This window comes from Ambystoma mexicanum, chromosome 2p (genome assembly GCF_040938575.1).
Source record: "Ambystoma mexicanum isolate Mex_15411 chromosome 2p, UKY_AmexF1_1, whole genome shotgun sequence".
Taxonomy (NCBI): domain Eukaryota; kingdom Metazoa; phylum Chordata; class Amphibia; order Caudata; family Ambystomatidae; genus Ambystoma; species Ambystoma mexicanum.
Genome location: NC_090923.1, coordinates 165,998,425 through 166,142,603, shown reverse-complemented (window position 1 = coordinate 166,142,603; position 144,179 = coordinate 165,998,425). Strand labels below are relative to the sequence as shown.

General features: G+C 46.1%; 1 protein-coding gene across 2 annotated transcripts; it reads right to left on the bottom strand.

Annotated features, from left to right (window-relative positions):
* Window positions 1-51,167: 51,167 nt before the first annotated feature.
* Window positions 51,168-124,171, bottom strand: LOC138566314 (NADH dehydrogenase [ubiquinone] 1 alpha subcomplex assembly factor 3-like). Of its 2 annotated transcripts, none has more exons than XM_069643427.1 (6): window positions 123,974-124,171; window positions 95,433-95,547; window positions 87,149-87,341; window positions 65,977-66,043; window positions 63,520-63,620; window positions 51,168-56,962 (listed from the first exon to the last, which is right to left on the bottom strand). In XM_069643427.1, exons 2-6 carry the CDS (start codon window positions 95,519-95,521, stop codon window positions 56,864-56,866), a joined length of 549 nt encoding a protein of 182 aa, XP_069499528.1. In that variant the 5' UTR covers window positions 95,522-95,547; window positions 123,974-124,171; the 3' UTR covers window positions 51,168-56,863. The 2 variants fall into 2 exon arrangements, with proteins under 2 accessions (XP_069499528.1, XP_069499527.1); XM_069643426.1 differs by having other exon boundaries at window positions 124,020-124,171.
* Between the last annotated feature and the right edge of the window lie 20,008 nt (window positions 124,172-144,179).

Below are 144,179 nucleotides of genomic sequence, written 5' to 3'. Positions count from 1 at the left end.
AATACCTTGAGAGGTCCGAGCCCGACTGAGGAAGACCTGCGTGAACTTTTAATACCTTGAGATGTCCGAGCCCGATTGAGGGAGACCTGCATGAATTTTTGCTACCTTGAGAAGTCCGAGCCCAACAGAGGGAGACCTACGTGAACCTTTGATGAACTGTGAAAGAACTTTTGGTGAGCAGAGAACAGGTGACTACATCGTGGAATGCCAAGTAGGCCCTGGTCCACGGTTTGAACTGTGGAATTGTGCTCATCGTGTGAAGTGCATCTCCAAACCAGATTGTGTTTTACCTGACCCTGTGCTATACAGCGTGGGGAAGGGAGTTAGCCTCAGATAACACCACATCCTGATATTTCTTTAAAGACACTGAGATTTTCCTTTTTGAACTACACACCCCATTTTCACATTTGTTGTATTAGAATAAGGGCAGGAATTAGGTTTATTTAGTATAGGGCATTTTATCTGATAAAGACTGACTAGGATTGCATTTTAGTTTTTTTTGATGGTCGAGAATACTCCCGTCTTGGTTTGGTTTGTTTATTTGTAAAGCGCAGCCCATCCCTCGGGTAACTGGGCGCTAAAAATCTTACAGCTCAACAGTGGTTACATATTGTTGCACAGACAGAATATGAACAGAAAGAGAACATTACAGTAAATGGTACAATAAGTCTTGTTCCTTGTTACAAAGTGGACCAAGGGTAAGGCACAGTAAGATGCAGCGTGATCAGTTTACAATTTGGATATTACCATTATGCCGTACATTCATTCTATTGTTGGGTGTAGAGCAGTTCCTTGACTTTGGCTCTAAATGACCAAAATGAGGTGTCTGCTCTAATCGTCATAGGAAGAGCGTTCCAATATTTAGCTGCCAATACCGGAAAGCTAGCTCCCCCAGCGGTTTTCAGGTTGAATTTAGGTATGGTAAATTGGTGAAGGTAGGGTGTTCTAGTTGGTCTGGTGGAGTGTTGTCTCGTGAATTTGTCTGAAAGGTACCGTGGGGCTGTCAAGTGTAGGCATTTGTGTGTGATAACTAGCGCCCGTAGTTTAATTTTATCTCGGATGGGGAGCCAGTGGGCTTCCTTTCTGAATGTGGTGATGTGGGCCTTCCGAGGAAGATTGAGAGCGCAGCGGAGGGCATTGTTTTGCAGAATCTGCAGTCTGTATCTTAGTTGTAGGGCAATCTTAGTTGTAGGGCAAGATAGGAGTTTTCCAACCCCATTGAAAACTTAAATCAAGGTGTTGAACTTGCAGCTCTTGCGTCTGTCATACTTTTAATACCATGCCTCCCTTACAGTATGAATACACAAACGAGCAAATTCTCACCTCATGGTGCAGGGGGATACGTCAGGCATGTCAGCAAGCATATTAGACAAAATAGGCATGAATGCACAAATTGGCAAAGTCTCATCTCATGGTGAGGGGGGCTACTTCAGGCGTGTAGGCAAGCATGGAAGTAAACTAGGGGCTGACTTAGGATGTATACACAGACTTGGCAGGCTGCCTCACATGAAGAGAGATGCATATCAGTACAGTGAAGTAACAGTTTTGACAGGTTACATAGAATAGCGATTGTGTAATAACAGTATAGTAGCATTAGCACAGTGCATTGAGAGGCGAGCGCGGTAACCAAACAATAATATGGGGCATTGTTCAGGAGTCATTGTTCGGGAGAGTCGAGAATGTTACGGAAGCCGCTTGCTGAGACCAGGCTAGGCAGGCCGGCAGTGGGAGCAGTCAGGTCACAGAGTGTATCGTGTTAATCAGGAGGAAGACTCATGCCCAGAATGAAGCAGGGTTACAGCGGTAACACCAAAAGCAAGCGGGCAAGCGGGCAAATAGAGTGAATTGAGGACCAGTGTGGGTGGTTGGGCCGTCACAGGCACACTGGACTTGCAGCAACGGGGTGATCAGTGGGCATGTTCATATTTGTGGCGCGAGAAGAAATGATAGGATGGCTACGGCGAGCAGGTTACAACCTAGGCACGCATACCCTTACTTCTCCTATCCTTTATCAACATGGAAACTAACATATTATGATCGCTTAAGCTGGTTTTCTTGATGCAAAAGTCTGTACACATTTCCAAGAGACCTTTAGAGACAAGCACATAATCAAGGGCTGAGGAGGACGTTCCCCTATGCCACGTAGGATAACTTTGAGAGTCCCCAGACATTTGGTAATTTATCATAAACGGACCCCAATCCTCCATTGTCGGCCTCCACATCTTACCATGTTCGAACTTATTTAAATCCCCCTGTGAAACACACCACTCAAGGTGTCCTTCTCAAGGCATAAGGCATCTCCACAATTGGAATTCAGGTCCCCAGCCACAATGATATAGAGTCCAGTATAGGCGATATGGCAATCTACAAATGACAATGGCAATTTACCCAATATCACGATCGCCATGAGAACGTTGCCAGTAAATATTCACCACCATGGACCTGGACACAATTGATTTCACGTGTCAAGATGACCACCAGCACCCCTCTACCCAAGTCCTCACTTTTAAATTTCACACTTTTCTTCATACCCCCTGATTTGGTTGTGTACCTGCTAATCACTATTGGAGGTGATTGGGCAGAGGTGTGGCCATAGCCAAACTTAAGCAGTCTTTTTTACTCATAAAAACGAGCGGGCCGACATAATGTCTACACTATACATTGTACTTGGCTCTATGTTCCTCAGATTATACCTGCTTAGAGCAGGTAACCCACAGCGCTGCAACTGCTATATAACAGGAGTCTCAAAGCAAAGCAGAGCTCAAAATGAATTTGTGCTCCAAAATTAGCTGATCAAGCAAAAACCAAAGAAGGTGAAATATTATGGCTTTCCGAGCGCCTGAGCTCACCTGCAGTATTATTTGCTATTAGTGCAAACAATTGGCTTCAGCTAACATCCCACCAAACGAGCCGGATTCGACCTGCTTCTCCTTTTAGCTTCTGCCGGCGTCTGCTGTTGACTGCACTTCTGCAGCACTTCCCGTGGCGCTCCGCGCTCGGAAGGGGTTTAAATAATCATGCTCCACCTCTTCCTGTACTCAGCTACTTGCCACCACTCGAACACCAGTATAGTGCATAGACTGCCGTTGACTGCACTTCTGCAGCACTTCCACTAGAAGGTTTTATGGATTTGAGAATCTTGATGACCTTTGCAAAACTAAATTGAACTCGTCAAGGGTAGCTGAACACAAGCCAATTGCAAGGCTCATCATAGCCACGGATGCCAATGCGACAATATTAGGCATGGGACGGGGCTTGGAAGGAAGCAGCCATGGTAGTAACTATTTCTTTGTGTATTGATTATAGCATGAGTGATAATTAGTGAAATTCTCTTTGCAAGAATTTCTCAGGATTTTCTGGGGGATCTTTCAGAATGTGTTCCATCTGAGGTTCTTGCCTGAATGTAGAATTTTTGTACCAAAGAGTGACCTCAGTTATGTACTCAGACCCTTTCCAAGGCTCTGCCTTCATGTATCCTCAGCCATAATTCAATTATCCCATATTCCATTCCAATGGCTTATTTAACAATTCACTACATACAAGGGCAAAACGTGTTCCCTCTTCTCCGCCCAAGGACAATCTGGTATGGCTCAGGGTCGGGAAGTTTTGTCAAATCTCCTTTTGGACCCCCAGCGATCATTCTGCACACAGGCAATTCCAGGCTCTGACATCTCCATCAGCGTGCTCAGCTATACCAGAACCCCCTCTGGCCATCTGCTGAAGGATACCCAACACGATTACCTGGTTATCATCCCCCACAACACCTAGGCAGAATTGAGCATATTTCAAAGCCCTCACACATCCACAACATGACACCATAACATCACCAAAGAACTAGTAACTGCCACTATGAAAGTTCTGCTGGCAAATAAGGAACACTCTCATCCCTTCTTTTGATTTCCCAACTTTACCCTTTCCTGCTCTACTTGGCCCCTTTTCCTTTTCATCCCATAGACAATGGGCTGGCTTCCACCCTAGGTGAGGTCCCAATTTGCTGCTACACTGACAAGGCTGAATATCGGCTGTAGGTCCATAAAACAACAGTTCAGTTGTGCTAAGTCTCAATGTACTATGACCACTAAAAGTGCTCATTATGTCGTCCAGCTGCCTCTGGTGTTGTGATAGGTTTCACTCTGGGTACCTTCAATGCAAAATCAAATCGTCTGGCATTGTGTCTGACCGTGCAATAAGGATGTATATAGTATGTTGCATTGATCATCCCTGCTCCATCTGCTTGAGCATAACTGGACAGTTGAAGAACACAATGAATTCACAGGAGAGTGTTGAACACAGCCCACACTCTGCAGCGAGACACCACCACTGTGAGTACCACCACCAGATATATATCACTACCTGATCATCATCTGGTACAATTGCAAATCCTGAATGAATGAAAACAGGAAGAACACCAAGAGGCCTGTGCAGCTCTGAATACAATACGACTGGGGCTGGTGGCAGTGGATATCAACATGGATGTTGAGATTTGTAGGACTGTGACAATCACACAGACTCAAGTGACATGGCATGAATTTTGTTAGGGAGAATTCTCCAGAATGGCTAATTTCCCTTACCTACGGAGTCCCTCAGCAGCTTTGCTGGGTTTCTAGGATTTATTTTTTACACCTGGTAAGAGTGTGAGCCTTTTTTCCCACTCTTACATGTGTTTTGCTATGTGTGTTTAATGTTTTTGTGTTCCTAGACTGTGGAGCCTCACCTACTCCAGAGGCATCATCTTTTTACTGTGTGTTACACAGCACCTTCAGCGCAGTGACACAGGGTTGTCTTTTAGACTTCCCAACTCAGACTCCATATTCTGGGACTGACTACTGCCTCCCAGAACATGTAAAGTTGCCATTAACTTTATTAGTCTCTTTAAAACCACAGACCCAGTACAAAACATCTTACATCGAGTACTGGAAAGGGTTAATACTTATCCCTTTTTATCTGTTTCTCTTGGAGCACTGTTTCACTCCCTTTTCATCAAGATTTGGCTGGTGGCAGTGGTAACTACCCTAATTTTTCTACCGCGGTTATCTTAAATAACCTTGGTATTGTTTTAGGCTATCTTGGTAGCCTCAAACTTAAACCCGCTAGACCGTATACATTATTATACGGTTCCAGCTGGGTTTAGTCGCCATTTCTTTTTGGAAATGTCTTTCTCGTGTTTTACTGTGCCTGCCAAACCAGGTTTGGTCCTTTGTTCGCCATCCTTTTGCGGGCTTCTACACAGAAGCCCTCCTTAAGACGCCTGAAAGTCTGGGTAGGCAGGATGTGAGGGAGGGCTTTTAGGACCCCTGCCATGGGTTCCCTTGGTAACCCAAGTCGCACTCCTGTTTGATTGGCTAGATGACTGTCCCACCGGGACAGGTCACCCTGCTGTGTGATTGACAGCCAGGCTGTGTGAATGGGGGAAAACTGCATAAAAAGCAGGTCTCTGGGACTGGAAAGGCAGAGTCGCCACTGGAACGAAAGAACCAACGAGGAGCTGACAGAAGAGGACCCCTACAACGACTGAACCGCCCGGTGAAGCCCTGCTGCAGGCCTGAATCTTCAGACTCCAACGACAGAGAAGATCCTCCAGGAATCTTCTTCCCCTGAGCTGCTGGGACCAACCAGTTCATCCAAACTGCAAGCCAAGACTCCCCCTCTGGTCGAATTCGCTGTACAGAGCTACAGTGGGCCGGATAGCCAGGAAGGCCGGACCCTGCTTGGGTTTTAAGGAGCGCACCTTTTATTTGTTGCTTTGCTCTGCTGCTGGTTTCATCCCTGGGCAGTGCAGAACTCTCCAGTCTTCCTACTTCATGTCAGTCCGACAGTCGCTTCAGGAACCGTGAGCCTGCAGGACCTGCCAGGAACGACCGTCTCAGCTACAGCTTCTTTTCCATTTAAAGGTACTGTGCAAATCCGGTTGTTCGTTTCGTCCAGCTGCGGTGAAGGTGTGGGAAACCTTTTGCCAATCCGAGGGCTTGTCCTTCTCATCTCTTTAAAGTAACTTTTCTGCCGACCAACTTGTGTGTGGTGTTCCCAAAGGGTGCTGCATATAATTCTGCCTAACACTGGTGTACAGCGGTGAGGATCAAGTATAGTAATTACACTTAGAGTGCTGCTATTACCTTAGATCAACTAACCACAAAGCTAAACATCACTAAAAAGCAATACTAATCATGTCTGATATGGAAAGCTACAGTCAGGAGACCCTGCTTAGTTATACTGTGGATTATCTGAACAATCTGTGTAGAAATAGGAATCTCTCTGTTAAAGGCAAAAAGTCTAAATTGATTGAAAGGTTGCTAGAGAACCAAAGTCTGGAGAATGGGTCTGAAATACCTAACCCTTCAGCAAATGTGGAAAGTATTGAGGATGATAATGTGTCTATTATTGATGAGTTTGAGGAAGAAGTTTTTCATAATGGAGGCCTCACTGCTACCTTGCCTGCTCAGCAACCTCAACCCTTGTCCACTGGGACCCCACCAGCTCCTACACTCAGTCCTGAATGCATTGCTCTAGAAAAGATGAGGCTTGAACTGGAATTCAAACGTCTAAATGCTCAAACTGAACAAAAACACCAAGAACTCAGAGAAATGGAGTTGAATCATGAACTAGAAATGAAAAGGTTAGCTCTTGAAAATGCTTCTCTCCCAGAGTCTTCTAGGTCTTCCAGTCCTAAGAGACCCCATATGTCTAAAGAAATTGTGGGTATGTATGAGTTTAAGCTTGATATTTTGGATTGGTTGGCAATGTTTGAATATCACCATGGGATTCAATGTCTTACAGGGAATCAGTTGCTTCCCTGGCTTTTCTCTAGGCTACCCACTGTTGCATCTGATGTTGTAGTGGAGTTGGGGGAGGTGGATAGGATGGATTATGAGTGTGTGAAGCTAGCTTTAATTGCTAGATTTGGGAATACCCCTTCCCAGTACCTTAAGAGGTTTAGGACCCTCAAAAAGCATGATGGTACCCCTTGGGCTACCTGGGTATGTGAATGTTTGAAAAACTTAGATGGCTGGGTTAAGGGTTACAGAGTAAACACTTATGAAGGTATGAGGAATCTTGTTATGTTGGAGTCAATTTATGATGCCTGCACTCTTGAGCTTAGACAGCACTTGACTGATTCTAAGGAGATAGATCCAAAGAAGTTAGCTAAGGTTGCTGACTTGTGGGTTGCCAACAGGGCTACTCACAAGGATTCTGGGGCCACTCAGAAGAAGGATGAGGGAAAGCAGCCAAATAAAGATAACAGGGAGAATTCTAATACCTCCCATCCAGAAGAGGCCCACAAACATAACCAGGGTAAGCCAAATGGGAAACCAAATAGGGCTAGTGACTCCTCTGGTGCACACCCAGAGGGAGGTCAGAATAAACCCCCATTCCAGAGAGCATTTGGTAAATGCTATGTTTGTGGGTCAACTGACCATGTCAAAGGAGATCCTAGATGCAAATGTAAACCTGCAGGGATCAGCACTGCCTCCTTAGCCTTCTCCCCAGAGGAAGAAGTACAAATGGCTAGTGCCCACTTTTAACTATTTGCTGAAGCACCCTTGGGTCTTCAGGCAACTGTATCCTTAGAGTCCATGGGTCTGGGTAAGAAACAGAATATGGATGTGTATGACTCCATTCCAGAAAACTCTAGAGGTTATTATATGGACAGTGTTCTTGTCAATGGCCAGGATACTCCTGCCAGGAGAGACACTGGGGCCAGCAGAACAGTGGATGAAACAGTGGATGAAAGCTTTTTCAAGCCTGAGGATGTGGCTAAGGCACCCAAAGGTCCCACTAAATCTTCTGGAGGCCCTGTCCAGTTGGTTCCAATTCTGCCAGCTCTCATTCATTGTAATAATATGAAAGTGAGGATCCCTGCCAGTGTCCAGAATGAGGTGCCTGGGAGAGTCCTGTTGGGGAATGATCTAAAAGCTCTAGGAGTAGTATCCAGTACCCCAAGGCCTCCCAGTAAGGAGAAACAGAACCAAACCAAATTGGCTAGAGAGGCAACCTTAAGAGACCACTCTGAGCCTGTGGGAACCTCTACAGAGAACCCCACTACAAGCCCTGGTGTTAGTAAGTTGACCTCTGACTCAGGCAAATCTAAAGCTAGTATAGTAGGGAAATGGGAGCCCCAAGCAAGCTCCAACATTGCCCATCCAATGGTAAACTCTTTGACTCCCCCTGCTTCTGAGGAAGAGGTGGATAGACAAATTGGACCCCTCTCTAGGCCTGTGAGAACTGGTCATTCTCAAAGCTGGTGGAACACCAGGATAAATAGGTCTAAGGCTAACCACCTTAAGACTGTTGGAGCTTCTACTGAAGACTCCAATGTAAATCCTAGTATTAGAAGAGAAACTTCTAAAATAGGTAAGGTCAGATCTCAGAGGAAGTGGCAGCATGTACCTTGATTGACCACAGTCCCTCCAACCAAGATACCTGAGACCCAGCCTGCTTTTGTGTTACGCTCACCTGGCTCCTCAGGGGCGTTGATCGGAACTGGACAGCTGCTGCCTCCACCAACGTGACTCTGAGTGCTGAGATGACTGACTGGACTGGCCCACCTAGTTTCGTCTGCTTGACCCATAGAAGTATTCTCCTAAAAGTGGAGAAAGGTAATTAGCCACCCGTGGATTCGAGTGAGCACACCCTCATTGTTTTCCCACTAAACACCTCCAATAATCCCTTTCACTAGTCTCTCACCTTATGGTTTTAAATGATGAACTCTCCATCCTGCGTGCGGTGCAGGGGCGCGTAGATAACCTGTTACTTCACTGGTCCGAAGGAATTGGAAGAGTTCCAGACGAATATTGACTCCAAGGTAAGTGGCGAAGAGCCGTAGGAATATTGTTCTCAAGAGTTCAAAATGTCTGTTCTTCACTCTGTGTCCTTCCATTGTCTTGCAGCTTGGTCCGAGAGAAGATTGTCTCGTGGAAGCTGACCGCGTTAGGTAAGAGTCTGTATGACCCAACACTGTCCGGTAAAATAATAATGCCAGTGCTTAACCTGTTGCTTACTCTCTTACAGGTACGGCGTAATAAGATGCGACGTGTTGAAGAATAATATCTTCGGCGGTAAACTCAGGTAAGTCTATGGGGGTGAAAGAGATGGTCTTTGTTGGCTTTCTCGGCTCACCTTATTGCCTTTCTTGTCCCCTTAGGGGCCGGGAGTTCGGCAATGAAATGATGGAGCTGCGCCGGGTTGCGGAGATACTGTGAAGACTGGTGAGTATAGCGCGGCTCTGCAGCTGGCGAGGCGACGCGTACAAAATAAAGTCCTTTTCCAGTTCGGTGATGCGATGGATCCAGGATCAGGTGAGGAATAAGGTAATGTTCTTGCTCTAACCTTTCCTTCTTCTTCCCCTTCTTTCTAGGAACTCCGGACTCGAGGCGGGCGTGGCAGAAGACAGGATGCTGGACTTGCAGGCACGGTGAGCGTTATGCTGCAGGATGCAGAATAACGCGAAGCGTGTGCTGCCCTTCGGGTGTGGTTTAAATAGCCTCCAAAGTAGTCCCATGTAAGAAGTTCCCCAAGACCACACCCGAGTAGAAACATAGTTCCTGAAGAAAAGTAGTCCCTTCCAGGTCGCACAGTGGCTTGGATTCTTTGCAGCATGGTCTGCATGAGGTAAGTTTAATCATATGAGCCTGGCGCCTATGGCGCCAGGACTGATCCCATTTATGAGCCTGCTGCCTACGGCGCCAGGACTGAACCCAGATAGCCCCTGGCCGGGGTTGCTGGGTTTTCAATAGGTGCTTGGATGCCTGCTCCCAGGACTGATGGACTTGGTCTGGATGTCCGGGGGTGGGCATCATGACATCTTGTAAGAGAGGTGGTGAGGAACCATGGAGGCCCCTCTAGATCTAAGGGATCCTTTTCCAAGGACCCCTTGAAAAAGGCTATCCTAGGCTCAGAGGTTGTTACAACTTCTGAGGGACTGTTAGAACAGATCCGCTATACAGTTAAAAAGAGAAATGTACCAGTACAGGTTTGTAGGTCATATAGCCTACAAATGAAAAACATTGGTAAAAAATGTCCTAGCAAGGGTTACAAAAGGTTGCTGGTGTACTCAGCAGGCCATTAAACCGACTTGCAACAGGAGATCCATCCTGGTGGGGATTAGATCCTCCTGTCCCTTAGTCTGGGGGGGGGAGCTCGAGTGTTAGGGAGAATTCTCCAGAATGGCTAATTTCCCTTACCTACTGAGTCCTTCAGCAGCTTTGCTGGATTTCTAGGATTTATTTGTTTCACCTGGTAAGAGTGTGAGCCTTTTTTCCCACTCTTACATGTGTTTTGCTGTGCGTGTTTTACATTTTTGTGTGTTCATAGACTGTGGAGCCTCACCTACTCCACAGGCATCATCTTTTTACTGTGTGTTACACAGCACCTTCAGTGCAGTGACACAGGGTTGTCTTTTAGACTTCCCAACTCAGATTCCATTTTCTGGGACTGACTACTGTCCCAGAAAATGGGACTAACTTTATTAGTCTCTTTAAAACCACAACCCAGTACAAACCATCTTACATGGAGTACTGGAAAGGGTTAATACTTATCCCTTTTTGTCTGTTTCTCTTGGAGCACTGTTTCGCTCCATTTTCATCAAGACTTGGCTGGTGGCAGTGGTAACTACCCTAATTTTTCTACCGCGGTTATCTTAAATAACCTTGGTATTGTTTTAGGCTATCTTGGTAGCCTCAAACTTAAACCCGCTAGACCATATACGTTTTTATACATTTCCGGCTAGGTTTAGTTGCCATTTTTTTTGAAAATGCCTTTCTCGTGTTTTACTCTGCACGCCAAACCAGGTTTGGTCCCTTTGTTCGCCGTCCTTTCACGGGCTTCTACACAGAAGCCCTCCTTAAGGCGCCTGAAAGTCTGGGTAGGCAGGATGTGAGGGAGGGGTTTTAGGACCCCTGCCATGGGTTCCCTTGGTAACCCAAGTCGCATTCCTGTTTGATTGGCTAGGTGACTGTCCCGCCGGGACAGCCACCCTGCTGTGTGATTGACAGACAGGCTGTGTGAATGGGGGAAAACTGCATAAAAAACAGGTCTCTGGGACTGGAAAGGCAGAGTCGCCACTGGAACGAAAGAACTGACGAGGAGCTGACCGAAGAGGACGCCTACAACGACTAAACCGCCCGGTGAAGCCCTGCTGCAGGTCCGAATCTTCAGACTCCAAGGACAGAGAAGATCCTCCAGGAATCTTCTTCCCCTGAGCTGGTGGGACCAACCAGTTTGTCCAAACTGCAAGCCAGGACTCCCTCCTCTGGTCGAATTCGCTGTACAGAGCTACAGTGGGCCGGATAGCCAGGAAGGTCGGACCCTGCTTGGGTTTTAAGGAGCGCATCTTTTATTCGTTGCTTTGCTCTGCTGCTGGTTTCTTCCCTGGGCAGTGCAGGACCCTCCAGTCTTCCTACTTCATGTCAGTCCGACAGTCGCTTCAGGAACCGTGAGCCTGCAGGACCTGCCAGGAACATCCGCCTCAGCTACAGCTTCTTCTCCATTTAAAGTTACTGTGCAAATCCGGTTGTTCGTTTCGTCCAGCCGCGGTGAAGGTGTTTGAAACCTTTCGCCAATCCGAGGGCTTGTCCTTCTCTTCTCTTTAAACTAACTTTTCTGCTGACCAACTTCGTCCAGAACTCTTGGCAAAGACTTAAACGCGAACTACCCTGAACTGTGTGATCTTGCGCAAAAGACTTTTGTCCTATTGACTTTAGCCCTAAGCCTTTTTGATTTGATTCCATCACTGTAGTTCCTCTTTCTAGATTGCTCTGCTTACTTACCTGTTGGTGCTGCTCAATTCTAGCCTAACTTTGTTTTTCCCTTGATCACACTTCATTTTTAGTTTAAACTTGTCCAGAATCTATTGGGAGTGGTGTGGTGTATTAAGAGTGTGATTTTTCAATAGCTTTACTTTAGTGAAATGTTTTACAACTGATGTGTAAATAAATGTATATTATTTTACTCAGAAACCTTGAGTAAGTGTTTGTTTGAATCATAGTAATTGCTGTCCTTTGTTTAACTATTGATACTGCTCACTTGCTCTTGAGATAAGTCTGGCTGCTCAGCCATAGCTACCACTTAACTGTGTAGTACAGGCTTGTACCAAAGGTGAATTTGTACTGTCACTTGTAGTCTTAATTGTGTGTGGTGTTCCCAAAGGGTACTGCATATAATTGTATATTGTTTAATTTTCACTACTCATGCATGCAATGGGGCACGCATGTGTGCTACAAACCATGTATTTCTGACACATCCATCTTATTCTAATAAACAAATGAGCTATTGTGGCATTATGTTCCATTGCCCTCACCATTGCATTTCTTGGGTGCTTCACAGTCATCACCACCATCAGTGTCCTGTTTTTTTTTTTATTAAAGCAGCTTTGAGGATTGTGGCATATTACTTTAGCTTGTCTTTGTAGTGTTGTGGTATGGCACAAAGTTTTCAGTGGGTAATTAAAATTGCATGTCTGGATTGTTAAAACTGTCATGGGCAACAGTATTGTGATATAATCATGGATATTTTCCAAATGCCACTTACCTCCTAAAGTACTTAGGAATCATGTCTTGCCAGAAGCAGTATGTTGCCATCCTACGCGTGATATAGAACTGCAATGGTTATTAGGCTGGCGCCACTTATATCCTGCATGTTAATGCTTTGTTGCATTTTCCCAATTCCAAGTGACAAATGATGTGTGCAGTCATTGGATCCAAGGACATTTGGAAGTCTTGCTATGCCATGAAACATAAACGTTACTGCATTCACTGTGCAATTATTTACATTTGATACTGGGCTCTGCATGAGTCCCAGCATGTCTGTGGGATATGAGAGAAGGATGGCTCTGAACTTCCAATTTCCAGGACCAGTGTACGTTGGAGCAATCTTGTTTCCAATTGCATTTTCCAGTTCCATATCGGATTGTATATGAATAGAAAAGTACAGTATTCTGTATATATTACTGTGAGCATCTATTCATCATGAACATGTTTAGGATCCCTTCAGGTGTGTAAGCATTCTAGCATACATAGATACACAGAAGTAATATTAACTACCTGTTGCTCCTCTAAACACCCTTGTATAGAATGTCCATTTGATTCCAAACAACTTTAGAATATACCTTGCTTCATGAAATCCTGACCTATAGTCCACCTTAATATATGTATGTATGGGATTATATAGAACGAACAGAGGTGGCCAGCAATGGAGCACTGCAGAGTGGGGACAGAACCATAGAGTTACAGGGAGGGTGCAGAGGGAGCAGATGAGCTGTGATCGATAGGGGAAGCTAGGTGAGGTTGTGAACTGGAGAGGAGGAGAAATATGGTTTAGTGGAGTGATCTGTGTGGATCCACAGGCGCCCAAGCCATCACAAAACATCCCTTTTCCTATTCTACATCACCCTACATCTGTGGCATTCAACACGTTTTCCCATCCTCTTATCTCATCCCGTCTCCTTTTCCTCTGCAGGCTAAGCTCTAGTTACCCGGGGTGGTGGCACAATTTGCCAACCTCGAGACAGCATAGGCGTGTCCAGGGAGTGGCCTGGGTGGCACGTGCTACCCCTGGAATCTGATTGGCCAGCCCACGTGCCATCCCATTATCCTACACTATGATCACTATGTGTGTGTGCGTGCGCGCTCGTACTTCATGCCACCCCTGCATAAGTCAGTGCCATACGTGGGCCACCCCAGTCAAAAGAGTCTGGACACACCACTGTGAGACAATCCAGGCACCCTGAGACCAACTCAGTTGTTATTTGGTGCAGGGTAAGTGCCTTGTAACTTAACATAAAATACAAGCTTGCTGACTGTAAACTATTGTTGTACTCTTCCTCTACCATACACTTCTAAAGTTGCATTTGCCATTAGAAGGACACTTACTACGACATACATATTGTATTGGTTTTGCAGTGTGTGGTTTGTTGTGACCAGCATACCTGGAATGGTATTTCAATGCATTGCTTTAACAGCTTTTACTTGTATGTTGATGCCTATTTTAAACCAGACTTTTTAACTACTCTCACTATAAATACATGAGAAATTATTCTGCTTCATTGATGCTGTTTCAGTCATTAACATACATTGCATTTCTGTAGTTTTATGTGATTTCTGCACTGTCCCAGTGCTATTCATGATTGTTTCACTTTTTGTTTTTGGGGCCATTTTCAGATGGAGGTTCTCGGTATGCAGCAGCATGCTATGGCATACTATATGTGCGGAATAAGACGAAGCAAAGGGCTAGGGAGTGACGAGGAGCAATAACCTGCATTGCTGTGCTGTCCCTTCAGTATGTACTTAAGCAATAAGTCCAGAGATGGTGGGGGCATGACCATGTCAGGTAATGCCCTGGGGCCCAGGGCCTGAACGAATGTCGCTGGGCTTTACCAGATTATGGTAATGCCCCCCCTGCTCCGTCGAGGGGCTTATTGCTATTAGCACCCCGGCATGTTAGACCTGGCTACTAATAGTGTTTTCTTTCGCTTGCGAGACACCAGGGATCGGTAAACGAAGTCTGTTCTCCCTTTTCATGGTGGCCATTAAAAAAGTAAACAAAGAAGATGGCTGCCATTGAACGGGAGAAGGGACTACAGGTAGGGACTACAGGTAGTCCCTTCTCCCGTTCAATGGCAACCATTAAATAAGGTTGGAAAAAAGTTTTAAAAAATGGCTGCTACAGAACGAGAGAAGGGACTACACCAGACACTGTAATGTCCCCCCCCTTTTCGAGGGGCTTATTGCTATTAGTACTCCAGCCCATTATGCCATGGTACTAATAGGGTTTTCTTTTGCTTGCGAGACACCAGGGATCGGCAAACAAAGTCTGTTCTCCCTTTTCATGGCGAGCATTAAAAAAAGTAAAGATGGCCACCATGGAACGGGATGAGGGACTACATGTAGTCCCTTCTCCCTTTCCATGGCGGAATTTAAAAAGATTTGAAAAAAGTTTTTAAAAAATGGCTGCAATGGAACGAGAGAAAGGACTACACGTAGTCCCTTCTCCCTTTCCATGGCAGTGTGTCGTAGTCTAGGAGCAGATGTGCCAGGGACAGAAGTTACACGGAGTGTTTGCTCCCGATCAGGACCAGAAAGAAGGTAAGTGGGGCGGGAGAGAGGGAAATCTATGAAAAAGTGGGCGGGGCGGCACTTAACTTGTTCCCCAGTGGGAGAGATGGTGGCCTCCAGCAATTAGGAGGCTCAGAGCAGCAGGATTATTGCATGGTAATGCCCCTGTTCCGAGCCTCACCATTGGCTGGGATGACAAAGCCACCCCCCTTCTGGGTACTAATGCAGCAGATGCCGTGGGGCTCATTTGAATACAAGCATGTACCATGAATTGAATCATGTCTAAGCCTTCACTGGAGTTTTATCTTTAGCCAGGTTACAGACTAACAGAGGGTAATCACTTGGCATGGTGGTCACTTGGTATGTTGCTTCCTTTATACAGATTACAGACTAACATAGGGTGATCACTTGGCATGTTGGTGGGCTTGGTATGTTGTATCGTTAGCGAGGATACAGACTAAGAGAGGATGATAGCTTGGCATGTTGGTGGCTTTGCATGTTGTATCCTTAGCCAGGTTACAGACTAACAGAGGGTGATCACTTGACATGTTGGTGGCTTGGTGCATCCTTAGCCATGTTACAGACTAACAGAGGGTGATCCCTTGACATGTTGGTGGCTTGGCATGTTGGCTTCTATCCTGTACCACAACGTGGACAAGTCATTGCCAGGAAGGAACTCGGGTGGGGATAGCATGTTCCTCAAATTTTGAAAGGTGCCCTTTGAATTCCTTTTCCTAAAATGTAAATCCTCTTCCCCATTCCAATACAGTTGCCATATTAGAGACTTTGAAGTGAAGCAATTACTTCTGAAGAAGCACGTTGGAACCATAGCTGTCATAGCCCAGGGATTCTCGATAAAGCTGTGATTGGCCATCTGCATTTTAACAGCAAATTATCACACTGACAAGAGTTAAACAGTTTGAACTACATACTTTGTAAAATATACGAAGCTGTTGGCTTTGCATCACCGCAAAATATATTCAGATAATGCATACAAACATGCTGTACGCCCTTTTCAAACAATAACAAAGCAGGTGATTTATTTCTGGATCATACATCCCTGAAGGGATTTTAAAGAACTATGAAGTTGTCTATTTTCACTTATCTAGCACAACCTGTCCCACGTCGTTCCTTGCATTCAGCCACTTGCAGCCTCCTAACATATAGTATTGCATGTGTCACTCACTGTGATGGATCATCACCAAGACCCTGGTGTGGGCATCCTCTCATGTGGCCAGGGTAAGGCAGCCGCTACCTCATCCTGATGGTTGGGGGTGGTATTATATGAGAGGATCACATGGGAGGTGACACATGCCAGGGAGAATTGGTAACCCTTTTACCTCATGATTCCCCTATACTTCCTAAAGTATTTATGGCTTATTGTAAAATAGAACAAACTAATGTTGCTTTTATACAATCACTATGGACTTCAGTACCCATAATTCTTATGGTACTGGGACACGAAAGAAGGGCTCAGAGGCAGTGAAGATTAAAAGTGCTATTAACCAAAAGGTGCAGTCTAGTTGTTACAGGCCAAGGCACCTGAGCGGGACATTTTAAAGCCAAAATTAGTTACATCTGAAGGAAGGAGCTGAGCTGGAGATTTTAAAGACAGTACGGAAGAAGAAGCTGAAGCAGAGGCTGTCCGAGGTGCAGGAACTTCCTCAGAGAGAAGAACGCCAACTGGTGCTGTCGCTAAAGGTGACGGTGAGCGGAATTGTAGAGAATGCACAGGGGGAAGCAGCGTGTGAAGAAGTCCAGCTAGTTGGGTGACATGCTCCCAGCTCAGTACACAGTGTGTCAATGAAGATTACTGGAGCTGTCTGAACTCCAGGGGCGAGATGTGCAGCCCACAGAAGGTACACAGAAGCTGGAGAGAGAGCAGGCAGGACACAGGATGTCAGCCGCTGCAGCTGACGGTGAAAAGGAGATGCTGTAGAAAGCCAGTGAATTGGCCAGATGCTAATGCTGACCCCAGGGCACTCCGAATAAGACAATTGTGGAAACATTATAATTTTGAATACCTAACAAACAGAGCAGAATTGACAAGGGTGTAAGTCTCCTTACATGGGACTCCAATTGGGGAAAGCCTGTGACTCGTATTCCAGACAGCGACAATGGCATAATTCCCCTTATAGGAGACACCAATTGGGAAAGACATATTACCTGCATTGCCAACATATATTAATAGCAAAAATAATCAGGCTGCGAGATCCTCACAAAATTTCACAGTTTTTGGACATTTATTTCAATCTCAAAAAACATTATTTTTAATTATTACATTGCTTTCGCTAAGCATGAAAGCGATAACGGACAGATTTCAATACAAAGACATAGGGAAGTGCAGCTGTGCACCCTCATCAGGATATGGAAGACGAGTAACCTAATGACAAGCACATATGAGTATAGGAGATTGGTGAAACAGATAACTCAAATGAGTGCTGCCCGAGGCTGCTGTTCAGCCCGGGCGTGTTTTAAAACAAAAACAGTGTACACAACACTAAAATAGAAACATACAACAAAGGGTATTTTCACAGTTGTGCCACAATTGATCGACACAGTTGTGTTTCGGCCACAATGGCTTGGTAGGAGCTTGTAGTTGTGGTGGCCTTCATCAGGAGAGACTTGTTAGGTGAGTCTGTCTGTGGGTGTGATCGCCCAACCGGAGTGAGGCGGTGTTGCTGTGCTGTCAACAATCCTAGGAGCAGTCCTAGGGCTGGTGGTGTTATGGACACACTGGTAAGTGTGGATCTGCCGTGTCGGGATAAACCGATTCAGACGGCGCTGGGCAGTGCCGCCGTGAACACAGCAAGAACTCCAGGAATGCTAATCAGATCGATGGCTAATCATAAGCCCAGTGCCGTCTAAAACGGTTTACCCCGACACGGCAGATAGACACACTGTCACTGTTTGGTGTTTTCAAAAGAGGAATATTCAAAACAGAAGTATCAACAGTTTTCTCTGTCCTCATATATGCAGATAATGTACGTTGGACAGCCTCAAAGCGGGTGTCTCCCCCCTGGGGAGAAGGGACGAATACCCTGGATTCATCACAATACTGATAAAACAATTGTCATTGTCTGTTACTTTGCCATCTGGCATGTGGAAGTGGCAAATAAGGCAAATGAGTGCCACATTGCCCAAAATAAAGTAATTTGCGTAACGTCGGATTTTAATATGATGAAATTACACGTAATAATTTATAAACACCAGGCCCATAAGTTCTGCCGCACATCAAAGTAAAACCCCGAACCCACTCTGCAAAGTCCTCTTTAAATGCACCCCTTTCCACTAAAGTTCTCACAATGGTAGCTTGAAGGAAGAGTACTGAAATCTTTAATTAAAATTATCTTTTATTTCTAATCAAATGTTGAACAGTGTAGAGAGCCTTTAGTGCTTTGATATGCATTCATTTGCCTTTACAATTTTAAGAGGTCACTAGTGAAGTGATCTTTAAATCCTACCAGTTTTGACCCAAGGGACTGGTCTTGTGGTCTAAAAAAATACATCATTTGCTGCAAAGATCAAAACACTCCTTTGGAAGAGCCCTAAAATCCATCGATAATGTTGATACACTTGTGTATAGGCGCGTTATAAATGCCATATCATATCATATATCATATCATATCGTTACAAATGCTCATGACTACCTTTACTGTATTAATGTTCTAAATTAAAATACAACATTTGTCACTAAACTTCTTGAACATGTACTAGGAGAGAGTTCAAAGCCCTGGCCTCAAGTTTCTAGAAATACCTTGTATTCCTCTCACTTGCCTCTCCCAATGATTCCTTATTCCCAAAGTGTTTCTCCTTCATGTTCCTTACGTAACAGTTATTATTCACTCTTCTCTTTCTTCATGTATCTTTCCTTCTTATTTCAAACATGCTGTTATTCTTTCAATTTTTTTTTTAAAAAAACTTCACTGGAACACAATCTCCCATCTGTCATCCCATCTCAATTCTTCTTTGTCTTGGCCAAATTACTCTAGTGAGTGGTTCCCTTTCAAGTCTGTTTACGTCAAGCAACATTCCCTCCTCCCTCTTCACCAATCTAGCGTTTGCCCTCTGTACTCTACTGACACTACTCTGCTCTATGTCAATAATTCCCCTCTTACTGCAAGATATTCTAAAGACTTGTCTATCTTCATTCTACTACATTCTCACCTGCATTTGCTACTGTAGGTCACCCCACTCTTCTTTCTTCTCTGAGGTTCCCAGACTCTGTTTGTACCTTCTGCTTTCTGGGCTCAGTCTCACGCCCCTCCTCTTCCTCTGCAAATCAGAGTTCACTAAGGCTCTGTCCTTGGTCATCTCCTCTTCTCTCTCTCTCTCTCTCTGAGATCATTACTAAATGTGTTTTTTCCTTTCACTTCTAAACGGAACATGGGAAAAATCTTTCTGTCTTTCTCCAATATTTCTGACATCCTTACTGGCCCTCTCTAAGCCTGCTTACTTGCCATCCAACTGTGCATTCATTCTTGTTTCCTTCACTTAAATCCTGTTAAAACCGAGGCTCTTTTTTCCATCTTCTTCGATGTCCCCCTCTTCTCCCCTTCCTTCTCTTTCATTCCCTCCTGCTCGTTTACCCGCCTGTGATTCAGCTTGCAATCTTGGTGCCTCTCTTTTTTTTCTCAAATTGCAATCACAGCTCCTAATTGTCGGTTCCACTTTTTAAATATTGATAAAATCCATCAACTGCTTGACTCTTTTATTGCTCCTCTTTCCTTGTTAGCCTTTCAGTTTATCAGCTCTCTCCTCTTCACTCGTCATACCATCTTTCTATTCGTATTCTGCTGTTTCTCCCACATCACTCCACTTTTTCGTCTTCTCTTCAGTCTCTCTTTTGGCTTTCCTCGAATCTCGTCTTCTTTTCCATTTTCTTTTTATTGTCTTCAAGTTTCTTTAGAATCTCACTCCCTCTTGCCTTGCTGCTCTTATTTCTTTCTAATCTCATCTTCCTTGACATCTCTGCTGTCAAACTCATTTCTCGTACCTTTGCCAAGGCCACCCTGTGCACAATCCCACTCCTTTGCACTTCTAGTGCCCAAACATTGTAACTCTACCCCCGTCCCCCTGCTAATACTCTCTTCTCCTTCCTTTGTACCACTCCAGGCTAAAACCTTACTTAAACCTCTTTCCCATTTTGTTTCCCGATATTGTTCAGCTCTTAAGAGTTTGTGTTATAAAAATAAATAAATATAAATACAAATTGTATTGTTGTATTCTAAGAATGTATTAATTTATTTATTTTTACATGTATAGAGCACACTGCAGCCCTCGGGCATTGAGGCGCTGTGAAGGACATGTATGAAGGCATGATCCAGGGTTACAATAATGCGGCCCCACAAAAATACTTGGTGCAAAAAATAATAAAATACATAGTGAGCAGTTACATTGGGCATTACAGCGAGACATACAGTGAGTGCATCCGCTTATGTCTTTTCAGGCATCTGTTAGACAAAGAGCCTAGTCTTGATGGCTTTCCTGAAGGCTGCGTGAGAGTCAATCTGACGCAATTCTGGAGGGAGAGCATTCCAGTGGGTGGCAGCCATGTTAGGGAAGCTCGAGCCACCAGTGTGCACTCTGTGTGTGATGGGTGCCATTATTCTGTTGGCGTATGCCGTTCTTGATGGTCTGGAAGTGGTGTGAGGGATGATTCTGTGGACTAGGTGGGGTGGTGCCAGCCCAAGGAGGCATTTGTGCGTCAAGGCCAGTGTTTTGAACACAATCCTCTCCTTGGCGGGGAGCCAGTGAACCTTCCTCCTGATTTCCGAGATCTGGTCGCGTCTGGAAGTGCCTGTGGTGGCTCTCAGAGAGTTGTTTTGAGGTAGTTGGAGTTTGGCCAGGTTTTTGCGGGAGGTCCCTACAAAGAGTGCATTGCAGTAGACGATCCTGGAGCAGATAATCGCCCTGGCAAAGGTGAGACAGTTTTCTTGGGAGAGGAAGGGTCTAACTGCGTTGAGCAGTTTGGAGTGGTAAGCTGATGCAGAGGCGACGGCATTGACCTGCCTGTTCATGGATAGGTCAGGTTCAATGTACACTCCCAGAGTCTTTAATGACTTTGGAGACTGCAATAGGGATGTTGTTGATAATAAAGGATGAGTATTGCTCACCCAGTTTTCCTAGGGTACCTGAAGAACCGATTAGTCGAAGTTCTGTCTTCTCACTATTGAGACAGAGCCAGTTCTCCGTCATCCAGGATTGGATGGTAGAGTAGATGGCATTGAGGGTGTTAAGGTCAGACTGGTAGTCACCTGAGAGGGTGATTAATACCTGTGTATCATCCGTGTAGTTGGTGTATGAGATGCCTAGGGTATCCAGAATTTTGAAAAGTGGCCTAGTGAAGAGGTTGTATAGTGTGGGGGCAATACAGGATCCCTGCGGTACCCCCAATTTGATGAGACTCGGGTCAGCACAGGAAGAATCAGAGAAAATCTTCATGACTCTGTCCTGTAGAAAGGAGGTTATCCAGGTACAGGCGCTTGGGGAGAAATTGGCTGCGGTGGAGAGGTGGTGACATAGGGTCTGATGATCCACCAGATCGAAGGCAGCGGAGAGGTCTAGTAGGAGAACAAGCGCGGGTTTGCCGATGTCTCTGAGATCGTCCATTTGATTTTTTTAATCAAGCAAAGCAGTTTCCGTGCCATGTCTCGGTCGGAAGCCGGATTGGCGTAGACCCAGGAGGTGGTTGTTCTCGGTGAATTCTTGGACTTGCAGATAGGCTGCTTTGTCCAGAATTTTTTGTAGGGACAGCACAGTGGTAATAGGCCAGTAGTTCCCAGGGACTAGTGGGTCAAGGGATGGTTTTTTCAGGAGCGGGCGGACCTATGCTTCTTTGAGTGTTGTAGGGACGCAGCCTGTCTGGAAGGAGGAGTTGATAAAGGCGGTGATGACTGGGGTGAGGGCAGATGCGCAGTCTTTGATGACCTGAGCAGGACTAGCATCGCCTTTACAGTTGGAGGCTTTGATGGAATTGAGGAGAGCACAGACCTCAGCTTCAGTCATATCCCTGAAGTTAAACACTGGAGTGGGGTTCTCAAGGATGATCGGAGGCGCTGTGTCGCGAGGTTTGGGAAGAAGGTCCGAGAGTGCTTTTTGGTGATTTAGGATTTTAGTATGCAATGTTACATGTTTGTCCAGGAGGGCTGTTTGAATCTTGTTGCACCATGCTGTGTTTTTTAGTATGGTGGGTGGGTGGGGCGGGGGGCAGAAGACTCAAGCTCCCTAAAGATGGAGAAGATTTCTCTCGTCACTGAATTGGCGTTAGCAATTCTGGTGTTAAAAGATGCCGCCTTGGCCTGAGTGATGGCGGTTTTGTAATTTCTGGAGATGGTTTTGAAGGCTGCTTTGGAGGCGTTTGTGGGGTGTTTTTTCCATGTGGCAAGTGCTGCCCTCTTTTTAGCACGGAATTCAATTAGTTCTTGAGTGAACCAGGCATTGGCATGTTTGGTTTTTTGGGTTTTTTTTAAGGGGAGAGGGGCAACTTTATCAACCGCTTGGGAGACGGCTCCATTAAAGGCTGAGGCAAGAAGTTCAGGGTCATTGGAGAAAGGTGGCAAGAGGGGCGGTGCTGCAAGAAAGGGCATAATGTTCTCTTTGGTGAGTTTACGGGAACTTCTCGAGAGAGCAGCAGGCAGAGGAGTAGTTCCTTTTGGAACCCCCTTAGGGGTTATGATGCTAAATTTAATACAGTGGTGATCAGACCAGGGGATGGGAGCAACATCCGAGACCAGGATTAAGAAGTTGTGGGAGGACACCCAGTCAAGCGTGCGACCCTTCTCGTGAGTGGGCTGTGAAATGGCTTGGGAAAATCCTAGGGTTGAAAGGGATTTATGGAGGGTGGCGGAATTCAGGTCAGTAGGGTCATTGAGACCTAGGTTGAAGTCGCCAAGCAGCAGGATGTTAGAGGTTTCCTTTAGATTGTCTGAGAGTGCATGAATCAAGGAGGTATGGAAGTCAGTGGCAGGGCCAGGGGGGCGGTAGGTGATGTGGAGGGTGATGGAGCAGTTAGGGGAGAGGTACAGTTTAAGTGGGAGGTGATCAGAATTTTGGCATAGTTCACTGTTAAGCTGCCTGATGGAGATAGTGTCTCTAGCTATGACAGCTACCCCACCCCCTCGTTGCCCCACCCAGTCTTGCCTATATATGGTGTAACCAGCAGGGATGGCAAGAGAGAGCAAAGGGCCAGAGGTGTCCGCTAGCCAGGTCTCACAGATGAAAAGGAGGTCCAGGTTGTCTTTGCTAATGAGATCATGAACATCAAGAGAGTATGCCGGCAGGGAACGTGAGTTGATGAGGGCACAGGTGATTTGTGTGGTGGAGCTGGTATAAGCACTATGTGAATTGCAGGGCAAGTCAGCAGCCTGTACCGTGGGGCATGTCTCAGCAGTATGCACGGTATCAACATTTAAGGCATGCAGTGCAGTGGGGCATGTCTCGGCAGTATGCACAGTATCAACACTTAAGGCAGGCAGTGCAATGGGGCATGTCTCAACAGTATGCACGGTATCAACATTTAAGGCAGGCAGTGTCCTTGGTATGTAGTCCAGGCTAAAGTACACGTACTGGAGGAGTGGACTGTGGGCATGTGCGACTCTCGGTCAGAGTGAAGGACGGGTTTGTGAAACTGCGTCTTCGTGCAGTACTACGTGGACCCAGAGGTATGGGGACGCGTATGACTGGGACCGGCATGGGAGTGCTTGGAGCGATGATGGGCCCAAAACATTGAGCTGCACTCTGGTGAGACATTGGGAGGAGATCCAAGAGAGTTTTGGGGGGCGCGGCTGGCGGTGCCCAGATGGGGCCGAGTCGGCGCATGGAACAGCGAGCAACGATGCCAGCCCCCTGTGAAGTTGCGCGGAAATTAGTGTTATCCGTGCAGGTGGGTGGGCTTTCAGACGGGGATTCGGGGGCGAGTCTAGCTCGTAGGCGAGCATTTCTGAAGATAATGCTTGGCGTGGAGCTGCAAGACTGCACGTTAAGAAAGCGCCAGCGGAGGCGCATGTTCCTTGTGCTGAGGGGGAAATGCACGGTTGCTCTCACCAAATTAGTGCTTGCGTCTCCCTTACCTGTGAGAGTAGGGCTAGAGGCAGTCTGCGGCATCGAGCAGCAGAGAGCTGCAGAGAGGGGTTGAGGCCTTGTCTCCTGGCTGAATGGTTTTATCTTCTTGAACCTGAAAATCGATGACACCCTTTATGTTTGCATTGGAGTGGATTTTATTTTTTTGTATGAAATAGTCACTCAGATTTGCTTTTATATGTATGGATGTTTGTGTATATTGTGAATGTAAAAATGAGTGAGCTAATAGCAAGTAGGGTGCATTCAATTTATGTAGATAAGCTGCCTGGATTTATGTGGAATTTTGTGGGTGACTTCCCCAGAATTGAAAGTTTGAAAGCCACGTTTTTATTTCTTAGTTTATTATATCACAAAAAAGATAATTTTGATTAAAAACAGCATGTTTCTTGTCCCAGATTTTGAGGTTCGATTGTCGTGGTGGGGGATATGTTGATCTGGGATATTTCTCTGTAGAAATAATCAAAGATCTGACATCTAGATATATTCCATAGATAGAAGTCATTACAACTGTCACACGAAAAATAAATCAGTGAAAGGATCGGAATAGACCCTCTCATGCAATATGCATCCCCTTGGGCCTGTTCGAAATAGGCCGAAGAGAATATGTTTGTTTTCATCACTTGCCAAGTGCATCCCATGTAGGAATACAGGATGTGCTTTCCAACATGCAGAAAGGCCCCCTGATCGGCGCAACTGTGCAGATAAATGAAGTAGGGCCCTTTGAATGTGTGCAACAGTGATATGCACATTCGGTCCCCTTTGATATTTCTACAAAACGTCTCTGGCAAAAGTGAAGGGCCCATTCATGCTCCTCTTTGAACTGTTTTCTTTCGGTTTCACTTGTGGGACTACATCTGTGGAACTATACCCACACACATGCCAACTGGCGAATTTGCTTGATCTGGGTACTGGCAACTCACTCTACATGCCGGGTCGGTTATGTTCTATATGTTATCTTAAATGTGGTGTGTACATTTAAACACGTATTGTGGATGCCAAATTCATGGACGGCGATTAATCCCCTGTGATGAACTATGATTTTTGTGCCATTCGTGATTGAACAAAATTGTTGATTGTGGTTGTACTAAATTGCAATGATCAAATGCTTGTATTACGCCCTGATGAAGGACTGCATTTAGTCCGAAATGCATTGGCAAATGTTGCATCTGCACTTATGCTTTAATTAATAAACCGAAGAAATATTCTCTTCTTGCATGAAATTCTACTTAGGGACTATATTAAACATCATATGAAAACTAGCATGTGATTGTTGACGGTATCAAATGCAGCCAAGAGGTTCAGGAGGGCGAACCTTTGTAGATAATCAGAAGGTTCTCCTTTATATCCTAGGCTGCCATTTGTGCTCTTTGAAGCTCTGCCAACAATAGAAAACTGCATGCACTGGAGTGAAGTGTGAGCCTCAGTAGCCAAGAACTTATTTTCCAAATGGAGGTCAGTAAGATATTTCTTTTGACACGCAGTGTATCCCAAGCACTGCAAGCGAGTCATCCAGGAATCAGGTGTGCACCTATGCAGCAGCGTTTGAGTGTAGAAACCCCTAATTCAAATAGCTAGGGAATATTACACAATAAAGCTTCCTTGACTTCTCTTTGCAGAGGTTATTCTGAGATAAAATCTCGGAACTGAAACTGAAAAACACAATTATACATAAGAAACTCATAAAGAGTATATATCCATATAGAATATGTTGCATGTACATCTATGTTATTGTGAAATGACACATTCGATATTGACTGATGTCTTTTTTAATATGCTTTTATTGTTTTTCTTAGACACATCCTGTGCCTCCTGCATGAATGTAAATATGTTTGGCAGTATCGAAACGGAATTGTTTTTATTTTTTGTTCCATTTTATAAAAAATAGCCCAAGAATATGAAACGCAGTAAGTTGCCCCGGAAGACCAAACTGCCTCGTTGTTTTGGTCAGTGGTGCATAATCAGAAATTGACATGTCGATTCCTCTGTGACAAAATTGAGTAGTTGCTAAAGCTCCTACTTGGCGCCCTCACTCCTACAAACCAAACGTGATCCCAATCATCAAGTCAAAACAGACACAGCTGAGTGATAAACCTCAGCACTGTGGGTCCTGATTGTTTAAAGGATGTCGAACATGGTCAAATCACGGTTTGATGTTGGCTCAACACTAAAGATTGCAGGAAACCTGTTGCTTTGCTTCGTCTGGTGCTATGAGTTCCAATCCAGGGGCTCAGGGACAAGATAGGTCCTTGTTCTCTTCTCTCCCATACCAGGGGGCGCTAGCTAGCACCTGGAGCTCCAGTGAGATGCTTGGGTACCAATGCAGCTGGCAGAGCGAGTCAGGTCCACAACAGCAGGGTTCCCCCAAAGGGCGAGCTGCTGCTAGAGTCCAGCAAACTACATATCTACCCGGAGTTCTTGGTCGTAGTCCAACAAGAGAGGAAAACCTACATTGCTGTGAAGAGGCGACTACGTGAACAAGGCCTGAAGTATGCTAAATTATACCCAGACAAATGCAGATTGAATACAAAGACAAAGTATACTTCTTTACCCTGCTGCAGGAGGCTATGAAATTTCTAGAGGAGTGCTCAAGTGGTTGAGTCAGATTGATAATATCCCAAGGGCAGCGATGAGACCTCAATGTCCGGTGCTCGCCGTTCCTCTGGTGGCATTGAATATGGTTGAGTGTTAAATGTAGTTATTGTTAGGCGGGCTATGCACCGTCAATATATTTATTTATTTCTTTTTTATAACATGCTTGAGTTCGGTTTTTAAGACTGAATACGGGATTTAAATCTCTGTTGCTCTGCGTGGTCTTGCTTCCAAGACCAGTATTTGTTTATGTATTTCTTTGTTTATATAGCGCACCTGGCCCAAGGGCATCTGGGCACATATCTTAGGTTACAGACACAGCATCAATATACAATATACGTTGCCCCTGTGCTATCCTCTTGGTGGTTTTGCTGGTTATTAATATATCATTTGACGCCATGGTAATCGCTAATATCACGCCTTGAAAAGTGTTTTTTTTAATAATATGCTGTATTTAAATTGTGCTGAAGACCGGGCTGTCGTCTGTGTACAACCCCTTCATACGAAGATGCAGGTTCTGTTGGGTTGGAAGACATGGGAAATGCATTCCTCTGATTGAGAGAGGGGTGGGGGACAAGGGTGGATTTTACGGGTTTAATTTATAAAATGCGTTTGACATGGATGCTTTAAATATTTTTGTGCAAATCAGTTTGTCAGTATGAACACTGATGCTCCTGCAACTATATGTGGAGCGACACAAGGCTCAAATATTGTTCATACAGGAAACGCATGTGTTGAACGCAGGCTGTGACAGGTTTGCCAAAATCTGGGGGGCGTAAAGGTTCTGCACTGCGTATTCTACACAGAGTAGAGTGGTGATGACGTTTATCCACAAATCAGTACAATATGAGCACAAAAAAGCAAAAGTAGGCCCTCTAGGGCGACATGTGTTACTTAGGGACATTGGTTGGCAGGGAAGCCGTGTTAATGAACGTCTATGGCCCAAATGTGGATGACCCAGAGTTTTATGCTGACATAGTGGGCTTGCTGGCACAGTATCCCCTCATGCCTCTTCCATGTGGGGGGGATTTTAATACAATTCTAGAAACAGATCTCGACAGGTCCAGCCACAGGCCCAGGCAACTTACCAGGGCCTCCCAGGTGGTGCAGAATGAACTGATGTTTTTCTGGCCTTCAAATTGCTGAGTGGATTCAACTTGAGATCAAGGTACAAAATTAGCTATCGCACTTTTGTATCTACAACAGTCGTTTTTTGTACTCGCATCCCACTTTACTTTGGTTCATTTATAAAAAGACCCTGAAGGATCCTCTGTTGTGAAAGAAATTGTTCTACTAAGTCGGTACAGATAGTCAATACAATCAATTGCAATAGTCAATCTCTTGTTAAACACCAATTTCTTGAAAAATATATTATAAAAATGTATATTTACAGGGGGAAAAAATCAGAGGAAACAAATACAAGTTACATTGTTTTTAATTTACTTCATGGAAACAAAGGATAATGTATCCGATTTTCATTTTTGTGTGACTGCATTTTCACTGATTTTGTATCAAATTTAAGTTTCAAGTGAAGTGACATAATTTCTAATTGCTTATGTCTGTTTTATATTTGTGGCTTTAAGCTCATATTGCTTTGGTTGTTTGCCAAAAAATAAATGTACTTTGAGTATTTTAGCAGTACTCTTGCATTAGAATTCCAATAGCCGCAAAGATAGCCATATACTCTCGCAATTTGCAACCACCAGCCCCGGGAAATTTCTTAATGCCTTTTTTTTATAATGAATACTATTAATTAAAACTACTTTCTTTACTATACGCCCCACAAGCAACCATTTCTCCTATTTTAATGTTGCCTGCACACGACTTCCTGTCCCTGAATGCCCACTTGAGTTCTTTTCCACTTCCTGACACCCCTATATGCCCGCCCTAAATGTTCTCTCACTTCAACTCAATTCCTTCCTATTAGAGCCACAACATTTCCTCAACGTAGAATACCAATGTTTTGGTCTCTGCTCCTGCCACATCTGGAGCCTATTTGTGTGCATGTTAATTTGACCTGTGCATGGCTTTAAGTGGACCGAGGCTAGGTTCTGGCATGGATTTACGAAACTTTGGAATTGGGCTTAGATTAAATGTCCTCGAGTCAGGGCCCTCGACCACAGGAAGAGTCTCCCCTCCTTTTCTGATATGCTGCTTTGGCAGAGCTAATCCTTTAGCTAATAGAACACATTGTAATGTGCCATAGGATAACGAATCGTTGGCTGATGAGCCAAGACCAAGAGCTGTTATGTGTACCCCAATTGTCACATGGTACAAAGTGTATTTGGTACGGTGCTGAGCACAGACTTCATTGGGCACACCCTGTGCCCCCGACTCGTAGAGCGGCATCGAGCTTGGAGAAACCATGCAAATACCGTAACATTCCTCCTGTGTGATGACCAATAAAACTCTTATTTTAAACAAACTATGTATGCTTTCATTTGGAGCACACAACCATAATCAGTTATGTACTACATACTCAAAACCTTTAGGTCTGGTCTATGATGTTCTCTGTGGGTAGCAAGACTCTTAAATAGGGTCACTTTTTCTTGACTAGGTTATATCCTATGCAACCTCATGGCTTCCACTTACTCTTGCTCCTGCGAAGGCACTGCATCATGTCCAGGCACGCCATCTCAATCTTCTTTGGAATAATCCCCTACATTCTGGATAAAGCCAAGGTTTGTGGAGTTATTTGCTGTATTCAGTTTCTTAAAGAAGCTTGGATTGCGGGTCACCTGTCTCCCATTGGAGGCAGTGATCATGGGCCCTTTTTTGTCCTATCATCTAATGGGTGTGGTTCACAGGTGACACATCTTCTCTGAAGGTTTGCAGTTTTTCAAGGGAACAGTGTCTCCAATGCGTGTGTTCTGATCCTGTAGTCCTCTGCAAATACTTTGTCAAGGGTTCCTAGCCCCTCTTGCCTACATGGTTTCACATCTTCAATGACTAGTGCTCTTGGACGGATGTGGGATCAGTGCCTGGGGACATCTCGTAGGAAAGCTTCAGCAGTTGAAGAACGAGGCGTGTATCGATATTACATTAAGAAATGATATAGGATCCGTTCAATGCTCGAATCTTGCCCCTGCCCAATACTGAACATCTTAGATTGCCCTCATGAACCATTCTGCATCACCATTGGCACGCAGGCACAATGGGGAGGGGTAGGAGTTTGATGATGGGGGTTAATTAATGATGAATCACACGACCGACTAGACACATTTGAAATTAACCCTCTTGAAATAGAGGACCGTTGTCAGATTTAACCTCCGAGATAGCCATAGGTAGCAAAAACCTTTGGCAACAGTGCAATGATGTCACATGGTGCTGTGGATGAAACATACTCTACTTTGGGTAACTAAACCATCACAACCATCGAGAAATGTGTCTCTGCACTTATAAATCTAAAGTCAATGCTCATTGTTGGGGTAAATCTTCATTTATTTAATTTTGTAATTATTTTTATTAGCATTTTCAAATATAACATTATGCCCCATCCTCCAACCCATATTTTAACGCCCCCTCATCCCCCCAGGCAGAGGTCATTTTCCTTTTACAAAAATGAAGGTCCTGTTGTTCTTAATCACATCATTTTCAATATACTCAAATTATGAGGACATCATTGCTGTACAAAATCTCTCTTTAAAAAATCCAAGATCAAAGCCCATTCCTGTTGACATTTTCCATATTGTCCTTGCAACACGTCATCCATTCCACTGCCATGAACCCCCACAATATAAACAGCCAATCCCTAACCGTTGGTGGCCTCTTCTGTTTCCATGCTATCACCAACCATGCCGCTATCAACATTATCATGAAAGCTTTACTGTGCATTTTAGTAAATAAGAGCATCGTCAATCAATCCACACATCCATTCCCGAGGTGTCAGGTTCACGTTTGTGAGAATCATAGTTCAACTACCCAATAGTTTGGACATTCCCACCATACATGTCTCCAATCACCCTTCTTGCCACAATCCCGCCAGCATTTTTCCATTATTGTCGGGAACATTACATGCAAATTTTCCGGGGTATAGTGCCATATGACCATGATCTTATATCACATTTCCCTAACCATAATCGACCATGTCAATTTGGGAATGTTTGCCCATAGATACTACCAATGATCTCTGGGTATTTCCACTTCTAAATTCTTCTCCCATTTGTGCATATATCCCCAGGTCTGTTCCATTTCACCTTCCATCAAAATCCCATATAGCTTGTGTCTGTTTCCCGTATGTGTGCTTATACATTTTTCAAAACCTGTGAGTTCCTGTCCCACTGCTATGTTGTCCCCAGACCCACTATCCAATGTCTTAGCTGATAGGCTGGAATACTATCTTTCTCCGAGAGCCCTATCGACTGTTTATATTCCTCAAATGAGCGAATATGTCCTCCTTCATATTTCACATTTTTACACAGCCCATGGTCCGCCATTGTCTAAAAGCTCTTGCACCATCCCAGGACGGAATTGCGGATTCTCGAATAAGGGAGTAAACTGAGATGGGCATGTGGACAAGCTTCCCTTTTCTAACAGTCGTCCCAGATATTATGTGTCACTGCGAATACCTGGCTAGCCTGCATATTTGCGGGTCCATATAGCCAGAGAACCCCTTCCAACTGGCACCCCACCAACTCCCTATCCATCCTTTCCCAGGGTTTCGTGTTGTTTCCTGGAAACCATTCCCTGATTATCCGTAGCTGTGTCGTAGTATTTTACAAAGTTCGGTAAGCCCCCACCATCTCTAAGTGACATTAACGTTCATAATGCAATTCTGGGGGTTCTATTGCACCAGAGGAATCTCAAGACGATTTTATTCAAAGCTTTAAAAAAAAGAATGCAGGACCATTATTGGGAGAGTCTGAAATGTATATAGCCAAAAAAAAAGTTAGCAGTCTCGGAAGGACCACCATTTTAATGGAACCTACTCTCCCTAACCACGGAATACAAAGTGGGATCCATTTCCCTAAATCCTTTTTTACTTTCTGCAATGGTTGCGGGTACTTGCGTCCATACAACTGTGAGATTCCCTTAGTAATATTCAACCCTGGATACTTGATGTAAGTATCTGCCATAGCAAACAGTGAATAGGAAGGCAGAGCGCCCTTCTGCACTGTGGTAAGACGTACGTCCAAAATCTTGACCTACCCATATTGACCTTCAGGCCTGCCACCCTCTCTGACCTTAAATTCTTCCATTAATGCTGGTATTGACTGTTCTGGATCTATCAATGTGATCAACATGCCATCCACAAAAGCAACAATCTTATGATCCTCTCCTCACAGAAGAATGCCCCTTCTTGATCTCATTCTAATTTTATACAGGAATGGTTCTAAATATATTTTGTAGAGGAGCAGCGACAGCCCTTCCTATTTTTATGTTACGGGAAACTTGTTTATTAATCACCAAATGTATCGTAGGAATCTACTAGTTTGCTTGTACCATCTGTATAAATGTGGTCCCCATTCCCATTTGTTCAATGGCAGGAATTAAAAAGGGCCACCCTTCTAATATCTGAGGACTGTCGACCTATGATAAAACCTGATTGATCAGCATTTATTAAGCCCGGAAGGAGCGCTGCAAGTATTGCCGCTAAAATACCTGTATACAACATTGCATCAATATTCATGAATGCCATCGGTCGATGGGACGCGCATTTTGTCGGATCTTTACTAGGTTTCCCAAATACCACAACTTTCGCCTCTGCCATAGTCAGTGTTTACTGCCCTCCCCCTAGCCTCCTTGCCACTATCTTGTTAAACAAAACCATCAATCTTGGAAAATTGTTTTCCTTATTTTTATCAAAAAACTGCTGTGAACCCATCCGGCCCCAGCGCTTTATTCAATGGCAAGGCTCTTATGGCAATCTCTACTTACTCCTCCTGTATGTCCCTTTCCAATTTCTCTCGCTCCTCTACCGTTATTCCTTGGTAAAGATACATATAAGAAGTACTGTTGAATTTCCCGTGGGTCAGCGTGATTTGATGCATATAACGTTTCATAAAATTGGGCAAAGGTTTATAATATAGCCATTGATTCAGTTGCTAGAGATCCATCGGGCTGAGTGGATCACTGACCCAACTTGGCTGCCTCTGATGCTTTCAACCGACGGGCTAACTGTTTATCTGCTTTATTGACCTGTATGTAATACCTCTGTTTTGTCATTAACAAAGATCGCTCAGCCTTTTGAGTCGTTATAGTTCCAACTGGCTGTGTAATTCCTTCAGTCTTTTACCTAGTGTCTTCGTCCTATGTTTCACTATAGCCTGTTGGATCTCGCAGTCGCTCTTCCAGGTCCTCCATTTCTGCCCTCCGTTTATCCAGTTGGGCTCGTAATGCTAGAAGTTCCCCCCGCGTTACTGCCTTAAAGGCGTCCCAGGTCCCTTGAGGCGTTATCATTTGGTTGCTATTAGCCAAAAAATACTCCTCTATTTTATCCTCTACCACCATAGCATTGTTCATTAATTCTGTTGGAAATGTCAATATCCACAACCCAGTTCGTGGCTCCACATCCCTAAAGTCACTATGAGAGGGACGTGATCCGACAATGAGATGGATCCTAGGTCCATTCCCCTAACCTCTCCCATTAGCCTGGGTGTGACCCAAACATAATCGATGCTAGATAGGGATTGGTATATATGTGAGAAGCCTGTATACCCTCTTTAATCTCCTTTCTTAATTCGCAATGCATTGCGTAATGCCAACCTTTCTCAATTTTCCCTTGGTGCCTGTGTGAGGAGCACTGTCCCTTTCTCAGCGCCCCCACGTCTATCGTAGGGTTCCATGCCAAATTAAAATCCCCCGCAAATATTATGTCCCCCATTGCAAAGTCCTCTAATTTAGCTATCACTTCCCTTAAGAACCCTACCTGTCCTGCATTAGGCGCATATATTGTTGCCAGAGTAAACCGCTTATATTCCAACTGTAAAAGTAAAAAAAAAAAAAAAAAAATCTCCTGTCCTTATCCAGCAGGGACCGCTCCACCGTAAGTCTTAGTGTATCTCTGAATCCCATCATAACCCCTAGGGTCTTCCCATCGCATGACATTGATACATTCGCGAGAATGACTGTATCTTGACCCCAGCTTTCCCCACCTTCTTAATATGCATCTCCTGCAACATAACTTTCGGCTTTTCCTTTTTCAACAGTGCTTCCACCTTTTTCCGCTTGACAGGGAAATTCAATCCCCTAACATCATAGGCTATGACCTTGAAAGCGAAACATTAAGTAAACAAACTCTGACCTGTAAAATCTGATCCTTAAATGTAGCCATCTCCTCTCTGCCTTCCCCCCAAACCCCCAACATCACCACAGAGCCCCACACAATCCCTCTCAGGACCAGACCGAAGGTCCTAGGATACCCTTGGGAAGCATCCCCTAAGGCTAAGACCTAGTACATAAACTGAGGTCACTGTCATTGGGAAGCATTCTAACACTTCCCTCCGATTCCAAGACATTAGCCGCCAGTTTGCCCCACCTGGCTTCCCAGTTATCCCGGCCTCCTTATATCTCTAAATTTCCTTTTTATGCAAACACTCCTTTTCCTCCTACGATACCCCTTCCCCCGTCCCTCCGCACCACCCCCTTACCCCCTGGATCTTTCAATTTATCCCTACTTCCTCCTTTCTTCCCCTGTACCCTGGACCATTCCCATTGTATCATTCCACGCTGGGAGGTAAGCCTCATTCGTCTCTCTCCCAGTCCTTCTTCCTCCAAGTTCCACAACACCATCCCTTCAGCACATGTTATCTGATGTCCTCCTTCCAAAGTGAAGAGTAGACCAAACTGGAACATCCACTTATATGGGATTTGTTTTAAGGTCAGGGCGTGTGCGACCTTTCCCATGTCTCGTCTCTTCCGCAGAGTTGCCAAGGCAAGATCTTGATACAGATGAACTTGTGTCCCGTTGACAGTGATGCTCCCCTCCATACTTGCTGCATGCAAAATGTTCTCTTTTATTCCGTATGAAGTTAGGGCAACAAGAATGTCTCTAGGCCATCAGGTTCTCTCCTCTTTGGGCCCACTCTGTTGATCCGGTTAAATCCAATGTCCTCCGGAGACACTTCAGTTAGTACATTTCCAGTTGGACCGTGCCTATTTAAATCCACGTCTAGAACTGATCCGCTTAGGCCTTTCACCCTAATGTTTGACCTCCTTTAGCGGTTCTCCAAATCCTCTGCTTGGATCTCTAAATTATGTGAGGCTCTGGGCAGTTTTTCTAAGAGTTCACTGTTCTGGTGCACTTCGTCCGATATCTCTGCTAGGCCTTGCTCCGTTGCATCCACTCTTCCACCAAGCTCTTTCATTTCCCCCTTAACTTCCATCATTGAATTCCTTAAGTTTTCCCTCAATGAGGTGAAGTGTTGTTGAAAGTTATTTGTGATCCGACCTTCCATTTCACAAAGACATTCTTTTAAGTCTTCTTTACTGAAGGCCATTTCGCCAATCTCTAGGGTATCCTCTTTCTGATCTTCTACTTCTTTCTTCTTAGCCCTTGTCTTTACTTCCCCACTTTGTTTCCAGCACCGCTCTATTTGACCTTCCGGCTACGCTGGGATTGTCTTCTTTTGGCTGACGTGCCTCTTTCATTGGGTCTTGGCATCAGGGATGCGTCACCTACTTGTTGAGTATGTGCTTTCCTCGTGCACTCACAGCCTAGGGACGTCTCCTCCTCCTGGATATGTGCCAATGCTTCAATAGTTCTTACAGTTTTGCCTCTTCAAGCTGGAGCTCAATGGCCTGTTATATTGGTCTCTGTATACTTATGAGCCTACTCCAATCCATACCCTTAAGCCCCACCACATCACATACCTTCACTGGGTTAATTCCACAGTTTTTAATCCCAAAAATGCAACCAAAATGAACCCTTTATTGGTAGCTTCCGGGTTGGACTCTCACCAATTTCGGGAGGTGTCTTCCCCCCTAGTATTAAACAAGTTTCTTGGTGTCGCAGCAGTTTATCAGGCCCAGTGGTATCTAGCTGCCTTTTTATCCTTATCTCCTTCAACTCGCCTCTTATCACCATTAGCAGGTTGGAAACAGGCTTGGGGATGAAATGCACTTCCAACTTGCTGTGGCTACTGTCTCTGTATTATGCCTTGCACGGAGTCGAGAGCACAGTCCTTACCGGACCACTGCTGCCTACAATCATCTGTTTCCCCCAATCTGCTGTGTCAAGAGCGTCCCTGCTAAGCTGCCTCCAAGGCGGAGAAGGAACAACTTCTCTCTGTCCCTCCTTCCGTTCTTCAACGCTGTAGTGTCGCCTCTACTGCACTACAGGTGGGCTCTGCCCGATAGCTTCTGTTCCACGTACCAAAGCTTTCGCGAACCGCTGTAACCTGCTACCTTCTTCCATCGCGGGGATCACCATCTCTGATCTTCCTTCTATGAACGTTCATGCAGGCAAACACCCCATTTTCTATGGCCGCAGTTGTTTTCACCTCGCATTCTGGGGATGGGGCGGGCGTATCCCTCAGTATTCCTCCTATAGCTTCTCCCTTCTCACAGGATCTTGCATGGTCGCCAGCCTGCCTCTAAGTCTTGTGGGCACGTTTGCTTAAGCAGCCACGACCGGAGCCGAGGACAGCATGTCCTTACACACTGGCGGCCATCTTGGAATCAGAATTTTCATTTGTAGTGCCCAATTCCTCCCACCTTAGAGACCCCAGCTCTTTTGATGGATTTAGGACTTTTTAATTTTAACTCTGGAGTGAGAGATCTTTTTCCCACTCTCTCGTGTTTTGACCTGATTTGGATTTTGTGTTTTTTGGAGTCTGACAAACGCCATAGGCATCTACTTTTTGTATGGTGACGCACAGCACCTTTAGTGCAGTGTCACAGAGAAATATCTATAGAATTCTCGTAAAGTTTAAATACCTTTTCTTGGGTGAACTACAGCTCGCAAGGTTAGTGAAGTGAAATTGACTTTACTTACCTTTTCTCTTTGTAGGACCAGCACACACCATCTTAGTGCTGGGGGGGTTACCTAGTAGCCCCTTATCCTACTCTCATGTAACATTTTTACATTTTTATGTTACCCTCACTACTTTAAATGGCTGGTGGCAGTTTTAATTTTTCCTAACAATGTGCTTTTCTACCGCAGGCTGAACTCTCTGCTGCAGTACAGCACCCATGGGTGACCATTTTGTCACAAAGGCCCATGTCTTCTTTTTTTGCCATTTTCTCTTTGTGAGGTCTTCTTGGGTTTTACTCTTTGTCGAGGCAGATTTGAGCACTTTATTTGTCTTGCCTTTGGCAGGCTTCAGCCCTGAGGCCCACCTCTGGCTCCAGTGTGTCTAAAAGGACAGGATGTGAGGGAGGTTCCCAAAACTCCCCTGTCCTTTGTCTCTAGGAATGCCTGAATGCAATCAGTCCTGATTGGCTGGCTGTCCTTTCAAGACAGCCACCCTGCTGTTTGATTGACAGCCTAGGCTGTGCATGAATGTGAGAAACCTGCATAAAAGATGAGGGTTTTGGGACTACAGACAGAGTCGACCACTGGGAGAAACATCCGACGAAGAAACTGTGAACAAAACTTGCTGCATCCTCCTGGACCTTTGAATTACCTGGTGAAGCACTGCAGCTGTGCTGAAACTCCATTTTAAATTCGACAGAGAAGCTCCAGAAGGGACGACTTCTTCCTTAGGATTAGTGGGACCAACTTACCACAAGACGAACCCCACTGGACCATCTTCCCTGAATGGATGTACTTCTTCATTGCTGCAAGAACTGACTGCCAGGGGTCAAGTAATCTGTAGTCTAGTGAAATGTCTGAAATCCGGCTAGAAGCTCTAGGAGTCTCCTAAGGACCCCCCAGAAACAAGACGACCAGAGCTCGAGTCCCCTCACCAGAGTGCAGGACCCAAGGAGTGAAAGAAGCACAACTGAGATCCGTGATGGTGCTTTTTACTAAGCACTGAAACTGCCAAGTGCTGCTGTAACCGAAAAGAGCCCGTAGCTGCTGATGACCTCCCAAGTACTGCTGCAAGAGCCCTCCAGACGTCCTCCCTCTTGTCGCCACGACTGAGGCTCAGGAACACCGGGTCTGCACCGCTGTAACAAGACAGAATCCAGCTGGACCACTCTTCTTCAAACCAGAGGTACTGTTTAGGCTTGGTACTTACCTCATTGCCTTTTAGCTGTGCTTTTCTCAGTTGGGCATTGCAGTGGCTTACCTTTAGCATTGATTCCAACTCCCTTGTCACAGGCTTAACAGCTTGTGTCCCTACAAATGATTTTCTACAAACTCTCTAACTTTGTGCAAGACTGTTTCTGATCTAAGAAGTGCCTAAGCTCCATAGACTGTGTTCCACTTGACTTTGGCTGTCCTGGCTCCCTGAAGACTCTTGTAAGGGATGAAGGGTCTCCCAGGCTCCTCTTCATTCTTAATGACGCACACAATATGCTCATTCCACGGTTGACAACACACCTCTGGCCAAGGTGTGAGGTTGCCATTGAATGACCCATAACTGTGCATGGCCTTTGTGTTATGCTCACCTGGTCTCTGCGGAGGCGTTGGGACATGGTTGCAGCCCTCCCGTGGGTGAGGTCGCTCGTGTCCGACTTCGCCCTCTGCGTTTATGTGGTGACTGGTGGTAATAGGTGATGCTGCTCGGAACTGCTCCTGCGTGCAGAATAGGGGGCGTGAGTATGCCAGCTTGTGCGCCTGCTCCCCTTCCAGACCCCTTCTCCTAAACCGTGGTACCTGTGGGATGCGCGGTCCCTGGAAAGCCCACCTGTTCATTAGTTTTGGCGAGCACTCTGTCCTGCTGCTTCTGGCAGGGGCGCTTGTATGATCTGGACTGAGTTCCTTCACTGGTCACCTGCACGTGGTAGTCCAGTCCTGCTGCGACTAAGCCACTATACTTCAGGTAAGTGTTCCTGTTTGCCTTTGTCTTTCCTCGTCTGTTTTTGTTGTATTGTAAAGTTTGTTGTCTTGTATTGCTATCCGTTCCACTTTTGATGTTTGCTCTTTTGATTTCTTCCCTTGCAGGTGATGTTGCCGGCCCGGCAGAAGCTGCGGAGCTCGAGGCTGCAGCCGGAGGGAATGCAGAATGAAGCTGCAGCGGTACAGTAGCTGGTAAGTTGTTAACTAGGGGGGGTGCAGTGTTCAAATGCGGCGCGGCCCTAGGACGGATGTTCTAACCTGATCTTTCTTCTTCACATGGTCTGAGTTCGTGGATGCGGAGCGCAGTGCTGCGGTATCGGGATCAAGATCACTGGTTGTCAGGAGATGAATCTGCAGATGAAGCGATGAAGCACCGGTTTCCTGGAGGTGAGTATGCAGGAGGACACCTGGTTTCAAAGGTAAGTAAACAGGTCCAAACGGCGGTGAGCGTCGTGTTGCACGCAAGTGCACAGTAACGCGAAGCACCGGCCTTAAAGATGGAGTGGCTTATATAGCTGAGCTTCTGAAGCCACGCCCACCAGGTTCAGCCTGCCTGCCACACCCTATGAGTCAGCACATGAGGATGTTCTCTGGAATAAAGGCTTTCAGCTCCTGGAAAGTTCATGTAAAATATAAGCACTCCTGCACTGAAATAAAGTGTTCCTGCTCACATCTCTATATGAGCCTGGCGCCAAAGGCGCCAGGACTGAGTCCAGCCAGGGCCCCTGTGTTTATGGGTCCCAAAGGGACATAAGTGAGTCAAGTGACCCATTTCCCCCCATCACTAGATATGTGGTTTTTGTGTTCTGGGGCCTGTGGCCATGACACTATGAGCCGCGAGACTCCATTTTCTACTAGGCTGCATGTAAACGCTGAATGCAAGCCTGCACCTCTCACCGCCATTCTCCGCGAACTGCCAGCATGCCAACCCCCCACTTCCTCCCCTCTGCCATCTCCATGGCTGTCCTGTTCTCACGGAAGCTTGGGCGCAAAGTGTAGCAAGCTAAACACTCTCTCTCCTCTTCCTTTGACATCATTGCCCTGTGTGTGACCGGGTCGGAGCCTGGCCCTGGAAAAAAACATCTGTCTCCACAAACCTGCCTCTGCACTAGCAGACCCCTTCTAAAGAAATATAGACCACAAGACCCCAAACCCCGCACCTCTTTGATGTAACAGTTGCAAGCCCCTTGCCAATATGCCACTCTAGTTCACCCCATATCACTAATCCCATGCAGCCATAGATTCTTCTTGTACTAACAAAGAGTAAAACACCTGCATTAGATTCAAAGAGATACTCGATTAATGTGTTTTTGAAATACTGTGTTAGATAAGACACCTGGACCAATGTACCCTCACTCTTGGTGGTTCAGGTCAAGTGTTTAGATGATATATATATTGTGTATGGAAATGTATGTATAATACTAAAATGTGTGTGGCCAAAAGGGCAAAGAGTTAGACAGGAAGAAATACGACGACACAGACATCGCCTGACCCTGGACCCGTCCCAGATGAGCCCAGCTGACCCGTGTGCTTCAAGACGTTACTAGTCCGGTGCTGACCAATACTGGAGCAGGACCCCTACATAAAATGTATTGTCCAGTCCCCTTTGCTCAACTACTTACTGTATCCCCTATAGCACACGTCATAGATGAAGTGTTTTTGTAATATAATGTGTATTTTCTGTTGTTTTGGCAGAGCGCTCTCGGAATAGCAGAGTCCTCTGCGTGCCCCATTTTAACTTTATATAAAGACTTGTCTTTTACTTCACTCGCAATTGCTCCTGGTCTCATTCCCTACTGGGGTGTGTCCATTAGTGTCTCTTATTTGGTTATTTCATTGTAAATGTGGGGAATGTCAGCTTTCACTCTTCTAGTCCATTTCCTTTGATATTGTTTGTCCCTCATAGGTGGTAGCTTGTTGCGAAATGGTACTGCTGGGAAAGGCTTGTCTAAATTTCATTGGAAGATTAAGTTCTCACATTTACTGAGAAACCTGTTTAACAGTTTTCCTTCCTTAAACCTTTCCTTTCTGCAGCCTCAGAATCTGCAAAGTAGAACTAGTGTGAGATATAAATGCCATCACTGTCCTTGTGATTGAAGTCACCTCGGTGTAGGAATTGTGTAAGAAGCATATCCAAAGATTATCCACTGACTTGTTCTGATTCTGAAAGGTAATTATAAAGTGTATTTACAGTTACATGAATTGCCTTTTTAAAGAATGCTTATTTAAAAATTGATAAATAACTATAAGAAGCCTTGAGTGTAAGTGTTACTTGTATTGACAGATTTCATCTGTACAGCTCACATTTACCCCTCTTGAGATAGGCCTGGCTTGCTCAGTCACGCTACCAACTTGTGTAGTACAGACCTATACCAAAAGGTGGGTTACCTAATACCAAGCAGGCAAGTGTTGTGTAGTCTCACACAATGTGACTGCATCAATTCTTGCCTAACACTCATTCCAAAGGCTTTTAACAACTTTGTGCTGATTTGATAGGAGCTCCTTGCAGTGCTGGCGATGCCGCTTGATACCACACACTTGTGGATGTATTCATCAACTTTACTTTCCAACAGTTGAATCCACACCTTTTGGCGCAGTCTTGCGTTTGTCGTGGCCTCTCCTTGGTGATTTGAAAGAGCAAGTTGAACTACTGTGGTTAGCAGGGTCGTTGGGATCACCATTTATATGTCTCTCAAACATAGCCCATCAGGAGCTATGGTCAATTCAGGTTTTACACCCCGTAACTTCTCAAACTGCTTTTGCTTCAAATGGTCTGTGATCAAGCATTGGAAGTACTTCTTTCCGCTCTTGACCACTTGGCTGATTGATCATTTGGAAATACATAGCCATCACTGAAGCCTAAGAAATTTGACATCGATTTCCGAACTGCAGCTTCAGTAACAATGTTCACATGTTCTGTTTCATCCTCTTCCTCAATGCACTGTGCAGCTTGTGATGCCTGGTGCCAGGACAGGTAGTCGGCCAGGTTATCACATCCCTGTATGTAATGGTCACATTGTATTCCTGTAACTGAAGTACTGAATTTTCAATCCTCGCTGCAGGATGCAAGGAAGCACCTGTCATAATGGGTATTAAATGCTTGCGATCCTTGATTACGGAAATGGGTTAACCCTATATATATATTTAGTAGTGTCTGCATCCTAGCACAGCCAACCCTTTCAGTTTGATCTGTTGCTGACAGCATGTCTAGCATATGCCTCAGGGCAGACTTGACTTCTGGTATCTACTTGCATAAGGCCAGCACTGAGGCAAACCAGACTTACATTCACTATGTCAATGTCTCATAGGGTTAAATAATGCTGTGGTGACATAGGACTTCAGCACTAGCTCCTTTAACGCAGATTCTGCCAGAGCTGTCCATTGCCAGGCATTCTCTCCACGATTGGTTTCAGTGGTTCACATAAGGTTGCTAAGTCCTTGATGAGCCGCCCGCAGTATTTATTTGTATGCAAGAAAGAACAATGCTCTTTTTGATCACAAAAGAACCTACAATGCATAAGAAGTCGGATTTGGCAGGAAGCCATGTGTTTCTTACAATGGGATGAGTTTGATACCCGACCAGGTTGTAGAGGGGAGTAAATGGAACAGTCACCAGGGCCAATACATTGGTGGACTTGTATAGATTAAGGACAATTGGCATTAGACAATTTTAAGTGCAGGTAGGTGATACATCCAGCTGTGTTAAAGATGTGACCATGATGGATGGGTACTAAGTAAATATATTGATTCATTTAAATCAATTTGAAAATGGACCAATTTAGAAAGACAGCTCTGAGACCGCTCCGAGCAGTCTTTCTGAATCGAATTGTCAGCCTCTGCGACATACATGAGTGTGCGCATGGGCTGACAGTTCCAGGTGTGTCTGTGTCTGTGTGTGTGCGCGCGCAAGTGAAAAAGTAGAATGTTTGTGATGGAGACAGGAAGGGGGTAAATGTAACTGTGTGGTTGGGCATTGGCTGGGAATGCTTGGGGTGAAAGGCAGTGGGGGAGTGGAGAACCAAAGAGAAAAGGAGTGTTTGGGTGGTCAAACCTCCAAATTATAAGAAACCCCATCACCGTGGGAAGAGCAGTGGGTGTCGGCGGGTAGGGGAACGGCTTGCTTGAGAAGGTGGAGTTGTGAAACTCTACAGGCATGTCCTTTTTCGGCTTTTTGAGGGCTGCACAAAATCGACCAAAATAAATCGGTCTTTTTTTATGTGCGGCCTTCAAAAAGCAGAAAGTGCTAGAGTGGAGGCAGAGAAAGCGAGGGGCAGCGGTAGGTCAGAGTCAAAAGAAAAATGTTAGCTAGAAGGCCTACAAGAGGCAGGTAAAGAGGTTAACTCTGAGGCAAGGAGCTGTGCTTTTAGTTTGTTTTTGAACAAATCATTGTGGACTGTTTCTTGGATGTCCAGGGGAAGAGCGTTCCATGCAATTGGTACAAGAACAGCAAAAGAGCGGAAGCACACAAGAGGGTGAGGTGCCACAAGGGTAGTCAAGGCAGAGCAGAGCTAATGGGAAGACTTGTAGAGTTTGAGGAGGTTGGATAAAGTGCTGTCTTACTGTTGATGGATTTGTGAACCAGGAGAAAATAATGTAAATCTGGTCCGGTATTGCATCGCCAGCCATCCAGCCTGGTGATGGTACGAGGAAGTAGGTGTAAAGTGAGTGAGTTCAAAGAGAGTCCTGGTAGCAAAGTTAATTATCTTGTTGAGCAGACAAAGTGTAGTTGAGACCAAAGAGGATTTATTTTATGCCTGCGCTTTATACACCATCATCATCTGGATTAAAGAAAATGACCTCTAAAAACGTAGAGCCTCTGCCCGCCGGTTCACCCAATACCCTGCATTGTACATAGCTTTGTGTTTTTACAATATCTTGTTGTTAGCCTGCCTTTATTCTGCCTGTATGTAATTTCTAAATGTTTTTGACTGTATAGATTTTGTTTACCTTATTGTATATATTTCCTGTTGTATATATCTGTACAGCTCTGTAACCCAAGCTGAAAACATTCCTGTTGCTGCTGCGCCCCGATACCCTCGGGTCTGGTGCGCATTAAAAATAATTAAACAAACTAAGGGTCTACGTCTGGCTGAATAGAGCAAAAGTACAAATTGCCATGCTACAAGAAACACATTTGACAGCGGAAAAGCAAATAACGATAGCTAAGAAATGGGGAGGACAAATGTATAACTCAACATACTCCAACTATGCCAGGGGAGTTTTGACATGGATAGCTCCGGGAGTTCCCTTCAAACTAATAAGACAAGAGAGGGACATGGAAGGCAGAATGGTGATTGTACACAGAATGTTGGTGAACAAAAAGGTGTGCCTAATAAACGCATATGCCCCAACCACTCTGCAACAGAATTCTTTAAGACAATTACACCCCGGCTAGCCCCTTTCAGAGGAGCGTCATTCATATGGGCAGGAGATTTCAACTGCACGCTGAACCCACAGATGGAAAGATCTGACAGCAAGCAGAAGAAACCAGCTCTGCTGGCCAGGGCCCTACAGAATACTCTAGACCAGCTGGAACTAGAAGACCTCTGGAGGAAGGTAAATGCCGATACCAGGGGATACACACACTATAGCGCCCCACACACATAGATTACTTATTTACAGGCAGGGAGTCCCTCAGGGAATTCACAGGGTTACATGTTAAGGCAAGAACGCCATCTGATCACGCCTTGTTGGATGCAACATGGACATACACAGAGGAGCCCCCATACCCACCTGGAGACTGGGGCACTGACAGATGATGTCTTCCAAGAATATATTAGAGAGACAATAGAGGACTATTTTGACCATAATGTGGGGATCGTGGACAGTACTGGCATGGTCTGGGAAGCTTTCAAGGTGGTGGTCAGAGGAGCAGCGAAAGGGAAGGCGGGTGGACTCAGGGGCTCCATTATGGCTGATCTGGGGGGGAAATAGAAAAGGAGATAGAACGGCAGAAGCACAGGCGGGGGAGAAGAGGGAAGAACCGGAGGAGCTCACAGCACTGCGATTGCAGTGTTGTGCAATCTAGGAAAAACTGGGCAGATTAGACTATGGGAAGTATGTACAGAGGCTACACACTGAAGGGGACAAGCCTGGCAGGCTTCTAGCCTGGCTCACTAAACAAGAGAACAGGGTCAAACCAATAACCACAATTAGGGATGAGCAAGTCGAGGAAGTGAGGACCGAAGACGGGATTAATAGTGTGATCTCGCAGTTCTATGAACAACTGTATTCCAGGAAACAGGAAGCGGAAGATATAACTGATGCCCTAGGGGAGATTCTCCTCCCCAGGCTATCGGAGGAGTAGGTTCAGACATTGAATGCACCCCTTACACTAGATGAGCTGACTGCTGTGATAGCCGACCTCCCAGGGTTAACCGGGGAATTCTATAAGAAATACAAAGACACCTTGGCCCCACGGCTGCTAGAGATGTTTCAGGAGGCATATGAGGAGGGAAGGTTGCCACAGAGCCTATCAGAATCGGTCATCATACCAATATTGAAACCAGGGAAACCGCAGCTTGAGTGTGGCTCCTATAGATAGATTTTCCTGATCAATCAGGACTCCAAAATCCTGACCGCAGCCCTAGCGGATCGACTCAAGCGGGTCATATCTACGCCGGTGCACCCAGACCAAACGGGATATGTACCATGGAGAAACACGACATGGAATCTGCACAGACTCCACCACGTTATTGAGAGCATGAACCAGAAACGGGGACTGCGCGGTGGCGTCGCTCGACGCCATTAAGTAATTTGGTTCAGTGAACTGGGACTGTCTCTTTGGGGCTCTTGCCCATTTTGGGACAGGGGTGGGGTACCTCTGCTGGATATGGCTTCTTTACAGTGATCCCAGAGAAAGGGTGAAAACGGGTAGGCACATCTGAGGAGTGGAAGATTGGCAGCGGTACAAAGCAGGGATCTCCACTATCCCCGATGCTATATATACTGGCCTTGGAGCCATTTGCCGTTTTCCTTAGGGCAGAGTACGATAACTCAGGAATAGAAATAGATGGGCGCTACACTTAATTTTGATATATGCAGACAACGTACTCCTCTGTTGGGAACCCGAGGGAAAACATGCCAGACCTACTAGAAGCACTGGAGGCATTTGCTCGACTGTCGGGTATCACGATCAACAAGGAGACATCCTCGCTCTTCCCCCTGGCAGGCTTGAGGAAGGCTACCCCTGACCAGTTACCGAGTCTAGGACTCACATGGACATCAACCACTTTCCACTACTTGGGAGTGGACATACACCACAACATCACAGCAACACACAAGCTAACACATAGGCGGCCCTAGCCAAAATAGAAAAAGCTATGATGTTCTGGAAGACACTCCCACTGGGGATGATCGGAAGAGCAGCTCTATTGAAGATGGCCATCCTCCCCGCCTGCTGTATTACTTCACTAATATCACATATAACATTTTTAGATGGCTACACACACTGGCAAGAGTTCCTGTGGGGTGAGGTGAGGAACAGGATAGCGCTGAACACACTGCAGTGAGATTATGAATGGGGGTGGTGGGAAATCAGGCTACCAGACTTTGAACGCTACTACCTGCTGGGACAACGCCAATTCGTTGTAAAATGGTTGGGGGATAACACATCCATAGATGCACTGCTTTTTCAGCCAGCAATAGGACACTATTAACTGAGGGACCTCCCATGGATGGACCAAGCTTTAGCCAAACCACTCCCTACTATAGTTCAACTGGGCCTGACTCTGTGGAGGAGAGTGTGGGAGATAAAAGAGGCGAGAGACCCCTACTCTAGAAAAATCCCCCTTGCGGGTCTAGTCTGCATCCACACGGCATCCCTGACTATCTACCGCACACAGTGGGAAGTCAAGGGAGTGGCACAGACCGGAGTCCTATGGAAAGATGGACAGTGGGTGGATTTTCAAACCTTGATGGATGAACAGGGCGTACACAGCGGACAATTCCTATTGCATAATAGTATGATACAGAGGATCAAGAAGAGGCGGAGGACATTGCTAGGAGAAGGAGACAGTGTGGGAGTACTGGACACGTGGTACGATGTGTCGGAGGGAGGGCCCACGATATCCAGACTCTATGAACGGCTCCTGTGTATCAATAATGAGAGGGTGTTGCAAGCAAGAGCTAGATGGGAAGAGGAACTCCACAGGACCTTCACTGATGAGGAGCTGAGCAGGACACTTCAGTATGCCAAAAAAGACTCCAGAAATGCGAGATTCAATCAAATGCAGCTGTACCTCATGCACAGGGCATACCTCACACCCAAGAGAATGTCGAACATGGGACACAAACAAACCCGAAGCTTCCCACGTTGTGCAACAGAAAAGTCTGATATGATATATATGTTCTGGTCCTGCCCGACGATACTTAACTTTTGGAACACAGTGAAAATGAGGGCAGAGGCAGGAGGGATCCAAATGCAAGTGTGGTCGCCGGAATCTTACCTCCTGGGGCTGTTCCCGAGGGGGCGGCAAACAAAGAACACATATAGCGAAAATGACAGGCCTAATGTGTATTCTGGTGAAACGTTGCATAGCGATGGCATGGAACTCGAGCACAGGGCCATCAGTAGAGAGTGGTGGGCAGACCTGAAAAAATTTACAATAGCGGAAACATCAGTGTGGACCAGAGTGATGCAGAGGGGAGAGGGGGAGAATTGGGCCCAACTACTTGCTTGGAACTCTCTCAAACAGGACCTGTTTAACAGCACAGATGGGCAAGACACGACAGGCCCTAGTGGGCCGCAGGAGGATTGATCTCCCGTCGACAGTGTGAGCGAGGGAACTCGGTGGGGGCTGTGGACATGCCGCAAGGGGCCTAACACGGGAGCTATGGATTATCAAATACTGAACATTATGGACAGACAAGGAGAGAGCCAAGCCGATGCGCCAAGGAGACGGATGATAGAGTGCGGATCCCAACACGAAGTGCCAGTTGTAGTGCAATGTTTGTTTGTTATGTGTTGGAAATTAATAAAGAGGTCAAAAAAAGAATTATTATTTCACACACTTAACTCGTCACAGTGAAAAATTTAAAAAACAGAGTTAATGTTGAAAACAGATACCAAGCTTGCACATCAGGAGAAAAGCTGGATAATAATCTGGAGAAAGAGAGAGAGAGAGAGAATCAGAGTGAGAAAATATCCGGGAAAAGGGGAAAATGAACTTGCTATCCTGTACAAGAACACTTTAATAATTAAGACAAAGAAAGGGATGATCCTCAACATATAGATGGAAACCAATCACAAAAGCAAGTGACCCAAGAGAATTAGAACTGTGATAAACTGAGGGGGGAAAGAGTTACAGCCAAATCGTATTCCCTCAAAAGGGATTCAAAAGGAAAGAAAGTTCAACTCCCCACTACAGGAGTTAAGGCGAATAATATGAGAAGTCACGAGAGACTATCTGTGGCTTGTATATTAAAGACTGGTACTAGCAGTACCCTCAGGAGAAGGGAGTCATTCTCCTGATATATGTTAGTTTTCTCTTAGTGGTAGGATCAGTTAGGGTCGATTTTGGACAGCAGACTTTCTTTGGTCAATCACGAGTGACGAACGAGCACCGTAGTTAGTAAAGCAGGTAGGGATCACCCATAGTCATAGGCAAAGTTAGGCCTTCTGTCTTCACTTTAATAAAGGATCCTACATTGTGTCATCTGAGAGTATGTGTCCTCCTTCTGGCTCACCACAATGGCTACAGACGGTAACAGGGTGCTCTGCAGGAGTTTCACATCTCCATCTCTCCACCAAAACCCAAAATTGAAATGGGGAGATGAAAAATAGGAGGTTCCTTAGGCATTATGTTATGTTAAAGGTTATTTATACCGCACACTATGACCATGTAGTGGTCGCTTGGCGCTCTGGTGATCTGTAAAGGAAGACGGTAAGATTGGGGTAAGTTAGTAGGACTGAGTGGGAGAAAAGAGCGATAGAGCTGTGATGTGCTGTTGGCAGATTCAGTTCGGTTTACTTAGTTCGCTGAGCTTAGGTGTGTTTGTCAGTTGGTAGCCTTCATGTGCTGTTGTGCGAGGCTATGTGTGGTTTGTTTTGTTGTTGCATTGTAGTGAAGTGTGTGCAGCTTGTTGTGCTTTAGAGGTATGGCTGTGTTTAGTTCAGTTTGAGGTGTATGCACAGGGGGGAGTTTTCTTGATTAGTAGGGTTGGTTGGTGGCATCACTATCTAGATGCGAAGCATGCTAAGCTCCACGATTCTATCTAGATGGGACACATGCTACTCTCCACAATTCTGTCTACATGTGATGCAAGGCTAATATTCACAATTCTACCCCGTCCATAACTGCTTAAAATGCAAACTGTGTCTGGCTAACATAATTGGCTTGATGCAAAGTATGGTAACCTTACACATTGAGGCTAGGTTCAGAATGGCTACCTTATACAAGTGGGGTAAATTCTGACTATGGCTGATGAGCACAAGTAAGCCGAGTGCCTAGGGGAAGTAGGTTATTGGGTAATGAGACAGTTGGGGTAGTTAATGGAGCACAGTAACAGCTGTACCCCCTACCTACACCACGCTTACCTTATCAGTCGCTGCTGGTTGACAGCTGCAGACTTTCCAGGCGGTCGTGGGCAAACACGGACTGGAGCTGCTTCTTCGTGAGCTGCTCTTTGCCTTGGGGGCCTTAGCCAAAGGGGTTGCCCGGGTAGGAGAGCTGCCCTGGGAGACTGTCCTAAGTAGGCAACAATGCCCAATCACGGGGGAGGGCAGGTCGGGTTGTAGGAACTGGAAAGGAGATGGGGTGGGAATGGAGTCTGCAACCACTACAAGTGCTTTTACACTAAAATAATAATTAAAAAATGTTCAGAAAAAGGGAATTATTTACCTGCCAAAATAGCAATAACTGGGCGTCTGGGGCACACCTGTAGTGCAGAAGCCTGCAAGGGTCTGGGACCCTCACAGAAATGAAAAACAGGGCAACAAGCAGCAATCAGAGCGGGGAGGGAGGCGGGCGGGCTGCAGGGACTGGGAAGGAGCTAGGGGTTGGGGTGGGAATGGAGTCTGCAAGTCCTACCTGTAGAAGGCTTTTAAAGTGTTTGAAGAGAGGGGGTGGGGGGAAGAGGTATTGGTTATTACGGAGCACTGAACTGTGCACACTGTACACAGACCACCAGCGTATTGCTCATGATGCCATTTATTAAGACGTGTAGCACAATAAAACATTGTTTCTTTTAATTCTGTAGTCTTGTAATAAATATTCAATCACACTGTATTGTTGTACACAAGGCTCATCACTGTGGAGCATGTTTCTTTCAGTTTATAGTGTTTGCAATTTATGTTTTGACTTTACAAAAGCAACTAAATAAAAACACAGAAAATAAAGAAACCCAATGAAATAGGCTATTATAAATGGAGAGGTTGAAACATGGCAAGCGACATGGGAAGGAACTATTAGCTTGAAAGGTTCAGGTGGTGAAGGTCTAGCAAGGGCTATGAGATTTTCATACTGTACCGCCTATGATACCATTCTCATAAGGGATTTATGGGATTACTGCTCTTTTTTCACTGCGAATCTCGAAAATTTCAATTTTTCTTTTTTCTTTGCACTTTTTCCTCACAGATAAATGCAGAAGACCCCAGGCAGCCCTTCCCCAACATCCCCATGCCCAATTAATACCCCGACCCCACTTACCATCTATATTTGCGATAATGTGCCAAGAAAACCCTACATTTTCTGGTTTTCAGTGATGGATTCGACATTTTCGTACTATCCCCTCATATGAAGCACAACACATTTTACTGAAGTCTGCTTAATTTAATTCTGTAGTTATTCAATTAACATTTAAAAATAATGCAAGGTCAGTCTTTGCAAATTCTTACAAATCCCATTAGACCACAAGGGCGAGATCCTTTGTCAACATACTCTACCTAAGAGAAATGCACTTGCCCCAAGGTGACAACGTATTTACCAGTGCTTTTTGTAAAATGATGCATATCGCCATAAGCACACTACATATTTGCTGCTATGCTGTCAAGCATACACAGTGAAACCTGTATTTGCCATTTATTGCAAACAAAGTGTGCTTGCAGTAAATGGACAATATGTTTCTAACATCCCCATACTCGCCAGCAAGGTAGAGTATCATGCAAATGGTACTCGCCCTTTATAAAAACTACTAACTAATGTTAGTTGGCTAGTACTTTTTGCGAGCCCTTAAGGTTGATTCCAAAAAGGCACTGGCTCCTGTGGTATTTAAACCCAGCTCTCACGATGCAGGGCTGCTTTGTATCCACTTTCCAATCCAACACTGGATGAGTTAGCCATTTCAGCAACAAGAAGAAATAAATCACATGATGTGACTAGAGGTCTTGCATTGTATCTAAGGATGCATTGTGTGCTGTCCAGAATTATAAATTATGCTGACAGCTACATAAATATAAAGCCAATTATTAATGCAAACTTTGTTACTTTACCACCAAAATATTTTCTTCCCATGATATTCTTGAATCTTTCAAACATTAGCCAAAGGGAGAAACCCAGAAGCTGGGTTAAGTAATATAATGGCCTCTGTAAGGAACTCACTGTGGCAACAGTAAAGACAGACACAAGTTATCACAGTTCAAGGGTGTTTATTAAACTGCATACACAGGTGGGAAAAATGCCTACACTAAACCTAAATCTAAGATGGGAGCAAGCTACGACCAGCAAATAATAATAAGGCCGTCCTAGTGGTGCCTTTTCAAATAAAAAGGCCTATACTAAAAAAAGAAACTATTGCCAATCTTTACAACTAAATACAAAAAGGAGTGTGGGTTACGGTTCACAAGAAAGAAGTGTTCCCAAATGAAAAGTCAGGATGTGGTAGCTTGGGGTTTCCCTCACCCGTGTTTTGAGAACGGGACAAGGTGGGACTCGAGCTTTCCCAGCACGAGACGACAGTTCCATTTTCAGCTATCAGGACCTTCGGTGGTTAAGTCTCTTTTCTACAAAAAAGTTTCTTGCCTCCAAGAACCTGATTTGGTCAAAGTAACAAACAAAAAGTTCCTTTCCGATTGTACTTGGGTGATGATTCTTCACCCCTGGGTCCCCCTCTACCGGGCTCAGACCCCTCTCAAATATCATCCTCCTTCCGTCAGGTTCCCTCTGGCTTGTATTCAAAAGGTTTCTCTGGTGCATTCACTGGTTGATGGGGTGCTGGCTTTTCACCCCTGGATCCCCTTCTTGCGGGTTCAGAACCTTCTTGAATAGCAGTCTCCCTCTGTCAGGGTCACTACGGCTCTCATTCATACGCTTTTTCCTTTTGCATTCACAAATCTTTGGGTGACTGCTTTTCACTCCCGAGTCCCCCTCTTCCAGGCTCAGACCCTTCTCAAAATGTTTGCCTAACTCCGTCGGGTTCACTACGGCATTCACTTGTCGTTGGGTGATCGCTTTTCACCCCTGGGTCTCCCTCTTCCGAGCTGAAACCCCTTTCGAATATCGACCTCCCTCAGTCAGGTTCACACCAGCTAAAACAATTTAATCTGTGGCATTCACAAGCCTTATTGTCTTTTTAAACAGTTTACTATGGACATCCCTCTGTCGGGTTCACTCTTGCAAACACACCTTTCATTGGGACTTCAGGCCCCTTCCATCGGCATCCCTTAGTCGGGTTTACTCTTGCCAGTCTCAGATATAGCTCTTTTCTCACTATGCAGGATTCATCTCCTTTACCTTTCCAATGGTTCGGCGGTCAAAGACTTCCACTGTACAGAGGATTTTGCTAGACCCCTGTATGACCACTCTGACAATTTCATTGCAGCTCTCCTAAGGCCTTCTGGTATCGTAGTTTCCCCAAAACGGGAGATCAACCAGAGTGTCTCGAGTAAGCAACCACATGGTGCCGAACCCCCTGCAGCTGGTTTCCCTCTAATTTGTTAACAGTTCTTTGAACTTCCCATAATTTGTCAATTGCGACTTTCGTTCAACACAGTTCGGTTTCTTATCGGCTCTCCCCTCGACTCGCCGGCTGTGATGTACTGATTTTCTGGTCTCCGGAGTGAAGGCCGGTATCACAGTAGCAAGCGTCTCTCTCTGTTCTGACTATCAGTGTAGGCATGCTCCGTGTATCGTTGACATCTGCTGCTACACACGCTGGCTATTGTTTGCTGTTTTAAGATTCCTTCGCGGGCATGGGCCGGAAAGGGCAAGGTCGCTTCTCTCCTTGTCACCCTTTCGGTTCTCGCCGCCTTTCTCCTCCTCTAGAACTGCTGTGCTTGGATAGCTGTCTCGTTGTGTGGTCTGTCTTGCTCATAATGTGCTCTAGTGCTCCACCATTTATCCATGTCGGGAAGGGAAAGGGCCATCAGGTGTGTGTGGTTCTGGTCAATTGCCTGACCCTTGGGTTGGGACACGTCAGGTAAACGCACTGTTAGACCGTTGTTTTCCACAGTAGGGGAAAGTGTTTGTGTTAGAAAAGAGCAGGGGGGGGTAGAGTTGCTAAGTATCCGACGGGGTAGGATGAGGAAGAGGTGTTATATTGAATTATAACATTCATACTAAGGGGTTTGGTAAACTCAGAAGGACGAGATTGGTAAGGTTTGTGAAACCAACGGGAATGACCGGGATTATTATCGTGAAATGAACATGGGATTTGTGGGAACACTAGTGTTTTATCAAAGTAGACTGGGTGTTTGGGAATGGATTTACCAGATGTGGAGGGGATGTCGGATTCTGGTAAAGGAGGTTCATTGGGTGGAGGGGCAGTTGAGTTGGTACAGCCTATAAAAGCCTCAAGGACCCAGTCTTTCTCATCCCTTTTTCCAATATAATACTATGCATCAACTGGGGCATCCTCCTCCTCCTCCTCACCCCCCCCCAGCATAACCCAGGGCTCCCCTACGCAGGTTATCCGCCCTCGCTCATCCACCCCCAGCATTGGGATCCGAGAGCACCAGCCCTTCCCTGGCCACCTGAATAAGGGATTCTCGAGGACTGTATGGGAGAATACCCTCAGGTTTCTCACACCTCTGAAGGACTTTGTAGCAATTACATTTTTTAAAAGCCACTGATTTGGTCACAATCAGTGCCAAAGGAACCAAGAAGCGGGCAGAGCAACCTGGTTCCTGCACTCATGGAGGAGCTGGAGCACTCCCATATTAACACCCCAGAACATCTGAATGTTTGGTGAGGTGCAAGAGCGCACTGTATGCACACTCAAGCCTGCAGATCCCCAGCATGTAACTCCAATGGGCCATGCAAGGCTTGGTAAGCAAAATCCCCCTGGCCTTTCATGGCTTATTGGGCCATTCGAGCGGGGGAGGCCAAACTGTCAAAAGGAAACTTGTTCCCTTTGACAGTTAAAGCCAGCCTAGGGGCACTGCCTTAGAGGCACCAAGCAGCTGAGGGAGCGCTCAGTGTTAACACTGGGCTGACTTAGTTAGTCCACAATGGGTTGCACTTTTGGGCCCATTGCCCATTATGGATGTGCTGCCACGGAATTTAGAAATCACTGTCAAATCTCCCATGAGAAAATAGTTTTGACGCTGTTTGGAGAAAATGATCTTTTTGCTATAAATAACTGATTATGAACATTTTAAACTTCTTGAAGCGATGTACGCGTCCAGCAAGATCAGCAGCCAGTAGTCCTAACATATAAGTTAAACAGTACATTGCAACATGTGAGAAAGACACTGCAAGATACGTTTGCGGTGAATGGAAAATTACATTTATTTTTACAGAGATGACTAGTACTGTGACGTTTTAATTAGTAGACGTATGTGATGGGTGCCGTTTGATTTGTTATGTTCAGGAAAGTCATTTCTGACAGACTGACTATAATAGCAAGGACCTCACACATCTAGTATTTGATACTGCACTAAAAGGTGAGGAGAATACAGTTAAAAAATGAATACCCTACAGAAACTGATTGCAGTTGAGGACTCTGCAATAATCGTATATGGTGGTTTTGAAAAAACAGAGTTGATAGTTGTAATTTAGTTCATCCTACTTTTGGTAGTTCAATCAAAAATAATGTGTGTATAGATAGTATGAGGGGTGGTTGTGGGGGAGAACCCACATAATACTGTGCATTTACTATTGCATGCAAATAACAATTTTAATGATCTTAATTCTGTCCCTTATATTTGATGGGTATATTAAGCATCTGAGGCACTCCTACCACCAGCCTTCACAAACGGCCCCCCATTTAATTTTCACACTTTTCCACTGTCATGCCCCCACTCCCAGGCTCAACATAATATGCACAATCTGGGCAACAAGGATATAGCAATTGGCCAATGAGGGGAGGGGGTCAGTCTGTAGACTTCACCCATTACCATAATTGATGTGTCAAGGATTATGGGAGACATGACATTTAGGTTCAGAGAAATGGCCGTACGCTCATTTGACTGTTTTTAGTATGTTGGTTGGCAGGAGGACCCAGAAATTTGGCAAAGTATTTACAGTGGAAAGTAAAGATGTAGGTTTGCTGCACTGAATAGGGGACGGTGTTGCAGATCAGCTGTAACTACCAAATATATTTTAGAAAATTGGACAGCTGAGGTAAAGTGGGGTGCAAGGAGGAGATGAACAAGTAATCAGCCAAACCACTGACAAGGAATTTTACTGCTCGCTGGAGACTGCTGCAATGGTTGCATGCTAGTCAAAAGCAGATTAAATTGCATTTATTTAAAGTGACACAGAGATGAGGTGTGATCCCTGTTGGCCTGACCTCGTCGTAGGGGTCAAAATAGTGAAAGGAAGATTGGTGGAGTACAGTGTAAACACAGAATTACAAGAACAGAAATTGAACTAAACGTCCAGGGCTTAGATCCCAGGAGAACAATTGATGTGGTCTACCTGAACTTCAGAAAACATTAAGAGAAAAGTTGCATGCAAGATAAGTAACCTCCATATGGGTGCATAGGCGGTAAACTGGAATAGTAAATAGCTAAACCACAGGAAACAAAGGGTGCAAGAGAACAGATTTCGACTTTTCCAAAGAATAGGGACACTTCCTCTCTGTATGGGGCAGAGTTGATAATCCAAACAGGGTGAAATAAATATAGGTCAATAAATTAGAAGTGGCAGCAGTCGGTTCAGCAAAAAGTCCTTTGCTTGGGGTGAAAAACCCAGGAGGAACACAGCATTCCTCCAGAAAAAAGGCAACACACAGAGGCATCTTGTAGTATTAAATGAATCCGTTTCCTTTGTTGCACAAAGAATACATTTCGGCTGCAATCAAAAAATAAGTATCCTAAATTTAAATGTATGTAAAACAGATTTATGGACGTTGATGATCAATGTGATCTTTAGCTGCTGTCAGATCTTATTTCTACTCTGCTGAGAAATACATCTGAAAACAGGGCTAGCAGACCCTTCCTATCCCCCAACAGCTGCCTCACTCTTGCCAGAGCCCTCATTCAGTCCAAACTGGACTACTGCAATAGCCTGTACCTAGGAGCCAACTAATCCATAATCAACAAACTCCAGGTTCTCCAAAATAATGCCCTACGTGCAGCACTTAACATCCCAAGGCGAGAGAACATCTCCACAACCAGGAAAGCGTGTAAATGGCTTTCCATACAGCAAAAAAATTGACCTCAAATCCATCTGCCTCACTTACAAGTCCCTAAACCATTTAGCCCCACCGTATCTCACCAATAAATTTACCTTAAAAACCGCCAGCAGAACCACCAGATCATCCAACTCCTTATGCCTGTCAGTGCCTAGATTTGCTCTAAAAAGAGCAGGAGGCACTAGTTTCACAGTGCTTGCCTCCCAACTTTGGAACACCCTTCCATTCAACATTAAAACTATTGAGTCCTTTCCAATCTTTAGGAAACAGGTTATTGGTTGGTTACTGAACAAAGAATAGCATTTACCCTCACCTTCGAAGACCGTCACCTCCCTAAGGCCGCTACCTTGCCTATATTATATGTAATTGCTGCCTGCACCATGTAATCTATGTAAATTGCTGTACTATGTAAATGTGTATCTCATGCCTATAACCGCTTCTTTAAGCGCCCTTCTATCTACGGGTCTGGAGCGCTATACAAATTAATAAAACAAACAAACAAATAAAGCCCACATTTTGGCTTAAAGACTACGGTCGCTGTTGGTGAACACGGGCCATGCCTCAACTAATTCATTCCTAGAAGTCTCACTATTTTCCCACGAAGAGGACACATTTTGTATGCATCAGTGGCCAATGGTCAACCTTTGTGTGTAAAACGCAGGAAGCAGTTCAGTCCAGTCTTTGCAGTTGGGAATTTCTTTGTGCCCCAATTGGCCTCCTCGGTGTAGTTTTCTAAGAGTTGTCAGGCTTATGCAAATTCTCTCTCAACGTGGAGTGGAGGGATCAGGGCAGCAGCAGCGAGTCGCCTTTCACTGGTCAAGAAGTTGAATGTTGCACAGGCGTTGGCCTGCAGAAGAAAGCAGATAAATTTAGATCTCACGCAAAAGTAAGATTTGTTGATCACGCTGCGTCGTCTTTGAATACAAGTGTAAGGTGTGACATGTCATACAGTGCCCTTCCATTACTTTCTGACACAATGAAATCTCAGGTTCACCTTTTGAAAGCATAACACCCGGCAGCCTCAATGAACTTGAATCCTTTATGTGACACTATATTCATAATTTTCTGGCCCAACAACTTATTTTGGCTGGAACTGTCACCTAGCAGATCTTTGGGACCATGAGTACTCAGATATAGCTAGCTCAAACTTCGCTCTCTTATTACTAAAAATGAATTCCTAACCCCAATTTCTTGCTCGACTTTTAATGTGGCAACCTGGACAGTTTTCAGCCACGTGGGGCAAAGCATGTAACAGTCCCTCTAAGTTGAGCTCTGTGTGGCTTCCAGTTTCAGGAGGGGAGATCGCCTGATATTCTGAGTAGTTGCTTGTCAGCACAGCTCAGCACATACTGCCTTTGCCTCAAATCAGACCAAAATGGAGGGCTAACATTTTTTGCTGACCTTCCCTGATCCCTTTTCTCCCAGGAAGCCCCATCTGGCTATCCCAGCAGAAGAGTTATGGCTTTACCCAGCTGTGATGGTTTTAACAGTTGAGAACCCCCTAACCCAGGTAGAAGAACATATTTGTCAGTGCGGCAGACCGTTATGTGTTTCACAGATTCAGCAAGACAACAGAGTTTCTGCGCGTGCCAATATTTTTACATAAAAATATGAACTGTTTTTAAGCAAGAAGAGCAAGTTACTTACCCCTGGTAATGTTCTTTCGACTGGATATTCCTTCCACGTATTGCTTTGTTTCCTGCTTTGGAAAAACATTTTCTTCTCAGCAGAGGGCGCTGTGCATCGAGACGGTCGACCCAATGTACCTAGAGGGCTTCCATCTTGGTTGACGTCATCGTTGAGTACATATACAATGTGCAGCACCCGTTGGCTTCAGTTCTATTTTTTCACCAACCCATAGGCAGAATTACTGCCATTGACAAGTGCCTTGAATCATCAGACCCTAAGAGAGCGTAAAGTCTAAAGCTCGGAAATTCTACAGTGGGGTAGGTTGGAAGGGCGATGAGGAATACGTGGGAGGAACACCCAGTAGAAAGACCATTACCAGGGGTAAGTAACTTGTTCTTCGAATGGATTGTGTCCTCCCACGTATATGATAATATTGCTTTGGGAGTCTAAGTTCTTTTGGAGTAGGGAGTAAGAATTTGACAGTTAATGTTTGTCAAGAATGGAGCATAGAACTGCCTTCCCAAATCTTCCCTCATTGTTAGAGGTGTCTAAACAATAATGTTTTGTAAACGTGTGGATGGTGGACCAGGTAGTTGCCTTGCAGATATCCTTATCCAAACTCCCCTGAAGTGCTGAGGAAGTTGCCACGCCCCTAGAGTAATGAGCCCTTAAGCCTTCTGGGGGATCTTTCCCAGCTAGCCTGCAGCACTCCGAAATAGCCAATTTGTTTGGTAACTGACAGACCTAGTTTGTATCCTGTATAACTAATGAAAAGTTGGTTGTGCTGTCGCAACTTTGCCATTCTTGAAACATAAAAGCTTAGAGCTTTCCTAGAGTCAAGTCTATGAAATCTTTCCTCTTCCTTGCCAGGATGAGGTGGAGGATAGAAGGCCGGAAGCGCAATCTTTTGTCCTAAATGGCAATCCGATACAATCTTGGGTAGAAAAGAGGGTTTGACCTTAATGACAACTTATCCTTGTAAAAGGTGGTAAACTGATGTTTACATGTTAAGTCCTGCCACTCACTCACCCTGCGGGCTTGTGTTATCGCTACTAACAAAATAGTTTTATAAGTTAGCAACCTTAAAGGGGAGGAATTGAGTGGCTCGAAAGGAGCACACGTCAAAAACATTTAAACCAAATGAATATACCAAGTTGGAAATTGGAAAGGTGTAGGAGGAAACACATTTGTGAGACCTTTAAGAAATTGAGTCGAGGGAATTTTGAAGTAGGATGCCTCCTCCAAGGTGCGCTTTAATATGGAGAGCGCTGCTAGATAACCCTGGACTGTTCCAATCTGGAGCCCCAGATTTGCCAAATGCAGCAGAAACTATGCGTAGGCGTATCGCATTGAAAAGGGTCCACATCTTTCTCCCTACACCAGCTGCAGAACTTGTTTCAATGGCAGCGGTATACGGATTTTGTTGCTGGCCTCCATTACGTCATCCTGGAGGTCCCAATCTTTGTATCTCAGCCTCTCAGAAACCATACATGAAGGCTGAGTGTCTAGACCTCTGGATGGAGAACCCGACCCTCCTCTCGCGAGAGAAGGTCTGCTCTTAGTGGAAGATGTATTAAAGGGCAGATGGACACGTCCAGAGGTCCAGGTACCACATTATCTTGGTCCAGTCTGGGGCAATAAGGATCATGAGTTTCACAAACATTCTCAACCTCCTGATGACTTGAGGAATGACGGGGACTCGAGGAAATGTGTACAGGAGTGGAAACTCCAAGTCCACTATGAACTCGTCTCCTAGAGCTCCTCTTGGGTGAAATTCGCTGGAGCAGAACAGTTTGCACTTCTGGTTGACACTGGTCGCAAACGGATCCACTTGAGTGGTTCCCAAAAGGGTGAAGAACTCTTGGAAGACTTCCTGAGCTAGCCCTCACTTGTGGGAGACCGTGCTCTGCCTACTCAGAGCGTCCGCCGCTGTGTTCTCCTCTCCGGCAAGGTGAACTGCTGATAGGGAGATTCCTTCTTGAATTGCTCAGAACCACAGGTAGAATACCATCCTTTGCTCCTCTCCATCAAAGGTACTGGTCCTATAGCACCTTTCTCTAGCAGTGTCAAAATGTCCTGCAACAGGAATGGGTCTGGAACAATTAGCAAATGGCTTCCCGGTGGATGATGCTGAGGTCTCTGGAGGAAGCGGAGGCAGTGACCTTAGGCTACTGTTTCCAGTGCCCTTGCATCCAGAGTAATAAATTGCCATTCTTTCAGATACTGTGACAGTCTGCCTCCCACCAGCGTCATGAGTCAAGAACCCAGAGGTTTTGAGGCTGCTGAAGCAGAAGCTGATGGTAAAGATGCTGCTGCTTGACGGACTTTGCACCTCTCCCTCGTCCACCACAAGGGAATCTTCTTTTACCCATTTGACCAGCCTGTCCTCTCGCTCTTCCAACTGAGGAGCAGTAGCGAAAGGACCTGCCTCTACAAGATGATCCGATGGGGTGAAAAGGCTGTTGCTGCCTGTAGCAGCACCAAGGGACTTGGCTGCCGCCTTTGAGGTCTGCAGCTTCTCAAGGCTTTCGTCAGCCTTATTACCAAGTAAGTGTGAGCTGTCAAAGGGCATGTTGAGGTGTCTAGATTACACATAATTTGCAAACCCTGACTTGCTTAACCATACAAATCTGTGTATGATCGTGCTTGCCGCCATGGCTCTGCTAATGCAGTCTCCAGACCTGATTGCAGAGACTCACACATGGCCTCCTTACTATTGTTTATCAGTTTAAAGAAGTCACTGCAAAGCAATGGAATTCCTTGCTGCTCTCCCTGAAAACAGAAACCTTGCTTTTCATAAGACCATCAAAACATGGCTATTTACTTAAACCTTTACATGAAAAGCACGCACCGTTATGCACCGCTACCATGCTAGGCCAATACGCAATCATGATGTGCTAGCCGTATGTAACGCTCTAATGATGAAATCACATTATGTAAGCCCTCTGTAACCAAATCCTCTTCCATGTAACACTATGTAACGCAAAATGCAATACCTCTGTAACTAACCCGCTCTCCATGTAACAGCGCCACAATGCCTTTGGGCTGTTTGTGTGCTTTATAAATGCAATAAATAAATAAATAAATAAGCTGTCTCTTTCAGGAGTGTGATCAGCCATCATTGCTATGAATGAATCACAAGTACCCTTGGTTATGCGCTTCCAAAAAAAAAGTTTTTTTTTACTTTTGTTTGTTTTCACAAATCTAAATTACGTTGCTTCTAACTTTCATCTTTTTCAATTTTTTCTTGCAATTCAATTTCACGATTGCTTTAACAGTTTTGTAAACACAATTTGTCAGTTCATTACAGTTTTGTAAACCATTCATCTGGTGTTTAAACAGTTTGTATATCCCTCAACCATTCGTCTGGTGTTTTCACAATTTGTCTATCCCTCTACACGTGTTTCCCCATCATGTGAAATAGTTCCTCAGGAGGGAGTGTTGCCTGAAAAGATTTTGGAAACAGGAGAATGAATGACATGGGTTGGGTCCCCAAAATAATATTTAGAGATTGCACAACTGATAAATTAGTTAACAGCCCTGAATCTTCAGCTTTTATTATATGAAAAAAAAAACTTACGTCTTTGTTTCTCCAGTTGAATTAAACTTGTTCCGTTCTCTGTCTCCCTTTAATTACTTCTCGGCGTGTCCTCATTCTATTGTGCGCTCCTCGTATCTGTAAGTAATGGTTCATTTATAAACTATATAATATTAAATATATTATTTGAATCATCTTACCTCTGTGTGGATTGTTTTTCTTCCTCACTCATTTCAGTGTGTCAGATGGACATGATAATCCATTCACTGGTTTAACAATGGCGGTTTTTATATTTCTACGTGTAGACGTTTATGCGTAATTAAGCATGTGGTGACGTCATCACGTTTTAGGCTTCCATGTTGGATTGGGACCAGAAGCGGTGAAGCTTAGCCTGAGTATAATCTATACCATGTGTTTCTGAAACATTTGAAGCCCTGTTGTTACCGCTGGGTGTTATTTCTTATTAATCATTATGTGAACTTTGAATTCTATCATTACATTTGTTGTTATCTTGTGATTCTTTTGCAATTAAAAGATAGAATTTGAATGAGGTAATTACACCATTTTGTTTGAGCATATTCAGGTATGCATTTTCTGAAATTAAACGGACACATTGTTCATCGTCATTAGAAAGGGCACTCTTTGTTTTTTATCTATAATTGTGTACCAGTCGTCACGAGAAGATTATGCTGGTTCATTTGAAATCTTGTGGCATAATTACAGATGCACATATGTCAATCATCATGCTGTGTAACATTTCAATATTTAAATTATGTATGTGCCGATACCATGACCATAATTATAAAAAATGTCCCATTTCTCAGTCCGTATTCAAACCTGTTATGCAACAGTCCATATTACATATCCAGATAGCTTCCAGTTTTCTTAACACTTTTATTCTATTTCCACCTCTCAATGGCATGTTGATGACGACCCTCGACTCAACGGTTTCTTCGATTTCTCGTCTCATCGAGTACTCTTAGGCTTATGACCCAGGCTTGATGGGTTTTGCCTTGGTCTCATAATAGCCATCGACCGTTTCAGGCCTGTTCCTCGAAGATTTTACACGTTTCCTTTCTAAAGAGCTCCCACTCATCTTTGGAGGAGGATTTAGTCAGCAGACTACGCTCCTTTTATCTGAGGAAGAAAAAGAAGGAGAGGGTGATCTATGCCTTCTCTTTGTTTTTTTATGACGAAGTGGAATGTGTACTCCTCGAGTGGGATTGTTTTTTTAAACCTTATTTTATGAGGAGATGAATCTCTCGACTCGTGGGATGACTGAAATTTTGAAGGAGTGGACTGGTGACAATCTTCCCACTGACAGTTTCGCTTTTCTCTCTTTTAAGGCCTTACCTGTCATCGACTGACAGGATCGACAGTCGACGGTTTTGTGCTCGACGCCCAGGCACCAGATGCAAATTTTAAGCAGGACCGTAATGGACATTTTGGCGCTGTAATCTAGGCACATTTTGAAGCCCGTCTTCAGAGTAGTAGGAGTAGAAGACGAGGCCATCTCAAAACTTTTTTGTGGAAAACTGAAGCATGCCATAATTCTCAAAGCAATCGTGGAAAAACAGAACTGAAGCCAACGGGCGCTACACGTGGTATATGTACTCGACAATGACGTCAATCGAGATGAAAGCCCTCGAGGGACATCGGGTTGACCGTCTCGACGCAAAACGCCCTCTATCGAGAAGAAAAAAAGAATTCTGAAGCGGCTGAAGCTGGAAACGAAGATATAAGAGGAGGAAAACATGCGAGGACACAATCCATTCGAAATGTGTGCATAAGATATCCAAGCTCTGGAAAAACACCGGCTCACAAAGCACCAGATTTTGGAGTGGAGTGACACTAAAGCCTTAAAAAACAAGCGCTTAGGATGGTGTTCACATGCCAGGTTGTGTACTAGTTCACATACAAGCACACCAGAGCCTTTGATCATCGAAAATAATCATTTTGCTAATGAGTTTCACAATAGGTTTAAGGGGTCCACAAATTCATGGCAAGGTGCACCTGCCACATTCATAAACACCAAGTAGCGCCTCTATTGTCCTTAGTGACATGCGTCCACATATAGAGAGAGGATGGTGCTTGGGGTCAGTGAGCATCCAATGGAGAGAGCCCAATCATGCTTGCCCTCCAGCACCCACCCCTATTCTACCCAATGCTCTCATCTTTATAGCATTTACATAACACATTAAATCCCCTTTAAAGATGATGTTTCTTGTAGTTCTCACCGTGTCCTGCACCTCCACGGCTACACCTTTTTGTCTCATAAACTTCAGAATGGAGCTGTCTAGTCGCTGAACTCGGTCCCCTGTACCGAGCACAATGATTTCTGAAAGGAGCAGAAGAGACCAACGGGGATCAAAGTAAGGATAAAGCAAAGTACTCACAACATCTTCCATTGGGGGGTTTCTTGCTACACACAAAGAAGATTCATGCACCAAGTGTCCCTGCCCACCACAACATCATGCATCAGTGAAAAACATCCAAGCAAGATGAACCGGACGTGCAAGTAACCATTATTTGGAGCACACCAACAGAATCTCTGACCCAAACTACAGTCAATTACTGATTAATCGCTCTTTCACCCGGACGCTTGAATGCCCCCTTCGCACAGTCCAAGACACTTTGGCTTGAGGTCCCCGTAAAGGTTTCAGCTCTTTTAGCCAATGTTTCAAAAAGTCACTTGGGCCAAGTTAGTGAGGAGAGAATGAGGAATTCTGCAGGCCAGGCGGGGGCCTCCACTCTGTGACGCAATCTCTTGTGGTGGTAAATGGGGTACCCATCAGATCTCTTGTAGTGCTACCTTGGATGACATTAAGAGTCAGAAACCATCCAGGCTAAAAGGAGACCTCAAGGGTAAAATGTGCCACCTATGATAATCTGGAAAGCGGTAACTAGCTATTGCACGAGCTCCCTGAGCAGTGATGGGGAAGAAAACTGCAGAGGGATAAGCACCAAGCAGTTAAGCAGGTTGCTAGCAAGCGAATGGGATATTAACAGATTGCTTTGGACCCAATGGCCATTCTATGCATAGAGCAAGAGTCTTAGCTCTGAGAGCGTCGGATGGACAAAACTCAGCATGGATTGGTGTTTCAGATGGAGAGCCTGAGAGGGGCAGATGGAGGAGGAGGAGGAGAGCATGAGGCAAGTTGCCAGGACCAGGAGCATCAGCTTGAATCAGAGTCAGAGTCTCTGGCTGTAATCCGGGATCCACAGCATTAGAGAGGCCAGGCTACTGCATAAGACCTGCTGCATACCTGAGACAGGCAGGAGAGACAAGTAGTTCAAGAGGAGGTGGTGGTGCCAGTCATGGCACTATATCCCCTAAATTAATTGAGTCAGGGTGGCCTAAAAAGGAGCTAGAAGTGTGCTGCTGCAATATAGGAACTACCAGCAACTGAGTCACTTAGTGGACATTGTCCTGTGTGTTAATACTAAGGAACTTAGATGTGTAGACTAGGGTGAGGACTTGGACTCGGTACGATAGGTCCTTCTAAAATAGGCGATTCAGAGATTGGATTTCACATCCTTAAACCTTTCGTTAAAGAGTGCTTCCTATTTTTGTTGTGTAGTGAAACCCCAGGGTCGCACAAGAGTTCACCTCACCCTACCCATCCCTTGAAGCCCAAGACCCTGTCAAAATTCAGGAACATAAGACTGGTGTAGTCTAGAAGGGGTGATCAGGTCAACAGGAATCAGGTGCGTTTTAGGCGGTGCTCTTACCCGGGAAAACTCCGGAAGACTGGGTATAGGGAAGCCTTTTGGGTGGTACTGTTCTAAAGCTACTGCCCATCTTCTTTCGCGCATATGCAACAACTTCCATAGTTATTACTAAGACTTATGGGAACTGCTTTCCTCACATCAGAGTGGTCTGCCCCACTCTTGTGGAGAGATCTGGTACAGCTATTATTTGTATACTGTCGTTGGAGTGAGGCTCTTCAGAGCAATGCTGCAGGTTTAAGAAGTCAGAACTGGGGAAAGCCTGCTGTTCAGCACAGAAAGGCTTAATTGTAGCACATATTTCAGACCGCAGAAACGTCTGTCTGCGGTCTAGCTGCACCACTTGCTGGCAGACGCATGTGCTGTTCCATGGATACTGAATCATCTTTATTTGCCCTGCTATACTTTGGAAAAGACCCTTGGTGGTTGTAACAATGTGCTTTGTTATGAGTCCTTACTCAAATCCCTCTAGGTAGGAGAATGGACTGGGATGCTGCTCTGATGTCTGCAAGAAGTAAGCAAGTTCTGCATGAGGATTCCATGTTACTGCCAGTTATGTAGTTTCCCGCTCCCGGTCCTCTGAATTTGCCACACCTGGTCCTGCTTGGCTTGGGAGGAATTGGAGTGGCTTTATTAGGTGTTCGACCACCACAACACCTGTGGTTTGGAGCTCGGATGCCCCTATACACCGCTATGGTTTGAATCTATAGGACGAGGTTGTTTCTCTGTGGAGGGGGGGGGAGCACTGACATTGAGGTGACTTGTTATAGAAAAGTGCTAGCCACTTTATTGTAATAAGTGTGGCACCACAGATGAGAGCGTTCCCCCACTGAAATCTTCACATCACCTTGCTCCTTTTTAAATTTGGATTGCACTTGTCTGTTCTACTTATTGTCGTGAGATATTTATATTAACACTCTGATCACCCAATCAAAGTGAATACTTGTGTAAATATGTATACGCACCTATCTTGGGCTCAAGCATGTGAAACAGAGCCAGACTCTCATGGGAAATATCTTTATAGGAACCAACCTGCAGAGGGAAGGCAGTAGAAATTTAGTACAAATATTGAAACAGTAAAACCACAAGTCAGTGTATGATGGAATTCACTTTCAAAGAACTCCCTGTTCATCCATAATACTTTCAAGCTCTAAGATCATCCAAGCCCATAAAAAAGTGACTCCATTGATATTAACCTACACAGGAAGTGAAAAGAAAATTAACATTTTTTTTAAATTACTGATTTAGAAAGAAATCTCAGAGTGGCCTTTCTCAATCGGTCGGTCAGCCCCTGCGATGCACCAGAGTGCGCACACGGGCATGGCGGGACCCAGAGGAGCCATCGCAGGAGTGACAGGTGAGTGTCAGAATGTCAGGGAGAGAGAGATAGAGAGAGAGTGTGTGAGAGAAAAGTAATGTTTGTGAAGGGGGAAGGGTGGGAGGAAGGAACGGCTTGTGTGTTTGTGTGTATGTGGGGGAAGGGAATTGGGAGGTGACACCCCCCCCCCCGAATTGGAAGAAAACCTGTGGGAATGTGTTTTTTTGGGCTTTTTGAGGTCCACCTCACCACTCCCCAAGTATCCTTTTGGCCTCACTGAGTGGCTGCATGCCCAGCTTGCTTCTCCTGCACATTCACCTCCTCCGTGAGCTAACTGGTCTCATTCCAATCAATGCTGTTTAACATACTGTCTGCAGTGGACATTACAGGCAAGGGGTAATGGCCCAAAATGTCAGGTCTTAATTGCGACGGCCGAAATGCCAGACTATTTTTCTTTTTACAAACGCCCCCTTTACACCACATATATATGTGGGGGCATATGGGATATTACAGTAATATGGGGGAGTTGCAGGGGGTCTCCCCCGCATATCTATAGGGTATAAAGGGGATTTAATTAAAAAACAAAACAAAAAGCCGGCATTTTAAGCCGTCGCAATTAGGTGTGGTCGCAGTGATCACATAGATCCCAAGCAAAGCTCTCTACTCTCCTCCTTGAGCTCTTCACCAGAAGAGGAAACAACTCACCTAAAGGCATCTTGGACTCTAGTAACCAACACCTTCACCTGCTGCATCTTTGCATCTGCTTCGGTGAAAGGAGTCCCCGACTTACCGTACAGCCCTGAAGAGGCAGAAAAAAAGTGCAAAAGTTCCTTCCATCTCTTTGCCTTCTCCCTCCACCCATGGTGCTCTCCATCTCACCTATTTATTCTGTTACTCTATCACTTATCCTTCCTCCCTCTCGAAGCCTGGAAGAAAGAAGTTAAAAAAGAATCTCCTGGTCTGCAACCCAGGCCTGCCCATAGCTGAAACCTACGCCAACATTTCTTCCAGGCAGACTGTCACAGACATCCTCTTTGTCACTCCCTCCCCAGACCTATAAGATTCCACTTATGGTATCTGTTCTCCCTCCTTCTCTCCCCTTGGAGGGTTTCTCATCCTCTAGGTGCATCATTAATGTCGATCACTACGGCACTGTCATGGCCCAGGGCGCTCAGCCCAACATTCTCCTTCTTGACAGGGGTCTTCCCTCTCTCATCAATTTCCTCCCTTCACCTGCTACTCCTCTGGAGACCACCCCCCCCTTCCTCTCTCTTCCCCACCTCCAATGGGTGTACCACACACTTGTACCCTCCCACCCCCTGGAAGATCTTCAAAGGTGGGTAACCAGTTCCACCTTGCAAACCTCAACTCTCACTCTGTAGGCAAACACGCTTCTGATATCTGTCTCCTCCTTGAAGACTTTCACCTCCATTTTCTCACCATCACCGAGACGTGGTTTACTGCCAGCTCGGTCACTGCTTTTGATACACTCCTGCCTGAGGGTTACAAGATCCTCTCCAAGTTCAAGCCTACCCGGTCTGTAAGCAGAGTGGCCTTCATCTTCTCTGACTGAATCCCTGCCTATATCATTCTCACTTAGTACTACTCCTCATTTGAATACATCAGTGCAGGGTTGGCGTCTCTCAAACCCCTTTGCCGATTCTTGCCACCATCTGCAGGACCCCATGTCCAGTCGCCCTCTTCCTCACCTTGACTCTTCCAAGGTACTGCCTGTCTCTTCTCAGTCATACGACCGATGAAGCAAGTGTCAGTTGCTGCTTTTGCTTTCATCTTCATTACCCCTCCCCCCCGCTCCCACTCCTGCCACGGATGCCCACATTGACTCTTCCCTTGCTAATCTTCACCTTTCAATCACCAATATCCTGGATATCCTTGCCCCCATCATGAGGATCTGAATGAAGCCTGCCTCCATGCGTAACACCTGGAACAATTCTGACCTAGCTTCTTTGAAACACAAGTGCAGAGTGGCTGCGCAGAAATGGCGTGCTTCAGTCTCATCCTCTGTCAAACCGGCCTGTCACCTGCTCCAATGGCAATACAGACTCTCCATTCACTCTATGAAGAGGTCTTCTATCCAAGCCTGCATCTCTGGAGCCACTAACAACTCTGGCAAACTGTTCAAAATCGGCAAAGAATTATGCCAATCTGTCTGTAGTCTCCACATTGCCCAGTTCCATCCCAGACCCTGTGCACATCTCTGGCCGCCCACTTCCTTTCCAAAGCCCAGGAAATTTGGTCCCCTCTACCCCCATCCACCTACCTCCCCAGCTAGCTTGCCTCCCTTGACATCCATCTCCCCTCCTTCTCTCCCACATCACCAGATGTGATCTTTACACTAGTCCTCTCTATTAAAGTCTCCTCCAAACAGGTGCTCGCCTGCTCCTCCAGAACTCTCAAGGACAACATTGCCTTGCTTGCATCTTCCCTGGATGATTTCTGTTATCAGTCCATTGCCACTGGCTCCTTCCCTCAACCCCTCAAGCACTCCCTTGTACACCCCTCCTTAAAATACCATCTTCTGACCCTCCCGCCCTGCTATCGCCCTATCTCTATTACCCCCATCTTGGGCAAACTCCTAGATAAGCTTGCCATCTCCAAACAGACCCAACACTCCGATTCTGTACGCTGTCTCCACGAGCAGCAGTCTGGCTTCAGAGCTGCCAGAGGCACAGAAACTGCTCTACTGAACACCCATGACAACTTGCTCTCCAATCTTGACTAACTTCTTCCGTTCTTATCCTCCTAGATCTTTCCTCTGCCTTTGACACAGTCAATCATGCCACCCTGATAAATCTGCTCTGTGACACCCTTGGCATCACATGTCTGGCTCTGGACTGGTTGACCTCTTCCTCCCCAACAGACCTTCCCAGATACAACTGGGCCCTTTTCTCTCCCCTATCACACTCTCCACCTGCGGCATACCTCAAGGCTCTATCCTCTTGGCGTGGATTTTCAATATTTACCTTGCCCTTTGGCCCATCTGATCTCTTCTTTCTCTCCTCACTTAGTGTTATGCAGACGACACGCAGCTCTCCTTCAAGTTTCCTCCTCCTCCGCCAACCTGCCTTCATGCCATTCAGTCTTGGTGTGCTGCCAATGATCTCTGTCTTAATACCAGTAAGACTGAGATGCTTTCTATTGGGACCCCTGCTCCCTCCTTCCCTCTCCCTCCTCTGTCCACCCTCTATGGGCCCTTACCCTCTCCCGCCGGTGAGGCAAAAAATCTTGGTGTCATCTTCGATTCCTCTCTCTCTTCACATCACGGACCTCGCGAAGTGTTAGGGAGAAACCTCATTCCTATGCTAATTCCCTTCTACCTTAGAGAACCCAAGCTCTTTTGCTGGACTTTGGGACTTGTGATTTTCTTTTATCCTGGAGTGAGTGAGACCTTTTTCTCACTCTCTCGTATTTTTTATCTGGTTTGGACTCTGACAAACTCCATAGGCATCACCTTTTGTATTGCGACACACAGCCCCCTCAGTGCAGTGTCACAGAGAAGTCCTTTGGATTTCTCTTAAGGTTTAAATACCTTCTCTTGGGTGAACTACTGTTCCCAGGAGTAGTAAAGTGAAATTTACTTTACTTACCTGTTTTTCCTATGTAGGTCCAGTACAGCCCATCTTATGTGGATGTACTGGGGGGTTACTTAGTGACTCCTTTTCCTATTTTACTCATGTAACATTTTTTATGTTACCCTCACTACAATTAATGGCTGGTGACAGTGGTTTAATTGTCCTACCATTGTGCGTTTTTACCGCAGGCTGAATCCTCAGCTGCAGTATTGCACCCATGGGTGCCCATTTTGTCAAAATGGCCCGGTCTTCTTTTTTCGCCATTTCTTACTTGTGAGGTCTTTCTTGGGATTTACTTTGGTCGCCAAACCAGGTTTGGTCTCTTTGTTCGTTTTGTTTTTGGCGGGCTTCAGTGCTGAAACCCGCCTCTGGCTACAGCGTGTCTGGCAGGGCAGGAAGCAAGGGAGGTGCCCGAAACTCCCTGTGCTTAGTCTCCTTGGTGACAGGAATGCACCCAAAGGTGACTGGATGGCTGGCTGTCCTTAGAGGACAGCCACCCTGCTGTGTGAGTGACAGCTAGGCTGTGAATGAATGGGAGAAACCATCATAAAAAGGCGAGGTCTCTCAGACAGAAGGCAGAGTCGACCACTGGATTACGGAAACAAAGAAAAACTGGAAGAGAAGCTTGCTGCACCCTCCTGGACCGTTGGTTTGCACGGTGAAGTCATGTGGCAGTGCTGAAGCTCCAATTTTCTTATCGACTAGAGAAGTCCGGAATGGACGACTTCTCCCCTTGGGTTGGTGGGACCAATCGGCCCCAGGTCGAACTTGCCTGGAAACCCTTTCTCTGATGGCTGTACTTCCTTGCTGCTGTTGGAACTGGGTGCCAGGGGTCAGAACCTCCAGAAACAAGTGCATCGTCTCTAAGCAGGAACCGATCTCCAGGAAGTTCCTAAGGACCCTCTCGAAAATGAACGACCCAAGCCTGAGCCACCTCAGAGTGCTGGACCCCAGAAGCAAGGGAAGCCCAAACAGTGCCCAGAAGGTGTCCAAGAACAGCTGTGGTGCTATTGACCGGTAGCTGACACCGCAAAGTGCAGCTGATTTGGAAAGAGCCCTTTGCCACCGCCGACCTTCAAACTGAAGTGCAGGAGTTCTCCAGACGTCCCCACGACAGAGGCACAGGAACCCAGGAACTGCAGGACTGCAACCTGAACAGAAGCCAACAGGATCTCTTCTTCTAACCCAAGGTACTGTCTTGACAAAAGTGGTCTTACCTTTTTTTGGTCTATTGTCGTCTTTCTCACTGGAGACTTACAGTAGCTGATTTTTCTGCAGTTGCTTGGAGATTTGCTTTCACAAGCCTTAAAGCTTGTGGCCCAACAGTGATTCCTTTCTACAAACTCTCTATATAACATTGTGCAAGACTTTTTATACTGTTTACAAGAAGTGCCTCAGCTCCCCTAGACATTTTTCAATTGACATTGGCTGTCCTGGCTCCCTGCAGACTCTTCTGACCCATTTGACTACGTGTTTAACTATTCCTCATAGGTGGTCCATAAGTTACATGTGGTTCCCAGTCAATTGGTCGAAAACATTTGGTCGACAGGACAACTGGTCGACACCATTTGGTCGAATGCCAAATGGTCGAATTTTTGTTTTTTTTTTTTTACCCCTTTTTTGGTTTTTTTGGGGGGGTCCCCCCCAATCCCCTTTTTTTCTTTTTTTTTTTCTTCCCCACACGAAAACCCACAAAACACATATATAAATAAAAAAAAAAAATTCGACCATTTGGCATTCGACCAAATGGTGTCGACCAAATTGCAGTCGACCAGTTTGCTGTCGACCAATTGACTGGACACCGTTACATGTATTGCTGGGAAAGGGTTAATCTACACTGCGTTGGGGGATTGTAAAGTACTTACCTGTTCAGAGAACTTGTTAACCTTTTTCATTAACTCAGTATTGCATTTAAGTGTCAAAAGTGATATATCAAGTGTGTGTGTGTGGTGTGTGTGTGTGTGAGTGATTCCAAAACGGTATCTACTTGCTTAACTTAAAACTGAGGAAGTGTATTTTGATTGATGCCAATTGCCCCTTTCTAAAGAAGGCTTATTTAAAACAGACTGTTAAATAAATAATTATTTTACTAGAAACCCTTGAGTATAACTGTTATTTGACTACTTGTATTTGTGAACCTCTATGTTGCATCTTGACAGCTCACAATTATCCCTCTTGAGAGATGTCTGGCTGCTCAGTCACTCTACCAACGTGTGTAGTACAAACCTATACCAATAGTTGGGTATCTATTGCCAGGAGGACAAGACTGGTGTAGTCTTCCACAGGGTTACAAAATCCAATCTTGCCTAACACCAAGACGGTCCACTATCATACGCACCTTCTCCAAGATATTCTCCATTTCCTCACCTTCGCCCAGAAACTCAATATCTCCAGATCTCTGGTTCTTTCTAGGCGTGACTACTGTAACAGCCTCTTCCTTCTTCCTCCCTTCGTCCCCTTCAACTAATCCAGAATAGACTGCAAGACTTATTCTTGGCCTCAAGCCCAGGGACCGCATCTCTCCAGCTCCGATTTCTCTCCACTGGCTCCCAGTTGCTGCTAGGATCAAATTCAAGACCCTCTGCATCATCCACAAGACTTTCTGGGGCCTGGGACACAGATACATCCAACTCTCTCTCCCTAAATACCTCCTGCTGGAGCCCTTCGGTCTTTCTCCAAATCTCTGCTTCTTTAAGCAAAGAGTGGAGGGGTGAGGGAGACTAGATGTCTCTCCTCTGCAACAGCCTCCATCTGGAATGGTCTCCTTGCCCCTCTTAGTCTTGAGCCGGATCTCCTTAATTTTCGCAAGCTACTCAAGACCTTCTTCTCCTCTCTCCCCCTCCCCTGCTAATCTCCTAGCTCCTCATCTACAACTGGCTCCTGGTTCCCTTCTGAGGCATACAGGGTGCCAGGCCCCCTCCACCCAGCCCCCCTTCCCAGCGCTTTACCCGCTTCCCATGGCACTTGCCCTTTGGCTTCCCCGTTCCACCTGCACTTCGTTCCCTTACCACCTTAGCACCTCTTCTCCGTGGACCTGCACACCCCCCACCCCCTTCACACATCTTGTTCTGCACTTGCATGATCCGAATTTCATTGCATCTTTCTCCTTTGTCTCCCCCTTTTGTTGTCTTGTGGTGCCTTGAAACACCACTTGCACATTAGAAATATCCAATATTTAAAATAAACACCTTAGGTTTCTCAAACAATAATTCTCAATCACAATATTTTAGTATGAGATTAATGAAACGGTAATACATAATGAGAGAACAATAATGGAAATAGAAAAAATACCAAAACAGTAAAAATTATTTGATAGTGGAAACAATAGAAAATGAAAGGTAAAGCAACATGAGGAACGTTGCATGACGAAATCAGGCAACTCCCCCAAACAAGCACAACTGAAAATGTGGAATGGGGCCAATCCTAAAAAGTTGAAAAAGACAGCAGAGAAACTAAAGGCACGGGACCAAGAAACTGCTCCAGATGTAACCGGTTCAAACATGGTATCCAAAGGCAGACAGATCTGCAGGCGTTGACCATGTCATCAATTAGTAATGGAACAGGAACTCGCAACATAGGCAGCATGAAACACTTGCCACCAATTAGTTCCGGACAATTTCCATTTTAAACCATAAAGTGTGGTCAGACACAGAGGATGCATGGTTTTCAATATCTCAAAACAAATACAATTTGTAACATTATTCCATTTTTATTGTAGTTCTAACCAGAGTGTCTTACGGCGTCATCTCTTGTTGGGCGTTAACCCTTCAATGCAGTGGTAACAGTATTACCGCTGCAATTTAAGGGCTGCCCCCATCACGAGTCTGGCTTATTTACCCGCAGCTCAGCACTGGTGGCAAATTCAGAGAGAAAATGCCAATTTTCGGTACAATTACGAATGGACTCAATCGGGAATGGGGATTAACAGTTAGTGCCCAACCCATGAATCAGCGTTAATACCAACGGACCGGTGGGCGCTAATGCCGATATAGTTGGGCGGGGTACCGCCCAATTCGTGATCACACCCTAAAATTGTTTTCACCTAACATGTTGCGTTTCTAGATGGTGTTCTTGGAACTTCTTCCAGAGGTATTTAGGCATCAACTTAAAAGGTGGAAAGTCACAACAGCCTACAGATCAATTTTAAAAAAAAATCATGTATTCAAAACTGGAGTACAAGCTCTGTTTATTCCAATCACACGGAGGTGCATAACTCACCTTTCCTATCTTAGTCGTCGGTCTTGCACTTCCTCTGGATGTGCTTCAGGTGCATAGCTGTCTATTATACAGCAATAAGACTTGTCAAGATTACCTTCATCAAGCAGGCATAGCCTCAAATGAAAATAAACAGAGATATATGCACACTTCTGTGAACAAACAATTCCCACTGTCAGCAGCAGGATAAAGATCCACTGTTTTCCAACGTGCCAGAGCGCAAGTAGGGTCTTTAGCTACTGCAACAATAAGTTTCCAAAGGCCCATTGGTGAGCATCTAGTTAATGATGGTCTGGCTGAGAAGCGCAACTTCACTTTTCGGAAGGGAGAGTGAAGGCACCAAGGTTCAGTTACTCACCCATCAGCATGCAAGAAAAGACTGCAGGGTGTAGTAGATGAACAATGTGTCCTAGTGTAAAAACAATCATCAAGGAATAGCTAAAGCACAGTTAGGTTCTTAAAAATATGTGGTACTCTTGTAAAAGAAGTAGTTTCTCAAAAGAGACTTCACAATTAAAAGAGGTTTTGCTCACAAATAGGAATGCACACGCTATGTTGTGAGTATTTAAAACATGCTTAAACTAAACCAGCCCTTCAAAGACAAAAGATACATTTTTTTTTTTTTATTTAAGTGTATTTGGTTGATTTCAAACCTTTCACATCAGTAAAACATTGCATTTCATGAAGAGATCTGTCATAATACAATCACATTGAGCTCTACGCAGAAATGATTCACAAAATAAGTAATAATAAAAGATGACAGAATATTTGCTGCCGTTTAACTCAAAGATAATTAAAAATCAAAGAAGTTGAATTCATTTAAAACCTCCCTGCATAATCGGGTGGAATATTTAAAATAAATTTCAATTGCCAACAATATTGAATAAGATAGAATTGTTGGAGTAATAGTTTTAAATATCAGGTAAATGTCTGACATTGGCTCAACACAACCCTTCATTCATTCCAGTTCATTGGTTATGATGTAATTTCCTCGTCAATGTGATCAAGTCTTTTTAGGGTGTTTTCTAAAAATTTGACTGTTGCAAAGTTTATTTTTGGGGATTGACAAGTATATATTAGACTCCACCATTTCTCTGCATCTAGATCGCATAGGACAGAGATATTACTTGCTAGAAAAAAATTCGCAAATCTCTTAATTCTGGGCAGAATAGCACTAGATGAATTAGAGAGTCTTCGCTTCTTTTACACAGTCTGCATTTTGTGCATATTTTATCTTTCGTGTATCTTGCTTTTGTCGTCCTGTTTCGTAGAATGTTCAGTCTAAAGCGTAATAACAGATCTCTTTGTTTTGAACTTGGAAATATTTTTTTAGGTAGTCTGGTATGATGGTCATCACGTTACAGTTAGATTTCAGAAGTGTGTGTGTTTTCGTCAAAGCTCGTTGCGTTTCGGTGTTCGACCAGTCCTCTGCCCACATCGCTCTTTTTACAGCTATTGGATTCTCTGTTAGTGTTTCGATTTTGATGCCGAAGTCTATCAGGGTCTGTTTATTTCCATTTTTCCAATCTTCTATTACTTTTTCCTCATGATTGTTAAATTTGCTCAATATTTGGAATTGGGGGGGTGTCAGGTTGGTCATTGTTTTTCTGTACAGCATCAATTGGTTGTAGCGTATATGTATATATATTGATGTTAAGCCTAATTCGTGGCGGATTACCGAGATTGGAATCGCTTTTGGTATCGAGAGGACGGTCTTCCAAAAAAGACCTTCTAGAGTTGACCAGAATTTCTCTGGGATATTTGTACCAGTTTCTGCTCCATATATTAATGTGGGAATTACTTTTAGCTTGTAGAATGTAATCACAGGGCATAGAGAAAGTTTTCCGTATCTTTTATTGATAATGGTTGCTTGGGCTGTAAGCTGTTTAGTTTTTGTCTTCAGCATCTTTTTCCAAGGTTCTTCATTCTTAAATCCGCTTATTTGTATCCCCAAGTATCTCATTTTGTCACAAGGTTTTATCCACGTTTCGTTCACTTTCCATTCTTCATTTTTGGTCTTTTTCCATCTTCTGTCACTGATTATTAATATCTCAGTTTTATCTGCATTTATTTCTAGGTCGTTGTTTCCTATGTATTTTTCAACCTGAATTAATGCGCGTTGTAGACCAATTTGTGTATGGTCTAGGATTATCAGATCGTCTGCATATAGCAGGTGATTAACTGGTTTGTAGTTTAATCTCGGTGGAAAAGACCTGATGTTTTCAGCAAAACATTGTTGCATATCTTCGATATAAAAGCAGAATAGAGTGGCTGCTAGCGGACATCCTTGTTTAAGACCTTTTGCTGTTTTTATGTTCTTAGATAAATTTCCGTCTTGGTCTAATTTAACTCTTATTGAGGTTTCAGCGTATAGATCTCTTATTGCTTTCAAAAGATCAGGGGGGCACCCTTTAGCGGCCAATTTTTCCCAGAGGCGACTTCGGTTCACACTGTCAAAAGCTTGTCGAAGATCTATGCTGGCTATATACAGTTTTTGTTTATTTGTGTAGGCTCTTCTTTTCATCAGGCCTAGGATCAGATGATTTAAATTGCACCCCACATTTTCGACAAAACCTGATTGTCTTTTATCGTAGGTGTTCGAGGCCCTTATCCAGGTCTTTAATTGTTTTAGCAAAATCGTGGCAAAGATTTTCCCGACGCAATCTAGCAGGGCAATTGGACGGTAATTATTAGGGTCCATTCTATTGCCTTTTTTGAAAATAGGGACAATGATAGCCAGCTTCCAAGATCTTGGTATGTGTCCTTGCTTCACAATTCTCTTAAAGAGTCTTTCACAGAAAATTGCCCATTTTTCTGGATCTTCTTTTAACACTGCGTTTGACAAGCCGTCTGGACCTGGGGCTCTTGACGAGCTTGCTCTCACGATTAAGGACTTTATCTCTTCCTTATCGAATTTAATTTCCCATGAGCATGGTAGTTCTTCTTTGGTGTTGTTTTTCTCCGTAGTATTTGTCTCGTTGAATAATTTCGTGAAATGGTCTGCCCAAACGTTTTCTGGTATTGGGTTCGTAAGCGCTGTCATTGATTGTTTCTCATTTAGCAGGTCCCATAAGGATCTGCTATTTGTGTTTAATATTGCTCTCTGCATGGCTTCAGCGTCTTGTTGAAGTAATTGTGATTTGTGGGCTTTTTGCCAGTTTTTGTATTTTTGTTTCCTTCTTTGAATAAGTTCTTTCAGATTTTTATTCTTTTCATTTTTTAAAGCACATATATCTTTTCTCAGGAGTTTCTTTTGTAACATTACTTCTGGATCATATGCATGCAACTTTCTGATTCTTGGTTTTAAATTTTTCCCATGACTTTGTTTGAAGATCTGTAATGATGTTTCATATTCTACGGACAGTTGTTCTTTAGATTGCCACTTTTCTAGGTTCTTTAATACAACACCGAAGTCTTTTTTTTCAGCCTTAGGCGGTTTAGACCGTGTTCTAACTCTATTTTTGTGTCCCATATTTGATTAGTTCTAATCTTCGGATGTAAGAATTCAGCAATGATCGGGTCATGGTCACTATGGATCGAAGGTGATATCCTAAATGTTTGAACCTTTGCTAGTAAACGTTCGCACACAAACATGTAGTCGAGTATGTTGCTCACATTACCATTTGACCAAGTCTTTGCAGGTGGGATGTCACCCTTCGTGTTTCCATTAAGTCTATGTAGTCTTCTTGTTTCCATTTCTTCATTCCATTTTTTGCCACGTTTACGTTTGTGGTCGTTTTTGTATGTGGCTGTTTGAATAGCTTTATTTTCTTCGAAGCAGTTTGCATTCAGATCGCCACAGATGATAATGTATAGATCTTTATATGCTTCTATTTTTTCCATCTACGCATTCCATTACTTGGTCTATGAAGTGCTCGTCTTCATTCTTTGTAGGGTTCCAATAGACATTTAATAATAACATTTTTTGATTGGTTTTTGGAGTGTCTAGCTGAAATTGTATGGTTATTGCTTGAGTATACAAATTGACGTTTTTTGATTCAGTCACTTGTATTCCTGATCCATTTTTAATTAAGGTTAGGAGACCTGCAGATGGTCTTCCAATCAAGCTTCCTTTAGCAGGGTTGCATAGCACAGTATATCCTTCTTTGAAAGGGGCAGTTTTTAGCCAGGATTCTTGTATGCATACGATATCTAGCTCATTCAGAAGAGGATTGAAATCATTGAAAAGATGTTGGAAGCCTCTGGTGTTCCAGCTTCCTATTTTCCATCTGTTGGTGTAAGTTTGTTTGAGTGGCTACAGTTTTGGTCTTGTAGCGAGAGAGCCTGCTAACCAATTCCAGTATTTCGGGTCTTCCTTTGTAATTTTTTGCGTATTTATTAGATCGCTTGTATTTCCATTTCTCTTTATTGTTATTTTTATTTTATTTAGATGTTCTTTTTCTCGCGTTTGTATATGTTCTTTGTTTCCGTTTTCCATCTCTGAGCTGTATGGTGAATCTATGGTTAATCCTAATTTATTTTTGTTTTCGCTCATGTTGCTATGATCATATTGGTAATTCTCTCCTTGATTCATCTTTCTAGATTTAGTTCTCAAATTATCGAGATTTGGACTTTCATCTCCAGAGAATGTTCTCTCGAAGTGTACAAGTTTCTTTTTTTTTTCCACTCGTTCTGGGCTCTTCGTATGTAGTTTGGGTGTCCGCTAGTTCAGAGATGGTGAAACCTAGGGCTCTGAAGTTCTCATAGGCCTCTAACATAATTGAGGCAAGTATCGCTGAGCTCGTCACGATTTCCACCAAATCAACACGCGCTTCATCCGGGAAGCTTACTGACAGTAGTTCTTCCGATTTTATTGTTTTTAATTGAGGGATGTATTGTAAAAGTCTCATAATTGCTGATCGATTTAATATCAGTCCATCCATATTTTTGCCTGATTTTTCTATTGTTATCACCGTGTTTTTCGGTGGTCTTGGTTTTTGCTTGTTCCATTTGGGCTTCGCGCCGGTGTTCTTAAAGTATTCTTGTTTTCTGTTTTGGGACCATGGCTCCCTTCTTATATCATTTTGGTAATCATTTTTCAGGAAGGTCAATTGCATTTCTTTTTGAGGGCAGTAGCCCTTCAATTCTTTTGATTCTGGGTATTTAGCTGTACATTTTTTTAGTTTCTCACTTAATGTTAGAAAATCTTCGTCAAGAGTCTTGGAATCAATGCATGCTTCTTTGGCTTCATATGCATTGAAGTCCATGATCATTCGTTCCTGTGTTTGATCTGTTTGAACATTTTCGTCATCATATATCGAGCAATCTAGAAGATTCTGTATACTTTCGTCTTGCGAGTTTTCTTCTTCTGAAGACACAGAATCTATTTTGATCTTTTCAGGGATTGGCTGGGTAGGTGGCTCTGTAAGTTTACTACATGAGGCAATGCTAGGTGGCTCTTTTTCTTCTGTGTCTTTTATATTTTGTAAAAAGCTCTTTGATCCACATTGCTTCTTCTTTTCTTTGCTAGTCACGTTTTTTGTTTTGCTCAAACTTTTTTTTTTTTTTTTTGGTGTGTTATTATTGTTTACTGTTTCTGGCTTTTTATTTATATTTAAGTCAAAGATTGGGAAGGCACTTGTTTTTGCTTTCTCCTCATTTTCAATCGATTTTTCAGCAGTCTCCGGTGTGTAATTTTGACTAATTTCATTTTCCGTTTGTATTGGAATAAGGGTTGTCCTTGTAATTGGAGGCGCAATAGCTGCGGCTCCTGGGAGTATTAATTCGGGACTCGTCATGCAAAGAGTACTTTGGGCCTCTCTCTGTTCCTCATGTATGTGAGTCCACGTGGGGCTCGTTCTTGATTCAATATTTTTTGGTTTATAGGTTAGGGTTGTAACAATTTCTCGAATTCCTTCTAGGAAATTATGTTTGCCAGTTTTAGCTTCTTTTAATAGATCAATTAAAGTTTTTAGGACCACTCTGTCCATTTCTTTCTCTCGGCTTCGCCTTTCTTTTATTTGCTCCATGACTGATTCCACGTAGATCATTTTGCTATTCATTAGAGCAATCATTGTTGATTGGTCTCGTTGATTTTCATTTAGAGCTTCGTAGAGTTTTAGGAAGGGGGCCAATGTTATTGGTACAGATGCTATAATTGCTTCTTGTGTCTCTTTTAGCCACCTCACTTCCTTTGCAGATCCATGTGTGGTGCTGTTTGCATGTCTTTGCATATTTGTTCTTTTCTTCCTGTTACTTTCATTTGAACTAAATTCTTCGGAGGATGAAGAGGTGTCCTCTGATGTCATTGTTTTAGTTGATCCTTTTTTTGTATATGGTAAGAAGTTTTTGATTTTATCTTGTAATGTTTCCATTTCCAGGTCACAGTTTTTGTTTGAATCTCTCTCTCTGGAGTGCCTTTGTCTTTGGTTTTCCGATTCGAGCGCTATTGTGGTGGCAATATCACTGGTCGGTACTGTTTTGTTAACAGTGTATGGAGGGGCCTCTGGTGTGTTAAGCAGAGAGATTTCTTCTGGTGAATGGATTCGAGGACGCTTTCGTGTCCAGGTGTCATTTGCCTCATTTTCTGTACTTCGATTTGCAGTAAATTTTTCCTGGTTTTCTATATCATTCCACTTTTCTATGATTGGATTTGTCATCTGTGTGTCTGTGATCTCTACTATGTTGTTTAGAAGATCATCATCCGTTATTTCAGTGATCACATTTTCTATGGGAGATGTGTTTCTCTCCTTATGCGCAGTTCTTGCAGTGGGAGTTATGATTTTGTCACAGTTTGTAACTTTGCTTTTTTCTGAAGGTGCAGTTTTTCCATTAAAGTGCCATCTAAGAGTGCCAATTTCTGATGTAGAGTAGCACCTTTTTTTTGTTTGCTTCTTCAGGATTTGTATGCCTTGTGCTTCAGATCTTTTCTCTTGGTCGCCTTCTGCATTAGTGACCGGCTTTTTTATGCTAATGCTTTTTTTTACAGCTTTGGGATATATATCTTCATATGAAAATGTTTGCACTTTGTTTCCATTTGGGGTAATTAATAGTGAGTCTGGGGACATTTGTGAGATTGAGTGGTTTATCTTGACTGTTCCAGGTTGTCCGTACTTTTCTGTGGGCAGGAGCCTTTCATTTAAGGTTTCTTCTTCTCCGGACGTGAGAGAGTTAATTTCTCTCTCTGCGTCCGCGATGCTCGAGGCCAACTCAGGCTTCCGAGAGACTTCGTCCCGGCTCGGCGTCGAGCGGCGCCTCTCCTCGCATCCCCGGAATTCAGTGGCAGCGTCTTCCTGGCCGTCTGCGCCCACTGCACGCAACACTGCAGCAAGGCACGGCCGCCCAGGGCACGGGCCGCAGCCGATCTCCCCCACCCCACAGGGTGCCGAACGGGCTGCGCCCACTGCAGCGCCCTCTACCGCCAGACGCGACGCCACCGCGAGGCACGGGGGCTCGGAGGGCAGCCCGCAGCACACCTCCTCTCTCCTGCGGGGAGCCGGGCGCACCGCGTCCATACCGGCGCTTGCATCCGAAACGGGCTCCGCAGGCACTCCCGCACCCCCGACCACTGGCTCCTCTGCTCGACCCTTCCAGCGGCCACCCCGCGCATCCACAGAAGCCCCGGCAGACACCCCACCACCAAGGGCGCCGGAGCCGTGGCGGCAGCCACACGCCGCAACACAGCACGCCGACGACCCCCCTGGAGCCGCACAGACATCCGGGGAAGGTGAGGAGCAGTTGTCTGGTCCGATTGGGGGGGGTGAGGAGCAATTGTTTGGTCGGATTGGGGGGGGTGAAGTGCAGTTGTTTGGTCGGGTTGAGGGGATTGGGGGGGGTGGGGAGATACTTTCATTTGTGGATAAATTGTGAGCCCTAATGAAGCTTGGATTTGATGTCAATTTTTTGTAATGTTTCCCAATGTCTTTTATGCCGGTCTTTAAGTTAGGTGGGGCATAAGATTGAGTTGAAGGGGTATTGGTATTAAACTGGTTTTCATCCAGTGTACGTACCTTACTCCGTGTTCTTGGGTGCATGTCTCCTGATGTCTCAAGGTCCATTTGCTCGCACATCGGCGAACACTCGGCAAACACTCCGCTACGCTCCGCGTTTGTGGGTGGTTTTTAAGGGCTCCAAAATGTAGAAATGTAGAAACAGAGGACAGACTCCTTCTCCTTTGCTGCCAAACACTCGGCAAACACTCCGCTACGCTCCGCGTTTGTGGGTGGTTTTTAAGGGCTCCAAAATGTAGAAATGTAGAAACAGAGGACAGACTCCTTCTCCTTTGCTGCCAAACACTCGGCAAACACTCCGCTACGCTGTGCGTTTGTGGGTGGTTTTTAAGGGCTCCAAAATGTAGAAATGTAGAAACAGAGGACAGACTCCTTCTCCTTTGCTGCCAAACACTCGGCAAACACTCCGCTACGCTCTGCGTTTGTGGGTGGTTTTTAAGGGCTCCAAAATGTAGAAATGTAGAAACAGAGGACAGACTCCTTCTCCTTTGCTGCCAAACACTCGGCAAACACTCCGCTACGCTCCGCATTTGTGGGTGGTTTTTAAGGGCTCCAAAATGTAGAAATGTAGAAACAGAGGACAGACTCCTTCTCCTTTGCTGCCAAACACTCGGCAAACACTCCGCTGTGTTTAAGATAAATACTTAAAAATCAGAAAAAAATGTCCATATAAAAAGTCACACCGCAGTTCAAACGTTTGCCCATAGGGTTTAATTTGGCAAATTATGTAAGCAGCTTGCGGTAATATTAAAAAGTAAGTACTGAATTACCTGCGTTCCAGATGACTTACAATGGGGGAGGACCTTCGGTCAGGTGAGGGTAATGGAGCCACTTACCAGTAGCGATCCAGGCCGAGGTTCAACAAACAAAGGCCCAGAGAAGACGTGTAGCAGGGATGGAACCAAGCCCTGCCACAGCGGATGTCATGATTGAGGGGGGGACGCTTAAAGAAACACTGCAGCGAAAAGCCCCAAGACCTATGAAGAGAAGATCAGCAGTGGAGTGGAGGTCACAATTCCCCCCCCACCCCGTATGTGACCCAGGCTGCTGGAAGGCGCTTTTGAGGAAGATTTCGGTTTGTACACAGTGCCTGTTGCAAGGAGTGCCACTAATATTTCAGGATGAAGTCTACGACAACGTGTGTGGGTCTAACAAAAAGGGCCATCAAAACGGAAAGCATAACAGCAGCTGTAGCAATAAGGAAGCAGGATGGTGAACCTTAAAATTCAGATCACAGGTCAGCTCGGACCAAAAGGGATTCAGGACAGCCCCCACACGGAGGAACAGATTCAGCTGTGGAGTCCGGATGTAACATGAAGGAGCAGTTAGCTTTGAGCAGCAGCCTCAATGACACTTGGTTCCAGCAGGTTCTCCCACTTAAGGTCTGGTGAGTATCACATGTCCAGGAAGCTTCAGGGAAGAAAAAAGGGCTCTACGGCACCAGTGGCTCTGGCTGTTCTCACAGGATGAAAGAAGAGGAAGAGCCTGAGGCAGGATCTTAGTGCACGAATAGACCCCGTTAGGAGATCAGAAGTCGGCGACACAGCCAGCCTCAGGTATCTTCATGGGACCATCTCCGTCAACAAAATGTAGGCAGCAAAAGGTTTGAGCAACGACTAAAATTAGTAAAAAGATCCTAAAATGACTTTCTGCCCTGTTGGTTTGCGGCATCATAGTATTAATCCTTTTGGCTATACAGAATGGAACGGCCTGACCTCTGCTCATTTTCCCGGTTACGCTGGGTCATGATTCCACAGACAAGCTTTTTCCTGTGGCTCCAATGGAAGCAAGTCTCTCCATATTATAGGGCAGAGAAGAAGCGGCGGAGGAACCTTCCAGCGAAGAGAAGGAAGCGAAGAGAAGGAACTTGGGGTGGAAAAGGGATAAGGATTCACGGCGGGTGTCCCTCTGAAGAAATAAAAAACCGGTGTGTACCACGTGAAAGCACACGCAAACGCAGAGAATAGAATGCGAGAGAGACCCCTGTGAAAGAAAGAGAATGGAATCTATCAGCAACGAGGAAAGATGCAAGGCAGGGGTGATGCGAGCAGTCCAAAAACAATGGCAGAGATGGCGCAGGCATTGACACATAAGAAGGGGGAGAGGCCCGTAGAGCACCTCTGGAAGCAGACAAGCCGACAAAGAGGTGGGACCGGCAGGTGGAAGCTGGAACATGATGCGCGACATCCGGTTCCGTGGAAAGGTCATCCGTGAAAACAAGACCCCAATCCATAGAGCCTGGACTCATATGCCTCAACTTGCCTTCCTGTTCCTGCCACTTTAAAAGTGCATGCAACGGCATTCTAATCTAAACGTGCCGCTCTTCAATGGAGTGCACTATGTATGGTTCACCTCTCAAGGTATCAGTTAAGTGTGAACATATTCCTCATCTGCCCACAGAATAGGTTACCTAGGTCCCCTCCACCGACCTACTACAGCAATAGATTACCCCGGTCGTCTGATGCTGCTATGTGCCCTGGGATAATGCTGCTGCTCTGGAAGGGATCATCATATTGGTCCTACAGTGGATTCCAAAAGAAGGCCCGCCCAACGCCAAGAGGGCTACAGTCTCACAGAGCCCTAAAGCCATGCTCATAAGGTTTCAAGCCTCCGAGCATGCAGGTCACTGTTTGTGACTCTTGGGAGTGTAGAATTCTGCCCGATTCAATATCGCATTTATGGGGGAACAGGAGGCAGAAGCACCACCGGGCCCCAGTCAAAGGGCAGGAGACAGAAGATGGGAAAATGGGGGACAGCAAGGAGCGACCTTGAATCTGTGCATCTCTTGCGGTCTTGACTCTGAAGCTCAGATTTCTATTGCGGTTACCAAATTCTTTACCTTACAGATTCATTCTAAGGGATTTCAGTCGAAGGCCATAGCTACGAACAGTTCAGTTCGTACAATGCATGTTAAAAACATACCCCAAGACGACACAACTGACCTTCATTTCCCCCATTTTACTACTCTTCCCATCTTTTTCTCCTAGCCCCTCCCTATTCCCACTCGCATCTGTGCTTAGAAACCCTCCCCCACCACCTTCTCCAGAACCCCTCCACCCCCATCTCTGCTTCAACCCTTCTCTTGCTTCCCACTGTCTGTAAACAAGGAATGGCAGATGAAAAATGTATTCCAAAAGATGAGCACTTGGGGATCCCAGGATGAGAGGGCTGCATTCACGCCAAGGAGAGGCTGACATGGATATCTGCCATGCGCGGGTGTAGGGGCACTGGATTGCCCTCACTATAGGACGACACAAGGTGGCACAGTATGCACGCAAGATGATTTACCAGTGAGGAGAGCCCGCTGTGCACCTTTTTTTTGCACCTCGATTAGTGGTGCCTGGTGGATGGGACATTTGGGGTTCCCGTCTTTGGCTGGAATTAAAGCCGAGTTCTGACAGACAAGCAACTGCCTTCTTTAATGACAATGAAGATTTGGGGTTAGATACTGGACATACACATTTGGTTCACCCTGAAGAAGGCTAGATTGCATGCAAACAGTTTCAATCTGTTAGCTGAAACTCAAGTTGGCCCTGTATGACTTTTTGGAGTTACATTGGATTGTCCCATGCATTAACATCTGTACCCCAGTCGTTAAGCCTTTTGACAACAGGGGTTTTGAAATAATAGGGCACATAACATGTTTAGTAGTTGTGCCAGACTGTATTCAGCACCAGTCATCTTATATGCCAATTTGCACTAAGAAAAATATTTTTTTGCACAATGGACTAGGTTGCGAGTTTGTTCTCTTGTGTATATTTTGGGATGGATGAGTATTAATGTGGGTGGGTTGTGTATTTTACACAAAGTGAAGATTTACATTTGCAGATACTGTGTACAAGTTAATGATGTATTTGATATGATTATGTGCGATGTGATTTCACTGACTAAGGCTCTTTCATTAAATTAAAGCACATATTACTTTTTGATTTACTTTCTTTAAAAATGTACGGATGTTAACCAACGCTTTGTACTAAGTGTGGCAATGGATTTTTTTGTGCGTTTTGTTATTGGAGTTCCCGTGATCAATGCTTTAAAGTGTCTGTGGAGGACCTCATTTTTGTGTGGCGTGCATTCACAAGGAGGCATTTTGTCCCTGTACCTCCAGCAGTCCCTTTTGCCACCTGCACTCCCCTCTGCGGCACCTCTCCATCACCCTGCACCCACTCTGCACCCCCTACCCCTCAACTTACCTGCTTTGTTCCCCGGCCTCCGACTGATTCCGTCTGTCTGTTCATGACCCCAGAAGCCCGACGCACAGCATGTTGCGCTTTGTGCGCTACCTTTTGTTCCAGTGGCTTCCGGGCTCGCGGTATCTACACTGCAAACGGGAAAAACCATCTAGAATCACGTGTGCTCTAGTATGGCTAAAGGCTTTCAAATGGGTATCCAAACAAATATCCAGAGAAGTCCTGATAACAACCAGGTTCTGATGTAGATGAGATCTACAGTTCCATTATGTCAGATTGTAGCACAGGAGAGGGCCACAATCTTTTAGAACATGCCCAACACGTTTCGGTCCGTACAATCATCTTTCTGAACAATAACACAAACAAAAAAGGGAATCAGTACTAGCTGAAGCACAGTATAAGTAAACTCAGTAAGGGAGGAGAGTAGTAAAGTCCAATTTACTTTAAAAGAGCAAAAGCCCAAGCATACTGTGTACAGCCAGGCAGAGCACTCTGGTTCTATGTGGTTTTTCCACCCGCCATTCATTGTTCTTTGTATACTACATGGCCAGCACGTGTATTCACATGGGTGCAACATTTCATTACTATTCGTTACTACAAACTTCCCAAAACCTTGAGTGTGATACTTTCTCTTTTGACTTTCTTACTAACCACTCTTTTCTAAATTCCACTTTAGGTCCTTCCTGGAATCGCTCTACGGTGGCTTAAACATCACATGTTGATGTTACATAAACCAAATAAAGTATTAAGAGCCATTCATTTTTGGAGTTTTAATATTTCAGTCACTAAAACCTTCATCTTTGAACTGGGGTTCTTGCTTGTTATCACATGTCAGAAATGCACAACGCTTAGCATTTACACTGTGAACTTACGTGCCATTGTAGAATGACCCTCGGGAGAACCACACATGGGCCCACGACCTTGTCCCCGTTGATGACAAAGCCTTCGGGGCTGTAGCTATCTATGAACATCATGTCGGGAGACTCTTTTTCAAGCATGTTTATCGTAGTCTTCTGATAGAGCTCATCGTCCGATGGAGAGAGACGATGACCACGATATGGCTGCCTGTCAAAAGATTAGCAGTGCACAAAAGATTAACACATATTTACCAATGGAAAGGGGCTTCAACGAGTATCCCGAACTAGTAGTGAGGATGTCTAACTGAGCACAACGCTGGCCTTGTTCTCTGCACATCTCCACATCGATGCTGTGCACCTAAATGCCATCCACCAAAACAACTTTTCTGTCATTGCATCAGCACTGATGAAATATACATGCAAACGCAAGCTGACAATGATACAGGCACACTCCTACAGACCCTTCCACAGCTTCTACTAGCTCTGCACTTAGTCTCCAACAGGCGGACAACACACATCTCAGGTGACCAACATCATACACACACATCAGCCTTGATGAACCTGCAGACAGCCCATGACAGCTCAACTGCACCACTCAGACACAGCCTCTCCCCCATTCTACCCACCCACAGAGCTCCTGATGCACACAACCCTTGTTTCGACTACCACTTCTGTAGATGTGTTTCACTTCTGTGAGCGTAATCACCTATCCTAAGCCTGGCTTGAGCGGTTGACTGGTAACTAAGGGTCTTCCCATGTGCCTTAACTTATTTGGACACCATTGTTATCTTGCAAGACAGTCCGGCGCTAGAATTCCTAGCAAAAACCTTGTGTAGATCTCAGAACTTATTTGTCTCAAAAGCACTGGTCTAACTACGATATATAACTTCCTCTGATGATACTGAGGGTGAAGTATCATTGTTTGCATTTTAAACTGAACAACTTTAAGTCACACCACAATATCAGCCTAGGGTTGTATTTAACTGCCATAAATACAAAGGCGTATGATACCCCAGAACTTCAAGGAGAGTAGTCTTCAGCCGTTTCCGAAGGCCTACTTATTGAGTATGGAAGGTTATTACCTATGAAAAGAGCTAGAAAGCCAAAATGATCCTCATACTGTGGCTAGTTTTTTGCAGCTCAGCATGGCATTAGCTGATCCCAAGTCTCTGGGAGAAAAGTGGAGTTTTTTGTTCACATAAATTGGAAACATCGTATGAAAGCCAAAGTAAAAGTGCAGACCATGCAGGCCCAGACACCCATCCGTTTCCATCTTTATGCCTGCCTCAGCCTTGACTGCACAAACACCCTGCATGTAACCGCACCCGAAACATTGATCAGAATAACCAGTGGAATCTATAATCTAATTTAAAACAGAATCACTAAAGACGTCATCAAGTTTTCACATGTTTGCAGCAGTGAATGCCTAAGAGCAGGTGCTCCATTAGCTAAATCTAGCAGCCAAAATGCCCTTTAAATTGAGCTGGTGCTCTGACTTTATTCTCATGTACCTTAGACCGCATAATGGTATGTCTGGACCGGTACTGGTCTTGGTAGCCCAATAGAAAGGCTTGCAGTCAACTCTGGGACAATTTATGGCTCTCCAAAAGGGACCGCCCCCATAATATCCACAGGAGTAGGATTACACGTTTGGTCGAAGAAGTGTGGGACATATCGGTTACACCAATTCACAACATTCCCCTTGCCCTTCCTGCAGCTGTTTTATAATCCTCAATTCACTCCGATAGATGGCGCAAATATTTGGTGTAATGAAACCTTACTTCCCCCAAGTCTAATCTTTTTTTGATTTTTGAGTCAAAAATGTAACAAAAATGTCAAACCTATGTTATATTGCGACTGACTACTTTATTCGGTATTACGGTTTGTTGAATTGAATATTTGTATAGTGCACCGGACCCTCAGGTCACTGGGCGCATTGCTTTAGGTACATAACAAGGTTACAACAATGGTAATAAGCACAAACTTTACATACATAAAAAGGTTTCACAGATGGTAAAGCCCACGGAAGTGGCAAACATATCAAGTATATACAGAGCATTACATCAAGGCAACAGTCATTTACAGAAATATACATATAGAAGAGTAATCAGTGAAGGAGCGGTTGAGTGTTCTAGTAGGATATGAAATGTATTAAGTCTCCTGAGAGGTAAGCCCGTTTTTAGCTGTGTTCTGAATAGTGAGAATGAAGGTTTAGCTTTGAGCACTGTAGGTAGGGAGTTCCAGAGTTTAGAGGCTAGGACAGGGAAGCGACTTGCCTCCCGATTTTTGTAGGTTAAATCTTGGTACTCTGAGGCAGTGTAGTTGGGCGGCTCTGGTAGGGCGGTCTGATTTGCTTTTGGTGAATCTGCCTGACAAGTATTTTGGCGCTGAATTGGACAGGCACTTGTTAGTAAGAGTGAGCATTTTGAAGTTACTTCTATTCTTAACCGCATGCCATCCGGCATTGCGCCTAGTTTCCGATATGTGGTGTGACCTAGCGATATTATAGGCAGATCTCAGTGCATTGTTTTGCAATACTTGAAGTTTGTTCAAGTTTTGCTTGTTGGCACCTATGTAAAGTGCGTTACAATAGTCCAGCTTAAAGAGGATAAGAGCCCTGGCTAGAATAGAGCAACTTGTTGAGAGGGAAGGCCTACTGGAATTTATGAGCATGCAAGTGTAAACTGTGGCTGAGACAGTAGTGTTTGCTTGCTTGTTCAATGTTAACGTGGAGTCAAAGTTGGGATGTTAATTCTGTCGATGATAAAGGATTTGTACCTAGTGTCTAGTTTGTTGAGTTTAGTTTGGGAGCCTATGAGAAGTAGTTCTGTCTTTTCATCATTTAGACAGATGCCGTGAGTAGCCAGGCATGCCTGAATGATGAGGTAGATTTTGTTTAGTAGTTGTAGTCTCCCGTGATGGGTAGGAGGATTTGGGTGTCATCTGCATAGTTAGTGTAGGTGACACCCAAATGGTCCAAATCATCAAATAGAGGCTTAGTAAAAATGTTATACAGTGTTGGGAATACACAAGACCCTTGTGGGACTCCACAGGTAACAGGTGCTGGATCCGCTGTAGCTGTAGGGGAGAAAACTTGCATTGATCTACTGTACAGGAATTATTCAATCCGGACAGTTGCTTTGTCTGAGAAGTGGGCTGATGAGATAAGGTGGTTGCAGAGAACTTCGTGGCTTACAAGGTCACAAGCGGCTGATAAATCTAACAGCAGGAGAAGTGATATACTGCCTTTGTCTTTTTGGTCTTCTATTAGAGTTTTTAGGTCTACTAGAGCAGCTTCCGTGCCATGTATAGGCCTTAATGAAGGAGGTAATGGGAGGTGCAAGTTCTCTGGCTGCATCTTTAATAATGTTAGTCAGGCAGATGTCACCCTGGCAGCAAGAAGGTTTGAGGTTTGATATTTTGTTTCAACCTCTTTAATGGACAGAGGGGCAAAGTTAAATAGGCAAATAGGTTTGGTAGATGCGAGGTCAGGCTTGCGAAGGGGAGGTTTGGCGGTGATACTAGATTTTTTTCTTCTCAATTTTAGATTGTAGCATCGATATTTTATCCATTAGTGCAGCTTGGATCTTGGTACACCAAACCTTGTCTTTGGACCAGGTTTTGGGGGTGTAGGTGACTCAAGTTCCCTGAGGATAGTGAACATTTCTCTGATACCGGATTTAGCATTGGATATTCTATTGTTGTAGGTGTCGCTTTTAGCTTGGAGAATGGCAGATTTGTAGCAGTTAGCAGTTTTGACGTAAAGGGTATTTATTGTTGGCTGAGGGGAAGTTTTTCCCAGGCTGTTTCTGCTTTTCTTTTATTGTTCCGTACAATTTTAAGGCTCGGGGTAAACCACGAGTTAAGGTGTGCTTGTGGCTTAGCTTTACGTAATTTTAGTGGAGCTAACGTGTCAATCGCTTGGGTGAAGATAGAGTTGTAAAGGTCTACAAAAGTAGATGGTTTCAGTGTTGGTCGTTGTGTAGTTAAGGATGGGTTGTATGAGCGGAAGTAAATTCTCTGTTGTGATGTTTTTTTTGTTCCTGGTTATGACAGCAGACCGGTTTAGGGGAAGTGCTAGATTGTAAGTTGAATGAGACGAAACGGTGGTCGGGCCAAGCACATGATAAATTAGTGAGAATAGTCTTGCAGTTAAGTTCGGCCAACCAATCTAGGATTCTACATTGGTTGTGTGTGGGTTTGGTTATGCGATGAGAAAAGCCTAGTTCGGCTATGGAAGCAGCAATGGTTGTGGTGGAGTTATCATTAGGGTCTAGGAAACCTAGGTTGAAGTCACCAAGCAGATTTGTGAGCTAGGTTTAATATTCATAGAGAGTAGTTGAAGGATATCTTCCTCAAAAGGTTCGGATAAGACCTGGAGGCCAGTATAGCAGGTGGATATTTAGGGTACATGATTCTGAAAGGGGAGGTTTCAGGGATAATAGTTCAGCTGATGGGAAGGGTATATGTGGCAATGCTCTTAGGCCTAGGAGAGTCTTAGAGATGATGGCAACTCCTCCACCTTTAGAGGTTTCTCTGTCAAGTCTGGAATAGCTAGAGAGTGTAGGTCCCGCTGCTGTATGTAACCAGGTTTCCGTTATGGCCAGGAAGTCCAGTTGATTGGTGATGATAAGGACAGTAATATCTAGGGCATGTGCCATTAGTTATATAGCGTTAATGAGTGCCCCTTTGATGGGAGTGTTGAGGTTATCAGTTGCAATGCGTGGAATTATATTACTAGGTGAGCAAGTGGAGTCAGATTTATTTTTATTTGAAGAGATAACCAGAGACTTTTTCTTAGTGGCAGTTGAGGACGCAGACTTCAGTTTGAATGGGGCTTTGACGATGGTGAATGGTAAGGAGGTCAGCCTGAATCTAGTACAAAGTCTGAGATTCCAGATTGTTAAGGAAGAAGGTAAGTTCGGAGTTGGTTTAGAAGCTTAACGGTGGATACATTGGATAGGTGTGAGGGTATTCAAATTATTTGCCACGGCCAAGATGGTAGAAACAGGTAAGGTTGGCTGTGGTGAGCATGGAGGTATATACAAAATGTTATATACGAAATGCCAATAAAAAATATTTTAAAAAAGGAAAGGCTTGTAGTATCCTGGAGATCATCAACACCAGTTTTAGGAACTTCTTTCACCATCTAACTATGCAAGTGGTTTGTCCGAAAGGAAAAGAGGAGGGGTGGAAGATAGCCCCTACAGAGGTTTTTAAAGGCAGTTACAGTTCTTAGATACACAGTACTGGGATGAGCCACTGGAGTTTCATGCAATCTTGTGGTTGAGCCGGTCATTGCCAAATCCCATGGAAAGGTTGCTTAGGCCCTCTCTTTTCGCATGCACGTTAGCACTTCCATAGAATCTTGAAAAGTTGAGGTGGAAAGAATAAGCACCAGGCAGCTATAAAAGAAAATGAAGAACCAGCCTCACACCACAATACAACTCTCGTTGCAGTTCCTCTTGGGAGTAAATAATATGGAAGCAGAAAGACTCTGCTCTGCTGCACAAGGGAGACCTGTATAGCACGGCCGCCTGGGGAATTTTCAATACTCTGGTCACAACCAGGCATTTCTTAGCTGGCCATGGTTTGAGAGCTACGAAGAGGATTTCCTTCTCAGCAGAACCAGAAAGCTCCTACATGCATTTCTTTCTAAACAAGTTACTAAGTAAATCTGATGCTATTTAGATGCCAGCACGATTTCCTAATTCAGACCACTCCAACCTGCAGACAATTAGGCACTTTACAGTTCGTCCACAGACAGAAAATCTATAAACTACTGGAGGCATGAAAGGAGCATCTGTGAAAGGAAAGTGTCTTTATTCCTGTGGGAACTATTGACAGAGGAAAGCAAAGTGGTTCTATGTCCGTATCATAGTGATGGGGAATGATTATTTTCCATTACAAGCAAATAATCAAGTCTCAAATGGAATTATAATGTAATCAGACCGCTGTTAGAATTCCTTTTTACTACCCTTCTCCGGTACCCCCCATCTTTTAAAGCCCCAATAGCACTTCCACAAACGCCCCATTATGTAGAATGAGCACGTTAACAGGGTCACGCTTTCCATCGCTCCTTTTACAACTCTCCTTTACCCAGTAGTCTATTAGGACGAAATGCAAATTAGATCGGGCAACCCAATACTTGGCAAACTGGATTATTAAATCTTGCATCCTCCCACCACTACTCTTATTGGCAGTTGCCAGATGTTCTGCACTTTGACATACAGGCAGCCAGAATTTGTAATGCCCACCCCACAAATCTACATTCTACCACTTTGGTAAAGTTGTCCAGACCAGATGTGAAAGCACTTTCATTTTATTGATAACATGCTTTTAAAACAATTGTTATTGCAGCCTTGCCATTTCATAGCACTATAAATAAGGGGTGTTACTGTCATCCAACTTAATGGTACTCAGTTTATCATGAATGAAGGAATGGGTCGGCAGGATTCAAATCTAGGACTTGCGGCTCATTTCAGATCTCAACACTTACCTCACTGAGCTGCATGTCTGGCTTCAGAGGACACTGTTCAGGACACCAGAAACAAGACAAGCCTAAAGCTAGTGTGTGCTTTAAAAATGTAATCATTAAGCTAGTGTTTCTCCTTCGTATGTGTCTGTTAATAGCAGACTTCTGCTCTAGGATTGGGCACCAGTGCGCTACAACCTGGGATAGATTGTGCCCTCATTGCATTTTAAATGAACCAATTAAATAAATGTATGCCTATGCATTTTGTTGCACAAGGCTCTATGGGTCTTCAAAACACCCTAAAATGTTTGGGAATTTTAGGGATCCAAATGGGTGGGAGCTATTTAGCTCTTGCTTGTAACTAACAAGAGGTTGGTACCAACACCCCCAACAAGTACCAGGAGCCCGCTGGTGCCATATAAACATAGCTAGGTGACATTAACTCTGTGTGAAGGAGCATTCGGACACATTGAGCAGATCCTTAAAGAATAATGGGTCATATATAAGGGAGAATGGTTGTAGGTTGCATCTTGTCCTTGTGTGTATTGTATTGCATTGCATTTCATAAAACGCAGAAAATAGAAAGGTGTTATTGCATGTTCTTTCACACTCTCCTCCTTACGCCATCCTCATCCCAAAACGCTCACTTTCCTCTCCTTACACCGTCCCAACATTCTTCACAGACACTACTCTCTGCCCTACATCACACCTTCCCCGGCCATTTCTCAACAACTCTTTGTTTTTCCTTTTCTAACTGTACATTACCATGACCTGGGTGCTGGCGCTACATAAATACGTACAGCATAACAAACAGGCGTGATGCAGGGATTTAAATTCAGGATGAGCAGGAGCTAAAAGCAGCTCCTGGGAATCCAGCATTAACCAGGAGCTACAACGGTGGAACGAGGACCTAATAAGAGTGTTCTGCAAGTCTAGTTTACACATAAGATGCAAGATTATCATTTTCTCCACTATTTATGTCCCCTTATTAAATGTCATATAGATGTGCCTTAATGTTTATGTATAGATTGGCCAAAACGCAAAGAGTTAAATTTACATACGGGTGTTTGATTGCTGGGGTCAAGTTAACCAGGCTCTACTAAGCTAGAAGGAGCCACATAACTGGCAGCTCCCCTTAATTTCGAAACCTGTGATACCCATGTACTGCAATGATTGATCACGGTTCCTCATATATATAGATCACAGTGGCAGATAAGGACTACCAGGCTAAATGGAATAATAAATAATAGGTTTTGGAGAGCTCTTCATCTTGGATTCCTCTTGCTTTTCAGCACTCAGGTGTTATTATGCAATTCAGTGGTAGTCACTTTACTAACCTCACAAGGTTGAAGGGATGAATTTGTCTGCTTAGCTGCGATTTCAACATAGGACTGCAGGCTGCACTCAGAGCTCTGAAGTGAATGCTTAATTTGTTGCATGCTTATCAAAAGCTGCCCATTCCCCCAAATGCATATAATGCTACTTTGTCTCCAAAACAGTCTCTGCACTTGTGCTATCTTTCATCTGTGCGCATTTCCCACTGCCAGACTTCTCTGTAGTCTGATATTAAGGTCCCTTATATTTCAACACATATCTTCGCACATTTGCCCATTTGTTTAATGGGAATCCTTCTATGATATCTTGCTGAGCACTCAGGTTTAACCCATTGGGTGCCTCTTCCCAAGATTTCTGATGCAACTCTAATATTATCTTGCTATCCCTCCTCTGTACGGTTTCCATCTACCTGTATCCTTTTGGAGATGGGGCTTCCAGAATTCCTCCACTCATTTCTATGGCTGTGACACTCTGTTTGAAGGTACTCACCAATTTGGTGACCTTGCAGCGACACTGCTGAGTTTCCAACAGAGTGTGGGCACTTGCCAGGACCTCCTGAGTGCTGCCAGAACCACCATGGTGCTCCCTGGTTCTTCTCACACCCCTAGAAGATACAGAAAGTTAATTACATTTTCTTCAGCATTTGCAGCGATGAGGAACTATCATGAAACATGCGCACATGAAAATGAAGAGCTTTTTTAAGACTGGGAAGAAGGTTGAGGGGGGGATTCCTAAGAAGAGCTTCTTAAGTATGCATTTGACATGGGGCTGTTATTACCATACAAGGGCACCGATACAACAAATGTGTGTAATGTTCTCAAATAGTGTACACAGTGTGCAGAATCACCTTGAGAAGCTTGGTGTTCATCCATAAACTTGATGGCAGAACCAAAGTGCTGTGGGGCAGGTTCCAGATCAAGCAGTCTAACCACTGCTTAACGGGGGCATCCGATCAAGACAGAAGGGATGGTGATGGTTACACAACTTAAATGGGTTAGTAAAGCAGTGTGGAGAAAATCAGTCAATTCGCCTGTCAACATAGGCTCAGCTCGCAGTCTGGTTTTTTCAAGGATTGCAAATCTTGTTTAACCTCATCATAACTTATTGTTATTTATTCTATTATCCCAAGTACTGCACTGTCCCCTGCCCCCCGCACTTTCTCCCTTGCCCCCTCCCAAGCACTTGCACGATCGGAATGACACCTGGCCTAGTAGGATCGTTGTCTGTCTTCCTGCTGTTTCCCCTCCCTTGCCTCGTTGCACATTGAACCACTTGTGTATAGGCGCATTATAAATGCCATATCATATCATGCTTAAATCCTGGTGACACAATGGCTTATAGTCTATGTTTAAAGCCTGAAACTGAGATTACTGTGTGTCCAGGCACAGGTAAGAGAGTGTGAGCGCTGCAGTATAGGATGTCTGCAGTGAATCGTTACTGATGAAATGCACTTAACAGGTGGCACTGATCAAAGGTGTCATTTGTCTGCTTTGAGCGTGACAGGTGCCAAGAGGGCCCATCATAGAAAAGCTATAGCTGTGAGAGTCCATGCGTCTGCAAGTAATAAAAGACTCCTGCCTGGCATTCAAAGGTAGATACAGTTAATTAACAGCATCCAGATTGTCAGACTAAGAAGGTTTGCACAACAAGCAAGTGGCCACTTACCAATAGAGCAGCAATTCCTCTTAAGGGAGAAGGACTGAACGAGCAGCAGGAAGCAGTTGTCGCACGTTGGGAGTGAAAGGTATGCCGTTATTCCCTGCGCTGGGTTAATGGCCAAACTTTGTTGGCCATGTTGTATTGAGAAAGCAAATCCTCATTGAGCAAGTAAATGAACGTGACATATAAAAGGAACGTTTGGTATGGTGTCAGCATCCCTTCATTAAGAAATAAGCCCCGAGCAAGGGTGGTGGCTCATTACAACTTCAGGTAAACCCCCCCTCACCCTGCAAGGGGCGTATTGCTATTAGTACCCCAGTCCGTAAGAACAGGCGTTTCGGAACAGAAAAGAAAAAAGTTTTAAAAAATGGCCACCGGGGAAAGGAAAAACAAAGTCTGTTTGCCTTTAGTTAGTTTAGTTTGTTTATTTGTATAGCGCAGCCGAACCCTGGGGTAACTGGGTGCTTATCATTAGAATGGCAGTAGTTACAGAAGGATTTGTATTTGTATTTTACTGAATTTATATAACGTTTTAATCCAAAACGCTATAGAGAGGAACAAAACAAGATACATCAAACATTAGAAACATCAAGCATTAGGAAACAAATAGAATCAAACCAGAAAACAGTACAAGAAACAATTTACATTATAGAGGAGTATTGGTGAGAGAGAAGAAGGAATAAGACATGTAAGGGAAAAGGAGGAATGAGTAGTGGTAAAAGCAGAAGTAAAGAGGAAGGAGGCAGTGAAAGGGAGAAGAATGGACGAGATAAGAATTAGAGATGCTGGAAGAAGGGTTGGAGGGAGTATAGTGGAAGAGTTAGGGAGGTGAATGGAAGAGAGGAGATTTTAGAGAGGTACGGAAGATAGGATGCACATACATTGTGTAAAAGCAGATAAAACGAGAGTATAAGGGACCAGGTTACAAGGTGGTCCTTGACAAGGCATACATTAGGTTCAGAGTACATACGCTGTGTCTTTGATACTAAGGATACAATGGGAGCAAGAAAGAGTGCCAGTTTAGGCTAGATGTCGACGACAATCTATTGCTGGGCTGAGAGTAGTTCCTTTACCTTGGCTCGGAATGACCAGAATGAGGTGTCAGCTCTGATCGTCATAGGGAGTGTGTTCCAAGTTTTGGCTGCTAGCACAGGAAAGCTAGCTCCCCCAGCAGATTTTAGGTTAAACCTTGAAATGGTGAGCTGGTGTAGGTAAGCAGATCTTGTGGGTCTGATAGAGTTCTGGCTTGTAAATTTGATAGCATGGGGCTGTCAGGTAGAGGCATTTATGTGTGATAACTAATGCTCGAAGTTTAATTCTCTCACGGATGGGGAGCCAGTGATGTATCTTTCTGGTGGTGGAAATGTGGGCCTTGCGCGGGAGATTCAGGGTGCATCTAAGGGCGTTGTTTTGGAGTATCTGTAGTCTGTTCAAGTTGTGGTTTGTGGAGCCGAGAAAGAGAGTGTTACAGTAGTCCATTTTGGACAATGAGGGCCCTGGCCAAAGTGAGGCAGCTGTTTGTGGATAAGAAGGCTTTGCAGGAATTGATAAGTTTGTTAGTATAGGCTGTGGATGAGATGGTATATACACCCAGTGTTTTGACTTCTTTTGATACTTTTATAATGTTGCCATCAATGATGAAGGATTGGTATCTGGGGTCAAGTTTATTAAAGGAGAGTTCCGGGACTTTTTTTTTATTGTCCCTACGGTTCGGCCATGTGTTTTTAAGCATAACTCGGTAGATCGTAGAAAACTTTCCTATGGACCTTACCCGACTTTTCGTCCATTAACGCACTCGAAATCAGCCGCCATTTTCTGATAATCCTATCATTTCCCCCCATCGCCCTGGCTCACCTGCTTTTGCGGCACTAAATCAAATCCCCCGCCCCTGAAACAGACTTTATCAAAACATTCATATTCCCCGCCTCTATCCGTGACGTGACTGTGCTGCGTAGGCAAACGCGCCCAGGCGTCTTCTACGCGACTCCACACAGAACCCGGAAATCAACACAGATCAGCTCACAACACAGCGCGCCACAATTCGGAATATGAAACTGTACTTTTAAATCAAACCGCAAGATTGTAAATTTGGTAAAGTACATTTATTTGACATCAAATGTTTAGAGAATATTCAGCGATTTTCATTTTTATTTGCTCACGTTCCAAAAAGTTTGTTTTGAGGCACGCGATGTTCCTTTGCTGTACACAGGGTCTTAGATCATCTCACAATACAGCGCCACAATTCGGAATATGAAACTGTGGTTTAAAAGCAAACTGCAAGATTGTACATTTGGCAAAGTACATTTATTGGACATCAAATTTTTAGAGAATATTCAGCGATTTGCATTTTTCTTTGCTCTCGATCCAAAATAGTTCGTCTTGAGGCAAGAGATGTACGTGTGCAGTACACAGGGTGTTGGTTTACGATAAAATAAGCTCTTCGGTCGCACTGATAATCGCATGGCTGTTCCAACAACGAGGCACTAGGCCACCACAACGGTCTGTATGTTGCATCTAGCCGTTAGTACCGCGTAAGGGCATACTTGTACTTGGCGATCGTCCCACAAAATGGTCAGGGTGCTAACGTTGTTCACGCGGAGAAGCAATTGGCGATTATAGAAGCCATCCGCCGGTGTCTGGTACTCGTGACACAGACAATAATGAAGTACCTGTTTGAAAAACATAAAAAATGAAATTAGTCTCACCATCAGATCTTTATTAAAATTATTCATTTTATATATTAGGTCGGGAAATTATTTCATAGCTAGGACAGTGCAACTGGGTTTTATACGTCAAGGGGGGGCTGTAGGATACTGAGACAGTCCCCCAGTGCAGGGGTTGACAGGGAGTGCAGGTGGAGAGTGGAAGGGCCCAGGACCGAGATCGCAGACAGTGGACCAGTTGTAGCAGGGGAGAGGGAGAGAGAAAGCAGAAGCAAAGAGGAAGGTTTTGAGGTGCTTCCGTAAAAGGAGACGGTTCTAGTGCGCGGTAAGCTACTGTATAGTAATTAAATTGCGGTATAAACTCATCTAAAGAGTTACTTACATTATATTTGCATTTTCCATTGTGTCTGTGCGTAGGGCAGCCCCGAAATACCACTCCTTCTATGCCGACGTTATTTCTTCTAATGAACGAACATGAAATGGCTTTCGTTTCTGAAATTATATTCATTATCGTTTCTTACGTGGTCCCGGCCTTATACTGAGTCGTGGACTATTCTGGCACCCGAGAAAAAATCAAAGCAGCTGACCTTCACTTTGAACGAGCACACATTCCTAGTTAGCTACATCAGTGTAAGGCCATCTCACAGGACTTGAAATTTACACTCCATCTTTGCATTTTGTCTGCGTGCTTTGCAGCCCCACAGAACCATAAATACGGAGACATTCTATATTTTTTGAAAAATGATTTATATTACTGTTTGGTTTAATTTAATGCGCAAATGAACAAGGTTGGATAGATACACATATTCAATGGGCCTGCGACATGAGGAGACTCGAGAGAACAGACAATCAAATTACAATCATTTAAACCGTGATGTGTATTTCTCAATGAGCTCTTCTTTAGGTGGACATGGAACAGAGGCAATGTTGGGTGGCAATGCAGTTGTCCCCTGCACAGGTTCGTTCACAACTCCATTTATGTGCCTATCTAGGACGTCAACAATAAGTCTCTCAATAAACTCATACTGCATATCCTCAAACACTGGTTTGATCACCCATTGTTTACTTCTTTTAGTGAAGGCCTTATTGTAGCGAAGCGTCCCTAAAGTTCCGGTCGTCCTACTTTGTTGACGGCCAACATTATGGTTATGTGCCAAGACCGCTAAAAGAGTCCGATTTATCATGCCCTCCATGCCAAAATGCAATCGTTTTGGCCTGTACTTTAGGCACATATTGTGGAACACCTCCAAATCTCCTGTGTGGCAGAATTCCGTGAGTCCCCTCAAAGCTTTTGTTATAGTTTTATCAAATACAATCTTTTCAATGGCTTTTTGAGTGGGTGATGAAGGAATCAACCACTTCTTCTTCCGTGCCTCCTCTGTGGACAAATGGCCATGTTCACAATTGTGGAAATGTTGGTTCGTGTTCCATCGGTGAACGTTTGTACAGTGTAGCATTACTGACCGCCATTTTTCCAGTAGAATTTCCAACGACCCTCCACATGTTTTTGAGCTCCACCAAAGATGGTTGCTGATTGACTTGGACCACTGTGAAATACCTTGCATATCTTTTTTTTTACCTGCAGCCGACAATTTTTTATTGATTGTTTTTGCAAGATGCCAAACGTCAAATTGGTGATTTATATTTTTGTACTCTTCTCTCATTGTCTTGGCAATTGAAACGTGTCGGTCCGTGGCTATCAGGTCGATCACCATTCCCCGCGATTGTAGTTCTTGCAATGATGCTACAAAGCCAACTTTCTCCATGGCCACTGAGGATGTACTTTGTGACACCTGCACAACCACCGAACTCACAATTTTCTTACTTTCCATGTCCTGAAAGTGGTAGGTGCAGTACTTGGCTGAAAATCCTGGGCTGTCGCACTGTCCATCACCGGCTAGCCTGAACCGTTTGCCCGCGAATGTACTATCAATAGACATTTTTTCCATTCTCCAAGCTTCGCTAATGGCTGGAAATAGATAATCGGTTTGGTATTTGTAGAACTGAGTTTTCGCAATGAAATGGATTCCCACAAACTGAAAGAAAGACTCTAATTTTTTAAAACTTGAACCACTAAAAAGTGCAGCCGCTGCACAAAGTAGATTGCCTGCTGGCAGTTGTCCCAGCATAGGTTGTGCAGACCATGAGAAAGGATGATATTTTGTACAGGTGGCATGTATTTTAAGGTTAGTGCCTCGAATTGCACGAGTCACATTAATCAATGGCTCCCCACATACTTCCCCACCAACCGAATGCCCACATTTCATCCGAATAATAATATCAATCAAACAACTATCGAATACAATGAATTTGGCCTCTTTCCTTATACTGTCACTCTGCATCCCAGCTGGTTCGGCCTGTAACGTTGAGGACATGTCACTCACATGAAAGGTAGAATCTCTGATATCGTCTTCCGCTATGTTCAGTGATATTGATGGTGTTTCATTGTCGTCCACTTCATTCTCTTCCATTGCAACATCTGTTCCTTCTCCGGCGATGGGTGAATAAAACAATTTCTTCAACTTTCTCGCGGTCTTAGTTTTCGCGGGTGTGGATTCTGTGAATTGATCTCCGACTGCATCCGAACTACCAGGAGGACATTCACTATCAATGGCTGGTGGTGGTATAGCTCCGTTGTCAATCACTTCATATTCTTCCCATTGGCACGATGCATCTCCAGTCTCAAGTCCCTGCCAAAAGGTTTGACAAGCAACATCTCTCGTTCGCTTCACTGTCTGTGTAGATCTAGTTCGTACACCGACTCGCAACTAGAGGACAGATTGGAAAAGGGATGTTCAGTTTAAACACAACTTACAGTATTGAACTATTAACAGTGAAAAACAACATAATATAGTGACCAGGACACTAACCTTCTTTTGCTTTCTTTTCTTTGAAACTTTCTTGCCTCGAACTTCAACATCAGGACGCTGTTGCTCCGACTCGTGTGTGCATGTCTCCACTTCCTCTTGCGCTGCAACGACTACATTTTCCTGATAAGCACATCCATCACGCACTGACGCTCCATCGACTCCCTGAAACATAGAACTTTCATTAGTATGTATAATAATATCGAAAACACAAAATGTACTTGGGGGCCAATACCCACGTACATCTCAATAGCAAAACACGAATTAACGCTTTGTGTAGAACATTCAAACGACAATTATTCACGCATTGTTGATCTAGTTAGATGGAACTGTCAAGATCCATACCTCGGGCTCCTCATAGACTTCCATTGATGATATTATTGAAGATGATGCTTCAGTGACTCCCTGAAACACAGTAATTGCATTAGTATGGTTTTCTATTTTGATAAAAAGAACAGAAACTTTGTGCAGGCGTGAACGGCTCATCTAAATAGACCTGCACAAACGATCAGTTGTCTAAAATAAATAATGGATATGTAAATATGATTCGATTTGCTCGATCGTTGGAAGTGTCACCACCCAGAGATCTGCATCAACTACTAGGGGTGATGTTCTTGTAGAAGAAGCTCCGTCATCTCCCTGAAACATAGTACTTGCGTTAATAAAGAAGGAAGTATAGCAGATGTAATCACGTCATATGATTTCGCTTGATCGAACTGTCAGTATCCATACCTCGAAATGCATAAGAACATCAAGGGACGATGTAACTGCGGTGCACACTTCTGCAAGCTGTTGCGCCGACCCGTAACTGCACGCTCCCCCTTCTTCTTGGACTAATGCTCCATCGACTCCCTGAAACATAGGACTTTCATTAGTAATGAACACAATATTGAAAAAAGAAGACACATAGGAGGACGACGACAGAAGGACATATCAATGGCTAAAAACGAAAGAAACATTGTGTGTAACAATCACGCTACAAGAATGCAAGATCTGATGATCTCCATCGATGGAACTGTCCTGAAACGTACCTCGAGCATCTGAGTGACATCAACGGTAGTCGTCAATACGTTGGACTCCTCAGCATCTCCCTGAAAGACAGTACTTGCATTATTTTGGATAACAATAATTATAACTGAAAACAAAGACTAGAGGACGAGTACAAGGGTGTACCATTAGGTAAAATAATTACACGATAAATTAAAACTATTGATTTACATGCCTAAAACAAGTCAGTGGCAGAATAGCCAAGTAAGATTACCCGATAGGCGCTTGAAGTTGCTGATGACTGCAATAACGACACGGATGGAGAATCTTCCGCCTTCATATTGAGTGGATACATAAATGGGGAAATTATTGTTAGCTAATGCTACACACTACCGCAAGGCCGAGAGATAAATACATAAACTTGACTCACCAGTGGAGGGATGTGGACGAATAGAGTGGGAATAGCGGTTGAGAGCAATTTTCGCCTCGCTCGCGGTGTGTTCTTCTTTATTAGCAATGATGTGGAGTACATGTCTGAGCTAAAGTGCCTGCTGCAGATGCGGTATCGATCACCCCTCTTGTCCGCAAAGACTTCTAGGACTCTACTTTCAAGCTCAGACAGTGGATATCCGTAATATCGGACCCATTCTCTTATCTGATCTATTGTCTTAGGGAAAACATGCATTATAATACCTTCAGATTTATTATGGGTCTTCGAAGGGCAACCGCCAATGGAACAGGCAGGCATTGTGGAAAGTCCTGAAAAGTAAAGATCAACAATTCTCTATGAATACCAATGTGTTAAAAAATTAAATGACACATAAAAGGTTCAATGCAAGGTTCGTTTTGGTTCTTGGAACTATACACGTTATTCACATGCGGATAAGTATTTGAATAACTTTAAAAAAATTGAAAAATAATTTGACTAAACTCAGAACATGTGACTAGTTACTTGCATGTACTGTCTTGAACGAAAAGAAATTGCACGCAAAATGATTATGGTACATGGCCTTACCTTGACGAACAAACAGTTAGATGCAGGGATCAGAGTAGTTTCTTGTCGTAGAACAGGGAGCAGTTCACAGGTTGCAAACTGACGAGTTTCCTCAAAGTGGTCACGGAAGTTCACAGAGACGAAGAGCATATAACCAGCACCTTCACGGGTTGACTAGCAAAGCGCAAAGTAGTTCTCATTAGAAATATGAAGTGGGTTATAAAGAATTCGAAACAGGGGTGTGATTGTGAATGAATGACGTGTATATGTCGTGGCATTATGTGGATTGCATGGAGCCGTCCAGCGTGAGGGGGGATGCTTGGCAGGAGACACGGGGTCTGGAGGTAGACATGGGAACAACAACCCATGCTCTATAGACCACTTTGAAGTGTACATGGTCTTTGGCACCTCTTGGCCTTTATCGCTCCCTGACAGCTCCACTTGCCAGCACAAGTACCCCGGTGCGAACTGCCTTTGATAGGGCGGGGGGGTGGATTGGGGCGGTGGTCGTGCAGACAAGACACAGGAAGACTCGTGAATGGAGACACACTTATGTGGATTGCAGGGGGCCGTCCAGCGTGAGGGGGGATGCTTGGCAGGAGACACGGGGTCTGGAGGTAGACATGGGAACAACAACCCATGCTCTATGGACCACTTTGAAGTGTACATGGTCTTTGGCACCTCTTGGCCTTTATCGCCCCCTGACAGCTCCACTTGCCAGCGCAAGTACCCCGGTGCGAACTGCCTTTGATAGGGCGGGGGGGTGGATTGGGGCGGTGGTCGTGCAGACAAGACTCGTTTGCCGCAGGGCCTCACCAAGGAGAGGCCATCTAACTGCATGTAAGAGGCAGGCTGCAGGATCTAATACTTGGAAGGCAGGGGGGTGAGTTTATAAATACCTCACCCTCCCAGGAGAATATATGGGTGCAGTTCACCCTGGAGACCCTGGATGCCTAGGCAGTTAGTCAGCAGCAGGCTGGCCTGTGGTGGCAAGGCGGCATGGGCCAGAGGGGGTCATCTCTGTACCCGGTGCCCAAAAGGATGATTTATTATGATCAACCATATTGATTATTTACCTATAACCATGTTTTGTATCAATAAAATCCAACAGCCTTTTATTGCCAACGCTTGAACAAAGTGGTGTGGTAAGTATTTTTGGGGGAGGAGGCAAGGCCGGGAGGCTTGATGCCAACCCGCAAAATAACATATGTATGTCTGCTGCATATGGGTTCAACGGTTATGTGGATTGAAGGTGGGCGGCCAGCGTGAGGGAGGATGCTGGCCGGAGACATGTGGTGTGACAAACAAGGCACAGGAAGACTATTCAATGGAGACACACTAGATTCATTTAAAAAATCAAAACAACCATTGTTAAAATATATGTTGGGTTTTATTTTAGATCTTAATTTCAATTGAACATAAATAATAAACATTACACATTGTAAAGTTCCGGTTGTAGCACATCCAGGGAAAATCCGCGGTATTGTCCACTGTCGCTGGGGAAATGTTGTCTAATGGCAAGTACCGCACAGGCAGGTATTACTCTCCGAACGCGGTGTCCGAGCCTCCCGTGAAGCCACCAAGTGAAGCAACGATAGGCCACCAGCCTGTACCACCTGTGAAAATGAAAGATGCAAACTGTATTAAAATGACAAAACTTTCTTATCACTGTCGATTCAGGTAAAAAATGTCATTCTGCTTTGAAAAAAATTCTATCTAGAAAATGCACAATATGGAACCAGTTTACATGCATTCGAATGATATGTAGATGTAATTTTATATGTGGGAGACGACCATGACATAGTAGAGGCATCACTGACATCAAAACCAGAGTATACTTACTCGTTACTCGGATTACGCGGACGAACAGTGCCGCGAAGTTTGTGCATAAGCACCATCATCATCCTCAACACGGTCCGTGAGAGGCAGGCTTCCCTGAACTCTGGCAGCTCGGTGATGCATTGCGGACTTGGCTCGCCTTCTGAAATGTAGGCCAAGCACCTGGAATTTTCACGGCAGCAGCAGTTCTCCTCCTCAGTTGGCATTAGCTCGCACCGATTGCACGTGCACCAGGTGGAGACGCCGTCCATGCGACATGGTCCAGGCTCTTCATCCGTTGACTGGTCCTCCCAACTGCCGTCCGAATCCCCATCGTTTTCGCGTGCTTGCCTTTCCAGTAGTTCTTCCTCGGTGTACTCGGGCTCGTACATATACGGCATTATTGTAGCCATTGTGTGGTAAAGAAAGTAAAATAATTTACAGAGATGGTACAGGTGTTCACAAGGCCTAGAAGCGGCGAAGGTAGCTGACCAGAGCACAGAAACGAGTCACAGAATACTCAAAGTAACACAGAGAGAGGAATGGAATCGAAAATCTGCTGCTGTGTGTTGTGAAACGGTGTGTTTATACTTATTGAGGAAAGAGGCGCCCTGCCATTTCCATGGCGACACGTCATTAGCTGAGGCGCAGCGATTGTTGACACGAAACGTGCTTTGGCGTTGGGAAATGGGCGGTACGCGTCTGCTGATGTCAGGCTCAGGGGCGGGGGATTTGATTTAGTGCCGCAAAAGCAGGTGAGCCAGGGCGATGGGGGGAAATGATAGGATTATCAGAAAATGGCGAAAATGGCGGCTGATTTCGAGTGCGTTAATGGACGAAAAGTCGGGTAAGGTCCATAGGAAAGTTTTCTACGATCTACCGAGTTATGCTTAAAAACACATGGCCGAACCGTAGGGACAATAAAAAAAAAGTCCCGGAACTCTCCTTTAAGACAGGCCTTTGAACCGCCAATCAACAGTTCCGTCTTGTCGTTGTTTAAGCAGCAGAGGCTGTGGGTGGCCATCCATGCTTGGATTTCAAGGTAGATCTCGTTCAGTTTTGCAACGTCATCCTCATAGTTCCCTGTGAGTGCGATGAGGACCTGGGTATCGTCAGCATACTTAGTATGTGACTCCCAGGTCGTCAAGGAGCTTAGTGAAGACGTTGTAAAGCGTGGTGGAGATGCTGAAACCTTGGGGGACTCCGCATTGGATAGGGACAGAGTCCGCTGCAGCACCGCCTGAAGGTGCGAAGACCATGGATGTTCTGTCTGAGAAGAAGGACTGAATCCAATTGGAGGCATCCTGAGAGAATGCAGCAGCCAAGGAGAGATGTTCGGTAAGTATTTGGTGGTTGACTAAATCGAAGACAGCAGACAGATCCAACAGGAGCAGGATGGCCAGATTGCCCGTGTCTTTGGCTTCATCCATTTGGATTTTTAGGTCCAGGAGGGCTGTTTCCGTCCCATGCCTGGGTCTAAAGCCAGATTGTCGCAGACCGAGGAGGTTATTATCTTCCAAATGTTGTATTTGGAGGTATGCTATTCTGTGTAATATTTTTAGTAAAAAGGGGACAGGCGTAATGGGCCTATAGTTCGTGGGTATGTTAGGGTCGGGGTTGGGTTTTTTGAGTAGTGGTAAGACCCAGGCCTCTTTGAGGTTGTTTGGGACTGCCGAGTTTTTAAATGATGAGTTGATCGGTGTGGTGATAAAGGGGGCAAGATATTTGGCTCCATCCTTGATAACTGATGCTAGGCATAGATCACCTAGGCAGTTGGATGGTTTTAAGCTAGCAATTATATTGATTACTTCATTCTCTGTGACTGGAGAGAAGTGGAAGAGAGGGCAATTTGGCTGGGATGTGTTGTGTGTATTGTTCATGTAGTCTTTAGAAGCAAGATTGTTTTTTTAGAGGCTATCCTGGTTTGCAGACGGGCTATTTTATTGGAGAGTGCTTGTTGGATGTTGTTGCACCATGTTTTATCCTTGATGCAGTCATCGGTAGGGGGCACAGGAGATTCCAATTCTCTTAGGATGGAGAATAACTCTTTCATGCCAAATTTGGAGTTGTGGATTCTAGTGTTGAAAATCTCTTTTTTTGCGTTTTTTATAGCCGCTTTGTATGTAGCTGCTGTCAGGGAGATTTTTTCTTTAGTAGTGGTGGATGGGGCTTTCCTCCAGCTAGCTTCAGCTGTTCTTTTGAGGTTGCGTAGTGCTTTTAGTTCTGCCGAGAACCATTTGTTCACGTGGGCTGTTGGTTTGATTTTTCTTAGTTTTAGTGGTGCTATCTGATTTAAGGCTACTTCCAATGTATCATTGTAGAGTTTGACTAAGACTGTAGGATTAGGGTTGGGTGTAGTAAGGGCAGCTGATGTGATAGGGTGTAGTAATGGTCTAAGATTCTCAATGGTGATGTTACGTTTGTTCCTGGCTAGAGATTGCTGATGGGCAGTAGGGGTGGGGAGGGTTCGCTTTGGCAGCCATTGAAAATAAGTGAAAAAAAGTAAACAAACAAAATGGGTGTCATGGAAAGAGAGAAGAGACTCCCTTTCCATAGCGGGCATTCAAAAAATAGGAAAAAAGTAAACAAAAAAACGGCCTCCATGGAAAGGAGAGACGGGACTACTTGTAGTGCCTTCTTCCTTTCCATGACGGCCTGACGCTGGGGACAGAAGTGTTCCTAGAGCGTCTGCTCCCGAAATGGACAGAAAAGGAGGTAATTGGAGGGGGGGGAGACTTACCTGATTCCTCGGGGAGGGGAGATGGCAGCCGCCAGCCCTGGGGAAGCACAGGGCAGCGGGATCACCGTCTGGTAACACCTGCGTCCTGAGCCTCCCAATTGGCTAAGAGGCTGCCACACACCCCTCGCCGGGTACTAATTGCACTGAAGGTATTGAGTGTGTCATTATGGGCCTCACATGCAAGAAGGGTAAAGAGAAGACAAAGCATATTGTTATGCATATGCTTAGCTTTCGGACACTTACCCCTTTAGTCCCCCGTAGTAAAATGGGGCGCCAAAAAAAAAAAGCAGAGCCCCAACTGTAGAGAGTTGCCCTGGGGGTTGACAGGCTTCTTGCATCACTCATGCTACAACCCATAGAATAGAGCCGAGTCACACCAAAAATTAGTTCCAGTTGTCAGATAGTCACAGACACAACCCTCTTCCCTATGCCTTTACAATATGCGCTGCATGAAATAATTGCTTTAACAGTCATCTCTGCTTATCACCAATTTGCCAACAAATGTTTGCACGCATTGTAGAGGTCCAGTCTTTTACATGTCTGCCAGACCTCAGTCTTCCAAAGGGCGTTCATTCACCACAGCACTTCGAAGCAATACCATATGGCGCTATACAAACATCAAATAACATATCATTGTGTTGCTTCGCCCTACAATTCAGTCCACGTATTTTGGACTTGAACGTATCTACACTAATAGCGCACATTTTCACCCAGGGCATTCCTTCGTTCTGGCTGCAACCTCCTTTCCAATTTCTTACATGAATTACCCTTTTTTATGTTTTCTTTTGTAGCAGAGTAATGGCTTTTTTCGTGGGGTGTGGCCACAATATTCAACTTTATGGACTATATGACAGGCACTTTGAAATTACTACACTGGTGCGCAATAAGAATGCATACCAAGATAACATTATACACTGCCAGTCATATCAGACATTAAGAAAAAGATCCTCAGAGAATTGGTAAAACAAAAGCACAAAAAGTTGCACCCCTTCATTTTAAAACTTTACCCGATAAGGTAAGAGGAAAAATCTATGCCAGAAAATATCCAGGTAGATGACATCCTGCCAAGGTTGACAAGAAGGTGAATGGAGCACTCAAAAAGACTTGTACTAGTACACATCCGACTTTGAGAGCAAAGGAGTTACTCATACCTTCCCAGGCTTTCATAACCTCACAGAGGTATAGATCAAAGGGAATATTATGCGCCCTGGCAGGATGGTACAGACCGGCTTCCAATGGATTCATGCTTCAGCCAAAACAATAGGGGTGGTAGTGTCAGGGAGGAGACACATCCACATACACGGCTGGCATGCAGAAGCCTCTCAGATATCTGCAGTCATGAAGGGGTCCTTTCAATGTGCACCTAGAGGAAAAGATGCACTGGGAGTTCAGAAATGATAAACAGGTTGATAAACTGAGGAAAGGATTTGCGTGAATTTTCCGTCGCGAAAAAGTCAGCAACGGAAAAGTTTGCATGAATAATGTACGAACCACAAAAGGTTCATACATTTCCCATGCAAACATACATTAAAAACCCCTACAAACTCACACCCTCACCCACACCCCCACCCACACCCCCAACATACCCTCACCCTACTTACCTTTGAAGACGCGCGCAGGCCCTGCGGCGCCAGTTCCCTTTCACTTCTGTGATCGGGAACCAGCACCACAGGGTCCTTTTCTTTTTTCTTCTTTTTTTTTTTTTTTTACGGGCAGCTGCAGGGGTTTCCGCCGCATACTGGAAAGTATAGTGAGCGGGGTGTTGCGGGGGGACACCCCCCCAGCCCTCGTTTATTTTTTTTTCTCCTCGAGTGTGCTGCGCGGGAGTCCCCGCAACAACCCGCTCACTATACTATATAGCATAGTGAGTGGGGTATTGCAGGGGACACCCCGCAACCCACGGCTTTTTTCTTTTTCATTTGACGGGGGGGCTAACGGGGTGTCCCTGTAGTGAGCGGGGTGTTGTGGGGGGACAACCCCACAGCCACAAGTCTGACCCCACCTAAATACATACCACAAAAAGTTCGAACTTTTGGTAGTTAGAACTTTTCATGGTGTGTGTTTTAGGTCTTTTGCTGGGGTCAGACTTTTATAGTCGGTAATTTCGTACAATACCTTGAGGGGAAAGGGCAACCCTATAAACCAAATCTAGAGAGTTGCAAAATGTAGCACAAGGTTTCCATCCTTTCCAAAAATAGATTTATTCAGAAACCTGGGAATAAGTAACGCCAGCCTCTCAGCAAAGTAGCACCTCCTTAGAGACCCTGATGACTAAAGCAGCCCTGTTATCAAATTCTATTTTTAAGAACCAGAATTGGATATTCAAGCTATCAGTGTGGTTGAAGGAACCTGAAAGCCCCCCTTTCAGATGCCTTCGACCACACTGATGCTTGAAAATTGAAATGTATTGTTTGCCCTTCCCAGTCTGGGCTCATATTTGCCACTATTCCCAAAGAAACGGCCAAGAGGTGAGCTCTTGTGCAAGGTATAGAGGACTTGGAGAAAAATGATCACAAGGCTGGTACTAAAAGGGAGAGTATATTCTACTCTATTAACTTCCTAGTGGTCATGCAGTCATCAAATCACAGTCTAGCACTAGACCATAAGCTCCTAAACAAATCTGTGTCCAGCAAACATTTCAAAATGGATACTCTAAAAATATCATCCAGATAAACCACAAGAGGGTTACTGTGTATCCATGGACCTCCAGGTTACAGATCTCACATTTGCAATTCAGAGCCCTCCCTCATTTTGGACTAAAAACATTGACAATGTGGTTTATAAAAGGTTCTAGCACCGGTCCAGGTAGCTCTGCACTGGGAAGGGATCCAAATCTTCACCTACCGCTGGCTGACCAGAGCTCACTCCGGGAGACTACTGATCAACCATAAAAGCCTACCATGCCGGATGCTAAACATTTTTTGGAGATGTTAAGCTAATCAGAAGATATCCCTGAAGACAGGGCAGAAAGACATGGAGCTGTCCTGAAAGTGAACGATCCATGTAGACATGGGTTGCTTTGTCACGCATGTCATATGTGAGACAAAGCAACCCATCTGCACATGGAGCGTTCACTTTCAGGACAGCTCTATGTAATAATCGTTAAGTGGTTTCCTTAAATAATTTGTTACCCGAAGCACTGCATTTATTAATACTTCAGGTGACAGTACATATAAGGAAAGCATATATTCAGGTGCAGATATTGTTATGGGTCGTCCTCTCACGCACACAATAACATGGGAGACTGGTTCGCACGTCTTATCTCTATTACTTTCTTACAGACTGCCCCTCTCCTGTCCTTGTCCCCTCCCCTTTCCTTCCTCCATTCCCTCCCTTCTCCGAGGATCCCTCCTTCTTAAGGGAGCTGCGTCCCACAGTTCACAACATCCCCTCCTTGCTTCTCACGGGAGTTTGTGGCCTACATCTGTTCGATGAGATGGGGGGGGGCTTGCAGATGGTGCACTGACGCCGCCAGGGTAAATCAGGGTCCTCCTTGTTGGGTGCCCTCGACGCTGTGTCCTCGGGCGGTCCCATTCTGGGCTCTTCTTCGATGTGTGTCTCTTTCTCTGCATCCTCTTGCAACAACTTACGAAAGAATGATGTGTTCCGGGTTATCTCTCCCTCATCCCCCAGAGCGTAACCATTGGCCCTTTGACTTCAGTGACTACGAGTGGCTCTGGTCTGTTTTCCTTTGTTGTTTTTGCCGGACAAGTATGACCTCGCCAACTGGGAGTTGATGGTCTTTGACTTTTCGTTTGTGATCCGTCCTCTCTTTGGCCTTCCTTCTTGTGTCAGCCCCACTTTCCCTAATCTCATCAGGGGTGTAGTCTTCCAGTTGCGGAAGTCGGTTTCGTGGTTTGTATTTTATCATGAGTTTGGTGGGTGTGCGTCCAGTCGTCTCGTGTGGTGTATTCCGGTAACTCCTCAACATTTGGGAGATGGCTTGAGCCATGGACATTAGGTAGGCAGCTGCTTTTTGACGTGTCCTTTATATCGTGGCCGTGAATCGCTCCACCATGCCGTTGGCCTGTGACCAAAGAGGTGTGATCCTTTGGTGGTGGAATCCTAGGTGTGCTACGAATTGCCTGACGTCCTGGCCCTGGAACGGCAGGCCATTGTCTGTTTTGACTATGTTGGGGACATTCCATTCACTGAATAGCTCGTCTACTACCGCCACTACATGGTGGAATGCTGTGGACGGCATGTGCATGACTAGGGGAAACCGAGAGTATTCATCCTTGGCTACGAGTAGGTGGCCTCCTTCTTCTAGTGGCCCCTAAAAGTCCATTGAAATACAAACAATAGGGATACCCCAGGGGCTAAAGTGGATTTAGGGGTGGAAAATACTGATTAACTAACAAGAAGCAAATCCACTTTTAAACAATTTTTGTTTTGTTGTTGTTTTTAAAAATATCTATATTTTAGGAGAAGGGTTTAGATTAGTGCTTAAAGTCCCTGGAGGAACAACACAGCGAGGGTAATCTATGAGTAAAATCAAAGTTTATTGTTAGTACACTCAAATGTGGAGAAAAGAACCATAAAAAACACAGCATAGCTTGTAAAGGGTACTTATATAACTAAAACATACATGTGTATTTATACTGATTCAAAAAAAGATAAGAAGAATGGAACCAATAAATTAATAAATACATTGAAAAAGGCAAGATTAGTAGCATTCAAAAACAAAGTTTGTAAAACGCAAAATTCTCAGGTAAAGAAAAAGGAGAAATAGAAATAAACATAGCTATCATCTAACAGATTTGTCTGATTAGCATAACTGAACAAATCCTGCTAATAAACACGAGTCATGGTATTGTTTTGTGTTAATCCTAATGAGATATAGTCATTTACACTAAACTATGGACCTGTTCAATTTATAGACAAGTATCTTAATTTGCCAACTGCCTCGTAAAAGTCCATTGCCACCCTTTGCCAGGATCCTTCGGGTAGTGGGACCATTTGGAGTGGACATGGGGTTCTGCTTAGAGCAGTTACTTGGCACAGTGTGCAGTGTTTTAGTGTGTCTTCCACCACTGCGCCCATGTACGGGACCCATATGGTTTTGCAGAATCTTTTTTATATTGGCAATTCCCCTGTGGCCTTTGTGCGCTAGGATGACAAGGGATTTCCTGAGACTCTTGGGGGCCACCAGTCGTTTGTCTCTCAGCAGCGTTCCTTGGTCTGTCATGGCCAGTCACCTTATATACTCGCCATTTTCTGTAGGTCTCTCTTGTCCACCTAACTGTTTTCAAAGCGTTTCGTGGTCAGGTGTCGCCATCTGTTGGCGTTTGTGAGCTGGAGAGCGGCCTGAATGGTGGGATCAGCTTTGCACCTTTCGGCAAATAGGTCCTTTGTGATGGCCGGGGGAAGGGTGTTGAGAGATAAGTATGCAATGTATGCTTCCGCGCCAAGTTGCACGCCATTTTTCTGTGCGCTGTCGGGGTGGCGTGACAAATAGTCTGCTGGATTGGCCTCTCCTCCGGGTTTGTGAACGATGGTGTAGTTGTATTCTTGCAACCGAATACCCCACCGTTCTATGTGTGGTGGCATCTAAATCTTGGGGTTCCCAAAGAGGGAGAGAAGTGCTTGATGGTCCGTTATGAGGGAGAATGTTCTCCTGATGACAAAGTGGTGGAATTTTCCGCATGCCCAGACCGCAGCAAGGCTCTCACATTCGGCCTGGGAATAGGCTTGTTCGATGCTGGTGAGCGCTCAGCTGGCATATGAAACTATGCATCTGTCCGATTTTCCGCCGGGGTCTGTTTGATCTAGGATAGTGTCAAGCCCAACCGGACTGGCATCAACCGTGATCTCGGTATCCCAGTCGGAGTTGAAGTATGCCAACTGGCGGTCGTTTGCCAGTTCGCGCTTGATCTGTGTCGAAAGCTACTTGACAGTCTGTATCCCATGCGAAGGTGAGATCTTTCTTGAGGAGCTGCCTGATTGGGCTGGTTGCATAGTATGGCAGATAGCGGGCACAGTAGCCAGCCATTCCCAAGAAGGAAAGCAGTCCCGTCACGTCCTATGGGGCCTCCAGGTTTACAATGGCGTTGATTTTATCCCTTGGTCGGAGAATGTGTGTCCCCGAAGAAGCACAGGCTGCGTTTGTTAATGGTACATTTTGGGCCATTGAGGGTGAGGCCACTGTTGTGCAGGATGGTGCAGACCTGTCGTAGCACGTTGTCATGTTGCTCTTGGGTGATGCCAAATACCAAGATGTCATTTCTGTAATTGAAAGCGTTTGTGACTGGTGCTATGAGTCGGCGTACTGTGTCCTGGAATATCTCGGCCGCCGAGGATATACCAATGTTAAGTCGTTTGTAATGGAACAGACCTTCATGTGTAGTGAAGGTGGTGATGGGTCGATGACCAGTTGGTGGTAGCCTTGGTTCAGATCCAACTTTGAGAACCGGGTGGCGTGGTTAAGTCTGACCAGCATGTCTTCAATGTTGGGCCCGGGATATGTCTGGATAGCGGTGTTGGGGATTTGCATATCTACACAGAGGCACAGGCGTCCGTCCGACTTGGGTACTACCACCAAGGAGGATACCCATGGGGTGGGTCCATCAACTCTTTCAATGAGGTCATTCTCTAGTAATAGTTGTATCTCATGTGTCACTTTAGCTTGCAGATGATACCCTATCCTCTGGGGGTGTTGTGGTATGGGGTGTACCGTGGGCTCAATGTGGAGTCGGATAACGGTGTCCGTTAGCATGCCGATGTCTTTGAATAGGTCAGGAAACAGGTCAGTTCACTGATACCTAGTTCTCTTCGAGACAGGGTTTGCAGGGTGTGGGTCTGTGGAGGGAGGCCCTGTATGGTCTTGGATTGGTGTTAATGGATGTTAATAAGTTGTAGAGCGGTGGGCATTTTGTAGCGCAGGAGGCATCTCCCTGTCACAGGGCTGTTTATGATTTGGATCGCGACGGGAATGCGCTGCCCTCTGTGTATTAGATCACACCAGAATTGTCCTTTAGATTATAGGGGTGTCGGGTTCTGCTGGGAAGTTAGGGGGTGTTGGTGGGTAGTTTCTTATTATGAAGTTGGTTTGGCCTTGACTTTCCCTTGCAGAGTAATGGAAGTGTCCCTGGCCAAGATGGAGGTACTATGCTGGTGCCTCGATTGTCTGATGACTTCAGAAGGGGAGATAATGGACATTCTAAACTGCCTTTCATTGTCGTATGCCCAGCTGAGAGGACATGTTTTGAAATTGTTCCAGTTTTCAGGCCTAAAAGGAACTAAGGCATCAAGCAGCGGAATCAGGAGTACATTGAGAATCACAGGAGACGCTCAGGAGGTATTAGTGCAGGCAAAGGCTCACTCAGCAACGCTGAAGCTAAGTGACTGGCCATTTGGTTATATTTTTCCCCCTCTGCTGCTCGCTTGAACTACTACCTAACTGTATATATTCTTAATGCTGTTTAGGGCAGTGCAGAGTTTAAGTAAATTTACTGTATTTACTGTTAAAGGTTTATTTTTTCGAGTGTCTCGCTCGTAATTTGTTAATGTGCTAAGTCCGGAATCCGCCTCCCCATTCGGCGGTTGCTATAAAACTCTTGTGGTAAGCTTGCGCTCATGTTTAGAGTGGCCTGTATCAGCAGCATTAGAGAATTGGACCTCTTCATAGCGCGGCTCTGTTAATTTGCCTGTCTTCAAAGCGCGCATGCCCGGCACTGTAATCTGCGTGTCTACATTGCAGGCGTGTGCAAATCTGTCAAACCTCGAGTCCACTTAGCGCGCGTGCACCAGTATCCGGTTGTCTATATTCCGCGCGTGCCTGAACTTGTCATCATATGTACCTAAATAGCGCGTGCATCAGTTTTCGCACATCATCTATTTTCGGGTGCTCTGTTCCAAAGTGATAGCGCGCATTTGTGTGGAACTGTTCTCCACACGTCGTCATCGTGTCTTCTTTGCGTGCGTGCTCGGAGACTTCAAGCGTGCACGGATTAATTTCTCTTCTTATTGAGTTTGTGCGTGTTTTCTGGAAAGAAACAGTGTGAAGGTGCTTTAAGTACTTTTGTGGAACACACGTGAAGGTTCTGAAAAGTTTGTCCAAGGTTAAAAAAAATCAAACACTATTATTAATCAGATCCGATTGTTGAGGAGGTGTTAAAGACACTTTTAATGTGAAATAGGTGTCAGGGAGTCTTTGGAGATACCAAGAACTTTAACCGCCTGGATTAAACATCTCACAGAATATCAGGAAGAGAAAGAGATAGAAGCAGATCTCCCCTCTGCGTGAGAGTTTCAAGGGTAGAGCCAAGCAACTACTAAACTACCTATAAAAAGCATCTGCAAGTACACAAACCTCTCTGGGTATTTTGAAGAGAAGATCCATGGTTTTTGCGGAAATAGTTTTTTGGATATAAAAGAATATGCAGGTAAACTGAAAGCAACAACTTAAGGTGGAATGTGTCCCCACCTACAGGTCCAGAAAGTAAACTGTTGCAGCCTGGTGTTTATTATTTTATCCACTTCCCCCTTTCCCTTGGTGGTGTTGCATGCAGAACTGTTTCATATCCTAGTTCTGGGTGTGACACCTCGGGGGGACTGTCGGGGTTCAGCAGCTTCCACAGACATTGGTCAAAGATTCTCAGCCTGACAGTGGGGCGTGTCACACCCCTCTGCAAGATGCAAGCCTGGGACGGCTGTAGAGGGTGTTAAGCGACTTCAATTCAGCAATCCCACTAAGTCAGTGCCTCGTCTGGGACGCCCAAAGGAAGCCCTTATTTATATATTTTTATGACAAGTTATACTCTGGATGATAAACCCTTATATAACGCCTCTCTCTTAGAATCCCCCTGACCCCACTGAGCCAAGAAGTAGGTTTGTTTTACAAATTAAAAAGGTTTATTTGAAAAATTAAACAATAGATATATATCACACTTTTATAATAAATTAATATTTGATATCACACTTAGACATATGACAGTGAGTGATCAACAATGGATGATGTTATACTAGCACACTGGTTTAATTACTTAGGAGTAGTATAGAGGATAAGGTAGCTGATAATGCTTTATATGGTACAAGGAAATGCAAGGTGGAAAGGAAGCAACACAGGAATAAACTTGATATGATTTCAGCAAAACATAATATAATCACTTTTCCCCTTTTGGCAATTCACCCCTCCTCTATGCAATGTAAGGAGGTGGAAGTAACACACACATTCTTCAGGAATAAAATCACAGTACAATACAAATTCAGTTCCCCCCTAGCAAGCTTAGAGAAACAAGGATGATTTTAAACACAGGCAAAGTACTTTAAAGGTGGTATGCAAAGAAGGGAAAAATATGCTAAAAATTATTTTAACTCCCTCTAGAGGTTCAGGGTGAGTGAGAGATATCAGTTCAGGCCAGCCCTATAAATGATTCAGGGATGGTTACCAGGTTGAAAACAGAATTCCGTAATGGAAGCAAAAGACAAATATTTTTACGGTTTATAGTGATAATTTCGAAAACAATAATGTCGAAAGTCATTATTTCGAAAAAAAATGTCGAAAAAAAATGTCGAATTTTTTTTTCAATACTTTTTTTTTGAAATGTCAAATTGCGGCAATTTAGCCGCGTGCGTCGAGCGCCATTACAAAGGAACTATAAGGAGTACCAAGTCGCTTTAGAGCATGTTGGAAAGCTTAGAATCTCAGCTTTAAAATAAATCTGGCTTCTATCACAAACGGCACAAGAGATACGGACAATTTTGTGAAGGTAGATTCTCAAAATAAAAGTAAAGCTCAGAATGACAGATGACAGTTTTGCAGCTTTGAATCAACAGGAGGGACACGATTTCTATGATGCAGTTCTCAATGGGTTAAAATAGTTTGAATTAGATTATTTTAAACTAAGAGATTGGTTTTGCACAGTTCTGGCTGAGTACTCACACTATATTTTGGACAGGAATGCGACTGTCACGGATCGGGTCAGGATTGGCTGCGGTTCTCTCGCCACTTGGTACTGGTTCTGCGCACAGCGATGTGGGTCAGCTCTCAGCACTGCACAGCGATTTGGTCTGGGTCTGGTCTCTCTGGATCTCTGGCCTCTCTGGATAAAGCACTGCTTTCTGGGTCTGCTACCGGTTCTGGCAAAAGTTCTTGGCAAAGAATTCAAACAGCTCGCCCGGCTGTTGAATAGTTTGCAAATGATTTTGAGGCCTGCTGAAAAAGGATTCAGCTTGTGGATCAGGCCTCTCTTCTACAAGTTGTGGAGTCTGGGTTCAAAGTTCTGGTCTCTGGAGATTGATGGATTTGAAGTCTGGAGTCTCCGTCAGCGTGCTGCGCAGGAATTCAGTTGAAGGTTGGAAAATGAATGTCCCTGCCTGGGTTCCAGTGGCTCTTTTTATGTCTTTTGAAAATGGATGTGGATGCTAACTTTCTTTGCCCAACCCACTCACGATTTGATAGGTCAAGGATTTCTCCTTGACCTGATTTGAGAAGGGAACAGTGAGTCAGAGTGATGAAGTAGGTTTATGGTCAGAGGATCCTCCCCTTGTCAAATTGCACACAAATCTATTTCTGATCCAAATACCCATTTATCTATGTACCATTTTTCTAATATTATATGTCCAGTTAACATATTTTCTGTAGCACCAAACCATCCGATCCCTTTCTTTGTAAGATGTCGTGTCCACTTTTGACAGAATTCTGCCCTTTTCATCCAGATAACGACCTCTAAACAGATTTTACACAAATGTGCACAAGGGATATGGGTTTCAGATGATAAAGTGTCAGATTTTTAATATGCATACATTTGGAGTACCAACCTTATTTTCCGCTACTACTCCCCAGAACATACCATAGAGTCTTGACACCTCTTAAAATGTGCACAGAAAAATCACAAGAATGAGGATATTATTTATATAATTTTTACAAGTCCGCACTATGAATTATCCATCTTTTTAAAATGATGCTCTGGCCCCAAAGGGGTGTGGTTTTCCAAAGCACATGGTGGAATTTCTGGTTTGTCCACTTCCCCCAAGCTCAGCTTGCTCACAGAGGCACTTCTCCTCCCACTTCTCCCAAGAGGAAGCTATTTTATGACCCCCCCAATATAACATTTGCCTGAGCCCAAGACAGCGCTTTGTTCAGTTTCCTGCAGTCCCCAGGTGCCACTCCCCTAATTCAATCAGAGAGGTGTCATCTCCTTTTGGCAGGGGCAGCAGAATGCAACCAGGCCTGGGAACACAGCTGCTGATCAAGTTTCAACTCCAGTCGGGGGTAGTTGTCAGGCAGAATTCAATCTCTTTAAGCCAGGCTTCAGCTAAATGTCACTTTGGTTCCCAGTTTTCTACATTCAAACCAAACTTGCAATTTTTACACATGTAGCTAGATCACTGATTCTAAGTTCAAAACTATGACATTTAAACAATTGCAACCTATGTGACACTTAAAAGTAGGTCACTCATTTATTCTAAACATTTCGATTTTAGCGGCTTTAAACCCAAATTCACTTAAGCTGCTGACATCCTCAGCTATTTTCAATACATACATCAGACAATTATTTCCTTCAAGTCATTTCAGAATATAGTTTTACATTGTATCCACCTCTTAGTAAGTCTTTCTTTGGCCTGGTTTGGTTCATTTGTTCTGTTTTACACAAGTGTCTGATGGTTTTAAAATGCCGGCTTTCTGGTAGCGGTGAGCACCAGTATTGCACCCATTTTTGACATTAATAACAACAGATTTTGAACAGCACCATATTCCTTAGCACGGATTTCGCTCATGGCGCTTCTGGCCCCTCACGCTCACACTGGTGGGTGGCAGGTCAGGTGACCATTTTGTTGTGCGCAAAGACTGCGCGGGTTCTCCAGGATTCTGGTGCAAATGTGGGCTTTTCCGCCCTCTTGGATTTCCTAAGCCCACAGCACCAAATGTTGCAGCATAATAGTCCAAACGTGGGTCAGGACAACCAACAAGGGTGTGTGCTCGCCATGGTCGCGTATGTTTTCTCATTCATCACGTTCATGGTAGCCCCCAGGTCAATGAGGAACGGGGTATGGAGTCCTCCTATGTGCACTATCACTTTTGGGGCCGTACTATCGTCGGAGGTATCATATATTAGCCAGACGTATTCCCTGCTGTACCCGTCAAATTCATAGTACTGCTCTGTGTTTGACGGCTCTTCTTCAACTGGGCGGTTCTCATACGGGTCGTCTATGGAAACCTCCCTCTGGGGTCTTTGATCTTCCACCTGATATGGTTGTGTGTGGAAAAGGTATTCTGATGTCTCGAATGGTCCACCAGGTGTGTCAACTTGTAGGTTCTCCACAGCTCGTATTAGTCAGATAGGTTGTTTCTGTTAAGGTTGGTCCTCGTGCCATCCCTCTCTGGGTACAGCCGTGGGTTTGGTGGTCTCGTTGTATCATATCTTCTTCTATATGCCGGCAGTAGTGGTGCCTTTTCCCTGCACGTAATTTGAAAATGATTCTCCTGGCCGCACCTCATGCACATTTGACCAAGGGCTGGGCATTTGCCCTTGTGTGGAATTTCGAACCCGCATCTGTAGCATTGTCTTTCTGGTGGAGCTCTGCGGTTGGTGTTCCATGTGTCTTGGAGGGCTGTTATACTCGTATATTGGGTTTGCCCTTGCGGTTGAAGGCAATGGCAGCTATAGTGTCCGTTTTTTTGGACTTTCAATGTTGGCTTCTTGTGCGTCGACTCTTTCATATATCCTTGCTAAGTCTGCGACTTCCTTCAGTGGGAGGGGTTTCTTTAGTAGATGCTCCCTGAATAGCGCGGACATGCACCCTTCAATGTCCCGTAATCTAATGGCTGCGTCATCATTAAAGTTCGCAAAGTCACAGTACGTAATCTTCCTCTGTAGGCGTAGAATGAATTGACCGATAGTTTCATTGGGAGCCTCTGCACATTGACTGAAGATATATTGCTCGTAGTCCCGGTTGGGGAGGACTACCAGTCGTCCGTTAATAGCGCAGGTCAAGAGTTGGTAGGTGGATTTTTCTTGAGAAGGGATGGTTTTAATGATGCCTTTCATTTCTTTTCCTACCAAATTCGTAAAGATGTCCAGTTTGTTGGGCGCATCCCAATTCCCTACTGCTCTCATGAACTCCTCAAGTTCTTCTTGCCATCTTTGGCCTTGGTCTTCCTGTGGCTCTAAGGTGAACGGGTTTGGGCGGCGTAGGAATGTTACCAGGTTACCACTCCTGCCGCATTTTGTGTCGGTGCGGATGCTGCTCCTTTGACCCCTTGCAACATGGCTGCCTTGTCCGTGTGTCGCACCAGGGGGTGTTCCCTTCTTCAGTGGTCAGGGCTTCGTCTGGGCTTGATGTGCTGGTTGGTGCTGCCCTCGTGGTGCTGGATGTGGGCTCCAGTTTGTGGACTGTGTTTGCCCTCACGTGGGTTGGTGGGTTGTGTGGCCCTCCAAGTGTGTGGCAGGCTGTGCTGACTTGCGTGAGCCGTTTTGCCCTTGAGCCATGTGGCGTGTGCAGTGCGCAGCCTCTTGCATCTGCAGACTTGGTTAAGGTTGGGCACTGGTCCTGGTGTCCCATGTGTGACTGTCATATGTGCGTCGGGCCTGCGACTTTATTAAGTTACTCTCCTCGCTTTCTAGTGGATTTATGTGACAAGACTTTGTGGCGTGTAGAATACACACGGCCACTGGTGCGTTCTGTTCTACGTTGCTCTGTACCGTGGGAGTCCAAATGGCATTGTGCCCCACATGGCAGCATCCCTCTGTGTTAGCGCTGGTTGGGGCGTCAGGGCTCACCTCTCCGTTGCGGGCGGACGTCCTCTCCGCCTCCTGGTCTCTCTACTGTCACATTGGCTACCTCCGGTAGCCGTCTTACGTCCTCCGGGTGTTCGCCTCAACTCTGAATGGATCACTTGCGTTGACCTCCTCCTCAGGTCGTGCAGCCTTCTTCAGTCCTCTGGCAGGCCTCCGGTCTCCCTCCCTGCCTGCTATAACACCAGCGTCGACCACCTCCTCAGGTCACGTTGGTTCCTGCACCTACGGTATCAGCCTTCTCCGTCATCAGCAGCACAGGTCTGGTGCTTGGGGGCTGACGTCCTCCTTCCAGTCCGCGTCTCCTCCTCACTGAGACAGTGGGCATGAGCCCTTTACTCGTTGCCAGTTGTTATGGGTCATCCTCTCACGCACACAACGACACGGGAGACTGGCTCGCACGTCTTATCTCTTTATTACTTTCTTACAGACAGCCCCTCTCCTGTCCTTGTCCCCTCCCCTTTCCTTCGTTCCCTCCCTTCTCTGAGGTTCCCTCTTTCTTAAGGGAGCAGCGTCCCATAGACCACAACAGATACGTCCCTGCCCCATTCTGGCCACTGCACACAGGGCGCGCCTAATAGGGATCTGCGCCCAAGGTGCTGTGCCAAAACTGCTGGCGTTGAAACAGCATCTGCTGAATGCCCTGCATTGCCTTCAAGACATGATATGTCACATTCTTCCCCTCATGTCTCTGAGGAGGGAAATTATGGAATGTATAGCGCATTTAACAGTCTGCATTATACGCACCAAGCTTGCACTCCATGGGCTTGACCCAGGCCCATGAAGGCCCACCAAATTCCGCCGAACAGGATTTCCATATTGTACACAGGGTCCCATTATAAATGATGTCAGGAGAGGGGGCAGAGCAATAAAGAAATGAAGGTATCTAATCACAGATGCTGGGGCCTCAAAGAAGTACTGTGACGAGGAAAAACGTGACTAGGGGTAATAAAGATTACCCAGTACGTAATCCCCCCATGCTTCCACTCCAGTATACCAATATATGAAAATCGGTCGTATTGGTTTGATGGAAATTAGTAGTGCCTTACAAGAGCTTGCAACACTGTAGCTGAAACTGTATGGCTTTCGGTTTCCATAGTTTGTCAATAACAACTGTTGTTTTTTTAATTAACTTTCTTGAATTACATCTGGGAAACAAAAACCCAAGAGAACCCGAGGAAGAGAGGGCTTCTTTAAAAGTCACTTGGATTTTCTTTTTGGGAGTCATTACGCTACATTGTGTAAGAGACCCATTTTTTAAAAATGGGAACAATTGCGCAGAGTTGACAAAATCTATAGTTTTTAAAATAAAGCAACTTAATGAGAATTGGCTATTGGAATTTATCCACATTCATTTGTTCTTCAAATTAACTTATTTTCAACATGTATCCAAGTAAAAAAGATGTATTAAAGACACGAGTATATAAATGGACCCGAGTTCTCTTCATATGGACGCATACGCTCTTGTACATCAATATTTGCTCCATGTTCCCTCTACAACACATGCTAGATCTCGTGACTGCCCTTGGTAAATGGGACACATCTATACAGCACTTTAAATACCTTCAAGTCACTCCACAAGGTAAACGAGCAGCACCCAAGTCATTACCTGCCACGCAGGGGTGTGGGGTGACAGCGGGTAGAAAAGGGCGGGGCGGAACGCAAGGCTGGCTGGCTGGCCCCCACCTCAGGCCGACCCACTCATGTTAGCGGCAGCGACAGCACAGGCAACAAACACTCGCCAGACGAACACACACTGACCTTCCAAAGGAGAGCAGGAAACAGGCAGGCAAGAGGAGCGCTTTCGGGAGGCCTGGTAGGCACAGCTCCAACCACAGCGCCCTCTGCTGGCTGGAGAAGCACACCGCATAAAATGCTACGCAGGATACACATATTGCAATACATTGGGATTGGAATTACATGCCGTGCACAGGCATATAATCTGACTCGCAGTCGCGTAATTTTAGTGGCTGTAAGGACAGCTGGTTGGTAAATTTTACCCACACATTTATATTCATGGTAACATTCTCGAGCACCTGGCAGGGAGATTTTGTCCCATAAAACGGGAGAAAGGAATTGCTATAGCATTGTCATTTTCCTTGGGGTTAGAATTATTTTAGGTGGGAGAAAGTGAAAAATTAGCAACATCTTTCATTAAAAAAAGCTGAAGTCTCCTACCTAAATCGGGAGGGTCGTCATATATGCATACATCATACATCATGCCAACCCCCTCCCCCCCCCCCCCCCCCCCGATTCAGGCAGGAGACTCCTGACCTTTCAGTGAAAAATATTGCTATTTTTCACGTTATACTGCCTAAAATAATTTTAGCCCCAATGTATTCCTATGGAAAACATTACGTATCCTTACTTCTCTGACGAAATCTCCCTCCCATATGCGTCGGAATGTTGGCATGTATGATACATGACAACCTTCCCGATTTAGGCGGGAGACTCCCGATTTTCCAGTGAAAAATATTGCTATTTTTCACCTTCTCCCGCCTAATATAATTCTTTCCCCAATGCATGCCTGTGGGAAAAATGTTGTCCCCCGATTTCTCTGACGAAATCTCCCTCACAGGTGCATCTGAATGTTGGCAACACATTGTGTTATATAAATAAACTATCATATCATATCATCATATGGCATACCTCCTGCTAGGGACTCCAGCGAGGCCGGCCCTACTACAACATGCCGGCAACAAATACACACAGAGTCAGTTTAGGAGTAAACGTAACTGGCCAGGGGGGCGCCGCTCGCCCCTTTTATTGATGCACCACACAAATGTCCTAGTAATCGACTTGCTGTGACCACTGAAACCACAACATTTGATGTGACAACTGCACAAAATTGTGCCTTAGTCACAACATCCCATGCCAAGGGTGGGAACACAACGTTAACAAACTTTGGTAACAGCAGCACTCTTCAGTTGAAGAACTACAAACACTAACATAAGCTTTGGTAAAAACCACACTCTTCAGTTACACAGCTTTTAGCCCTGGACACTGGCATTTTTGCACTGGTGAGCACAAACCTTCTCTTCCCTCTTCTTTTGTCTTTTCCGCTCTGCTGCCCAAGGGTCACTTGCCGGTGGTCTTGGCTCCTGCTCTGTTAGGAAGAACAAGTCTTCAATATCATAGCCATACTCGACAAGGGCTACCATTCTGTCTTCATTTCTGCGTTCTCCAGACTCCTACTCCGGCAATGAGCGCCATGTTGGCTGCTAATTCGGTCCCCCTTTTTCTCCATGGCTTCATCTTGCTGGCCCCAGTAATTAATGCCCAGGAGACCTTGCAGAAGTTGGAGAATTGTCCTCCTTGTGGCACCGTCCACACCGTCGCCCCACCGCAGGACATGGTCCTACATGTGGCAACCCCCCTCCACAGAATTCACACAGTCTCTGGGGTGCCTCATCCTTGCCCTTCCTTGCCGTGGCTCCACCTCCGGCCCCTGTCACCGCAGCAGCCTTCTTGCTTGTTGTCCTGACGCCGTGCCCCTCCTCCCCTTGCAACACTTTCATTTCCACCTCCATCTGGGTCGACCACAAGTTCGAGGATTCGCGCCAGGGGAATTCCTAGTTCATTCAGGATCTGGGTGCACAGTACGCTGGACCAACATTTTTGAATTATCTCGCCCCTCAATTATCCCTCTTCATCAAAAAATGCTCATGTCGCTGCTAGCTGGTGCAGCCGGTTGTAGAATGCATCAATGGACTCAGTGGGCCCCTGCATTGCCTGTCGAAGCTGGAATACTGACCATTGGGCCAAAGTAGTTAGACAGTGCTCTCCCAGCAGCTCGGTACGACCCATCATCCGGTGGCAGCACTCTGTATAACCTATGAACCTTGCTCCCAGCGTAGAGCAGCATGAGTGTCTTCTTTTTGGCATCATTGGTTATTTCGGCCATCTCGAAAAGCACATCTAACCTCTCCAGCCAATGAGTCCATCTTGGGCCTAAGGTCACTGGGTTTGCCTTCATATCGAAATTCTGGCACTGGGTGGTTGTGGAACGACATGCCTGTGGGCAGTACAGTGCCTGCTTGGGCTTGGTGTCAGGAAGTTGGTGCATCCTGGTGTTGTGAGCCGGGCCCCTTGGGCATCAGCCCCCCTGCCAATGCTGGCAAACATGGAGCCCTGCATCATGACGGCCCCCGGCAGGTCTTCTTAAAGTGCAGTTGTGCTCCTTTAGGACCTTTTGTGACCTTGTCACTCGAGCACCCTCCTGTGGGCAGCGGCAGAATAGGTCACTGTGCGTTTTGGGTGTTGCCTCACACTGATGGCCAATGGTACTGGACCCCTTTGGAGGACCCAGATAGCTGGTGGGCACTGGTGCTGATCCCCTCTGATGGTGCTGGGCCCATCTGATATGTATAGGCCTTTGATAGCTGGTGGGAACTGGTGCTGGGCTGCACTGATGTGTTTAGGCCTTTCCCCTATTGGGGGTTACAGTATGGGGCATTCTGCTCACTGATCCCTGTGGCCCTTCTCAATAGAGCCCCCCTCCCAATCCTGCGGCACAAGCACTCTCAAACGCAGAGCCATGGCCGGGACTGTCAAATCTTATGGGGTCCCCTGCTGGCTGTACCTCGATACTGTGTGCACCCGGCCGTAGGCACGATCCGGGAACCTCTTTGCCTGTTCGGATGACTTGCGCGTCGCCGCCGAAATACTCTCCCAGGCAAGGGCGCCAGGGTCTGCTGGTGGACATTGAGCTGCCGGGCAGGCAGATCCAGATTGCTGGATGCAGCTACTCTGCTTTGCCGGCAGACCACCGGTGTCCTAAACCGCGCGCCCTTTGCCTGCACTCCACTATCGAGGGGAACCACCTGGCGGGAGCGGGGGCCGGCTGCTCACGGGCTGCCCGGCCAGACAGGTGCTGTGTCACGCTCTGTCCATCTTTCCTTTTTTTTTAACTTCTCACCAGGGTGGAAGGGGCACCACCACAAGGAGGCACCACCGATGTGCCGGGAAGTCAGGCAGCGCCGCAGAATTCACCTGCTGCTGAGAGCTCCACCAGAGGGAGCCAGGCAAGAGTGTGCACCGGGGAGGCCGGCACATACGCGTGTACGTCGAGACCCTCTTTGCTAATTTTTAGGGGCTCCCGGGAGGCCGGGCACCACTCCAACATGCACGCAATGAATACACACAGAGTCAGTTTAGGAGTAAACGTAACTGACGAGTGGGAACCCGCCTGCCCCTTTTATTGAGGCACCACACGTGATCACAGCCGTCCTAGTTAGCGACGTGCTGTGACCACTGAAACCACATCTGACAGCACAAAAGCGTGACTTAGTCACAACACCTCCCAATTTTATAGGGCCCCAGGGGCACGTGAAAGCAGACAAATTTATTTGAAACCTCGGAGGGAGATTTTTTCATGGAAAGTGGGAGAAATTAATCTTCCCATAGTCCCATTGGGGTTCGATTTGTTTTAGGTGGGATTGCCAGCACCCTGTAGAGCAGGGCACTGTGAGCCAGGCCCTCTGCCTTTGTGATGACAAGCAGAGCGCCACAGTATGGTTTGAAAGGGGCCCTTAGGGGTCCCTCGCGATATGGAAACAAGGCAATAACCATACATGAAAGGATGCGCCAGACACGAGGTTAAAATTCCCAATGCTAGGGTTTATTACAAGCAAAATAGTCCCAATTGGCCAACTATGGTCTCACGCCCCGCGACGTGTATTCTCTAGACCTCGAGGGACGCAAGACAGTGAATTACGTACATCAGTTACATATATACAAAATGCATATCATACAATCAGCTATGACATGTTTAACACCCCCCTTTTATTGAGTTTCTTTGAACTCGGGATGATGATGGACATTTCCGACGAGTATGACAATTATGACACTTTCAATGTCTATTCTAGTAACAATGTGCAATTTAGAAAGTGCTGAGGCATCTTCTAGTTGTTGAACAGAACACAGTGCTTCTGTTCTTGGAAGCAAGCTGCACACGGGGGAAGAGTCACATTCCAGGCTTTGCTATCTATGAGGTGCCATTCGTGTCCTGGGAGCCGACACGCTCTAAGGGTTTTGTGAAGGGGGGCCGTAAGAAGAGCATAATTCAAGCCTTTAGCTGCTTTATTCTATCATATTCTACCACAGTACGAGACTGGCTGGCAGCTGTGAAATGATTAAATGCCCTGCAGCTCTCCCTCAAGGCTACAGAGAGGGAGCGTGGGCATTCCTTTCTGGGCTGCTCATGAGGAGTGTCAACGAACTCCTCAGTCCCGCGGCCTTGCCCTTTCATATTCAGACAACAATGTTAACAGTTGAGCAGAGTAAGCAGAATTCGCAAGAATTTCAAGCTGCAAAGCAGTTTAGACAGAAAGCAATGAGCAATGGTTAACAAGCAAAATGGCGATTCTTTCTACGTTTAAAATGGCCGCTTGTTGGTCAAGCATAGCAGTCTGTATTTCTATAATTCTGTGCATAAGACGGTTGGCCTTCGGCCATCAAGATACGTCTATCATCCAAATGAAGGGTATTCACTTTTCCAGATTGACAAACCCTCCTTTTGGCCGTATGCCAAGCGTCTTATTCATTCTTTGTATCCTCCTCTGATGAGGATAAGTCTGGGGTATCTATGTCTGAACCTTTCATGTTATCATAAGGATCATCTTCATCATTAATATCTATAGCCATGAATTGTTTTACTGTTTTTGTTTCATCAGTGTCTCTGTTATTTCGGCCATGCGTTTGTTTTCCTCTCGACATCATGTGCATACATCCCTTAGTACATCCCTCAGCTATCTCAGTGCAAACTATTGGTAGGCATTGTATGCAACAGCAACATGTTATGAATATACCAAGTACCACCACTAGTATCGAAATTAGCTTCCATCCCCAGGACCGCAATAGTCCCCAAAACCAGGATCCTATCCCCCAATCCCCTTCTTCAGTAGAGAGTGTGGAACTAAGGACATGTAGTTTCCTGATGGCTCTGAATATGGTAGGGGAGTAGTCATCTATGAACACACAGCATGCAGTTTTTACGAGTTTGCAAACTCCCCCATGATCAACTAATATTATGTCAAGAGCCATTCTGTTTTGTAGTGCCATTAGTCTTATTCCTTTTTCTATTAACGTCGTATTGAATAAAATATCCGTTGTTGAATCTATTGTATTTTTTAATATTCTAGACAGTTTTCTTATATTATAGGAATTTTCTATTTGGGCCAAAAATGGTATAAACGATTTGGCTACATCCATTGCTATCATTCCATCTTCACTACTCCTTCGGGTTCTACCTTTTAATCGCCTCACTACTTCTGTAGTTTCTAAGAGGAACACTCCTGGGAATAGTAGACCCAAGTAACACGTACCTCCCCAGTTTCTAGGTAACCATGGATATGCTCTTTCCCCACATATGAAATAAACAGGGTCTCCTACATATACTGGTTCAACTTCATATTTCAAGACCACTGTATTCATGCACCCAGAGAAGGTACCTACTAGATAGGTCCCTTTTTTCTTTAGACATAACGGGACAGTTCTTGGGTGGTAATTAACCGCATAGGAAGGTGACACAGCGTTTTTGTTCCTTTCTTCTCTCATGTGGAACGTCATTACTGATGTTTTTTCTGGCGGGGACAATCTATCCTGCCTATATTGGTTTGTTATCTTTCGTGCGATCTTTGGCGTGGGTTTTGGGATTATTACACGTGTTTTGTGGAATATGGAGCAGCCCACAGGTCTCATGACAATTTCCTCAAATTCATCCATATTTGTTTTATCTAATTGACCCGTACTGCTTCTGTTCCATTTCCCGAAAAACATTGCACCCAAAGATGCTCTGCATGCAGAGTTTAGTAGCAATGGTTGGACATACCATTCTATCCCCTTCCCACCATGCTGTGGTAAATGTGCACATACCCAGCAGTCTCTTTTCTTTAAAACTGCATGGGTCATATTCATAATAAGCAACAGTGTGTTGTTGCCTTACCCCTCTCTTTGTCTCTCTTCCATTGGAGATAATGTACCAGTGATCACATGAACCGGGCTCTCAGTAGTCGACACATTCATTTCTGATAAGAGTGTTATTAACCCTTTAAGTGCCATGGGTATTTCTCCCCAGTGCCAGAGCCTTTTTTGGTGATTTTGGTATGTGGCCATTCAATGGCTTGTAACTTTTTTGTTACATGAGATATCTCGGCCAAATTTGGCTCCTTTTTTTCCCACATGTAGGCGGTCGTAACGCCACCCAGGAATCCCAGGTTGCTGTAGGGGGGGGAGAGAAAATAAGGAAAAAGTGCGAAAATTTTGGGTTTTTTCAAAAAATGCCAATAAAATGATGTACAAAGAAGCCTGTGGTTTTTTCCTTGTAAGAGCTAGAAACAAATGGTTTGCTGTGCTGAGTTCCCCAATGTGTTGGCTTTCAGGAACAGGTTGAGTGGAAATGGAAAAAAAATATTTTGATGGGGTTATCAACCGTTTTGTGAGAGGTAGGCGATTTTTGCCATTTTTGCCAATTGGACATGCATGGACGGAATGGAAGAAAAGGGCAGGAAAGCCAAATTGGAGGACAGAAAGGCATATATTTCTGAAAAGGAGACAAAATTCCAAGTTTAGGAAGGGGTGATTTGTATAGGTCAGCCAACAACTAGGTAGGGGAAACTGCCATTGAATGGGGGAAAAGCGGGAAAATGACTGAAAAAAAAGGTATGTGTTGGACATGGTTGGCTTGGTACGGCAATGGCTTCTATGAATTCTGAGAAAAGCAATGCTCCGCTACATTCCCCCGACTCTTGCAGTTAGGAGAGCATACCATTTTTGTAGTGTTTGTACAAAACAAGCAATACCACGAGCCAAACACTGAGCCATGGTACACAGGAGTTTTACGCTCACGGCCTGACTAGACGCACTTAGCATGTGTAAATTGGGAAAACCAATGTGGTGAGGAACGGCAGCCATACATTTTTTGAAAGAGCACAGGCAGACCTTTTCAAGGGTAGGTGACTTGTACAGGTTACATAAGTGTATGGTGGCTAAAGCAGCGACTAAATGTAGGTCACATTTGGGAAAAGAAAGGGTTGTGAGATAAAGGGCTCCAGCAAATGGAAACAAGCAATACCACGAGCCAAACACTGAGCCATGGTACACAGGAGTTTTACGCTCACGGCCTGACTAGACGCACTTAGCATGTGTAAATTGGGAAAACCAATGTGGTGAGGAACGGCAGCCATACATTTTTTGAAAGAGCACAGGCAGACCTTTTCAAGGGTAGGTGACTTGTGCAGGTTACATAAGTGTATGGTGGCTAAAGCAGCGACTAAATGTAGGTCACATTTGGGAAAAGAAAGGGTTGTGAGACAAAGGGCTCCAGCAAATGGGTCAAAACGTTATGAAAACCACACAAACACAACACATGGCCTACCGTCCCGCGTTCCCACAGGTGTCCCGATGAAAACGGTACCTCACATGTGTGGGTGCACCTACCTGGCCGCCAAGGGGAAAGCCTAAAACACAAGTAACCCCAAGTCTGTTGTCAGAGGGAAATCTCAGACATTCTGCCGACCGGCGCAACTTACAGATATGGGCCTCGGGTGTCCAAGCCACCGAGGAAAACAGGGAACCCCATGCATTTTCGAAAAGAGGACACCCGTGGGAATCCGCAGAGGTGTGATTTGCGCCCATCGCCCCAGATTTTTTTACCCAGACAGCCCTGCAAAGTCGGAAATGTGGGGGAAAAAACGCTTTTTCCTCACATTTCGCTCGCCGCACCCATCGAAACACGCCCCCCACAACACATGGCCTACCGTCCCGCGTTCCCACAGGTGTCCCGATGAAAACGGTACCTCACATGTGTGGGTGCACCTACCTGGCCGCCAAGGGGAAAGCCTAAAACACAAGTAACCCCAAGTCTGTTGTCAGAGGGAAATCTCAGACATTCTGCCGACCGGCGCAACTTACAGATATGGGCCTCGGGTGTCCAAGCCACCGAGGAAAACAGGGAACCCCATGCATTTTCGAAAAGAGGACACCCGTGGGAATCCGCAGAGGTGTGATTTGCGCCCATCGCCCCAGATTTTTTTACCCAGACAGCCCTGCAAAGTCGGAAATGTGGGGAAAAAAACGCTTTTTCCGCACATTTCGCTCGCCGCACCCATCGAAACACGCCCCCCACAACACATGGTCTACCGTCCTGCGTTCCCACAGGTGTCCCGATGAAAACGGTACCTCACATGTGTGGGTGCACCTACCTGGCCGCCAAGGGGAAAGCCTAAAACACAAGTAACCCCAAGTCTGTTGTCAGAGGGAAATCTCAGACATTCTGCCGACCGGCGCAACTTACAGATATGGGCCTCGGGTGTCCAAGCCACCGAGGAAAACAGGGAACCCCATGCATTTCCGAAAAGAGGACACCCGTGGGAATCCGCAGAGGTGTGATTTGCGCCCATCGCCCCAGATTTTTTTACCCAGACAGCCCTGCAAAGTCAGAAATGTGGGGAAAAAAACGCTTTTTCCGCACATTTCGCTCGCCGCACCCATCGAAACACGCCCCCCACAACACATGGCCTACCGTCCCGCGTTCCCACAGGTGTCCCGATGAAAACGGTACCTCACATGTGTGGGTGCACCTACCTGGCCGCCAAGGGGAAAGCCTAAAACACAAGTAACCCCAAGTCTGTTGTCAGAGGGAAATCTCAGACATTCTTCCGACCGGCGCAACTTACAGATATGGGCCTCGGGTGTCCAAGCCACCGAGGAAAACAGGGAACCCCATGCATTTTCGAAAAGAGGACACCCGTGGGAATCCGCAGAGGTGTGATTTGCGCCCATCGCCCCAGATTTTTGTACCCAGACAGCCCTGCAAAGTCGGAAATGTGGGGAAAAAAACGCTTTTTCCGCACATTTCGCTCGCCGCACCCATCGAAACACGCCCCCCACAACACATGGCCTACTGTCCCGCGTTCCCACAGGTGTCCCGATGAAAACGGTACCTCACATGTGTGGGTGCACCTACCTGGCCGCCAAGGGGAAAGCCTAAAACACAAGTAACCCCAAGTCTGTTGTCAGAGGGAAATCTCAGACATTCTGCCGACCGGCGCAACTTACAGATATGGGCCTCGGGTGTCCAAGCCACCAAGGAAAACAGGGAACCCCATGCATTTTCGAAAAGAGGACACCCGTGGGAATCCGCAGAGGTGTGATTTGCGCCCATCTCCCCAGATTTTTTTACCCAGACAGCCCTGCAAAGTCGGAAATGTGGGGAAAAAAACGCTTTTTCCGCACATTTCGCTCGCGGCACCCATCGAAACACGCCCCCCACAACACATGGCCTACCGACCCGCGTTCCCACAGGTGTCCCGATGAAAACGGTACCTCACATGTGTGGGTGCACCTACCTGGCCGCCAAGGGGAAAGCCTAAAACACAAGTAACCCCAAGTCTGTTGTCAGAGGGAAATCTCAGACATTCTGCCGACCGGCGCAACTTACAGATATGGGCCTCGGGTGTCCAAGCCACCGAGGAAAACAGGGAAGCCCATGCATTTTCGAAAAGAGGACACCCGTGGGAATCCGCAGAGGTGTGATTTGCGCCCATCGCCCCATATTTTTTTACCCAGACAGCCCTGCAAAGTCGGAAATGTGGGGAAAAAAACGCTTTTTCCGCACATTTCGCTCGCCGCACCCATCGAAACACGCCCCCCACAACACATGGCCTACCGTCCCGCGTTCCCACAGGTGTCCCGATGAAAACGATACCTCACATGTGTGGGTGCACCTACCTGGCCGTCAAGGGGAAAGCCTAAAACACAAGTAACCCCAAGTCTGTTGTCAGTGGGAAATCTCAGACATTCTGCCGACCGGCGCAACTTACAGATATGGGCCTCGGGTGTCCAAGCCACCGAGGAAAACAGGGAACCCCATGCATTTTCGAAAAGAGGACACCCGTGGGAATCCGCAGAGGTGTGATTTGCGCACATCGACCCAGAATTCATTAACCAGACACCAGGGGGTGTCTGGGTAATGAATTCTGGGTCAATGGCCGCAAATCATACCTCTGCGGATTCCCACGGGTGTCCTCTTTTCGGAAATGCTTGGGGCTCCCTGTTTTCCTCAGTGGCTTGGACACCCGAGGCCCATATCTGTAAGTTGCGCCGGTCGGCAGAATGTCTGAGATTTCCCTCTGACAACAGACTTGGGGTTACTTGTGTTTTAGGCTTTCCCCTTGGCGGCCAGGTAGGTGCACCCACACATGTGAGGTACCGTTTTCATCGGGACACCTGTGGGAACGCGGGACGGTAGGCCATGTGTTGTGGGGGGCGTGTTTCGATGGGTGCGGCGAGCGAAATGTGCGGAAAAAGCATTTTTTTCCCCACATTTCCGACTTTGCAGGGCTGTCTGGGTAAAAAATCTGGGGCGATGGGTGCAAATCACACCTCTGCGGATTCCCACGGGTGTCCTCTTTTCGAAAATGCATGGGGTTCCCTGTTTTCCTCGGTGGCTTGGACACCCGAGGCCCATATCTGTAAATTGCGCCGGTCGGCAGAATGTCTGAGATTTCCCTCTGACAACAGACTTGGGGTTACTTGTGTTTTAGGCTTTCCCCTTGGCGGCCAGGTAGGTGCACCCATCACATGTGAGGTACCGTTTTCGTCGGGACACCTGTGGGAACATGAGAAGGTATGACACCTGCTGTTGGCGACGTGTTTCGTGAGTGGACACAGGGAATTGTCTCTGAAATTGGCCGGAAATGAAGACAATTCTCAGACATTTTGCTCTGGCCACCCACCGAAACACACCGCCAACAACACGTGGCCTACCTTCCTGCTTCCCCACACGTGTCCCGATGAAAACGGTACCTCACATGTGTGGGTGCACCTACCGGGGGCGCAAAAGGAAAAGGGTAACCGACTGGGAACCCCAAGCCATTCGCCACTGCCCATGTTGTTCATGTGGGCAACCTACAGATTTGGGCCTAGGGTGTCGCAGCCAGCAAGGGAAACGGGGAACCCCATGCTTTTCCCAAAAGAGGACACCCGTGGGAATCCACAGAGGTCTGACTTACGCAAATCGGCCCAGAATGTAATACCCAGAACCACCAGCAAAGACCCACATGGGAGAAGGGTGCCCAAGGCCAGGGATATTACCGCCGACTTTGCTGGAGCCCTGGCTGCCCTGCGTTACAGCTTCTCCCCACCAAGGAGTCTCGGCAGTGTGCCAATACCTCCCCGAAGGGAAAAGCTGTAATGCAGCCCAGCCGCAACTCCAGGACAGTTGGAGGTGATTTGCCCAGACGGGCCATTCCCACCCACACCACCAACAATCCAGCAACAATCTCACCCACCCCACTGACAGTGGGCCCTAACCATAGAATAATAAAAAACAGTACTCACATAACGTTGCAGCTGCTCGGGTAGAAAAAGCTGTAAACAAAACAAAGAACATGTGTTACCTACGGTCACACCAGCAAAATGTAGCCCTCCCCGGGGGCAGATAAGGGGGGGGCTGTCCTGCACCCCTCCCTGGGCTCAGGCGTCCGTTCCTAGGAGCAGATATCTGGTCCCAGGAAGGGCTGCATGACTTGGCACCCACTCCATTGCGGGCGGGGGGGAGGGGGTCAACCCCCCCATCCCATTAGAAAATTCCCTGACCCTTTGGGGTGCCCCACCGCCCCCCCCTAAAAACCGTTCCACTATTTTCATTTTTTTCCTTTGGTAACCCAACTCCCCTTGGTGCAGAGGGTCACATTGGTGTGCCAATCTGGCGCCGGGGTGCCCAAACATTACTGCCCCACCCACTGGGGGGGCCTGTCCCACCATTTTTGGGGGCCCTCTCCCACCCCACCCCCAATGGCTGGGGGACACACCTCATGCAGGCCTCCCTGGGCCTCCTCCAAATGTCTGCGTGAGGTACACCCCACCTCCATTTGGGGTGAGGGGGGAGAGGGCCACCCCAAAAGGTGGGGCAGGACCCCAATAGATGGGGCAGTAGGGTTTGGGCACCCTGGGGGCAGATAGTCACACTAATGTGGCCATCTGCACCAAGCAAAGTAGGGTAAACAAAAAACAAAATACAAACTCACAGGCTGCTTTTTTGGGGGGGCTGAGGGCCACCCTAAATTGGCAGCGCATGATGTAACGCAACGGGGGGTGGCCCTCAACCCCCCCCCACCCCAAATGGAGGGCCCCACCTCATGCAACCCTCCCTGGGGGCAGATAGGGGGGGCCCCACCTCATGCATCCCTCCCTGGGGTCAGTTGCCCCTTCCTAGGAGCAGATATCTGCCCCCAGGGAGGGTTGCATGAGGTGGGGCCCTCCATTTGGGGTGGGGGGGGGTTGAGGGCCACCCCCCGTTGCGTTACATCATGCGCTGCCAATTTAGGGTGGCCCTCAGCCCCCCCCTAAAAAGCAGCCTGTGATTTTGTATATTTTTTTTTGTTTACCCAACTTGGCTTGGTGCAGATGGCCACATTAGTGTGGCTATCTGCCCCCAGGGTGCCCAAACCTTACTGCCCCATCTATTGAGGGTCCTGCCCCACCTTTTGGGGTGCCCCCCCAACCCCACCCCCAATGGCTGGGGGACACACCTCATGCAGGCCTCCCTGGGCCTCCTCCAAACGGTTGCGTGAGGTACACCCCACCTCCATTTGGGGTGAGGGGGGAGAGGGCCACCCCAAAAGGTGGGGCAGGACCCCCAATAGATGGGGCAGTAGGGTTTGGGCACCCTGGGGGCAGATAGCCACACTAATGTGGCCATCTGCACCAAGCCAAGTTGGGTAAACAAAAAACAAAATGCAAAATCACAGGCTGATTTTTAGGGGGGGCTGAGGGCCACCCTAAATTGGCAGCGCCTGATGTACCGCAACGGGGGGTGGCCCTCAACCCCCCCCCACCCCAAATGGAGGGCCCCACCTCATGCAACCCTCCCTGGGGGCAGATAGGGGGGCCCCACCTCATGCATCCCTCCCTGGGGTCAGTTGCCCCTTCCTAGGAGCAGATATCTGCCCCCAGGGAGGGTTGCATGAGGTGGGGCCCTCCATTTGGGGTGGGGGGGGTTGAGGGCCACCCCCCGTTGCGTTACATCATGCGCTGCCAATTTAGGGTGGCCCTCAGCCCCCCCTAAAAAGCAGCCTATGATTTTGTATATTTCTTTTTGTTTACCCAACTTGGCTTGGTGCAGATGGCCACATTAGTGTGGCTATCTGCCCCCAGGGTGCCCAAACCTTACTGCCCCATCTATTGGGGGTCCTGCCCCACCTTTTGGGGTGCCCCCCCACCCCCAATGGCTGGGGGACACACCTCATGCAGGCCTCCCTGGGCCTCCTCCAAACGGCTGCGTGAGGTACACCCCACCTCCATTTGGGGTGAGGGGGAGAGGGCCACCCCAAAAGGTGGGGCAGGACCCCCATTAGATGGGGCAGTAGGGTTTGGGCACCCTGGGGGCAGATAGTCACACTAATGTGGCCATCTGCACCAAGCAAAATAGGGTAAACAAAAAACAAAATACAAACTCACAGGCTGCTTTTTTGGGGGGGCTGAGGGCCACCCTAAATTGGCAGCGCATGATGTAACGCAACGGGGGGTGGCCCTCAACCCCCCCACCCCAAATGGAGGGCCCCACCTCATGCAACCCTCCCTGGGGGCAGATAGGGGGGGCCCCACCTCATGCATCCCTCCCTGGGGTCAGTTGCCCCTTCCTAGGAGCAGATATCTGCCCCCAGGGAGGGTTGCATGAGGTGGGGCCCTCCATTTGGGGTGGGGGGGGGGGTTGAGGGCCACCCACCGTTGCGTTACATCATGCGCTGCCAATTTAGGGTGGCCCTCAGCCCCCCCTAAAAAGCAGCCTGTGATTTTGTATATTTCTTTTTGTTTACCCAACTTGGCTTGGTGCAGATGGCCACATTAGTGTGGCTATCTGCCCCCAGGGTGCCCAAACCTTACTGCCCCATCTATTGGGGGTCCTGCCCCACCTTTTGGGGTTCCCTCCCACCCCACCCCCAATGGCTGGGGGACACACCTCATGCAGGCCTCCCTGGGCCTCCTCCAAACGGCTGCGTGAGGTACACCCCACCTCCATTTGGGGTGAGGGGGAGAGGGCCACCCCAAAAGGTGGGGCAGGACCCCCATTAGATGGGGCAGTAGGGTTTGGGCACCCTGGGGGCAGATAGCCACACTAATGTGGCCATCTGCACCAAGCCAAGTTGGGTAAACAAAAAACAAAATGCAAATTCACAGGCTGCTTTTTAGGGGGGGCTGAGGGCCACCTTAAATTGGCAGCGCCTGATGTACCGCAACGGGGGGTGGCCCTCAACCCCCCCACCTCAAATGGAGGGCCCCACCTCATGCAACCCTCCCTGGGGGCAGATAGGGGGGGCCTCACCTCATGCATCCCCCCCTGGGGTCAGTTGCCCCTTCCTAGGAGCAGATATCTGCCCCCAGGGAGGGTTGCATGAGGTGGGGCCCTCCATTTGGGGTGGGGGGGGGTTGAGGGCCACCCCCCGTTGCGTTACATCATGCGCTGCCAATTTAGGGTGGCCCTCAGCCCCCCCTAAAAAGCAGCCTGTGATTTTGTATATTTTTTTTTGTTTACCCAACTTGGCTTGGTGCAGATGGCCACATTAGTGTGGCTATCTGCCCCCAGGGTGCCCAAACCTTACTGCCCCATCTATTGGGGGTCCTGCCCCACCTTTTGGGGTGCCCCCCCGACCCCACCCCCAATGGCTGGGGGACACACCTCATGCAGGCCTCCCTGGGCCTCCTCCAAACGGTTGCGTGAGGTACACCCCACCTCCATTTGGGGTGAGGGGGGAGAGGGCCACCCCAAAAGGTGGGGCAGGACCCCCAATAGATGGGGCAGTAGGGTTTGGGCACCCTGGGGGCAGATAGCCACACTAATGTGGCCATCTGCACCAAGCCAAGTTGGGTAAACAAAAAACAAAATGCAAATTCACAGGCTGCTTTTTAGGGGGGGGCTGAGGGCCACCTTAAATTGGCAGCGCCTGATGTACCGCAACGGGGGGTGGCCCTCAACCCCCCCCACCTCAAATGGAGGGCCCCACCTCATGCAACCCTCCCTGGGGGCAGATAGGGGGGGCCTCACCTCATGCATCCCTCCCTGGGGTCAGTTGCCCCTTCCTAGGAGCAGATATCTGCCCCCAGGGAGGGTTGCATGAGGTGGGGCCCTCCATTTGGGGTGGGGGGGGGGTTGAGGGCCACCCCCCGTTGCGTTACATCATGCGCTGCCAATTTAGGGTGGCCCTCAGCCCCCCCTAAAAAGCAGCCTGTGATTTTGTATATTTTTTTTTGTTTACCCAACTTGGCTTGGTGCAGATGGCCACATTAGTGTGGCTATCTGCCCCCAGGGTGCCCAAACCTTACTGCCCCATCTATTGGGGGTCCTGCCCCACCTTTTGGGGTGCCCCCCCCCGACCCCACCCCCAATGGCTGGGGACACACCTCATGCAGGCCTCCCTGGGCCTCCTCCAAACGGTTGCGTGAGGTACACCCCACCTCCATTTGGGGTGAGGGGGGAGAGGGCCACCCCAAAAGGTGGGGCAGGACCCCCAATAGATGGGGCAGTAGGGTTTGGGCACCCTGGGGGCAGATAGCCACACTAATGTGGCCATCTGCACCAAGCCAAGTTGGGTAAACAAAAAACAAAATGCAAATTCACAGGCTGCTTTTTAGGAGGGGCTGAGGGCCACCCTAAATTGGCAGCGCCTGATGTACCGCAACGGGGGGTGACCCTCAACCCCCCCCACCCCAAATGGAGGGCCCCACCTCATGCAACCCTCCCTGGGGGCAGATAGGGGGGGCCCCACCTCATGCATCCCTCCCTGGGGTCAGTTGCCCCTTCCTAGGAGCAGATATCTGCCCCCAGGGAGGGTTGCATGAGGTGGGGCCCTCCATTTGGGGTGGGGGGGTTGAGGGCCACCCCCCATTGCGTTACATCATGCGCTGCCAATTTAGGGTGGCCCTCAGCCCCCCCTAAAAAGCAGCCTGTGATTTTGTATATTTCTTTTTGTTTACCCAACTTGGCTTGGTGCAGATGGCCACATTAGTGTGGCTATCTGCCCCCAGGGTGCCCAAACCTTACTGCCCCATCTATTGGGGGTCCTGCCCCACCTTTTGGGGTGCCCCCCCCTAGGAAGGGGCATCTGACCCCAGGGAGGGATGCATGAGGAGGTGCCCCCCCTATCTGCCCCCAGAGAGGGTTGCATGAGGTGGGGCCCTCTATTTGGGGTGGGGGGGGGGGGTTGAGGGCCACCCCCCGTTCCGGTACATCAGGCGCTGCCAATTTAGGGTGGCCCTCAGCCCCCCCTAAAAAGCAGCCTGTGATTTTGTATATTTTTTTTTGTTTACCCAACTTGGCTTGGTGCAGATGGGCCCATTAGTGTGGCTATCTGCCCCCAGGGTGCCCAAACCTTACTGCCCCATCTATTGGGGGTCCTGCCCCACCTTTTGGGGTGCCCCCCCGTCCCACCCCCAATGGCTGGGGGACACACCTCATGCAGGCCTCCCTGGGCCTCCTCCAAACGGCTGCGTGAGGTACACCCCACCTCCATTTTGGGTGAGGGGGGAGAGGGCCACTCCAGAAGGTGGGGCAGGACCCCCAATAGATGGGGGAGTAGGGTTTGGGCACCCTGGGGCCAGATAGCCACACTAATGTGGCCATCTGCACCAAGCCAAGTTGGGTAAACAAAAAACAAAATGCAAATTCGCAGGCTGCTTTTTAGGGGGGGCTGAGGGCCAAACTAAATTGGCAGCGCCTGATGTACCGCAACGGGGGGTGGCCCTCAACCCCCCCACCCCAAATGGAGAGCCCCACCTCATGCAACCCTCCCTGGGGGCAGATAGGGGGGGCCCCACCTTGGCTTGGTGCAGATGGCCACATTAGTGTGGCTATATGCCCCCAGGGTACCCAAACCTTACTGCCCCATCTATTGGGGGTACTGCCCCACATTTTGGGGTGCCCCCCCCCACCCCACCCCCAATGGCTGGGGGACACACCTCATGCAGGCCTCCCTGGGCCTCCTCCAAACGGCTGCGTGAGGTACACCCCACCTCCATTTGGGGTGAGGGGGGAGAGGGCCACCCCAAAAGGTGGGGCAGGACCCCCAATAGATGGGGCAGTAGGGTTTGGGCACCCTGGGGGCAGATAGCCACACTAATGTGGCCATCTGCACCAAGCCAAGTTGGGTAAACAAAAAACAAAATGCAAATTCACAGGCTGCTTTTTAGGAGGGGCTGAGGGCCACCCTAAATTGGCAGCGCCTGATGTACCGCAGCGGGGGGTGACCCTCAACCCCCCCCACCCCAAATGGAGGGCCCCACCTCATGCAACCCTCCCTGGGGGCAGATATCTGCTCCTAGGAAGGGGCATCTGACGCCAGGGAGGGATGCATGAGGTGGTGCCCCCCCTATCTGCCCCCAGAGAGGGTTGCATGAGGTGGGGCCCTCTATTTGGGGTGGGGGGGGTTGAGGGCCACCCCCCGTTGCGGTACATCAGGCGCTGCCAATTTAGGGTGGCCCTCAGCCCCCCCTAAAAAGCAGCCTGTGATTTTGTATATTTTTTTTTGTTTACCCAACTTGGCTTGGTGCAGATGGGCCCATTAGTGTGGCTATCTGCCCCCAGGGTGCCCAAACCTTACTGCCCCATCTATTGGGGTCCTGCCCCACCTTTTGGGGTGCCCCCCCCGGCTCACCCCCAATGGCTGGGGGACACACCTCATGCAGGCCTCCCTGGGCCTCCTCCAAACGGCTGCGTGAGGTACACCCCACCTCCATTTTGGGTGAGGGGGGAGAGGGCCACTCCAAAAGGTGGGGCAGGACCCCCAATAGATGGGGCAGTAGGGTTTGGGCACCCTGGGGGCAGATAGCCACACTAATGGGCCCATCTGCACCAAGCCAAGTTGGGTAAACAAAAAAAAATATACAAAATCACAGGCTGCTTTTTAGGAGGGGCTGAGGGCCACCCTAAATTGGCAGCGCCTGATGTACCGCAACGGGGGGTGGCCCTCAACCCCCCCCACCCCAAATGGAGGGCACCACCTCATGCAACCCTCCCTGGGGGCAGATATCTGCTCCTAGGAAGGGGCATCTGACCCCAGGGAGGGATGCATGAGGTGGGGCCCCCCCTATCTGCCCCCAGGGAGGGTTGCATGAGGTGGGGCCCTCCATTTGGGGTGGGGGGGGTTGAGGGTCACCCCCCATTGCGGTACATCAGGCGCTGCCAATTTAGGGTGGCCCTCAGCCCCCCCTAAAAAGCAGCCTGTGATTTTGTATATTTTTTTTTGTTTACCCAACTTGGCTTGGTGCAGATGGGCCCATTAGTGTGGCTATCTGCCCCCAGGGTGCCCAAACCTTACTGCCCCATCTATTGGGGGTCCTGCCCCACCTTTTGGGGTGCCCCCCCCACCCCACCCCCAATGGCTGGGGGACACACCTGATGCAGGCCTCCCTGGGCCTCCTCCAAACGGCTGCGTGAGGTACACCCCACCTCCATTTGGGGTGAGGGGGGAGAGGGCCACCCCAAAAGGTGGGGCAGGACCCCCAATAGATGGGGGAGTAGGGTTTGGGCACCCTGGGGCCAGATAGCCACACTAATGTGGCCATCTGCACCAAGCCAAGTTGGGTAAACAAAAAACAAAATGCAAATTCGCAGGCTGCTTTTTAGGGGGGGCTGAGGGCCACCCTAAATTGGCAGCGCCTGATGTACCGCAACGAGGGGTGGCCCTCAACCCCCCACCCCAAATGGAGGGCCCCACCTCATGCAACCCTCCCTGGGGGCAGATATCTGCTCCTAGGAAGGGGCAACTGACCCCAGGGAGGGATGCATGAGGTGAGGCCCCCCCTATTTGCCCCCAGGGAGGGTTGCATGAGGTGGGGCCCTCCATTTGGGGTGGGGGGGGTTGAGGGCCACCCCCCGTTGCGTTACATCATGCGCTGCCAATTTAGGGTGGCCCTCAGCCCCCCCTAAAAAGCAGCCTGTGATTTTGTATATTTTTTTTTGTTTACCCAACTTGGCTTGGTGCAGATGGCCACATTAGTGTGGCTATCTGCCCCCAGGGTGCCCAAACCTTACTGCCCCATCTATTGGGGGTCCTGCCCCACCTTTTGGGGTGCCCCCCCCCACCCCACCCCCAATGGCTGGGGGACACACCTCATGCAGGCCTCCCTGGGCCTCCTCCAAACGGCTGCGTGAGGTACACCCCACCTCCATTTGGGGTGAGGGGGGAGAGGGCCACCCCAAAAGGTGGGGCAGGACCCCCAATAGATGGGGCAGTAGGGTTTGGGCACCCTGGGGGCAGATAGCCACACTAATGTGGCCATCTGCACCAAGCCAAGTTGGGTAAACAAAAAACAAAATGCAAATTCACAGGCTGCTTTTTAGGGGGGGCTGAGGGCCACCCTAAATTGGCAGCGCCGGATGTACCGCAATGGGGGGTGGCCCTCAACCCCCCCCCCCACCCCAAATGGAGGGCCCCACCTCATGCAACCCTCCCTGGGGGCAGATAGGGGGGGCCTCACCTCATGCATCCCTCCCTGGGGTCAGTTGCCCATTCCTAGGAGCAGATATCTGCCCCCAGGGAGGGTTGCATGAGGTGGGGCCCTCCATTTGGGGTGGGGGGGGTTGAGGGCCACCCCCCGTTGCGTTACATCATGCGCTGCCAATTTAGGGTGGCCCTCAGCCCCCCCTAAAAAGCAGCCTGTGATTTTGTATATTTTTTTTTGTTTACCCAACTTGGCTTGGTGCAGATGGCCACATTAGTGTGGCTATCTGCCCCCAGGGTGCCCAAACCTTACTGCCCCATCTATTGGG

Coding starts and splice junctions, on each gene's coding strand:
- LOC138566314 (XM_069643427.1), bottom strand. CDS start 95,521: ATGGTGGTTCTGGCAGCACTCAGGAGGTCCTGGCAAGTGCCCACACTC. Junction 66,044..87,148: donor GGGTCATTCTACAATGGCAC/GTAAGTTCACAG, acceptor TTCCCTCTGCAG/GTTGGTTCCTATAAAGATAT. Junction 56,963..63,519: donor CCGTGGAGGTGCAGGACACG/GTGAGAACTACA, acceptor TTTCTTCTGCAG/GCCAACGCCTGTGCAACATT.